The 101,795-nt window shown below is 42.5% G+C and overlaps 1 protein-coding gene, 1 long non-coding RNA gene and 1 other non-coding gene across 11 annotated transcripts; 2 read left to right on the top strand and 1 right to left on the bottom strand.

The window, feature by feature from the left end:
• Nucleotides 1–5,684: 5,684 nt before the first annotated feature.
• On the bottom strand, nt 5,685–69,380 carry FHL1 (four and a half LIM domains 1). 9 transcript variants are annotated; one of them, XM_055267064.2, is made up of 8 exons: nt 69,236–69,380; nt 47,696–47,769; nt 10,457–10,638; nt 9,855–10,029; nt 9,084–9,253; nt 8,407–8,593; nt 7,598–7,797; nt 5,685–7,167 (listed from the first exon to the last, which is right to left on the bottom strand). In XM_055267064.2, exons 3-8 carry the CDS (start codon nt 10,610–10,612, stop codon nt 7,084–7,086), a joined length of 972 nt encoding a protein of 323 aa, XP_055123039.1. In that variant the 5' UTR covers nt 10,613–10,638; nt 47,696–47,769; nt 69,236–69,380; the 3' UTR covers nt 5,685–7,083. The 9 variants fall into 9 exon arrangements, with proteins under 9 accessions (XP_055123039.1, XP_055123042.1, XP_055123041.1 ...); XM_055267067.2 differs by lacking the exon at nt 69,236–69,380 and adding an exon at nt 68,985–69,158; XM_055267066.2 differs by lacking the exon at nt 69,236–69,380 and adding an exon at nt 49,388–49,488.
• Nucleotides 69,381–72,930: 3,550 nt separating this feature from the next.
• LOC134736075 (uncharacterized) lies at nt 72,931–81,169 on the top strand. The gene is made up of 3 exons (XR_010119774.1): nt 72,931–73,084; nt 73,540–73,667; nt 80,923–81,169. It is a non-coding gene; the product is annotated as an uncharacterized lncRNA (long non-coding RNA).
• Nucleotides 81,170–81,726: 557 nt separating this feature from the next.
• Nucleotides 81,727–81,830, top strand: LOC129476605 (small nucleolar RNA U13). Its single transcript, XR_008655029.1, has one exon. It is a non-coding gene; the product is annotated as a small nucleolar RNA U13 (small nucleolar RNA).
• Nucleotides 81,831–101,795: the final 19,965 nt, after the last annotated feature.

The following is a 101,795-nucleotide window of genomic DNA, read 5'->3' as shown; positions in this document are numbered from 1 at the left end:
AAATGTCTTGTGTTGAAACACTGTTACAGTTCCATATAAATGTGTGCTATATAAAATAAACTTTGCAGATAAAACAAGGGTTTTTTCATTATAATACTAAAAAAAGTGTACTGGTGGTGGTATAAAGACAACAATTATTGTTGGCCGAGCTATGAACACAGGCAGCCAGCAAATTCAATGAACAGGGATCAAATCCCCTGATTTTCCTCTTCATCCAGTTGGTGATTTGGCAGAGTTCCACTTCTGGAATAGAAAGATGTGAGTTTTTTTGTTTGTTTGTTTGTTTTAGAGACAAGGTCTCACTCTGTGGCCAAGGCTGGAGTACAGTGGCATGATCATAGCTCACTGCAGCCTCAAACTCTGAGGTTCATGCAGTCCTCCCACCTTAGCCTCCTGAGTAGCTGGGACCACAGTCATGGCACCATACCTGGCTTTTTTTTCTCTCTTCTTCTTTCTTCTTCGTCTTCTTCTTTCTTCTTCTTCTTTCTTCCTCTTCTTCTTCTTCTTCTTCTTCTTCTTCTTCTTCTTCTTCTTCTTCTTCTTCTTCTTCTTCTTCTTCCTTCTTCTTCTTCTTCTTCTTCTTCTTCCTTCTTCTTCTTCTTCTTCTTCTTCTTCTTCTTCTTCTTCTTCTTCTTCTTCTTCTTCTTTCTTCTTCTTCTTCTTCCTCTTTCTTCTTCTTCTTCTTCTTTTCTTTTTTTAAGAGATAGGGTCTTGCTATGTTGCCCAGGCTGGTCTTGAACTCCTGGCCTCAAGTGATCTTCCTGCCTCAGCCTCCAAAAGTGCTGGGATTACAGGCATGAGCCACCACACCCAGCCTAGATGTGAGTTTTCAAGCTCTGGTTGTCTTCCTGCAACTATTTCAGTGCTTGTTACTCTTCCCTGTGATGGTTCTGTTGTATAAGTTGAGGCTTATTACTACCGTATCTTTTGATTTAAAAAAAATATATATATTTTGTTGTTTCTTTCTTGCCCTGTTTTATGGTGCTGATCTTGCTTTTTTTATCCTAATAAAAATCATATGAAGTAACCATTTTAAAGTGTATATTCACAAGGCTGTGCAGCTATCCCCACTATCTAGTTCTGGAACATTTTCATCACCCTGAAAAGAAAATCTGTGTCCTTTAAGCGGTCACTCCCCTTTCCCTCCTCCCTTCGCCCCTTTAATTCTCACATTCGGTGCTCACCTTGGATGAGGAAAACCCTCTTGCTTTGAAAAGTCTGGGCGTGCATGCTCAGGCAGTTAATTGTGCTCTTTTATACTCATCTCTTAATGACATCACTGTTACTGTGAGTGGCAAAACAAATGTTCTGATCTGCCTGTGAGTGTTTAGTTTCCAATCTTAAGTCATGCTTTATTCCAGCAGTCCCCAACCTTTTTGGCACCAGGAACTGGTTTTGTGGAAGACAATTTTTCCATGAACCTTTGGTGGGGATGGTGTGGTGGTTTTAGGATGACTCAAGTGCATTACATTTATTGTGCACTTTATTTCTATTATTCCATTGTAATATATAATGAAGGAATTATACAACTCACCGTAATGTAGAATCAGTGGGAGCCCTGAGCTTGTTTTCCTGCAACTGGGGGTGATGGGAGACAGTGACAGACCGTCAGACATTAGAATCTCATGAGAAGCACACAACCTAGATCCCTCACATGCATGGTTCACAATAGGGTTCTCACTTCTATGAGAATCTAATGCCACCACTGCTCTGACAGGAGGCCGAGCTCAGGCGGCAATGCAAGTGATGGGGAGCCACAGTAAATACAGATGGGAAGATTTGCTCTCCTGCCACTCACCTCCTGCTCTGCGACCCAGTTCCTAACAGGTCACAGACCAGCATCAGTCCGTGGCCCAAGGGTTGGGGACCTCTGCTTTACTAGGTTTTGTTTTTGATAAGGCAAGGTCCTTGTTCATCCCAAGTCTTTGGGGTCTGGTGCTTATGAGAATGGTGGTAGCCATTCCCCACTGAACATGCTAGAGCATTCTATATACTTTTAAATCAGCACAAACTAGACACATCCCATTCTTGTCAAACATATCACCTCCCTGTGTCTCATCTGAGCTGGAAACTCTTCACTGCCAAGTCTGGCGCCAGGTCCTGTTGATCCATCCATTGAAACTGTCTACCAGGATGTTCCTGTTTACAAGGCCAAGGTGATGGACATTGACCTAGCTTTCCCCTCATGCATTGCTGCCTCGCATTTCCCTTCCTGGTATCCTCTACCCGGAGGGACAGACCCCTGGCCTCTACCAGCAGATTCTGCAGATCAGCACATTTTCTACGCCTGTGTCATTGTGGACACTGCATGTGGAATGAAGTTTTTTAACAGCTCCAATCCCTAAAAACCACAAGAATGCAGTGTGAAATACCATAAAGAATGCCAGAAAGGCCCCTGAAGACCTGAACCCAGCTGAGAGGGCTGCTATCTCACGTGTGACACTGTGCACGTTGTTGCTCTTCTCTGATCCCTGTTCCTTGTCTGTCAAATGAGGGGGCTGTGCTACAATCTCTGCAACCTTTTCAGTTTTGAGACTCCACTGTTCTCAAACACCTCTAACTCCTTGGAGCCAGAGCCAGAGGGATCAGGAGGCATAAAACAGCAGCGACGGCCAAGGAGCCAGAGCGTGGAGGCAGACTGTGCATGACATTTTATCATGTCAGGGGGCAATTCCCTGTCATTTTCAGTGACCCCACCCCTCCAGTGCCTGGCCGGCCTGCTTGGTCGAAACAGGGCCCACAACAGCCTCCTTGCCTTTGGTCTCCTTACCAGTCCAGTTACAGTGTTTCCAGATGGGTCCTAGGCACCCATCTAATTCTGATTTCCCCAACTGTGTTGTAATCATTGCAGTTAGGTTTACATGTGCAATATGCCAGGTACTTAATAGGCATTTTCTTTTTGTTTGGTTGTTTGTTTGAGACGGAGTCTCGCTCTGTTGCCCAGGCTGGAATGCAGTGGCGTGATCTCGACTCACCGCAACCTCCGCCTCCCAGGTTTAAGTGATGCATCTGCCTCAGCCTCCTGAGTAGCTGGGACTACAGGCACACACCACAACACTTGGCTAATTTGTGTATTTTTAGTAGAGACAGGGTTTCACCATGTTGGCCAGGCTGGTCTCGAACTCCTGACCTCAGGTGATCTGCCCGCTTCAGCCTCCCAAAGTGCTGGGATTGCAGGCGTGAGCCACCGCGCCCAGCCAGGCATTTTCAATGCTCACAACAACTCTATGAGGTGTGGGTATTCATTTATGCCTATGAGGACACTGAAATTTGTGGAGAGCAGCATTTGTTCCAGGTCACACAGCTGGAAAGAGGCAGAGCTGATATTCAAACCCAAGTTTGTCCCTCAAGCCAACACCCCACACTGCTTTGGGAGTGGACATAGTGTCTTGAGGCTTGCAGGGTAAGGTCACAGACACCAGAGCGGTGTCTTTGGTGCTGGGAATGAAATGTTTGTTGGCATTTAGTGTGTTTACTGGGTGCCAGTCCCCTCACTAAGCACTTGTATTATGTCTCCCACATGGGATTCTGCAAAGTAGAAATTTTAGGTCTCACAGGTGAAGGATCAAGCTCAGAGAGGGTAACTTGCCCAGTCTCATGACTACGAAGTGGCAGAGCAGCCAGGATTTGAACCCTGGTAGCCTGGTGCCAGAGCCCACCTCGTTAACCACAAGCAGAGAGGTTCTTGATATTCTGATCCCATTAATTATGAGGGAGAAAATGTTTCTCTGCTGACAAATTGTTAAGTGGAAATTTACCCTCATTTCTCCTGAGCCTTAGGGGTGTCACTCTTAAAATCGCGTATTCAACAAACAAATGCCTTCTGAGTACTGAGCACTGTGCATGATGGTTTTATTGTGATGTGTCTATTTTTTACGACAATTTAGTGTCATGAGTGATATGCTAGAGGTGTGTCTAGGGTGTGGCTTGTCACTTATTAGCTGTGTGACCTTAGGCAAGCTTCTTAACCTGTTTTCTCATCTGGTAAACGGGAGCGATGGTGCGTGTCGGCTCTGATGCGTGTAGGTGCTTCACAAGATGCTGAAGTGTGAAGGGCAGGCACGCATCACGAAGCAAGCAATAGAAGCCGACTCCGGATAGACCTCAGTCTCCCGGGTGAGAAAGGTGGTGGAGGCGGTCTTGGGACTTTGGGCCAAGTGACAGAGTAGTGGGACGGAATTTTAGGCCAGGGTGCTTTTCCTCAGCAGAGCTCGAGCCATCCACTCAGGTTTTGCAGGCCAAGCAGGCTAGAAGGGCAAAGGGATAACAGGAGTGAGGAGGGAAACGAGTGAAGTGCAAACCATAGAATCTAGGGCAGATGCGGAGGGGCATTAGGGTGGGAAGGGGCTGAGAAGGAGGGTGGACCGAGGACTGGAGAGCAAGGAACTGCCGCAGTGAGAAAGAGTTCCGGAATGGGAAAGAGCACGTGGGTAGGAAGGAGAGCATGCGTCTGGATGCTGAAGGCCCAGGGCTCAGCCAAAGTGGATCGAGAGCATAGGCCGGGGCCAAAGCCCTTAGTGAAGGCAGGTGGGGCCCCCTCTCCATCCCAGGCCTGTCTTCTCTCCCCTCTCCCCGTGGGGCTCCTTTCCTTGCTGTAGCCTCAGGAACTCAGCCCACTCCCTTGGGAGCAGTGAGGGCAGCCACTCCTCATCCCCTGACCCAGCCTCATTGTCCCTGGGGCCCCACATGACTAGACAGACTTCATTGGTTTCAAGGTTTTCATGGCTAATTTCTGTAAGGAAACACACACAAGGGGATGTGCCACATTCCTAAAAGTGCTCATGGTTTCTTGCTGACAGGTTCAGTTCCCTTCTCAGAAGGCAAACGTTAGCACCAAAGGGCTTCTGCCCTTTGCTTTTATCACCCTCAGCATGGGACCCAGTTAAGACTAACACCCTCTCCTCCCACCCAGTTCTGCTTGTAGTTTGACGAGGGGTCCTTATGGTCTGAAGCCTCTTCCACCAGGAGAGTGCAGCAGACACCTGTCACATGGGGCCTCTTGTGCTGTGCCATAAGGGCCACATGGGTGTGGGCAGGTTGGATGACCCAAGAACACGAGCCTCAGAGGTGAACAAAAGACACTGGTGTGTGGTGCTAGTCTAGAAGCAGCGGCAACTGGGGAGCCTCAATGCCAGGCCAACCCCCTGCCTCTGCCCACAGCATCCCTGCATGTTCCCCCTAACTGAAGTGCATGGGCCCAAATGGGCAGCTTCCTTAGTGAGCCATATCCATAAGAAGGAGCGAGGGTGTCATTCAGCTGGCAGGTGGAGGCAGCTGCAGTTGAGATGGTCACGTTCAACCTGGACCTCGGGCTCCAGAGGGCACATGGGGAAAGGCACAGCGAGGAAGCACCCAACAAACAGGGACCAAGATGGCTTCTCAGTGCCATGCTTCATCGGGGATTCCCTCCCTAATCCCCTGGCCAAATCAAACCAATTCATCCTTTTCTTTTTCAGGGATGTGAAAATCTGGGAAATACTATTTTAGGTCAGGGTGGTTTCTGTTTGTTTTTAATTATTTATTTGTCAATCAAGTGGTTTTTACAGGTTTGTTTATAATTCCTATGTTCTGTGCACCTGCACTAAACTGAGTATATCCTGGAAGAATAAGTCATTTAGGTTTCTGGATTAGGAGTATCACCTTATAGCGATTCCACCAGGCAGAATGAAAAGACAGGAGGCAGGTTATTCATATGCTGCTTTATTTCTGTAAGGATACACTGAAACGTTAGATGATAATAGCTAATGACAGAATGTAGAAATGAGGCATCAGCTTCTCTAACCACTCCTACAAGAATGTTAGTATGTATTGTCATTACATGTTTACTTTTGATATTGTCTCATTATACTATGTCATATAATAATGTAGAATACAGTAAGTAGGTGATCCTGCATTTCAGGTAAGCGGTAGGTGGAAATCCAGATTTCCTCTTGAGGAAAAGTCCTAGGAATCACAAGAGAAGGGACTTTGCAGTCCTCATTAACACATGGACAAAGAGCAGACAACTACTACGTTACAAGGGATTCAACTAGTCACTGTTGTGAAATGTCATATCCATGTTGATGACAGCCCTGGCGCCTGCTCAACTCCCCCTCTAGAGTTTTGCGGTTACTTCTGTAGGATGAATTTCAACACTGCAGGAACATCTGAGGGGGCTAAAATATTTTCATGCAAGTTTCCAAACCCATAAACTATTTTGCTATCAATTAAAACAAAAATATTAATTAAAAACAATGAAAAGGACAGCAGAGTTAGTTCTGTTAAGCTTCCAGAAGTATTCGTTGTGACGATGTTCCTCTGAAACAGGCTCGTTTTCTCAGGTCTGTCTACACTTCCCAAATCACCTGCATGTTCCATGCTTTAAAGTAGGAACGCTCAGAAAACATGCCACACGGGGAAACCAAACGTTAGTATGGGGAAAGGTCAGTTTAGAATTACAGCTAAGTTCAAATGTTAATTTTCTGGAAATTCGTGTTAGTTATTTGAAAGCACAAAAGAACAGAAGGAAGGGCAGAGTTCTGATGAGGAAGTTAAACCATGCATGTCAGTAAGTTCTTTTCCTGCTCACAGAAGAGGGTGAGCAGTGAGTTGGAGCAGCCGCTGCAACTCTTGCATGTCGTGTGTCAACATGGTGGGTCCCAGCTGAGGCATGAGAGGCATCTCAGTGGGGGTTTTATCTCCTATGCTTCTTGCTTACATCACTAAGTGGCTAAATGATTAGCACTTTTCTGCTCTATGAGAAACATGCAGAAGAGTCAATCTACCTACGTTTTCGTTTTTAAATTGCAGCCGGACAGAAATTCACTTTGCTGCAGGGTTGCTTTTTGCTAAATGCTAATATGATCACTGTGTGCCCTTATTTGAGTAATACTGTAAAATGGGAGAAAAGACGGAAGGAGAACTTTAAAGAGGGGAAGGACCACTCTTCCCCTATTGATGGTATAGGGCAGAAAGTAAGGACACAAAGAACGAGATTCAAATGCCATTTTACAGGACAGGAGCCCCTGTCAGTTTACAGCTTTTTGGCACAGTCGGGGCAATACACTTGCTCCTGGTGGAAAACAAAGCGCTTGTTGGCCAGATTCACGGAGCATTTTTTGCAGTGGAAGCAGTAGTCGTGCCAGGATTGTCCTTCATAGGCCACCACACTGGAGCCTTTACCAAACCCTGGGGAAGAAAAAAAAAAAGAAAGAAAAGAAAAGAAGAGAAACAGCTGAATGAATACAGGTGAGGACGCCACGATTCAGAGAGATAAAATGACGACCTGCCCCACTCACAGACCGACAAGCACGCAAGAGCCAGGTCTGCCTGGCTCCCAGACCCCCTCCTCCACTCCATCGTGCACAGTCCCCCACGCCGCCATTGTCCCCCATGCCGCCGCAACCCTGCTGTGGCTCTCAAGGACCTGAGAAGATGCCGGAGCCCGGCCAAGGGCTTCCCTGATGTAAAAACCCCACGTTCCCATGCCACCGTGCTATTGCCCTGTGACGCGCACCGACCTCCCAGCATAACCAGTTTCTTTGATTTAGGTCAGGGCCATGACATCAAAGTGGCCACCAGGAGGCAAACTTGGGCTGTTCGTGGGGTGTGCACTTACCGGGCCTCGAGGAGCTGCTAAGCTTCGATTTTTTCTATAAAGAACCACCACCCACGAGGGACAAGTCCTCTCTCCACCCGGATGCCTGCCCCGGAGGTTGGCGCTGGGAAACAGGGTGAGAGGCAAGCGTTTCCCGTGGCACACTGGGGGCTTCCTAGCTTTAGAGACTGGGTGGCTCACTCTTGACACAGTCCTTTTCCCTGAGGATGGCAAAAGTCTTCTCAAATGTACATTTCAAGGCTCCCCGGGAAGATGGGAAAATTGGAGGCAAGGGAAAGGGCCCAGGGCACGTGGATCGCGGCCGCGAGATGAGGAATGAAGTGATTAGCTTTGCTGATCGCAAAAACAAACAAACAGCAAACCGAAAAAAAAAAGAAACCCTGCCAACAGGCATCTCTGAACTAGCCTTCAGCTATGGGGTATTACAATCCCAGGTTATCACTCTTCGGCCTCCCTTCCCTCTTCCCCTTCCCCACCCTCCCCCACCCCCCTTCTTTCTACCCTCCTCCCACCCCTCCCCCCAGAATCCCCCTGCAAAGTGGCAGTGCCTGCTGGTGTTGGCTGGCAGGTCTCAGGCTTGTGAACTCTCGGCATTGTTAGTCAACAGTCAGGAAGTGTTCTGTATTGCAAAGGCTAACCTGGCCTGGGTACGAATCCAAACTCTTGGGGGGCCTTTGGGAACACAATAGCAGGGGGAGAAGGGCATTCTCTGGGGGCCTTTGTGGATGAAACCGACGACAGGAAAATGAGAGATGGTTACCATGCGCAAAACCTAGCCTGGCAGACTTAGCAAGGACTCTTTAGCCTACCAGTGATGGGGTTCTTGCATCCAGCACACTTCTTGGCCACAAAGTTCTTGTAGCAATCCACGCAGTAATACTGGTCCTCCACAGCGGTGAAACGCTGCCCAGCCAGCTTCTTAGAGCAGGTAACACACACAAAGCAATCGGCATGCCAGGGCTGATCCTGGTAAGTGATTCCTCCAGATGTGATGGCCTAGACCAGGGAGTGTAGCACCGGATTCAGATTCAACAACCATTTTGTTGAATGCCTACTGCGTGCCAGGCACTGTGCTGGGCGTTTTGGTATACAATATCTCATTTAATCTCCACAACAGCCATGGGAGGCAGGGGCTATTATTATCCCCACTTTACAGATGAAGACACCAAGGCTCGGAGAAGGTGAGCCCCTATGTGAGGTTACACAGCCCCTAAGTGGTGGAGGCAGGCCTCTAGAGCCAGGGCTGCCCAGCTCAGCATGCCATATGGGCCACCTGCACCACCGGGCTGAGGATGCGTGCTGACAGCCTGACTTGGCTGCGGCACTGCTTCCTAATCCATGATCTCCTCATCTGTAAAACGGGAATAATAATTCCTACGTCACAGGGCTGTCGTGAGGATGGAATGGGATAGTGTGTGTGCAAGTGCTCTGCAAACTGTCAAACACTTCTAGAAACGGTCAATGCAGAACTCCCTTGAAATCATACCTTGTTGCACTTCACGCAATGCTTGGCAAACTTGGTCTCATGGCAAGTCACGCAGTAGAAGTCCTCCCCTTTAGGGAAGAAGCTTCCAGTCCCGATGACTTGCTTGCAGTTACTACAGGTGAAGCAGTCTTTGTGCCAGACGGTCCCCTTGTACTCCACGTTTTGATCTCCTGCAGGGGGAAGCAATTGGATAGCCCCACTGACAGGCTCTGCAGGGGGCTGCATCCACTCAGCTCCCCTCCCCAGGCCCTCCAGAGGTGAGGGGATGCAGGCCCTGCAGTTACTGGCCTCACACCTCCAACTAACCTACCTGTGTTCTACTTGTGCTTGTGCCAACCCAGGATTTCTGTCATGGGCGGGGACCCCAGCATTATTATTTTAGGATCCGGTGCCTGAATCCCCCACTCCCCCACCTCTACACCCTGCGTGCACTTAGACATTAAATCAGGGACTGCTTGGCCCAGAATGACACCCTGAGGAAGAAGCATGCTTTCATCACTTACTACGCCCAAATGAGAAAGCGCTACATACTGTTTACTTCATTCTCTTGCCACAGGCTGTTCTCGCCAGTGTTCTTTAGTCTCCGAGTGTGTGCGTGTGTGCGAGCATATATGTGTACGCATATATACGTGTATGTATATGTGTACATATATATGCTAAGATCTCAAAGCAGCTCAGAGCAACGTTAGCCCCACCGTGATAAGCAAGCCCACATCACGTCTGCCCTCAGGGCCTCCTCCCTGGGAACCCGGGGTGGGAAGGAGGCAGTACCTGCCACAATGGCCTTGAAGCACCCCTTGCACTTGGGCGAGTCCTCCCGAGTGGTGCACTTGTTGCACAGGATCTTGTTGTCCTTGGCCACAAAGGTCTCATTGGCCAAGGGGTGAAGGCACTTGGCACAGCGGAAGCAGGTGTCGTGCCAGAAGCGGTTCTTATAGTGCACCTCCTGGAAACCAAGCAGACAGGGTGGGCCACCATGAGGGGTGCTGGGGGTGGCAGCAGGAGCCCTCCCATAAGGCTGATTTCCCTGGGACTGACCACTGAGATGACACAGTCCCTTACACCTGGGACTGCCCCACAGTGACTGTTCTTATAGGAGGGACGCTGAGGTGAGGATAAAAATCTCACAATTCTTGAAATATTTAGAATGCAATCAAAAGAGCTGGCAAGGGCCTTGGCGCCCATCCAGTCAAGCCCCACATTAAACAGCTTGGGCCACTGTGGCCTGGGGAGTGGAGGAGGCTTCCTTGAGGCCTCAAGGTGGCTGCAGTGATGCTGGGAAATCCTAACAGCCAGTTGCTGCTGCCATGGTTGTGGGCAAAGGACACTCCAAAACCCAGCCCTTCCCATTGGCACATGGGGATGCCCGTTACCTTGGAGTCCGCACCAATGGGCTTGCGGCATTCCACACAGGTGTTGGCACAGAACTTGTCAAAGCATTTCAGGCAGCAGTGGTGGCCATCCTTTTGCACATACTTCTTCCCCTGCAAGGGATCCCTGCAGTAGTGGCAGTCAAACTTCTCCGCCATGGTGCCCACCTTGTAGCTGGAGGGACCTGCGGGGGCAAGCAGACAGGACAAATGACCACTGGAAATGCCCCAGCACCCTGAGCAGTGGCTCCCAGAGGCACCTGCGCAATGCTGCCTTGGAGTCCACGGGGTCTGAGGACCAGGACCCAGCTTCCCCTTCAGCCCAGCTGACCACCAGGCACCAAGACAACAGATACTTCATTATGATTCCAGGAACAAAAGCACTCCATGGGGCCAGATGGCCGATGGCTAGTGATTCCCTGGGGAGATGGTAGAAGCCCCTGCTCAGATACACCAACTGTGCTGATTCACAAAAGACGCGGAGTGGGGCAAGTGGATCAGAGCCCGTGTTGGCCGAGTCACCAGACAGGGGACAGGATGCTGGGAGGTGTGGCTGAGCAGTGCTATTGTGCTATTGAGCAGTGACCCGATGGAGTGGAGGGGTATGATGGGGCAGGCAGGCAAGAAGCAGTTGTTTTATACAAAGGAAGAGTGTAGGGCAGAGGCTCAAAGGGGTGCAGGAAAGCAGGGGCCCCGCCTGCAGGCAGCAGCTTCTCTAAGCCCACCACGTTGTCATCAAGAAGCCTCTCTGCCCGCTTTCAGCTCTTCCTCTGTCACTTTTTAGGGAGGGTAGTATCCTCTGGAGGCCTCCCGTTCCTCCTATCTATAAAACTCTATTCATCAGAATAGAAACTGACTGCTCATTCTGTACCACACCAGGCACCTAGGCAATCCTTGTTAATTTATTTAAAATGTTTAAATTTACTTACAATTTAGCAGAAAAGTGTTAAATCCCTGAAGAGATCCTAAAGAGTTTTGTCCAAGAGAGTTTACTGCCTTTTGAGGCCAGAGCAATATAGCAAGAGAGGACTTATATAAACGGCCTTGTCAATTGGCATAGGCAAGTCTGGCAACCTTGAATTATCTGTCATAGTGACGGGTGGCTTTGTGACCAAAATGAAACCCTCCCTTGAGTCAAGCAAGTGAGAATCAATATGCTCGCAGAAGTGTAACCAGTATCACCATTGGGGATATTTGCTGTCTTAAAAATCATAATCTTAAAATAGAGTCTGGAAAAAATTATTCCAAGAATCCCTTCCACTCCCTCCGCATGAACAACCCCTCTTCCCTCCCTGGTCCCCTCCCCGGCTGTGGCCCTAGACAACAGGCCTGCAATCCCAAGCATTACTAAGGCACTCTGCGGCTCCCTTTGCCAAGGCATTTCCTATAGAATCCTGCCACCCAAAAGGTACCAAATACGAGTTTCTATTAGCTTTCAACTTCTTTAAACATATGCTAATTTGTTCCTCTCCCCCGAAAAAGAAATTTACACGGGTAAATAGATAGCAATTATTTCATTTGCGCAGGAAATACAAGAATTGAGACTATTTTCTAAAACTATCCACAAACATGGTTATTGTGCTAGCAAATATCCAGTGTAATTTAGAGAGAAAGAATGAGAGAAAATAAATGAGCAGTTGCCTGGTACTCACCGCAGCTCTTCCACTAACTGAAAGCCCCAAAGTCTCACTTTGGGTTCCATTCCCAGGTTTTTTTTTATACAAACACATGTCCAAGTTATTTGGATCTTGTTGCCATGAGCAACCAAACAGCAGAGAGTGAGCTAAGGAAACCACACCCTGTGTTTCAGAAGCCGCCTGGGCAAAGGCTGTTGAACTCTCACTCAAAACCAAGCCTCCAAACAAAGGAAATCAGGCCACTGGATGAGCCACAGGGCCTTCTGCCTCCTGCTGACACACAGACCCCCCTCATCTCTAAGGAGCTGGCAGATGAAGCAGATGAATGACATTCTTGTGCAAGGACAGTTGCTTAGGACAGTTGTGTCGCCATTAAGAGACTTAGCAAGACCAGAGAATGGTTCTGACTTGAACTTTTCTCTAAAAAGCAAATTGGGATGTTCCTTTATATAATGGGTTAGAAACAAAAACTAGAGACGCGATGGACACAGGGCCTATCTCCTTGAACTATGTACTGTTTGGGTAAGGCAGCTTTTAAACTGCTTTTAGCCTCTGTGTCTATAGAGAAAAGTACCTGTCCCAGTGACAGCTTATGGAAAATCACTCTCCTTAATCCATTCTTGTTGGTCTTTCCAGTGTCACATAGAAGCCTTGTCTTAGCTTTGCCATACTGATAATGTGCCCTCAATAAAGACTTGCTTTCTTGTTAAGGGCTGAGTTGAGAAACCAAATAAATCTCCAGTAACAGCAAGTGGCAAGAAATAAATTATCAGTTGCTCCTAAATGCCATTTGGCAGGAAAACAGAATTTGTAAGATTACACAGCACTGGCTTCCTGCATGGCTAGTAACCATTGCTGGTTTAGCCTTTCAGAGACTATCTTCTGGACCATATTTGAAAATCCTTCATTCTCTCTTACCAAGGTCTCTATTTAGTATATAACTTTGAACCTACTCGTTTTAGTATCGCTTGCTTTTGATACCTTTATAAGCAGAAATTGATTCCAAATATTTCTACCGTAAAGTACTATATAAAGTTCCACTTAAGGTGAGTCAACCCTCTTAGTATTTGAGTCCTAGCTTTATGGTAAGAAATACAGGTTAACTAGTGTCATACCAAAGAAAACACACTAGAAAACACAATGAATGCCATTTAGAAGTAGAGGTTTTGAAGAGAAGGAAAATTGCATTATGGTTCAAAGTACCTGAGAGATCTGAACTGCCATGTTCTTCACGCTTTAAAACCACACACTTTCAGTACTTTTATATTACCAGTGCAAAGTTCTTCATTGTTTAGTTTCACAGCTCTAGAACATGACTTGCTCAGAGTTCTAAGCATCCAGATGATAAAATAATCCACAGCTCACCAGTGAAGATAGAAGTAACAACGGGTGTTGAAAATGTCAGAAAATGAAGTCACTGGCCACTGTATCATTCCTATAGTACATGGTCTTAAACCAAGCAAAAGGAAAATTAAATGAATCAACCCCAAGTTAATAGTACCCATAAGAAGAGTTTCATCTCTTGGTATTTTTGAATCCTAGCTTTAGGCAAGATTTTTTCACTCTGTAGTTTGAAAACTCTAGGGTCACCTTACACCTTAGATTCCCCACCACTGTATACTTAAGCCTACAGTCTGTATCCAGATGGAGCATCATTTCAAAGGGCATATTCTTTTAGAACACATTTCTACAATTCACTTGAGTCCTTTTAATGTGTGTGGAAACAATTAGTCAAGATAAAATAGACACTTCTAGGAATGTTGGATTTGTTGCGTAATAAGTAAACAGGCTAGAAATACTTAAAGTATGTTAACAATGTCTATGTCAAATTCATGAACTTTCGTACTTGTTTTGCAATAAATCAAATTAAGTGGAACTCTGGGCAACCTGAATTAGCTTACGTCACATACTTCTAAATTTATGATTATTTGTTACAAACCCTCATGCACACAGTGTGCTCAGGATGAAGTTGGAGGAGATACTGATCACATCACAATTTTGTATAAAATATGAATGATGTGCTGATGTGCACAAGACCAAAACAACTCTAAAAAGCCAGCTTATAAATGACAATGCTGAGACACATGCAAAGATCCTGAGTGTGGACTCCCTGAGAGTCTGAGCTACTGTCAAGCTTTGACTTCATGAGGACAGAAAACCTTGTTCTTTCTTTCTTTCTTTTTATTTTAGAAGGAGTCTCGCTCTGTCACCAGGCTGGAGTGCAGTGGTGCCATCTTGGATCACTGTAACCTCTGCCTCCTGGGTTCAAGTGATTCTCCTGCCTCAGCCTCCCAAGTAGCTAGAACTAAAGGCATGTAACACCACACCCAGCTAATTTTTGTATTTTTAGTAGAGACAGGGTGTCACCATGTTGGCTAGGACGGTATCGATCTCCTGACCTCATGATCCAACTGCCTTGGCCTCCCAAAGTGCGTTTTACAGGCGTGAGCCACCGCACCTGAGATTACAGGGGTTACAGGTATGAACCACCGCACCCAGCCCAGCTTGCACTTTCTTTTGTGTGAAATGAGAGAATAGGGAAAAATGAAGATAGCATTTTACCTCTTTGTTGTTGTTGAGACAGGGTCTCGCTCTGTCACCCAGGCTGAAGTGCAGTGGTGCTATCCTGGCTCACTGCAACCTCCACCTCCCAGGTTCAAGCAATTCTCCTACCTTAGCCTCCTGAGTAGCTAGGACTATAGGTGAATGCCACCACACCTGGCTAATTTTTGTATTTTTAGTAGAGACGGGGTTTCACCATGTCGGGCAGGCTGGTCTTGAACTCCTGACCTCAAGTGATCTGCCCACCTCGGCCTCCCAACTTGTTGGGATTGCAGGCGTGAGCCACCATGCCCAGCCAGCATTTCACCTCTTCTTCTGGGCTCTCTTTAACCTTACAGAATTACATGTACTCAGGCATTTATTTCTTAGGGAATAATTTTTTATCCCCTTAGCTATTTCTAAGTACATGAAATGTGAAGGCCTTTAATCTTCCAGAACTTCTAGTTATGTTTGCCTTGACCTATTGCTGTTATCTGGGAATGGGAGTGTCAGCCATCATTGAATGAAACATTTGCTATACATCATCACAATGCTTCTTCCCTTACCACTTGTCTTTGTGGAGGGCATGTTTGCCCTCGGGCAGCTCTTTGACTAATTTTAATGTCTCGGTGTAGCCCTCATCTGTACATAGTAGGGATGCTAGAGTAGGTATTAGACATGAGCAGGGCAAGAGAGCGCCCCCCACCCAACCAGAAATGTCAGGCAGCCATCAGGTGAAGGTCAGATGGTTGTTAAACTATCTCTCGCTAAAATAATAATTGGTTGCAACTGGCACCAAGGAAACATGGTCCCTAATAGACAGAAACACCTGAAACTGATGATCAGCCACGTCCCCATGAGATCTCAGGAGGTGGGTGAGTGGGCTCAAGCATGTGCCCTAAGAGGCAAAATGGCGGCGTTTAACTGGTATAAGACCTACCTCTGGGAATGCTCTACTGCTATGGGAAAAATCGCTTAAGGTAAGCATGCACACAACTTCAGTAAACACCACGCATGCGGTGCTTCCCAAGTGCTGGCAGGCCACTGGGCATGCAGACAGCCCACCCCAAGGGAAGAATCAGGAGAGAAGTAATATAACACCCGAATCATGCCAACATATAAAAGCCCAGGTCAAAGGTCAAACCATGCACTTGAATCTCTCAAGTAGCCTGCTTGGTCATCTTCCAATTGTACTTTACTTTCATTCCTGCTCTGAAACTTTATTTATTTTTTTTGAGACGGGGTCTCACTTTGTCACCCAGGCTGCAGTGCAATGGTGCAATCTCTGTTAACTGTAACTTCCGCCTCCCAGGTTCAAGCAATTCTCCTGTCTCAGCCTCCCAAGTAGCTGGGATTACATGCATGCACTACCACGCCTGGCTAATTTTTGTATTTTTAGTAGAGACAGCGTTTCACCATGTTGACCAGGCTGGTCTCCAACTCCTGACCTCAAGTGATCCACCCGCCTCAGCCTCCCAAAGTGCCAGCATTACAGGCATGAGCCACCGTGCCCGGCCTCCTGCTCTAAAAGTTTTTAATAAACGTTCACTCCTGCTCTAAAAGTTGCCTTGGCTTCTCCCTTTGCCTTGTTCTTCCTTGAGGAGGCAAGAACTGAGGTTGCTACAGACCCACAGATTCCCCGCTGCTAACATACTTTGGTGCCGAGTGACTTGGATACATTCCCTAGTGCTAACAAGTGGGGTTTCTCTATCACAAAAAGTTCTGCTCATACACTAGGGGCCCCAGTACCTAATCCAGGACTTTGTATACAGGAATTGCTCAGCATATGCCTGTTGATTGACAGATGGAGATACGTCACCACAACTACGTTTCTAAAACTTTGGTATGTGGATAGTCACTGAAAGTGGCTTCTGATCCAATTATCTGAGCCTCTATTTTGTCCATACCAACCCTATTTCAGGACCACACTGATTTCCTTTCTGTAAGGACTTCTTTCTTGGGCCTATTCTCCTCTGCTTTCATGGACTTATGAACCTAATGCAATATGACATACTATTTCCTGATTTTAAAAATCATCTTATATGACGTGTAAGGTGCTGAAGTCTAACCTACACCTTAGGGTCACATAAATGTCCTCCGATTTTCTAAGACAGAAAGCATCATTATTAAATAATTTAATTAAAAAATTAAAAAGTTTCACAAGCTTAGAATACAGTTAGAAATGTGGCTGGGTGATAAAATTTTAGACATTTATTCCAAAAGGGTAGCCTGACTTTCTATGCCTGCTTCAAAAGACACATCAATTTCACTTAATAAACAAGCTTCCTTTTTCAGAAAATTCTTGAACTACATCCAACATGCTAAGAGGTGCCTAAATAAACCTCAGTATCTTAATTAAAAGTTTTGGCTTTCAGTTTAATCATGTACACATACAAGTAATATAACATTACAACATTTGTTTTTTTCTTTTTTCTTTTTTACTATAAACCTCTCATTAAAGAAGATTCGATTTGTGTTTAATAAATCTTGCTTGTGTTTTTACATTTTCTTATGTATTTCTTCCTATTGTTCATTTTCTCCCTCATGCCTGAGTTGCTCAAACTATGAATATTTAAGGAGAATGTGAATATCATGAGTAGGTAGCATTTTTTCTATGTGCTTTACATGAAGGGTGTAATGTACAGTGTAAACAATGAACAACAACCCAAATGGAAAAACATCAGGTTATTTCAGATCTGTTCATCACTAAATCCAACCTACCAGTACATTAGTGACTCCACATATAAACACTGGCTTCTAAAGAAAGGGTATAATGCTTTCCTCAGAACATTCAACAAATGGAGCAAAGCCTTAGCCGATGAATAGGACACTTGTGTAGTAGACATGCTAATGCACCTGGAGGTGTCGTCAGACATTTGGGAATAAATACCTAAGTAGCTGCAATGAGACGGAGCTCATGAGTCACGGCTGAAAAGTAGTCTTTCATACAATTTCATAGAAAAATCAGAAAGTGTTTTTTCCCTTCAAAACAGAACGTGTACAGAATGATTCAGTGTTATTAGCAACTTCACTGGTATGCTGCATTTAGAAAAAAAAAAATCTTTTTTAGGCCACTGATGTATATAACTAATGCCATTTTAGATTATATCAGGTGTTAGGAGGGTTCGATATAGATTATTAAAAGAAAAATTATGTGCCACTGAACTTCCTGCAGTCCAGATTCGATTCTAGTACCATTTTGTCTGTATATGAAGTTTTTTCATAATGTTGCACAGATTACGTGCAACACAGCCCCTCTCTTTCATATGGGAAAAAAGGCATTTCTGACCCGGCAGCAAAAGAGCATGTGTTTTTAGTTTCTCCAGCTGTGGTGAAGTAGTAGGCAGTCATTTGGTGGTCATCAAAAGTACAAAATGTTCAGTTTCACCCTCACTCAAATCTTCTGAATTTTAAGAAGCCAATCCAGTTGGATTACTTTCCTCTCATCCTACCCTCTCATTTTCCATCCCTGCCCTGAGAAAAGACTGGCGGGCTTGTGCAGCCCACTGAGCAGTGGATGGTGATGGGAATCGATGGCTGTGTAATACGGCAAGTGACCTGATCCCCCTCCACACCCCAATCCTGGTTTTCGACTTGAAAGGCCAAAGGCTAAAGAAATTGAATCTACATAATTTTGCAGACTGAAAGTCTTCCATGTCAAGAGTATACATTTTTTTTTTTTTGTCCTTGAAATGTCCTCTCAGTATATGGATAGTCACTAAAAACGGATTTGGATCCAATTATCCTAGCTTCTGTTTTGCCCATACTGGGCCCATTTCAGGGCAACACTGATTTTCTATGAGGACTTCTCTCTCTCATGGACTGATTCTTCTCTGCTTTCATGAACCTATTAACCTAATGCAATACAAAATGCAATTTCCTGAATTCAAAAATCATCTAAAAGGTATAAATAATTGGTCTCATTTAGCCACAGTTATTATAGCCTCCAGACTTACATACACAAGAACGACATAAGAATTTGGTGTAATTTAAAACCCAAGGTTGGGTATGCTATAAACTTTGTCACTATTTAAACTTTTAAACTTTCTGTCACTATTCAGTCACTTCATTAGTAAACAAAATGAGAGTTATTCTACCAGGTAACATGCATTTAAGGTTCATCACGACAACTAGCACAGCTGACTAGTTTGCCTACACCCAGAGAATGTGTATCTTGGCTGATAACCACAATCTCAAGCATTTGGTACCATGTTTGTGAAACAGCTCCTGAGGGTTGGAAAAAAAAAAACAGACAACTTTTGAACACTTGGGAACAGGGAAGACATTACATATTAATTCATTAAGGTAGGGCATTCCATTGCAGCATATTTAAAACCCCAAGAAGAGAAATTTCCTAAAGTATTTCCATTGTTTAAATATTGACAGGCAATGAGTTTTAAAAAATGATTTTTCAAAAAAGAAAACATAGATAATGACGTCCCTTGATCTGATCTGAAAGCTGGGAGACTGTCTGACTTTACCAGCCCCTAGAAAGGGAACCGTTACTTAGGCAGAGGGCCACAGGGCCACAGCCACCCTCCTGGCTTCAAATAACTGGGCTTTTGGCTCCTCAGCCCCTAGTTCATAGATTTCTTGTCGATGGCCAAAGGGCTTCCTTAATTGTGAGGTTACAAAACCAGAAGAAAATGCTCATGGCCCAAGGAGTCCAAAATGTGCCCCTTTTTCTGCTAAAAAAAACAATTAATAACATACTTATCATATCAAAAGGAGCATAGCTGTTACTTCGGGAAGATTTAAAACATTGTCAGCAAAAGGGAAGATGTGCTAGGTCATTATGGACTTTCTTAGTTACAACTGTTCCTCCTTCCAGCTCCACATTTGATTTACCTTCTCCCAACACCTTGGATGTAAAGCACTGTCAAGATGAAGAATTGTATCTTATAAAAAAGAAAGCCAAAAATTCCTAACCAGAAAAACCTTTCCTCACACAATCTCTTATAGTTTCATGAGACGTCCTGAAAAAGGTAAAAATATAGTAGTAACATGTTTATGTAATTCTTTTTAAAATAAATCACTCAAACTGTTCATTCCACTTGAACAATATTTTGTCTTTGAAATAGCATGAAAGGCAAAGGCAAAACAGAGACAAGCTATAATTTATTTACTATTCAGACAAGACTAAAATCATTTCATCAAAAACCATCTTTTAGCCAAATGACGGATTCACTGCCCTAACAAAACTGTGCTCAATATAAGATAAAGAGCATGAAGTTTTTACCTGAGTGTCTATGGGAAGCCATGGCTCAGAGACCCAGTTCAGGAGCAGCACCTAGACCAGTCTTCCCTCAACCCCAGCTGATAAGGCTGTGGCTCATTTGTGAACATACATTTAAGGGGAAGCAGCTAACACAAAAATAACCGAGAGCAGATGTCCCACCCCTCCCCAGAGATCACAACCTTAATCCCACTAGAAAATTCTTAACCATTTTAGGTGATCCAAGGGAGAAGAATAGGACCCAGTAAAAATACCAAACACTACATATAAATACCTGCGGGGCTACTCAGCATCCAAATTAGCTCCAGAGCCAGAGAGGCCACATAGAAAGTCATCCCTGTACCAGAATAAAATTTGGACTCGGCTCTGGCATAGCTTAACGCTGAGCCAACCTTATTAATCCACTTTATATGCCTCAAGAGCTTGCATTTGGCCCTGTAAATAATACATTTTTGTGCTGTTAATGATAAAAGTAACTCTAAGAGACAGACTTATGTTACCAGTGTAACTCAAGGAGATTAGACACTATGAATATAGAGATTAAGGGGATTATAGGTGTTGTCACTCTATGTCCTCCTTAGTATGTTCCAGAGATCAGCAGATTACTGTACAGGAAAGGAGAGTGATCCTAATCTCCCCACCTCCTTAACGGCAGACAGCACAGAACAAGATGGGGAGACTATGCCTAGCCCCACCACAGACACAATGAAGAATTTTGTCTCACAAACTCAACCTCTTGTTTTTCAGCATCAGGGACAATAAAAAGAAAAACATGAATGAAAATGAAGACATCAACCTAAAATGTTATAATAGCTCAACAGGCCATCAGATGGCTGGGGGCTGGCTATTAGGAGCATGTTCGAGAAAAAAAAAGGAAGCTCCCAAGTCCCTCCAGGACCTTCTTCCACATTCCTTCTCTGGCCTTACCCTCAGCCCCCTTTCCCTCACTCCCACCTCACTGGCCTCCTCACTGTCCGGTGCCCAGAGTCATGGTTGTTCCTTTCCCTACTTCAAGTCTGCTGGTATTGCACTGATTTCTCTCTCCTTGCTGTCTGATCTCCTGCTCTGCTCCATGAAGGCAGGGGTTTAGTACTGGAGCTCACTGCAGTGGCCCCAGAGCCTAGAACACTGCCCAGCTCCTAGGAGGCTCTCAATACCCCCTATTCCTTGAAAGAATGAACTAAATAACTGAAAAGTCCATCAAGCCTCCAAAACATAGTCCCACCTGCAATCCTGAAAGTGGTTTTGGCCACTCAACTTCAAGGAAGGCAGCTGACCTCGCTGGTACAGACACCTTTATAGCCACTGTCTTGTTTAACAGTGCATGTCACTGGTTTTGGCCCTATTCACACATCTCCCCTACCAGGTTGAGGGCCAGGGCAGTGCTTTGCTTGTCTTCATGTTCCTATAGCACAGAGTAGGTGAGCAGTAAATGCTCCATGAGTAAATGAATGAATGAGTTCCCCAATTCTTATGATCTTCAAATGTTTAAGGTAATTTATTCTAAAAGACAACTGACATCAGTAACTCCCAGTTAGCTAGAAAATGACACAATAAAAGCCAGGTTGTTACGAGTAAATTTATGACATGTTAGAGGAAAAAAGTAAGCCTGGGAAAAGAAGAGAAACTACACTATGCTCTCGCTCCACGCCTTTCTAGTCTCTTTCTTATCCAGCCTGATTAAATTATGGTGTGGAGATTAGCCAGTTGTAACAACACCACACCCCTAAAATAAACTGAAACTTTTCACCTAGAGGAAATTCTCTTACTTTATTAGATGATTGACCTTAATGAACCCTGAATTTTTGATTTTAGCAAGGTATATTTTTAGGAAGAGCCCATGTATGTTGAAATGCCTCTCTTGCAGTGCTGTGAACAATAGGCTTGGTGTGCCAAATACTTTCCTTTAGGAAGTCAATTCCTGTTTCAAGCTATGCATCAGGAAGTGTCTTCTTTTAGGCAAGCATGGTAGTTCTTTAGGTGTCTGATCATTTTGAAAAGCGACAACAGAATATGGATAGACAGCTTTATGAAAGTATCAAAAAACAAATCTGTTTTGCCTAAAATATAAGAGAAAATTCAAAGACAAGAGAATCACTTTTTGACCACCATGAATTAGTCAACTATGACCAGCCAGGATGGGCTGGGAGCTTGGGCCTGCAACAATAGCATTTATTCCGGTTATTTCCATTTCCATCAACCAGGTAACTCTGCCGTCCTAAAAACTTCATGAAGCACGACCACTACCTGCTCTGACATCTGGCCCTACTGCAGATGTCCTCAAGCCACAGAATTAGACCTTCCACAAAACCAAGACAGAAACGGCCCCTTGCATGATGAGAAACAATTTCTTAGGAGGAATAGTTGGTAACTTTGTCCTGTCTTGGATCAGTGGCTCGGAACCCTTGCTGGTTATTTCACAGGTACCTGGAGTCACAGGTGTCATTGGCATATTAGTCAATCTTGTTACACATTAGCAGTATGATGTTTAATAATATCTTTAAGAATCACTGTACTGTTTACAAAGCACCTTTATATACTATTGGTGGAGTTGGCTGGTGTTTGGGAGCAACTCTCGTTGGTGTATGATGGTTACATTTCAGGCCTTCTAGTCTCACACTCGAGCAGTATCAGGACGCTTTTTTCAGTGAACGCTAAATGTGATCCTCTGCACATCATTTACTTCAGGGTTTATCTACACATCCTTATGGTCCTACTATCTGCAGATGCATTATGATCTATTGTTGGGTTAACCTGTAGATAATGCCACCCCAGCCATTGCTTTGTTGTATATGACAAGCATTTACTGGACAGATGCCCTACTATGTGGTGCAAGGTATTTTACTGGTCACAAAGAATAAAATACAGTCCTCACTTTCAAGTCTAACAAGATAAATATACAAATGAATACCATGCAAGGCAGAGCCTTACAAGTATTACAAGAAAGGTATAAAGTGTTACTGAGATTTATCACAGGGAGACATCACATCTGGTTTGGATATCAGAAGAGACCTGATGGATGTCACAGCATTTGACCTGGTCCCTGAAGAATGATTAAGACTTTGGCATGCAGACAAGGGGGAGGGAGTGTTCCAAGAAAATGGTACCATGTCACCTAAGGTATGAGAAAAACACAGGACGTGTTCAAGAAGCAGGATGCAGCTGGGGGATTTGGGGTGTGACAGAAGCACAAGATAAGGAAGTAGTGGGACCGAAAGCTAGAAAAGAGGGAAAGCCACACATGGAGGATCTTTCTGCAACTGGTGCAAGGGGAGAATGAGATGGAGTCATGCAAGCAGTGATAAGAAGAGCAGATCTCAGAGAAGAGAGGAGGCAGGGAAGACAGCACAGGGTAATGCAATTGTCCACTGAGATGCAAGGAAAGACTGAAAGAATGACAGGCAGGGGCAATGGGCATGGAAAGGAATAACTAGATGTAAGGGACACTGTCACAGGGCTACAAGAACTGAAAGAAGGGGAAGGAGCCAAGGATCTCTCTGAGGTTGTGACTCCGGGTGACTGGGAAAATAATGGGGAATATGGGAGGCAGAGCTGGTGTAGGGAAGAATGGCACTTTATTTTAGACTTCACAATGAGCTTCTTCTGAGATGTCAATAATGAACCCCCTTTAATGGGATCCCAGTTATCAAGGAGCGAGAGAGAACAGTGAGATTACAGTAGAATCACGTTTGTGGGATTTCTCACACTGCAATCTAATCCTAGCCTCTCTACCTCAGAAACACCACTGGGAGGATCAAACTTCAAAAGTTCAAAGTGGTGCAACCGAAGAATCAAACACGGCAAATTCAGTGACCCACTTAGCCCACGGCCCACATTTCAGGACTTCCTCATTCACAGCTTGACTTCTGGTCACCCTTCTCTCTTTACTAGATTTTTCTTTTCCTGAAGAAATTTCCAAATGGTTAAAAACTTACTCAGACAATTACTGGCCATTAGTCATGGCCAGGGGCAAGGGGCTGATAACAAACTGTAATGGAGTCTTTGTGGATTTATCCGTGGTTTCATGTCCAGTTGTTTTTTTTTTTTTTACACGACTCTTCTTTCCCTCATATCTACTACTAATAAATTAATAGACTGCAAGTTTTTTTCTCAATATAATTTTGTCAGGCTACTTAATCCCTCTGCCAACAATTTCTCCTGAGTGAGTCCAACTGCAAGATTAAGGCAACTAGTCATGCACTATGATATGATGTGATTCAATGTTGAGCTCTCCGGAGTATTTCTTGTCCTATGTACCCTTGCCAGAAAAAAAGCCCAGAACAGCTTCAGCCATCTCATGTTCCTGTCAATCTTTAAGGTGGGAAGAGTACTTTTTCCTACTGACAAGTCCAATTTTGCAAAGTCACTGCTTAAATGTCACAATTCATGGCATACCCATCAGAGAGTAAAATGAAGGAGCACCCCTGGAACCCCAAGAGGGGGGATTTGGTCATGTAAGGTCCTAATGAAAACAAACCTGAAATTCAGCCTCCCCAAAGGGTCTCTGAATCTCAGAGAAAAGGAAAAGGTGAGTATGAAAGAAGGCCTGTAACAAATGATATAAGATACATGAAATAAAGGACACTGTAAACAGCAAAGCACCTGGAAAATGCTAATTAACTCAACTAAAGACCTGTTCATTTCACAGTTGACCAGGGCTTAGAAGTTTCCTTATAATATTCACAGAGAGATTAAGAAGCATGAGCCATGGCCCCTGTCCTTTGATTTTTGGTAATGTCATGATCAGTAACATTTTAAATGTCTCTTGTCCCCAAAGTCTGTGCCCTTCCTGTGTTACTACTAGACTTTTACCAAGAGATAAGAAATATCCTAACCACATCCTACAGTTACTTTTATGGGCCTATAACCAAAAATCACTACCAGGAAAACACCCAACAAATGACTTTCAGAGCATGCCTAGGATGATATTTTTCAAAAAACAGAAGTGGCAAAAAGTAAAAGAAGTAAAGAAAATAGAAACCAGAAAATGTTTTAGAAAGAAATATATAACATAAACACAGAATCTCAAATCAAAGGAAAATAAATGTTTCAGGAAACTGAAAAGCTGGTAAGGATAAATCTTTGTCACATTTTAGATGTTAAAATTCTCTTACAGTTTATTTCTACCACCTACTTGTGACATATCTGTTTTATTTCCATGTTGCCATGTACCATGACTCAAAACACCCTTTCGACCAAGCTAAGTCCTGGCATTCACCAAGCCCACCTTTTATGAACATTTCAAGCCTCTGATAAATGCTTGAGGACTAAACATTCCATGACCCTATTCTATAATTTACCCAGCTGGTTAATATCCATAACAGGAAAGAAGAGCAAATCAAATAAGCTTCCATCCATACCTTTATTCTTAATGCTGATAACTGAGATCGACTGCCTTGTTCAGGGATGTTATCATAATGATTCATGAGCTCTGCTTCCTTGTGTGAAACATCAAGGCTAGTAACATACAATCTATCTTTATTTACCAAAAAACCATAATTAATACATTACTTTATTATGCATTGGTGTTTTCAAACCCCAAATAGAAGATGGCCCTAGAATTCAAGGTAAAGGTTGAAAAGACTCATGAGTGGTTCTCTGGGGTTTGGTCAGTAGATCATCTGAACCTAACATGGTGCACGGAAGTGGAAGCATGAACACAGCAGGAGGAAAGAGATCGAGCCGTGACCTGGATGTCACTCAGGAAGTCTGTATTTTGTTAGGCAATAGCATTGTCTATTTTGATAGCAGGGGAAATCCAGATTTCCAGAGGACTGAAAGTACATAAAGTGGAAGCTCACTTGGCTCCCATCTGCCAAGTTTCCCCGAAGGCCATCATTTGACTGCCTGAGCAGTGTCTTGATTCAGATTCAATGCAGGAGTAATCACAGGTGGACAGAGGAGAGCGGTGGCCCACAGTGATTCATATCTGAGAGAGCAAATAGGAATAACTTTCTGTGGAATGAGTTCTTCTGTTGTGCCAGGACAGGCACTGTTTTGTGAAAACTCAGCTGCAGAACCAGAGTGATCTTGTTGGTATGTGGTCTGCCATTAGATTACCACCCTCAATGGCAGCTTGTCTTTCCTGTTTGTCAACCTGTGCATGGTGAGGACAGAGTATAGGCTCCTCCACAAGTTGGAGAGGCTTGGCGGACCTGAAGATAAAGTGGGCCAGGTCTGAGGGTGTCTCCAGCTTCATAAAGATTGCACAATAGAGTTGGAAATGGTCTTAGATACCACCTAATCCAATCACCTCATTTTATACATGGAAAAGCTGAGGCCCAGAGTTGGAGAGATGACCTGCTTCCCTCAGTTAACAGCTGCTCCAGGTCTAGAAGCTGAGTGTCTGGACTCCGAAGGGACTATTCCTTGTACCATATTAGCAAGGATTCTTTACTCATGATAATGTAAACCTTAGGAATGCTATGTATGGTAAATGGGATTTGTTATCCCTTGACTTTATATTCATCAACAGAGGTTAAGCTGGGTCACAGACCCTGAGACTAAGGGACAGTTGTGTGTGTAGATGACACATTTTGCAGATTCTCTCATGCAGCAGCAAGAGTCCAGTCAAGTTATCTCAGCCACAGTTATGGTTAATGCTAGAGTCTCTTAGCCTACTCTGGTTCAAGAAGCTGCCTGATTCGCGAATCGTTCTTTGCTCAATTAAACCCTATGAAACTTAGAAAAACAAAGTTTATGGATAAACTTTGGCTAACTTGGAAGCAGTAGTTGACGCAGAGGTGAGAGAGATATGGACTAGGCTGGATGCGGAAGCAGAGGCTCTACCTAAACAGCTGACACTTAAGGAACAAGAGTGAGTGATTTCAAAGCCCTTGAAGTCAAACAACAAGTTCACCATGCCAGGTAGCAAGTACATGAAACAGAATGACAGGAACACGAAGTCCAGAAAGGAGAACGCAAGGGGAGTCTGCAGCTAGAGGAGCAGAAGCCACCAAAGGACATGTACTTGGAAAGATCACACCCCATTCACCTCACATCCCCACCCTTCTTGCTCATTTCCAATCAGTGTGATAATCAAGAACAAACATGGGAAGTATGTACCTAACTGGTATAAATAAAACCAGATTATCTAAGGTACAGAGAATGAAACAAGGAGTGATTGTCCTATTGCATTCAATGAAATTCAGGTAAAATGGTTTAGACTGGACCATAACTATTTTTGAAGGCTTCCATGAAAGAAATTTAAGGCTTAACTTTATATGAGATTGGTTGAACAATTAACACGGTTAGTTCCAAGACAAATAGTAGGAAATTTGCCCTGAGATTAGTATCAGTATATCTATTTTATAATGATTCAAGAGAATATAGTGCAGTGGCTAAGAGCACAGACTGAAGCCAGAATGTCTAGATTCGAATCCTGCCTCTATCACTTACTGGTTGTATGACATTGGCTAGTTTCACTTAACTTCTCTGTGACTAAATTTGCCCATCTGTAAAATGGGGATGATAATAGTACCTATGTAAGAGGGTCATTGTGAGAAATAAAGCAGTAAATATTTGTAACATTTAGAACAGTGGCTGGCACACAGTAAGCACTATATATTATTATTAATTCAACTACACGCTAAAAATGTGGCTGACCCAAGCAGCAGATTCCTACAAATAGAATTTATCAAGTTTACTAATTCACAGGGGATATGTGGAAAAGAGATAAGAGCTCAGGATGTTGCCCAAGAGCCCAGCTGCAAGGACCATGGGCCTGAGAATGACTGGGGCAGCAGAGAGCAAAACTCAAAGTCCTAGGGACTCAGAGGAATTGGCCTCTAGCAGCTTGACAGCCCAGTGGAGACAGCTGTGGATTCAACATGGGTCAGGAGGGTTTATGAACAGATGATGGAGACCTGGGGAGAACAAATCTCTGCTCTATTGATCCTCTAATGAAATAAATACCCAATAGGTCTAGGTCACCTGCCCAGTCTTGAGCTACAGAGGGTCTTCCCTACATCCTCCCTGCCAGGAAAGGGCCCAGTTAGCCCAGTGGATAATTAGACCTTTTCTGGCTAGAGTCAATGAACTTTCCAACACAACAAATAAGGGTTTACCTTATGAGCACTAATTCATCAGGCAGGCCACTCTTGATTCACATCTCTGAGCTTAAGTTGGCTATAAAGGCCAACAATGAAAAGAGGCTACCTATATGCAGCTCCAGCCAGAATGCAGATTAGCATCGTATTAGGTGAGTTAATTCTGAATAAATGCCAAGGACATGGATCTGAAAGACCCTATCTCATCAAGCCACTTACAGAAAGGACTCTGCACCTCAGGAGACGAGGCTGGCTGTGCTGAGACATAGCTTGGGTGAGTACAGCAATGCCCAAGTCCCAGGGGTGGCAGAACCAAAATATGCACCATCTACCCAACTCTTGACCAAAAACACGTTGCGGTCGATCCCCCATACCCACCCCAAGATGAACTCTGGCTAAAGCATCTAGAGTTGGGATGACTGTAAGAAGACTATTATCTGACCATTGTGTAGACAGACCATTGCTGTATGTCCATAATGACCCAGCACCTCACATCCCCACCCAAAAGAAACCCCGGACCTCTTAGCTGTCACTCTCCATGAATGAACAGTTAGTGACTAGGATCGGAGAGGCTATATTTTCAGGTCCACAGATCTCATCCTAGAGCCCCAAAGTTAATCTCCTCCTATCATAATAGGCCCCCTAAACCCTGTGCCTCAGCTCACCACAGGAGAACACAAGGAAGGGAACAGGGGCATATCAGCCTAAGGAGGCAGGGACAGCTCTGGGATGAGCTGTGAGGAGAGAAAGGGCACACTGGTCCAAAAGATTCTCTGAGGCTCCATACCTCCTCTCCTACTGGCACAGCCTGGGCAAGGCCTGCAGCTACAACATCTCAATTCCAGATAATCACACATTCTTTTAGTTATTTTACCCAAAATTTTATCAATCAGGGCTTCATTTGGGTTAACAATCTTCACTTATAAAATGAAATATTCCCAGGTGAGTGTGAGTGAAGGTAGCTAAAGAACATGAAGTCCTTTGTCATTATAGAGATAATATGTAAAATATTTTAGAATAAAAACATTTCTTAGGTGAAAACTTTAGTTGTTCACTGTTTTATATGTTCACAGTGATTCTTTAAGTTTCCATGTTCATGACTTCAAGTTGTTTTGCTATGTTATTTTACTTATTGAGATATAATTTACATGCCTGTGCTTTGGGAGGCCAAGGCAGAAGGACTGCTTGAGGCCAGGAGTTCAAGACTGGCCTGGGCAACATAGTGAGACCCCCATCTCTAAGTAAAATTTAAAATAATTTATATATCATAAAATTCACCTTTATGAAGTGTACAACTCAGCAGCTTTTAGTATATTCATAACGTATATCAACCATTACCACCATCTGATTCTGCATTTTCATCACCCCCAAAGAAATTCTGGATCTCTTAGCTATCACTCTGCACACCCCACCCCCACCCCCTGGGAACCACTAACCTACTTTCTGTCTTTATGGATGTGCCACTTCTGGCAATGGAATCATACAATATATGGCCTTCTGTGGCTGATTTCTTTCACTTAGCATAATGCTTCCATAAAAATGGAATCACACAATATGCAGCTTTTTGTGGCAGATTTCTTTCCCTTAGTATAATGTTTTCAAGGTTCATCCATGCTATAGCATGCATCAGTACTTCAGTTCTCTTTATGGCTGGATAGTAGTCCATTGTACAGATAAACCACATATTGTTCAACCATTCATCAGGTAATGGACATTTGGGTTATTTCCACTTTTTAGCCACTATGAATAATACTGTTATGAACATTCTTTTTTTTGCATGGGTTTATTTCCAAAGATGTATTTTTGGAGAAGTATGAAAGAATACACAGTGAAAAGTATTCTTCCCCCTATCTATGCCCAGACATCTACTTCCCCCTCTCCAGTGATAACCAATGATACCAATGTCTTCTTTATGCTTCTGGAGATACTGGGCTTATAAGATAGGCAGCTATATATTTTTTCTTTTTCCTCTTTTTTTTTTTTAAAAAAAATAAATAGTGGTATACTATACATACTCCTCTGCACCTTGCTTTTTCTATTTATTCTATTGCTAGTTCTATTTATTTATATTCAGATAATTTTCCTTGTCAGTACATAAAGAGCTTCTACTTTTTGAACATGTACATAGTATCCAATTGTGAAGCTATACCACAATTAACTTAGTCTCTTATTGACAAATATTTATCACAAACAATGCTGTAAGAAATCTATCTATCTATCTATCTATATATATATATATTTTTTTTTTTTTTTTTTGAGATGGAGTCTCGCTCTGTTGCCCAGGCTGGAGTGCAATGGTGCGATCTTGACTCACTGCAACCTCTGCCTCCCGGGCTCAAGCAATTCTCCTGCCTCAGCCTCCTGAGTAGCTGGAACTAAAGGGGCGTGCCACCATGCCCAGATAATTTTTGTACTTTTAGTAGAGACAAGAGTTTCACCATGTTGGCCAGGCTGCTCTCGAACTCCTGACCCAACCGCCTCGGCCTCCCAAAGTGCTGGGTAGTACAGGTGTGAGCCACTGAGCCCAGCCTTGAAATATATACATTTTTTAAAGATAGGATGAACCAACTAAAAACAGTAGTAAGTTAGTTTAATCAGACTGCTTTCTTCTAACCCCCAAAAGAGATCAGCGGCACTAAAGGAATGGGAGTTTTGATTTACAAGGAAAAGGAGAGAGTAAAAGGAAAGAGATGAAAAGATCTGGAGTGGATCAAGGAGCACCCACCAAAGTTTACTGAAATGACACATTGTTTTTGTTCATGCAGAGAGGATACCATCTGGAAATCCCATGCCAGCTCTGTGAAGGTTACCCTCAGCTAATCAGCCACCCAGAGAGGAAGTGGCTTCTGATTCCAAATCCATGCTCTTTGCACCAAAACCCACGATCCCCTTGCCAATGAACTAAAAAACAGTAAACTCAGCAAAACGCCGATACTGACAATGCACACAACATGTCCTCATGCAGTGCCACACCATGATGGATTAGTGGCAATGGAGATTATACTTCTCAAAGAGGCAACTTAGTGTGCATCAAGTCTTCAGGCTGAAAAGTTATAAAGTACGTATAGTATTTGAGTTTCAAATGTTCATGCTGTCTTCCTTATCTATTTTAAAAAATGAAAGGTGGCTTCTCAGCTGGGGATTATAATGGAGCAAGCTGAGCTGGGCACAAGCCCTTCTGGACGATTAGACTGGCAACATGTCATTGATGCATACCACCAGGGAAGTGCACAGCTCTGAGTCATAGGTCTGACCTTAAAACTGCATTCTGGGAAAACAAAACACCATCCACGTTCGTTATATAAATCTGTCATGGATTTTTCAACTCTGTCTGCATCAGAGTTTTAAATTAACCCTGTCATTGTTTCTTCCTTAAAGTAGAGTAGTAGCTTGATGTCTGTAGCCTCAAAGGTCAGTCTTTTCTGAAATGGGCACTTGTTTTCTTAAAGGTCACATAACTAATTGAAGCCAGGTGACCCATGTTCTATGACTATTTGTCACTGATTTCCTAACTTAGATTGCACCTCCCTGTCTTTACAGATAAACAAGAGAAATGTCACCAGCACCCCCACTCCATTATCAGTGAACATTTTAAAAAACTAACTTTGGATTTCAGAAAAGGGGTTGATGTTTATAAAGCAGCTTAATAGATGAGACCGTTTTAAAATTAAGTACACTGGCAGCTATCTTTGTTAGATGTAAAACAGGGATCCCCAGCCATGTCATGGCAATTCAGTGTGGCAAACCAGGAGTATTATAAGAACTGCAAGATCTAATTAATTTTAATTCCCTTCAAACTGTGTACTCATTTAATACCATAAGTAAATGCTTTAGCATATATATATATAAATATATCATATATATTTATATATATATTTAGCATATATATATAAATTATCATACTGGAACAGGAAATGTACAGAGAAGAGATTAATTCAGGAATTGTGAAACAGGATACTGATTTTAAAACACTTTTAGCAAATTCAAAAATCAATTTAAAAATTAACATCATAAAATTAACAATATTTTTATACTGTTAAATTTTATACTGTTAGAATTTTAAATTGATTTTAAGCTTTCAATTAATGAAAATAACTGTAAATGTTTTTGACTTTATTGTGTCGTAACCCAAGGAAAGCACACTAGACTTAGAATCAAAAATCTCAAATGCAATCTCTGACTCTGCTGAATTGCTTACAAGCCAAGTTATTTTTTCTTCCTCATCTATGAAATGGGAATATTAATATCTGTCTTCTTTCCCTATTGAATTTTTTTAGGAATGAAATTAAATAATATATGTCCAAGTACTATACAAACTTTAATATAACATAATATGGTCATTAAAGAAATATATATATAAATCAGGCTTTGTACCCAAGTAGGTAATGTCTTTTGATTTTTCAAGTAGACTTAATTTTTCATATGACTCACACAATTTTCACAATAAACACACACACATTTATCATATACTATAAAATCTAGTAGCAGGTCATTGTGAAAAGACTGGCAATCCCCATGATAGGAATTCCCTCTCTTTCGTATCAGCCTAAACTTTCAACGATACAGAATTTAGAAAATACTAATATGGGTATTTTAGTTTTACTTAAAGTCTAGCTATGTAATCCTCCTGTATTTAGTTAATATTTAATTATTTGAAAAGGCACAGGTAGCTCGGAATAAATGTATAATAAGCAAGCTCCATAAAATCTTGCTTCTTCGCTTTGATCTAAAAATCAAAAGCATACTCCTCTACATATTTGTACGGGGTATTTTTTAGTTGCTTCAAGTAACTGACATGGTTTATCCTCCGTTCCTCACAAAGAAAATAACTTGGAAAGCCCTCAACAAAAGAAAAAATTAAGCCAAGGTTAGTTATAGGACTTTTATTTGGGAAAAATTAAAATAAGGAACACTTTTTATTTCTGTTGTTTAAAGGGCTGGAGATTTAGTAACAACTTGAAGAAGTGAGTTAATCCCTTTGTAACACAGCCAGGATAGGGTTTATTTTCCTACTGTTATGGTGGTAACTTAGAACACACAGGAAAACAATATCAAATATCAATTCCCTCCAGAGTTGTAACTTTCTAAATGTAGTAATCAGTAATTTGTCAAGATTATCATTCAGCATACAAATACTTTCTATATAATTTGAACTTCCATACCACCTTCTATATCAAGTCCTTAAATGCTACCAAATATAAACCAGGTACTGTTTTCATGAAATAAGAATACAGGTGTTAAAGATGAATAAACTGAGACATTAAAGAGATTAAGTGTCTTGCTTTAAGGGGGTGGGGGAGGCAAGGTCAAACTAAGAATAGAAGCTCAAGTACTATCACCTGTCCTAAGCATAAATCTAAAAAACTTTCCACTTTCCGACTAGCCATAAGTACATGGTCCCATCAATTTTTATGTATTTTAAACATACATTTTTCAGGAAGAAAATCTTCCAAACTGATTTGTGGAAGTATCATTTAATTAAGGGTGGTACTGCATGTATGAACTGCAGAATATAAAGTATTCATATACAAAACCTTTTTTCAAATTAAATTTAATCTGATTTGAAAGCTTAATGTTAACATCTAAACGCTAATAAAATAATACATAAACTTGAGCTATAATGGAAACTAGATATAGTTTTAAACTTAACTATTCACTATATACAGTAAATCAGTTTTATTATGGGTGATTATGAAACAATCACAGGACAAGTCAGTCACTTTCCAAGATCAAAGAGCAAGTCAGTGGTAGAGAAATCAAAAACATGCAACCTAATAGTTTCTTCCAAGACCAAAGTGCATGTTATTCCATTGTGCCAAGGAGTTTTAATGGGTTTTAAAGGGGCATGTGTCTGTCTCAAGGGACTGGTAAATTTCTTACAACTCTCCATATATAATTTATTTTTAATTCACACTCTACACTGACATGACACGTTTAAATATATCTAATCACCAGGTTTCCTACCCACATCCCCCAACTAATCTCTGCCCAAAATATATTTTCTGTCTTTTTTTTTTTTTTTTTTTTTGAGACAGTCTCGCTCTGTTGCCCAGGTTGGAGTGCAGTGGCGCAATCTTGGCAATCTTGGCTCACTGCAACCTCTGCCTCCCGAGTTCAAGCAATTCTCCTGCCTCAGCCTCCCAAGTAGCTGGGATTACAGGCGCCCACCACCACGTTCAGCTAATTTTTGTATCTTTAGTAGAGACAGGGCTTTGCCATCTTGGCTAGGCTGCTCTCGAACTTCTGACCTCAGGTGATCCACCCACCTCAGCCTCCCAAAGTGCAGGTATTACAGGCGTGAGCCACTGCGCCCAGCCTCTTTGTTCTTACACATTAAATTTTCATGAACCGTCTGGAGATTGAGAACACAGCAGAAATCTGTTTCCTCCCAAGCAACAGCAGCTGGAACTGAAGTGGAAAGTACAGGATTAGCCTCTATAGGGAAGTGAGAAAATGCTTGGAAATGGTTTCAAGGGATCTCCTGCCAGCTAACTCAAGAGTGCTAGTGAAGACTTCCAGAAGGAAACACACCCAGCCAAACCCCTGGGCCAAGAGAGAGTGTTTGCACACAATTCTGGGGACTGAGAATAAAGGGAACAACACAGCTTTGAAAGAATGTAGGGCGTGCTTTCCACATAAATAGGGGCAAAAGCCATACACAAGAACCTTTCATCTCCATACCATTCTCTCTGTCCAAATTGTAACAAGAGTGTTTTCTTTAAAAAATAATAATAATAGGCCGGGCATGGTGGCTCACGCTTGTAATCCCAGCACTTTGGGAGGCCGAGGCGGGCGGATCACGAGGTCAGGAGATCGAGACCACGGTGAAACCCCGTCTCTACTAAAAATACAAAAAAAAATTAGCCGGGTGTGGTGGTGGGCACCTGTAGTCCCAGCTACTCGGAGAGGCTGAGGCAGGAGAATGGCGTGAACCCGGGAGGCGGAGCTTGCAGTGAGCCGAGATCGCGCCACTGCACTCCAGCCTGGGCGACAGAGTGAGACTCCGTCTCAGTAATAATAATAATAATAATAATAATAATAATTTGCACTTAACGCCTTGACACCAGGGTTTGGACTCAGACCCTGCATAGATCAACTTAGTCCTCAGTTAACTGTTCCTCTGCCTTCCAAATGCAATTGATTCTGTGGGCGTAACCAACATTCTATGTCTGTAACACTTTTCAAGATGATCTTTCCTCTCTATAAGAACGGGAAGTTACTTGGCTCCTGCCTGGGATGAAAATAAAATTTACAAGTGTATCCCCTCTTTTTTAGGGGTCAGCAATGTCTGAGTTACAAAAAAGTTCCAATTTAAAATTAGTATATTTTTTTCCAACTCCATGCCAGGATTCCAGAATACCTGTTACTTTTAAAACAAGCCTCCTAAATTTTTTCCAAGCAAAACTGGGGCATTTATTTTATACCTTCTTTCACAGCATTCTATAGCAATTTAGTCACATTTGTGTACTGTTCAAAAAGCTAGACTTCAAGTGTATAAAATATTATGAAGTTAACTGGTGAAATCTGCTACATCACTTTGAAATGCATCCAAAAATAAGACAGACTGAGGGATGGAGGGATGGATAGATAGTGATAAAACAGGTAGAATAAAATCCTGTTAATGGCAGCCTCTTGATGATGGGGATAAAGATGGCCACTGCAAAGTCATTTCAACTTTGAAGATCTTAATAAAGGTTAGGGGAAAATAAAATATGTATCAGCAAAACCTTTAAAAATTGACTGCAGCTACACACAAACAGGTATTGGCTTCCAAAATGTTTTTCAAACTATGGGCACAGAATGTGGTACAGTCTGTAATGAAAAACACCAAAGTTGAGTACCACAGCCTCCAAATGAAAGAAATCTGCCAAGCCCATTTTAAGGTTTTTTTAGGCATTATTAAAGAAGCCCTAAACATCACATCTCATCATGAAGTGCAATATTGCACACATACGTTTTCAGACTAGGTTGAGCAGTTTGGGCCAGAAGAGAGACCTTTTTGAAGGTTCCCTAATCCATTCACACAGGCCCATCTGAAGGATGACACTGTAGCCAGCCGCCAGCATCCTAACCATCTCTCTCCTTTTATGGTCGTTTCAAGTTTAAAGCAGATACTCGTCTGTTTGCAGATTCCTAAAGGTACTAGAAAAAAAAATCTAAATATAACAGTGGATAAGTGCTCATGGTAACTGGAAACCAAAACGTAACTTCAGCTTTTGCAGGCCAATGCCTTAACACCCATGGCTTTAGTGTAATGGTCCTGCTGTGGACCTTTTGTCTTTATTCCCACATAGAAATACTACCCCGACTTTGATGGATGACAGATAAGTGTTAGTCAAAACTTTATTTTAGGTTGACATTAATAACCTTTACTTATGTTAAAGTCAATCAGGGCCGGGCGCGGTGGCTCACGCCTGTAATCCCAGCACTTTGGGGGGCCAAGGCGGGCGGGGTCACCTCAAGTCAGGAGTTCACGACCAGCCTGGCCAACATGGCAAAACCCTGTCTCTACTAAAAATACAAAAATTAGCCAGGCGTAGTGGTGAGCGCCTGTAATTCCAGCTACTCAGGAAGCTGAGGCAGGAGAATCGCTTCAACCTGGGAGACAGAGGTTGCAGTGAGCCAAGATCACGCCATTGCACTCCAGCCTGGGCAAGAGAGCGAGACTCCGTCTCAAAAAAATAATAAATAAAATAAAATAAAATAAAGTCAATCAGTACGTGTTCTCCAGGATGTTAAAATTTTCTATAAAACACAGTCAAGTGTTTTTGTTGGGTTTTCTTATTAGTGTTTTTAAAAATAGTTCAATATACTTGCGAAAGTACAATTTAAATGTTGGTAAAACCTCTGAGACATGTCTATGAATTCTAGGGTTCCATGGAATATAATATGAAAACCACTAGACTGGAAGGACTATTTGCACTCTTAGTGTTTATTCAATCCACGACCTTTAGGTCATATAAACAGCCACCAAACCCTCTCTAGACTTCATATATGAAAGTGGTATCATGCTGGTAACTTCCTGATCTGAATCTCTTCCCCACTCCTTATACCCAACTCTATCCTCCCCCTTTACAGTAGCTAACTCTAACCTTTTGCCCTACTATTCTCAACCCCAATTCTTTGATTTCATTTATATCCACAAGCCCCTCAACTGCATTTCCTAGGCTGGCTTTCCAAATTTCAACAATACAAATAATGTGACCATATAACGAAGGGGGGAAGGGACAGTGATATGTATGTGTCCGTATACTTGCTGGTAGTTACAAACAAAGAGAAACTCCCAGGGTCTGAAAACTGAGCATATTGCACATTTGAGTAATTACCTCTTCTTAGCCACCACCAAAATAAATGTCAGGATCTCAACAAATCTGAAAGCAGCTCTAAGAAAGTCAAAATTGAAACCACATAATGATAAAGCTGAAGTGTTTAGGGGTAAAGCATACGGATGCCTTCAGTGTACTCTGAAATGCATCCAAAAATTAAGATGGATTAATGGTGGATATTTGATAAAGCAAATATAGTAAAATGTTTAATTGCTGACTCTAGGTGGTAGGAATAGGAGCGTTCACTGTATAATTTCAACTTTTCTGTTTGAAAAACTTGCTGATAACATGCTGGGAAAAAATAATGTCATGCTACAATGAGGGAAAAGGGATTGTTCTATTCAAGGATCTCTTCCAACAATTCAGGAATATGGATATTAGAGGAACAGGAATCCTAAGACAGTCCTGTGTAATACCACGGTAATGCTATGGTTTGTAATTTACACAATGCCTTTCATTCAGTTAATTGTATCTCTAGCAAATGCCTTCTAAGTCTAACTTTGTATCTAATGATACAAAGGACATAGGAGGAAACATCAGGCTTCTTGCTCCTCAGAAGCTTCCCGTTTCCTGGAGAAAGCAGAGTACAATTTAAGACAGTAACTCTGACCAAATCCTTTACTCTTTGTGCCTTAGATTGCCTCAGTAAGGAAAATGGAAAACACCCATGAGAGGACCAAAAGTCAGGTCAAGATCCTATGTGAAGTCTATGAGAACTGACAGTTCAAAGGGCAGAGCTGGGAACATAAGGGATAGGCTAAAAATACTGGAGCATGTTGTACTGTTTTCCAGTTCAAACCTGTCCCATGAGCCCAATGCAAAGGGTGGAACTCACCCTCTCCAATTAGTTTCCACTTGAACCACTGTAGGGAGCAAAAGACCCTCTGGATTATAAATCCCTCTGCCTGTGCACGCTGACAATTACGTACACAAACTCTCACCACCACCCATAGGAAAAACTCTACCAGTCCTGGGAAAGAAACACAGAGAGTACCTTATGGAAATTATGAATTTGTAGCCCTAATGAATGTGTACAGAAATGGTCCTATCAGCTGGGCACAGTGGCTCATGCTTGTAATCCCAGCACTTTGGGAGGCCGAGGCGGGTAGGTCACTTGAAGTCAGGAGTTCGAGGCCAGCCTAGCCAACATGGTGAAACCCGTCTCTACTAAAAATACCAAAAAATTATCCAGGCCTGGTGGCACATGCCTATAGTCCCAGCTAATTGGGAGGCTGAGGCACAAGAACCATCTGAACCCAGGAGCAAGAGGTTGCAGTGAGGCAAGATCACATCATTGCACTCCAGCCTGGGCAACAGAATGAGACTATGTCTCAAAAAAAAAAAAAAAAGAATAGAAAAAGAAATGGGTCCTATCACACATGGTTTAAGAGATGTCCACAGACTCACAAAGACTACAAACCATTGTTTTTCTGCTTTTCTACTTAGGTGAAGAACTGTTCTTTGGTTTGGAGTTATTTTTTTTTTTTTGTCTGTTTGTGTTTTTTTTGACAGAGTCTCACTCTGTCACCCAGGTTGGAGTGTAGTGGTGCGATCTCTGCACCCTGCACCCTCTGCCTCCTGGGATCAAGCGATTCTCATGCCTCAGCCTCCTGAGTAGCTGGGACTACAAGCGTGAGCCACTGCATCCAGCCTAAGAACTGTTAAAGAACTAATTGTTTATCCAATAATTAGGTATCCTTCAGTGAGAGATGCTCTACAAAGCACAAAGCTTATCTGGCTGTTAAGATAGGACAATGAGGTCACTATTCTAAATACAATTTTATATATTTCCTCCTTTTTAAATTGATCCCTACAGTTGTTCAAACAAAATTGAAATATCAATAATGAAATACCTAAATTATAACAATTATTAGCACAGTTCACACTGGGCTTTCAACATGTGATATAAGGTTGATATGATAATAATTATGATGACAATGATAATGATGATGATAAAAGTGCCATTCTTTCTCAAGCATTATTAAGGACTTCAGGCCTTAACATTGTGATTTCCATAAAAGCTTTGACCCCAGCTATGCTTATTGTACCGATCATAATAAAATTTGTACGATTTAGCTATGACCTTAATCTAACAAATATTCTACATCCACGGTTATAAGGCAAGTGAGTCAAGGTTTCAAACTCAGAAATTAAGGAGCATCCAACATTCATCTCCCAGGCATGGTTCTCTCTTACAAGTGAGCATCTGTTGTTGGCTTCTCAAATCTTTGTCTATTAATAGAAGAGTTCATGATGGACAAAATCTTAAAACAACTTCCATATGCACTGAACTTTTATGATGTTCAAAAACCTTACTAAGTAATCACAAGTTCCTATTGGGCTTGAACTAAACTTGATGACAGATCTGAACTCTTAATATTTTATACTTGGGGAGTAAGGACAGAAGAGGACTTCTGTCACTTCCCTTGCCTCAGTCTCTGTGCAATACTTGATAATCACTTACTGACTCCTTTGTTTTGGGGTTTCAAAGAAAATTCACATGTGAGCTTATTCTTAGAGAAGCTGAAAAGACCTGTAAACAGATGAACAAATTAGTAAATTCTTACAGTTGGAATGTTTTTATAAGTCTCAAAGCACCATACAGGAGAAGAGAAAAAGTTTTAAAGGCTCATTTGAACCAACTGAAGTCCAAGATGGTTTGACTTTACCTACCTTAGAGATCAGGTATGTGTCCTCATTTCACATTAATTGTGAAGATGGAACACTAGATTTGAACTTAGCTGTCCAAATCTGACTTCTTCCATGAGAATCCTGGTCAAACTCAATCTTTATTGTGGACTTCCATGGCACAATTTAATACACTTGAACTCTGAAATATGATTCAAACATTTATATGTGTGCAAATTTATAATCCTGTAATGGGTAAAGGAGATACTTTTAAAAAATAAAAGCATAATGTCCAATCAATGGTTCCATTGATTTGGTATTCTGACAAAAGGTTCTCTTTACAGACAGTTCATTCACATTAACTAAATAATACTTTATTTCACTAAAAAGAAAAGTATTTCCTTGAGACACTACGTGTGTCTGTGTGTGTGTGTGTGTGTGTGTGTATGTGTGTGTGTGTGTGTATTTCTTTTTTTTTTTTTTTTTTGAGACGGAGTCTCGCTCTGTCACCAGGCTGGAGTGCAGTGGCGCAATCTCGGCTCACTGCAAGCTCCGCCTCCCGGGTTCACGCCATTCTCTTGCCTCAGCCTCTCCGAGTAGCTGGGACTACAGGCACCCGCCACCACGCCCGGCTAATTTTTTTGTATTTTTAGTAGAGACGGGGTTTCACCGTGGTCTCGATCTCCTGACCTTGTGACCCGCCCGCCTCGGCCTCCCAAAGTGCTGGGATTACAAGCATGAGCCACCGCGCCCGGCCTGTGTGTATATATTTCTACATGACTTCTTAGCTTTCTTTACAACCACAATGGGTACTCTGGTTGAAGACTGTGTAAGAATCAAAGACTAGAGATTCCACTTTTCGAGAGTCCAGTTAGGACCCCTTTTTAAGTGAGAGTTTCTCTCCTCAAGTGAAAATGAATTCTTTCTAAATCAGAGGCTGGGAAAAGTTAGGAGATGTTAGAAGAGGTCAAAACTAAGTCCATTAAATCCCAGACCCAGATTTAGTTGCCATAGAGACAAGGGAGATAAATAAACCAGTAACCTTAACAAATGTGCTGCACCTTTGCCAGACATATCTCTGACTTGCCATTATTTTTACTTAAGTATCTTTCAGTCCAAACATAACTGACTCTGAAGACTACAAAACCAAACAGAACTAGGCCCAAAAGAAATACGAACACTCACTGAAGCAAAGGGCAGGCAAAAGAGGCAAAAGCCATCCCCCACCCTTAGCAATGTGCTCTCCGTTCCCCTTGAAAAACTATTGCAACATGAAGCTCCAGAGGCAATGACATATGGGGAAAATATGTGGTGCCAAAGCCAGAAGAAACCATGTCAAAAAAGAAAAACAGACATGAAGTAACTGACCTAATTAGAAGAGAAAAGTGTACTTACAGCAGAGAAACAAGTATATCTGAAACAGGGAATACAGCTGAAGGTGAGAGGGACTGCTGTAAGGAGGCTCATGACCTTAAAGCGAATTTTTGTTGCTTATCTAAAGGAAATCAGAAGATGAAATGGGCATTGCTCTTGAGCTGTAGCTCCATTAAGATGTTCCTTAAGTGGACGCTAGACCTTTAAACATGAAGATTCATTCCCTGCCTAGCACTGCTACACATTCATTAAAAGCTCTGAAACAAATATTTATACTTGGTGTCATGTGGTATATACCAAGATGCCTCTACCAACCACCAAATACGGAAGAAAGAGAAATGGGGGCTCTGGATGATGAAACACAACAAGCGAGAAGGAACTAGAGCATTGGAACCCCATGTTTAGGCTCTGGACAGGAGTCCTCATGTTTCTTGGTTACTTACTAAGCACCTACTCTGTGATAGCTTAGAATATCCGGCTTGTGATATGGAGTTAAGTACATAAAAGTGGAAGATTCTCAACATCTAAGTAATAGCAAAATGTACAAACAATATCACAACATGAATATAACTTCAAATAAAGTGATACTTACATTTTTTCCTTGTGCCTTCTAGTTCTTGTCCACAGGTACATATCACTTTGCAAGTTACAATCACAGCATATATACAATTTTGCATCCTGCATTTTTTAGTAAGACTGTATTATACAAATTCTTTCATATTGCTAATGTAAGTGTGAAAATTATAATTTTTAACAGATTCATGAAATTCCACTGCATAGATGTATCATAATCTACTCAACCAAAACTATTGAATAAATGAACTATTTTTTCACATTAGACATTTAAATTCTTTCTTTTTGTTCTCATAAATAACACTGTGATGAATACTTATAACATACAGCTTTTTTTCTTTTCTTAGAATAATTTGTTTCTCAGAACACATTTCCCAAAGTATGATTACTAGATTAAAGGGTACCAATCTTTGTGCCTTTAGGCATGTATTGGCAAACAATGTTCCAAAAGACTTTGTACCAACTTACATTGCTACCAGCAGTGAATAAGTGCATATTCATTTCAAGTTAACCATATTAACATTGGGTTTTCTTTTTGTAATTCTGCTTAGTAAAAGTGTGCCTTGTTGATGTTTAAATATGCTTATCTTTGCATACCAGTGAGGCTGAATGTTTTCCACACATTTCTTTATATTGTGATATGACTTGAGTGTCTTTTACCCATCTATCAATTGGATAATTCATTCAGCCAACAGTTAGGAAGCACCTACCACGTGCTAGGCCTGTGCGCACCTTTCTTACAATCTGTATGAGCTCTATGCATGATATAGAAATTATGTATCTTGTCATCTGTGCCACAAATTTTTCCTGGGGTGCTTTTTCATTTTAATTATACTTTTCAATATAGGACTGTATATATTTGAAACTGTTGATTTCTTTCTTTCCAACTTTTTAAAATCATTTTATAGCTTACAAGGTTATCATATAACCAGGGATTTGATAATTATCCTATTTTCTGTGGTCTGATTTACAAGTTTGCTAACAGCCCCATATTTTCCTAAATTTTCCTAAAATTAAAAGCTCTAATCCCTACATTTCATGATTCCTGAGCATTATCTAGCTTTTTTTTTTTTTTTTACCAGAAGCACTTTATTTAAAACAAATTTTAAAATCAGGGTTAGATTTATCTTTTCCATGTGCTATACTGTATTGAAAATAATTGATTTTTCACCTCCTCTGCTCCAACTCAAAAGTAGATCCAGATTCATCTGGGAAGATTCAACCCAAAATACCCTGGTTCGTATCTCTTTTTCTTTCTCAGGCTAGAGAAAAGTGAATGTTCTAAACATTAGCACCATCACTGCCTGACTGATTTTTCTCAGGATTGCTTTAAGGTAGAGTCCCCTTGCTACTCAAAGAGAGGGCAGTCCTCAGATCAGCAGTGGTATAACCTGGCACTTGTTGGAAATGCAGGATCTCAGGCCCTACTCTAGACCTGCTGCATCAGAATCTGCACATGAAAGTGTGAAAAGCACCAAAGTAGACTACAGGAGTCCTCCAGAATAAAATAAATCACCCGTACCTGTCGATGCTCCTTCTCTTCATCAGGTACCATCATCAGAAAGTATCCTTCCTCTGAAATGTTTGCCGTCAACCCTTTTAAAGCACCTCCTTAATATGACTATCACCCTATGTTGTGCCCCTGAAAATTAGCAAGCTGATATTTTGAGAAAAAGGATGACCTTAAGTTTGCAACCTCAATTTTATCTAGACCTGGGATTGAAAACTCACATGTCTATAGGGGTTAAACATTCAGATAATGGCAACCAACCCTTGTCCTTAGTGTCAAGGAGATTACAGATACTGCAGGAGACTGTGGCAAACTTCAGAGTTCATGCTCTAGCCAAAGAAACAGCAGCTGGCCAGGTGCGGTGGCTCACGCCTGTAATCCTAGCACTTTGAGAGGCCGAGGTGGGTGGATCGCAAGGTCAGGAGATCGAGACTATTCTGGCTAACATGGTGAAACCCCGTCTCTACTAAAAAATACAAAAAATTAGCCAGGCGTGGTGCGGGCACCTGTAGTCCCAGCTACTGGGGAGGCTGAGGCAGGAGAATGGCGTGAACCTGGGAGGCGGAGCTTGTAATGAGCGGAGATCACGAAACTGCACTCCAGCCTGGGCGACAGAGGGAGACTCCATCTCAGAAAAAAAAAAAAAAAAAGAAAAAAGAAACAGCAGCCATTTGGCTCCAGATCTTCTGATATTTCAAGAGAAGCTGAAAATTTTGAACTTCAAAAAATATGAAACCTTTCAATTTTTAAATGCTGGCAATTAAAATTTTAAAAGAACACCTCTGTGTGCCAGATCCAGCCCACCAGTTTCAGACCTTGGCTCTAAACTGATAATTTCCAAATTCTGTAAGTCTGTGTAACCCATCTGTGCTGATTTTCCTTCTTATTGCTAGTGCACCAAGAAGAGAGGTTACATCAATACAAATGGCACAAATCATATCACTTTGACTACTGTATTTCAAAATTTTGTGTTTTGTGAATATTAAAAAACTGCCAAATCAATAATGAAAATGACCATATGTCAGTGATATAAATATCTCCTACATGTGAAACACATGTTTAATTAACAATATTGTCACTACTATCGTACAAATACTCGAATTTAGCCCGGTTCACGTATGTGTTAAGAATTATGTGTTCAAGCTTGTGTTCCAAATAATTCCGTAAACTAAAAGGCAGCCAAATGGAATAATTCTAAGTTTCTGAATAATAAAGTTTATCTATGATAAATACTGTATTAAAAGGGGACACACCATCATTTAAAAGAACAAAATAGGCCGGGCATGGTGGCTCACGCCTGTAATCCCAGCACTTTGGGAGGCCAAGGCAGGCAGATCACTTGAGGTAAGGAGTTCAAGACCAGCCTGGCCAACATGGTGAAACCCCGTCTCCACTAAAAATACAAAAATTAGCTAGGCATGGGGGCACGCATCTGTAATCCCAGCTACTTGGGAGGCTGAGGCAGGAGAATCACTTGAACCTGTGAGGTACAGACTGCAGTGAGCCGAGATCGCACCACTGCACTCCAGCCTGGGCAACAGAGTGAGACTCCATCTCAAAAATAAAAAATAAAAGAACAAGATATCCTCATGTGAAAACAGCAAAGCCCATTTTACTATTCAATTATTTCAAACAAACGTTTTAAAAATAGAGGTGAAACACACAGTTTACATTTATTTTCATTTTAGGGCCTTCGGGTCCCAGGGACAGCTGCATCCATGGCAATTACTGAATACTTTATTTGCACATGCTTATATGGAAGTGGCATAAATCATAGGCTCAAAGAGCAGTGTAGAGATGGGGACTTGGAACTGTACCCCTGCATCCATACCTGTCTACTGAATACTGGGCAAAGTAATTGAGAAAAGCAAAGCAATTTTCAGTTTCCTCGTCTGCAAAAGGGAAAATAATGTAGGCATGTCCCACCCTTGAAGAATATCAAACCCAAAATGTATTTTTTGTTGTTTTTGTGCTGACCACTACATTCCTGCCCTGGCCTACAGTAGGGCTGAATGAATGAATAAAAGAAAGGAAGAAAGGACACCAGATGCAATTGTGTAATCCCATATATTTCTGTTACAGGGAAACAGAATTTAACAGATTTGGCCGGGCACAGTGGCTCACGCCTGTAATCCCAGCACTTTGGGAGGCCGAGGAGGGCAGATCGCTTGAGGCCAGGAGTTTGAGACCAGCCTAGCCAACATGATGAAACCCTGTCTCTGCTAAAATTATAAAAATTAGCAAGGCATGTTGGCGTAGAGACGCCTGTAATCCCAGGTATTTAGGAGGCTGAGGCAGGAGAACTGCTTGAACCTGGGAGATGGAGGTTGCACTGAGCCGGATCGCACCACTGCATTTGCACCACTGCACTCTAGCCTGAGTGACAAAGCAAGACTCCATAAAAAAAAATAAATAAAAATAAATAAAATTTAAAAAAAAAACAGAATTTAGCAGATTCTATTCAACTGACACACCTGAGAAACTCAGTGCTTTAAAAGAAAACCCAAGGACACCAAGTTTTGGTCAATGTAAAGATGTCATTGGGGTGTGCTTGGTATCATAAAACCACTTGAAATGTGTGTTTGAAAAACTCCGATTTAAATGCTCCACTTTAAGAACACAGCCCTTTTACACATGGTTTCTATCAAAGTTTTCTGCTGATGAAGCTGATCGAATTTGCAGATTGCTATGGAATTACTAAAGGCAAACAATGCATATGCATAGCCAGGTCTCACCTAGCTGGCATTTCCAGCTGATGAGAGGATGTCTTTATATCTCCTTAAAGAATCTTTATATCTTTATATCTCCCTTCTTTATATCTCCTTAAAGAATCTTATATCTTTATATCTCCCTTCTTTATATCTCCTTAAAGAATCTAGCCTCTTCTGTGGGAAAATAAAAATAAGAGCTGGGAAAGGGCACAGAGCTAAAATCTCTGCTTTTTCAATAGGGCTCACCCTCAGAGGAGGGTAACAGAGAGTCACAGCCTCCTACTTGAGCCAAAGCAGTTCGGCTTGGGTTTTCTCTATTGGGGTTAGATCTAAAGATTTGTATTTTTGAAGATAGGTTTCTGTCATTTTTTTTAAGTTTGAAAACAACCATTATAGGTAAAGGCTATGAATGAGAGCTATGGCACGATTTAGACCCAGAAATGAAGATTCCATCTCCAGCAGCAGAGGGAAGCTGCTGAAAGCTTGTATCACTGAGCCTGCTTCAAGCCCGAGGGCCTTGGAAGGACTTCCGACTACCACCATAATTGATGAAATGGATAAAATTCAGGTTTAGCATTTCTAAAAGTTTGTCCTATGCTTTTTACTCTTTAAGGTTTAATACATTTAGGTATTTGAAGATATATATTTTAAAACCTGGGGAGAATTCTGTAGCAAGTAGACATAACAAAGGCAATTCTTTCACCTGGTGAGCATGTACCCTGACTGAAATCTAAGTACCTACACTGACCATGTGGCTGCGTGCAGGGGTGGGCAGGGTGAAGGTGAAGGCAAAAACACAGCAACCTTTTGAGGGATGAAATGGCAAATCCTGACAGGTACAGTGCTGGCAAAGGTTACATTCCCTCTTGTGAACGCACAGAGACCGGGGCACCAAAAAGGAGGGACCATTCCTGTATCGTGCCTTGATGAGCCTTCTCTTAGATTCCTTCCTTTCATTATTTTCAAAGGTCAATGTCCTTCTCTCAGAGAAAATTGAGGAACCCTGAGTCATCACAGAGTATAAACAAGCCACTGTGGCTAAATGAAGAGGACAGAGAATGCTTATCCAATATAAGCATTGGAAGGTCTTACTCAACCTGGCTTCCCACAGGTTATTCTGAACTTGAGAGCAAATCAGAAGAAAATCTCCTGGACCCTATTAATGTCACTGAGCAGAAGCACTCTTTGGCCTTCTATCACCAGATTTTGCAGTGCCAGTCCTGCACCCTGGCTCCTTCCACCCACGGAGAAAGATTCCTAATAGCTGATCAGGTCAGCCTAACCTCCTCCTGGCTGGCAGCAGGAGTCTCCTCCGTCCCATCCCAGCGTTTGCTCCATGCAGCTTTCCTGCTCCCTACTGTTCGTGCAACGATATGAGCAGATCTTTACTTTCAAGCAGACCTTAGAATAGTTCTGTTGTGCCTGGCAAATTCCCTTTTCATACGCCCAAGTTGAAAGCAAATGAGATTTTCCCTTGAAAAGACATTCCCCCCGAGAGCTAATATTTAGAGTAAGCAGTGACATTGGTTGGGTCAATTAAAATGAACCTTCTGAAACCTCCTGTACAAATAAAGCCCTTTGTACAATGCCACCCCTAATACCACAACTTAGAAGGTTGGAGATCAGTGTAAGAATGTGTGGCAATTAGTAAAACTTACCTCACGCTGGATGTGTGGCAGATAGGATGTATTCGGCAAAGGCCGGATATGGTTGAAAACAACTTCCAAGGTGCCTAAGTTAGGGAAAAAAATGAGAATCAAAAGGCAAAGTTACCTTTTTAGAAGCAAAGTTCTGAATTCTAAAAAAAATAAATAAAGTCAACTTCCTATGAAATGGCTCATGGTAACACATTCTACTTTGTATTTACAACCCTTAGAGTTAAAGGAAAACTGCCAAGATGTTCTGCATATTTCTCCAAATGTCTGTTTATCATATAACATGAGCACTGGCAGTGGATCTGGCTCCCTCATTATCAAGCTGTATTAGCTCAAACACTCAGCATTGTTAGGGGAGTGAGCTCATGGCCTATTTCAGTTTTAAATTAACATTTGGCAATCACCCGGGTAATCAAAACAAATGACTCAGTCGTTTAGAATAGATTTATTAGTTGAGCCTTTTTCTCTCTCTCTCTCTAACATCTTTAGAATATTTTGCCACAGGAGGGCTCCGATCCAGCCAGAATGTAGAGCACAAGTCACCAGAGGAACATTTAGAGGGGTTGCCATGGAGACGAGGTGCCCTGTGACCGCTGAAGTTATCTCCAATCAACAGCAGGATTAGGATGCAGACTAGCGGGCAGGCTCATCCCAGGATGAGGGTTCTGCAGCACTAGGAAACAGGTGTGCCCTGTGCCGTTCGCAACCCTGACACAAATATGGCCCGCTACGACATGCTGCCCTCCTCAAGCCCGTGCAACCTCCCCACAGGCCCATTCGCATCACTGCCTTCCTCCCCCAACCCTCCAACCTTTATTCAGAAAGGACTGGCTGGGGCAAAGGAGAAAGGGAGTGTGATCATTGCATTATCCCAAAAGTGTGAAATCCTAGAATTCACACCAAATGCCACATTTAGATCAACTATGAAAATGTACATGAGCGAATGAAATCTGAGGAAAAGACAGTGCCTTGGGCGGGGGACCCAGTCTGTTTTTTCACTGCTCTGTCCCAACACCCAGGTCAGTGCCTGGAACACAGGAAGCTCTCAAGAAGTATAGATGGAAACAGGGCAAAAATAAACCAAGGATTACAACCAGGTGTGTAACCACCCCTCCCACCCTGCCCTCAAACCATTTCCAGGCTGATCTTCACACAGGCAGTGGATATAAATGGAAAAACTGTTAATGTGCTGGTAAATAAACAGCTGAGACAGTTGGTTCACTAGGCTAATGGGTTCATCTCTTTAGAGATCCTGACGACGATTGTCAGGATTGTTGTCAGGAAGAAAAGGCTGAAGACAATGCTTCCCAACTCAAAATGGACAAATCTGCTGACTATAGGGACAGGGTTCTTGTTTGTCAGGCCAAAAGCCTGGAGGAAGGCAAATTTTGTGCCCATGGTGAAGCGCTAACATTTGAAAGCAAATGTTTTAAAGTGACTTAATTCAAAGGAACATCTTCCAGTCCTCCTCCCACCTGTACTTAAGTAGAGACAATATTTTCATATTCTATCATATGAACCTGGATTGTTTCATGTCAGGTTTTCTTTGTCCGGTAAAATATTAAGTATCTTCGTGGCAGGAACAAAAATCTCTTATTTCATTTCTATCTCCTAGTACTTAGCATGGTATGTTTACACAAAAGGCTTTACTCCATCTCATCTCCCACCACCACACTCCACTCATATAGAACTCACTGTTTCTAGAAGATTCCACACCCTTTCGTGCAGCTACAGGAGGAATGCAGCATGGCACAGCTCTTCACAGCAGGGGCACCAGAGTCAGACTGCCTGAGCTCAAATACCAGCTCCGCCTCATATTAGCTGTCCAGCCTCTATGAGCATCATAATGGCCACCTACCTCATAGAGGTAAGGAGGTACATCCATGTAAAGCATTTGGCAGTGCCTCCCCCACACAAGGTACCCATTGAATGTTAAATACATGCTTACTACTATTATTATAGCAGGCAAAAAGTCAAACTGTTACCAAATGTGGATAATGATTTCACATACCGCCACAAACGCTTGACACCAAATATACCTCTCTTTCGATTCAATCCAACTGAAGCTCCAAACCTGAATCTGTCACACACTAGTCTTACCATATTTCGTCTTACTCACCCTTCTGGAATTGATTTTTCCTAGAGATGGGTACAATTCATACCGATTCTACTTGATGGAATCCGGTTCTCTTTTTCAAGAACCGGAATCACTTCCTTCCTAAGATTCCCACCTTGCCAATGGCTTCCCTGCCATCTGTCTGTCTGTTTCTCACTTCTGTACATTCCAGCTTGGAAGGGCTACAGGTGGGGAAGGGACAGGGAAAGTGTCTTCTAGTAACTAGACTGGGACCCTGGCTATTCTTTCCAGAAAACATTTTCATATTCTATCATATGAATCTGGATTGGTTCATGTTAGGTTTTGTTAGTCCTGTAAGATGTTAAGTATCTCGGTGGCACGGACAAAAAAAAGTCTTATTTTGGCTGGGTGTGGTGGCTGGCACCTGTAATTCCAGCACTTTGGGAGCCTGCGGTGGGTGGATCACGAGATCAGGAGATCAAGACCATGCTGGCCAACATGATGAAACCCCGCCTCTACTGAAAAAACACAAAAATTAGCCGGGCGTGGTGGCGTGCGCCTGTAGCTTCCCTGCCATCTCTGTGTCTGCTCCTCACCTCTACATGTTCCGGCTTGGAGGGGGTACAAGTGGGGAAGGGGCAGGGAAAGTGTCTTCTAGTAACCAGACCAAACCCTGGCTATCCTTTCCAGAAAGTCCTTGCATTTCATGTTCTCTGACACCCTCCAGAGGGCAGAAGAAAGAAAGGCCCAAAGGCTGAGGAGGCAAAGCTCTCACATGGGATTCAACTCAGACTCACGCTGGAGCAGTCTTCCTTCCATAGTTCATGGTTTCACCACTCAGAATTAGTCCATAAAGAAGGAGAAAAATTGACAGTCAGATCTGAACTGCCTTTGTATCTCCATTTCACTTTATCGTCTGTACTAGCATGTCCCACTTAACATGAGCTGGGGTCGTGAGGCTGAAGACACTCGTGGTGGGTATATTTGTGTGTACTTTTCAATCTGCAGCGTGTAATTGTGTCTCTGACCAGAACATCATATAAATTACGTTGACAATATTGTGCAAGGTAAAGAATAAAAACAAAACAGCACACAAAACACCGGGTAAGATGACAGCAAAGTAATCCAAAATAAAGCTCAAACACTTTAGAGTTAGTCATGCTTTCAAAGAGTTCATGATAATCATATCCCACCCTGACAAAATTAATAAGTGAGAATAGACAAACCACGTATATTATTCCAGAAGAAGCCAAGAGTTACTTTTTAGTGACATTTAACACATACAATCAGTCTCCAGGTTTAGCAAAAGTATTGTCGTCATGGACACTGCTGACCCTTATCACTACTGACAACCAAGCTTCAATGATCCCCACATCACCAATCAATTGTGTGAATTACGTGGAAAAGAAAATCCAGTGACAACAGCTGTTTGAAAGAACTTAAGAGTCAAATCAATCAAAAGAGATGATCCCCCACAGACTCACTGTCTCCTCTCAATTCTTTGAATGTGATTGTCATGGTAACGATTCCTTAATCACATCCTTCAGAATATTCTCTCCCACCCAAGAAATCAAAGAACAGTGAATTCCAAACATCTTCTTAATTAGGTACACTAGTGATGAGACTGGGCCGCACAGACTTCTCATTTACCTCACTTTTATTCAAATACTTATGCTACTATAGAGGTCAGAAACATTGGCATGTGCACCATTAAAAACACATTTTAAATGTTTACCATAAAAGGCAATGATAAATACAACTGAGGTAGCCACTGGCTCATTTTCTTTAACAAAAGAACTGGTAAACTGGCTCTCATTCGGCAAAATAATTTATTGGAAATAAGATTAAAGATGCCTCATTTTTAATAATTCCAACATAATCAAGATCTACAGCATAACCAAATCTTTAACAGTATATTCATTTAATAAACAAGCAAAAACCAGAAGGATATTACCAGTTATAGAAACATAATAAAGTCCAGTTTTGTGTCCTTATATTTAGTACAGAGTATTATCTGGTGATATACTCTATATACTCTGTCTGGAAGATCATTTATTCTACACATTTCTATATCTATTTTATATGATATAATCATAGTATTCCTCACAATTTGCAAAGAGAGGAATTATCCTTATCCAGTTTGGGAAAAGATGGGTTATATTTTTAAAAGTTATCTACTAGATATACTAAAAATTTCAAGTTATGATTAGTCCAGATTTTTCTGCAGATTTTTGCACTTCTTTCAAAAACTAAAGTGCACACATTTACCAAAGTTGAAGTAGTGAGTCATTTTTAACTTTGTATAGGAATATATGCAACCCTTTAAAATACTGAGTCTGCTTTCATAGATTTTCACATTAGTAAATAAAAGGTGTCTTTCCTTCCAGATGTGGCATGACCTAGAAACTAACAAAAGGCCCCACCGTGCCCTAAATAAATACCAAGGAGCTCTTTCTGTGAGCTATTTCTGGATGCAAATTTAAATAATTTTTGGTCATAAAGGAAGAATAAGTATATTGGGGAAAAACATAAAGGGACAAATATATTTATTTTTTAACTGGAATATTAAAACCTTAAGAATACTTATGAATAAAAAAGCCATCAAAAATAGAATAGAGGCAAGGAGCAGTGATGCACACCTGTAATCCCAGCACTTTGGGAGGTCAAGACCAGCCTGGCCAACATGCAGAAGCCCGATCTCTACTAAAAATACAAAAATGAGCCAGACGTGGTGGTGCACGCCTGTAATTCCAGCTACTTGGGAGGCCGAGACACGAGAATCACTTGAATCCAGGAGGCAGAGGTTGCAGTGAGCCGAGATTGCACCACTGCACTCCAACCTGGGCAAAAGAGCAAGACTGTGTCTCAAAAAAAAAAAAAAAAAAAATAGAGGACACTACAGTTAACAAGCACAAAGAACAAATTGGAACAAAGCAAAAACACAAGTCAAATGGCAAAATCTAGCAAGAAAAATGGAGCAGCAAATATTTGCTAAAGTCAAAAGGTAAAAACCTTGAAATTCTTGTCCTTTGCCCTAATGTTCAATGGTATTTTTGTTTTGTTTTAATGGTATGAAGACTGATGTCCTCTCAATGACTATTACAGCAGCTCCCAAATAAAACACATGATAAAATAAAAACTCACTTAATTGACTGATAGGCTTGAATTACTCACTGCCAAGTCTACAACTTTCCCACAACTCCAAGCATTCTTTCCTTAAAAGAAAAACAGCATTTTTTCCCTCTGACATGATGACCATGAGTAGCTTTTGAGGTGACTATAATTCTGTATTTTTCTATAACTCGCTGTGGGTCACCTCCACATTATAACTCCTAAATCAAAGCAACAAAAAACAAAGAATTGTACAGATCCATACATGACAATTTTGCCAGATGCATCTAGAGAGCACTGGCCCTCCCAGAAGTCTGAGAGGAACTCCTGAACCAAAGACATTCTAACATTGCTGTCACCCCAGCAACCATCACCAAACCCTGCCCATTTTTCCTGCAAAAGAGCTTTCATACATTTTCTTCCCTATAATTTCATTTCTAAGGTCCTAATTGGGCCCATTATCACTTCACACCAGACTATTTCATCAGATTTCTTAACTATGGGTATGCCCTCTTCTTCACATAGCTAGCGTCAGAATCATCTCTCAAATGTTCCACCTCGAACGTATCACTCCCATTGCCAAAAACCTTTCTCCATTGTAATCTAAAGGCCAAGTTTCTTAGAGTGAAATTCAAGCCTCTGGCTTTGGCTGACTCCCTGCATCTGAGGTTCATTGCCGCTAGAGAATGACAGAAGTCTTGGCTCATGCCACTTTCCCCTAAACCAGTGATTCTCAAAATTGGCTGCACCTGGGGAGCCAAAGCAACTCGTGATGCCTGGGTGCCTGCTACGGTTTTTATGTGTCCAAGATTCAGGTGTTGAATCTTAATAGCCAATGTGATGGTACTGAGAGGTGGGGCCTCTAAGAGGTGGGGTGATTAAACTGGGAAGGCTCCTCCCTGGTGGATGGGATTAAAGCTTCAAGAGAGCCTTTGGCTCTCTTGCCCTTCTGCCTTCTGCCACATGAGGGCAGGGCGTTCCTCCCCTCCGGAGGCTGGAGCAGTAAAGTGTCATCTTGAAAGCAGAGAGCAGCCCTTACCAATCCAACCTGTTTGCACCTTAATCTTGGACTTCCCAGTCTCCAGAACCGTGAGAAACAGATTTCTGTTCTTTATAAGGTACCCAGTCTCAGATATTCTGTTACAGCAGCATAAACAAAGTCAGTGCCCCACCCCCAACAGAGTTCCCCAGATGAATCTATTATATGGCAAAGGCTGAGAACCACTGCCCCAAATTCCTATAGCCTGTAATTGTCAGACTTTATTGTGCCTCAAAATCTCCTGAGAGAGGACCTTGTTAGGACACAGATGGCTGAGCCCCATCCCCAGCGTTTCTGATTCCCTAGGTCTGGAGTGGGGCCCATGAAAGTTGCATTTCTAACAAGCTCCCAGGTGATAGCTCACTGCAGCCTCCTTGGCTCATGTGATCCTCCCACCACAGCCTCCTGAGTAACAGGGACTACAAACACACATCACCTCACCAGGCTAATTTTTTGTAGAGACAGAGTCTCACCATGTTGCCCAGGCTGGTCTGGAACTCCTGGGCTCAAGCTTCCGTTTTCCGGAATCTCTTCCACATTTATGAATCAATCCACAGAATATCTTAGAGATGATCTTGTTCATTTGCCTTTTTAGAAACTGCGACCCAGAGTGGGGAGATGATTTGCCCAGAGTTTCCAATGCTTAGTGGCAGAACTCGGGCTAGGATTCAAAACTCCTGACTCCCTCCCCACACCTTACGTAGTTCAATACTCTTTCCACCACATCCTTCATGGGTCTTTAACAGCTTCTCCAATTAGAATGGGCGTTCTTTGCTTGAAGAGATCGCTAGTACTTTTTTTTTTTTGAGACAGGGTCTCTCTCTGTTGCCCAGGCTGGAGTGGAGTGGCACAATCTCATCTCACTGCCACCTCCATCTCCCAGGTTCAAGTGATCCTCCTGCCTCAGCCTCTCGAGTAGCTGGGACCACAGGCAGACAGCACCACACCCTGCTAATTTTTGCATTTTTAGTAGAGATGGGGTTTCACCATATTGTCCATGCTGGTCTCAAACTCCTGACCTCAAGTGATCTGCCCGCCTCGGCCTCCCAAACTGCTGAGATTACAGGCGTGAGCCACCACGCCCGGCCTTGAAGAGATCACTGTTGTTTTAAGGCTCCCCACAGCATCTAGCAAACCTAGCCAAGTGCCTTCTCCTTAGAGTAAGCACTCGATAAATATTTTTTTATTTCATCTTACTAAGTACTCAGCCCCATACTTTTCCTAAACTGGCATTGGCACTCCATAAACTGTTTCCTTACACTTAGCAACTGGGCAGCTCTGCTCCCATCAATTAGCACTGGAGCAAATCCTTCATATCAGCACGCATGTGGCCATTATCTGCTACGGGGATAATCATAAACACATAAGGAAAATTTAGGGGGGTTTTAAAAGTTGCAGGAATGATAAGTTTGTAAGGTGACAAAATTCAACTTTCAAATTGTATGTCAGAAAACGTTGACGAAATGCCCTAAGTCTCATTTAATACCCAACAAACCACTGCAGCAGTAGCAATCAGGCAGTCCAAGAATTATAAAGTATGTTGCTCTGGTACTTTGAATACTTAAGCCAATTATTTTCATGCTGAGGCCCTCCTGGTTCCTTAACAGAAAATTCAAAAGTAACTGGATTAAGGATAAAGAGGAGACAGAGGGAGGGGAAGACGAAGAGGAGCCAATAGGTCGCAAGAAGCAGGTGGGTGAGAGCAGCAAGGGGGCAAAAGGATGCTGTCACATGCCTGTCCCACAAGCTGCTGCCACTACACCTCCCCAGTCCTTCCAGATACTTACAGTAGTTAGGGAGCATGACTACACTAGGCCTAATGACTAACCCAGCCTGTCTATACCTGGGAAACAAACATATCATGATTGGGTTAGATGGTGACTTTTGCCATTTTTCCAATCAACAGGAATCGCAGTAAAGTCACGTCAGCTGCAGGATTTGGTATCGATTGTGAAGCTGACTGAAAGAAATCCAGTGGCAGTGCCACCATTTGGCGCACTACTGGCATCAAGTGACCAGTTAGCCTGGCCACTGAACTGGAATCCTAGCTTCCATCATGAAATGGGACTTGGGGGAGAGGTTATTTTTATCCTCTTTCTCCCCTTCCTCATCAAAATCTGCTTTTAACAGGTAGGTACCACATATATTGTCAATTCAGGCAACCAATGAAATTAAGAAAAATAAAATTTTGTCTAACAATAGATGTAACAATGAATATACCTAACAGATCTGTACACAAAGAATTACTTCCAATATACAAAATAAAGTTTAATAAGCTAAACAAGCCAGGAGTTTGAGACCAGCCTGGACAATATAGCGAGACCCTGCTGCTACAAAACTAAAACATTAGATGGGTGTGGTGATGCACACCTGCAGTCCCAGCTACTCAGGAGGCTGAGGCAGAGGGATTGCTTGCGCCCAGGAGGTCAAGGCTGCTGCAGTGAGCCACGATCGTCACGGTTTTCCAGCCTGCGTGACAGAGCAAGACACAGTTTCAAAAAAAAAAACAAACAAAAAAAAAACTAAACAGGCAAACTCTATAATCAATTCTTCCCTTTATTGGTGTTTTTCAGATAATCACACGAACTATGAGGTTTTTCACCCCAGGTCTTATCACAGACCTGACAGACAACCACTTCAAGATATACAGTGCTTGAGTGATGGCTCCCATTTGCCTTCTAATCCTTGATAGCTTCTCAGTTTTTTCTTTCCCTTTGCAGTTGCAATGTCCCTCTTAGACCTGATCCTCCCCTCACCCCCACTACCACGTACCACAGAATGCTCTGTTCTCATAGCCAACTCAGGAAAGCAATGGCTACTTGTAATTGCCCATCATAGTTACCCAGGTCCAATATAAAGAAACTATTTACATTAATGCCTATAAAAACCGAATCTTTTCACACACGTTTACTGTAGAGCTGGCCATATTGAGTAAGTGCATGAAGTTCTGGCATTGGGTCTATGCTTCTACAAGCCATGCGATAATAGCCTTTGGCCCAAAGCAATCGAACTCTGACCTGGATATTGGCTCGGAGTTGGCATAAGCTCACCAACTGTCACTGTTGCTAATGATACCACAAATGCAAGGGTCAAAAGAGGGCCCACTGGGTTGTAGGGCAGGGAATTTGCCAAATCTGGGACTCCACTGCAAAGATGGCATGATGTTTCAAGGGTGGCATGCCAAGTCCCAACCCAGTGCTCCCACTGACCTCCTATCTACTGACAACTGTGCAACTAGACATGGCACTGGAGGTACTGGGCAGCTCTCCTGGAACCTCATACTTCCCCTTTTCAGGGGCTCGTGCCACAAGTTACATCACTCAAGGAGAAACACACATCTTATTTCACTCATTCTGAAAAACAAACACTGGAATTTATTTATTTATTTATTTATTTATTTAAGACAGGGTCTCACTCTGTCTCCCAGGTTGGAGTGCAGTGGCGTGATCTTGGTTCACCGCAACCTCTGCCTCCCGGGTTTAAGCGATTCTCCCACCTCAACCACCCGAATAGCTGGGAATACAGGCACATGCCACCACACCCGGTTAATTTTTGTATTTTCAGCAGAGACGCGGTTTCATCATGTTGGCCAGGCTGGTCTCAAACTCCTGGCCTTAAGTGATCCACCCATCTTGGCCTCCCAGATTGCTGGGATTACAGGCATGAGCCACTGCACCTGGCCACAAACAGTGGACTTTAATCCACACGGTAATAATAAAAAGTTCCTGATCTAGTCTTTGTATTTCTGAAACCCATACATTTGAAGAGTTTTTTTTTTAATTAGTAGACTTTTTTTTTTTTTAGCAGTTTTAGGTTTACAGAAAAACTAAGCAGGAAGTACTGAGTTTCTGTACACCTCCTTAGCATCCATCTCCCAGTTTCCCCTATTATTAACATCTTGTATTGATGTGGTACATTTGTCCCAATTGATGGGCCAACGTTAATACATTATAATGAACTAAAGTCTAGGGTTTACATTAGGGTTCATTCATTGCGTTGTGCATTTTATGGGTTTTGACAAATGTTGAAGGGGTTCTTTTAATATCTTTATGGCCCATTCTGAAAAACAATAAATCACCTTATCTCAGGACAATTTTAATTGCTTTACAGTTATCAAAGGAAATTTCCTAGGAATGTTATAATGGAAACTATTCACTTATTTTTAAAGATTCGTGGTTTCAAAGATAGTCATAACACAGCCCAGCAAGTATATTCAACTTTGATTATCCAAAAACCATCCTTTCACAACTCTCCAATTTCCAATACAGCTCAAAACTGGAAAGGAGTGTGAAAAAAGTGTTGGATCACAGGAGAAACAGCCTCCAAGATGCTATCTGACACATTGGAATTAGTCTGCTGCCCTCTCAGTCTGGAGATGTTTATAAAAATGGCTTTCTCATGAGAAAGCAGAGCAGTGCAAAGAAGTGGCATCAGGATATGGGAAAGACATGGAGAAGGAAAATCAGGGAAGGAAGATAGGGCAGAAACAGTAGAAATCGAGAGTGGCAAGAAGAGACTAGACGCATGCCGAATAGCAACAAAACAGAGCTAGAGAGATATTTTTTGACACTTGGATTTTTCTAGAAGGTGACAAACGAAGGGACAAACTGCAGCTCAATGCGGCAGCCTTTAAATTGCCCAGTAATTATTAGTTCAATTAAACATATCAATGAGAGTACTAACAGCATATGAAAAGCTTGCTTTGCACCTAAGTATGTAAAGATAGTACACCTTTCATGCACAGAAAATTCCCTCTGAAGCCTTCAAATCTTTTGTAATCCTCAAGGGATAGGGTTATTAATACATAGCAATTTTATACAGAAACATATATACACACACTAGCTGGAGGGATGGATGGATGAAGGATTAGATAGACAGATAGATAGACAGATACATATAAAACCTTTATTCTCAGTCTTCATTTTTACTTTACAAATAAGTACGAAGCAAAATTCAAATTTTACCTTTCCGGTTCTTGAGGGATTTGACATCTCGTTATAACTACTTGAGAAGAACATACACTGCTTTTCTGTCTATCAGAATTGTTTTTCTCTTGGCTGTAATTTCTCTTCAAGTACATAATGATACTATTTACTAAGTAGCTTACTTGCACAGGATCAGGGAAAGATTCTAGGAAATCCATACCTAGAATTTCTCTGTAATATTATTTTAAACATAGAGAAGACAATTGCATTTTGGACGTAAATATAGTCTTTTTATAGAGGAAGATCCACAAACTTTCAAATCTGAGTTTTGAGAGTGGCTCTCACACAGAAGCATAACAGGGGATGTCTGGGGAAAGGGGCTGGGGGAAGAATGTTACTGGAAAAGGGGCAAGGATAAACTTGTGGAGGTGATAAAAACATTCCACATCCTGATTGGGGCAGTGGTTTCACGGGTATATACATCTGTCTAAACTCATCAAATTGAAGGCTTTAATTGGATGCCAGTTTTTGTACCTAAATCATGCTCGGTGAAGCTGGTATTTTAAAAGTGGCTCTAACAAAGGCCATCTGCTATAAGATGCAAGTATAAACTTTCACTTCCTCGTATTAGTTTGGCTGCTTGGTTTCTTTCCTTAGTGTGATTAGCTGTGCTTAGTGCATTGGAAAATTCCTTCCTTAAAAGAGGCAGACCTTCTGTGGCCTAGAAGGGACTGGGTCTAGGGTTTGAAAACTTGTGTTGACCCTGGCATCTGAAGGTGTAGAGTCTTTGACAAGCAACTTAATGTGCCTCTTTAGCCTCTAGAAGCTATGTGGCTGAGGACTTTATCTTTTCATTGTTGTAGGTGAAATGATGATCATTTACAGGGTAGTTGCTAGAATGTGTTGAAAAACAAATTTTGTTAAGTCAAATGTCTAAATCCACTGCTCTGGCTTAGTGATAAAAATATTTTTGGACCGATAATTTGCATGTCTGCGTGTGTGTGTGTGTATTCCTTAGTCTCTGAGAAACGTGTGTGTGTGTGTGTGTGTGTGTGTGTGTGTGTATTCTTTAGTCTCTGAGAAACCTGGGGGGAAACCTGTTACTTCAGTCCACCTGGCCACCTGAAAGTGCAGGTGATTGATTATGTCTGTAGGCAGACTTGCAATCAGCTTCCCAAACAAGAATGATGCATAAAACTAGACCTGGCAGAGTGCACTGAAAAACCAATCCTTAATGTCTCATAAATCATACATTTCAAATCTGACAAGAATCAAACAGCTTTATCCACACTCTAAAACTAAAAGTGAGTGACAAGACTTATAAATTAATCAGGTATAGAAATTTAGTTTTGTGCCATCCTTGTCAAAACAACCTTGCCAATAAAGCCTTTGCATTCCCAGCTATCATTTCCTTAGTACTGAAAAGGAAATTTAAAACCTTGTGAATATTACAAATTCTTGTTATTAGAAAGTCCACAGAACAGCTCACGCCTGTAATCCCAGCACTTTGGGAGGCCAAGGAGGGCGGATCGCCTGATGCCAGGAGTTCGAGATCAGCCTGGCCAACATGGTGAAACCCCGTCACTACCAAAAATACAAAAATTAGCTAGGCATGGTGGTGGGTGCCTGTAGTCCCAGCTACTCAGGAGGCTGAGGCAGGAGAATCACTCGAACCAGGAGGCGGAGGCTGTAATGAGCCATGATTGCACCACTGCACTCCAGCCTGGGCAACAAGAGCGAAACTCCGTCTCAAAAAAAAAAAAAAAAAAAAGTCTATGGAACATTTAACGTCTTGCAACAGGAATAACATCCAGAGAGTTTTATGTGGGTAAAAAGAAACAGTAAAATGCTTACAAGAGATATTTATTATTTTGATTGTTATTTTCTTTTTCTAGGTTTCAATGCATTTCGAAAACAGTCCACAGGTATTTCCTATCTGTGCCTTTTTTATCTATAGTAGTTCAAAAATGAGGCACAAATAAATCTCAGTGGTTTAAATACAGAGGAATCCATTTTCAGAAGAGAAATAGTGTACTACAGGAAGCTCTGGAGAGCCGGTCACTTACTGACAATGTACATATCCATTAGCAGGCAATAATAAGGAACAGGAGGAAAAGCTACTATGCCTTGCAACAGGAATAACACCCAGAGAGATTTTATGTGGGCAAATAGAATATCAATTCTACAAGCAGTAAAATGCTGACAGGAGATACTTACTGTTTTGACTGTTATTTTTTTTCTAGGTTTCACTGCATTTGAAAAACAGTCCACAGGTATTTCCTATCTGTGAGTTTTTTATCTACAGTAGTTCAAAAATGAGGCACAAGTAAATCTCAGTGGTTTAAATACAGACGAAAATCCATTTTCAGAAGAGAAATACAGTGTACTACAGGAAGCTAGGGAGAGTTGGTCACTTACTGACAATATATGTATCCATTAGCAGGCAATAATAAGGAACAGGAGCAAAAACTACTTAAAAATACACCCCTAGGCAAGAGTACAATTCTCTCACTTGTTCAAATAGTAAGCCCTCGGCAATAAGTATCCATACTCATTATTTCATGTAGCTTTAGCATTTGCTGGGACCCTGGCTGTAAAGAAGGAATGATTTTGTGTTCACAAGTTTACATGTATACATAGCCTATGTAATCTCTGTACATATTTTGTTTAATCCTATTCCGTCAATGACATTTCTGTATAGAGTGACAACAACTCTTCTCACTCCACATCTTCCCTGGAGATCGGCTTCCCTGCCCGGCCTAAGCTGAAAAACAGCCCTGGCCCAGCCCAGGGTGGGGTAATTGTTAACACTGGCAAACGGGGACAAGGGCAAAATGCAGTGGCAGATGAATGTGATAGAAGGATATGGATCCATGGAGAGCCTGGAAAAAGGAACGTGGGTGCAGTCAGGTGGACTGAAAAAAGAGTCACCCTGAGAGTGAAACAGACACAAAGACAGAGTGACCCTCACAGCTACAGAAAGAAATGAAATGGGGCAGGAGAAAAGGGGGAAGAAAGCTAAATAACTGATTTTTTTAAGAATGCCAGATTAAGGCCGGGCATGGTGGCTCATGCCTGTAATCCCAGCACTTTGGGAGGCCGAGGTGGGTGGATCACCTGAGGTCAGGAGTTTGAGACCAGCCTGGCCAACATGGTGAAACCCCGTCTCTACTAAAAATACAAACATTAGCCAGGTGTGGTGTCATGTGCCTGTAATCCCAGCTAGTAGGGAGGCTGAGGCAAGAGAATCGCTTGAACCCGGGAGGCAGAGGTTGCAGTGAGCTGAGAGAGCGCCACTGCACTCCAGCCTGGGCGACACAGGGAGACTCTATCTCAAAAAAAAAAAAAAAAAAAAAAAAAGATGCCAGATTAAAACAACAGTTTCATGTATGTGTGCACAGTTTAATGATACCACACTGCACACATTTACTACAATTTAACTTTCGATCTTAGTTTGGAAGCAGATGCAATCTTTAAAATCTCTATCCCACAATTTCAACAGATATCTCCCTTTATAAAGGAAAAAAATACTTTCATGGAGCAAAAGCCCTAATTGTGATCTTCCAGGCTACCATGTCTAAAGACTCTTTTAATGTCATCTTTCATTTTTGTACCTATAGGCATATTTCATATGCCTTGGCACTTGCCTCATAGGCTGGGGGAAATTAAACTGAGAGCTAGACCCATCCAAGAGGTTCCCCATCACTAAATGTTCAATTACAATAAAGCAAATAACACAAAAAATTCCTGTACTGCCCACAACTGTTCGGAACATATTCTGAAATTAGCAAGTATTATACTTGGCCTTTTAGTATCCTTTATAGTATACTCCCACCAGAAGAGCTCGTTCTTTTGAGGGTCAAGCCATGAAAAAGTTCTTGACTGTGAAGAATCTTTAGGAAATAATTTACCTACCTATGAAGACAATCTAAAAATTCAAGCTGGAGCTCTGACGTTAGCACATTAGGTGCTTGACCCCTTTGAGTCTCAGTTTCCTCATCTGTAAAATAATGGGGGGTGGGTACTGACAGCCTCTTTTAGCATTGAAACTTGATCATTCAAGTTGGAAGAGGAGAAAATTGAAGGAGCTATCCTTAAGCTTCTTTAGATAGCTGCCAGGAAGAGACTATAGCATAGTTCTCCAACTACCATCAGCTTTCCCTTTTCATGGGTTATGACCATGACTTCTATCTAGAGATGTAGCAGTCGTTCAGAAAATCTAGTCATTTAAAAAAAAAAAACACACTGTATAAGTTGGAGGTTTTGCAATGGGCTTGAATCCACCATTTTTAGAAAGTACTGCATTTTTAAAGGACATACAAAATATTGTCATTAATTTTTGGGTGGTAGATTATGACTGATTTTGGTTTTCTTCTTGAAGCTTTTCTATATTTTCTGCATTTTCCTACAATAAAATGTACCATTCTTATTGAAAAATTTGATTTTCAAAAGGATCATTCATTCTTGCAAGTTCTATCAGATCTCTCAAGTCTACTCTAGAATGAATCAATGGGTGATGAGACAAATCAGATGGTATCACCATGCATGTCTATACATGGTGGTTGATTACCCAAGTGGCTGATTGCTGTAGTAGAATCAGGACATTATTATTATAATCAGAACCTATGGCTCACAGTTCTATGTGGATATCAAAACATGCATTTTAACTAAATAACATTTTTTTCCAGCATCCTGCCTTGAGAATCGTGGTTAAAATTCCATTCCAATTGAAGTAAATGAAATGAAACATGCGGTCCTTTTCCTGCCCACCCCCCAAAAAAAATGCTTTTCAGACAAAATGATTGTGATTGGGCTGTTTTTTAAATGTTTCCTCTTTTTGTGCTCTGAAACAAAACACATTAAAACTTAAAATAAATATTTAGTTGTCAAAACAAAACAACCCCATATGAAAAACACAAGAATGAATTTGATGCCGCGTATTATAAAAACAATTTCCATAGCAAGCACAAATGTTTAAATTGTGTAAAAAGAAGACAAAAACCAAATGTTGTCACTCCTAAGTTCTACAGGACAGCCCTAAGGTGGAAGGTGAGCTACCGAAAGGTTAAGCTCAGACTTCCATAACTTCCGGGTTCATGGTTATCAAAACACAGCTTGGAAAATTCAGGTGAGATAGAAAATGAAGTTTGACAAAACGACAATCACTGTTTCAATTTGAGTAGATCTCTAGAACAAATTCCAGGTGGAATTCGATTCTCATCAGCTGATACAGCAATTCACCTCTCCATTCTCTACCTGAATATAATCCAATGTCTACTACACGTTACCTCTCAAATTATTTTTTTTTTTTTGAGATGGAGTCTAGCTCTGTCGCCCAGGCTGGAGTGCGGTGGTGCTATCTCGGCTCACTGCAACCCCCCACTCCTGGATTCAAGCAATTCTTCCTGCCTCAGCCTCCTGAGTAGCTGGGATTACAGGCACCCACTACCACGCCTGGCTAATTTTTGTGTTTTAACCGTGACGGGGTTTCACCATGTTGGCCAGGCTGGTCTTGAACTCCTGATCTCAGGTGATCTGCCCGGCTCAGCCTCCCAAAGTGCTGGGATTACAAGCGTGAGCCACTGCACTCTGCCTGAAGTTACTTTTTACCCAGGGCCAGTTACCTTCCTTTCTCCAAGAGGCTCAACTTACTTCTAACCTTTAGAGTAAGCAGCAAAGAGTGGCTTGGTTGTGGGACATCATTTCAAATCCCAATCCTGCTGCTTATTAGTTGTGCAATCTTAGACAAGTTACTTAAGAAATATCTCCCGCTCTCATCTGTAAAATGTGCATCATAACTGCAGAGTTGCCCTAAGGATCAAATTAAACAATGGGTGTATATTTAATTTGCGTGCTTTCTGAAATTTTAGTAGGTGTTCAATTAATGTTGGTTCCCTTTTCCCCTACTCCTTGTCACTTACTCCAAGTATGATCACATTTCACATTCATGGTTTTAATTACTCTCAGGCAAGCCCAATAGTATATAGGACATATAGTAATTTTCATTTTGTTAAGTAAGATTTTGAATGATGCATGCCGCAAGGGAGATAATGCATAGTTGTGCTTAAAACCATGAACTTCAAAGGAGTAATAATCTTAATCTTGATTTCTATTTCTAACCTTGACCAGCTGTGAGGCCCCAGGCAAGATCTTTTACCTCTCCGTGGTTCCTCATTTACAAAATGAAGAGAATATATAATGTATACAAGTCCTCTGGCACAGAGTAAGTGCCATAAGTGGTAGCTGTTATTTTCTTTTAATTCTTCAGGTTGGTATGCAGGAACTAGTCACTTTTATTTATTTTATTTTTTTGAGACAGGGTCTCACTCTGTCGCCCAGGCTAGAGTGCAGTGGTGCAATCTCAGCTCACAGCAACCTCTGCCTCCTGGGTTCAAGCGATTCTCGTGCCTCAGCCTCCCAAGTAGCTGGGACTACAGGCGCACACCACCACACCCGGCTAATTTTTTGTATTTTTAGTAGAGACAAGATTTTGCCATGTTGGCCAGACTGGTCTTGAACTCCTGGGCTCAAGTGATCCCCCTGCCTCAGCCTCCCGAAGTACTGGGATCACAGGCGTGAACCACGGCACCTGGCTGAAACTAGTCATTTTTGAGACTAATAAAGTGAGCTCTGCCAACTACTCAGTCACCTCAAGACGCTGTTATTGTTCTCTACTCTCCTGGAATTATGTTCTGCTACATTTTGTAGAGGAAATTACGTCAACCTCAGCATTATCAACATTTCAGGCTGGATAACTTTATTTGCCGCCGGGCACTGCCCTATGCGCTGTTGGATATTTAAGAAGCATCCCTGCCTCTACCAACTGGATGCCAGTAGAGTGCATCTGGCAAAAATTGTTGAGTGACCCCGGGGGGCAAAAGCACCCTGGCTGAAAACCACCAGTGTGGCACTTTCCACAAAGAAGAGGAGATTTCTCCAGGCACTCAGGAAGCAGCCCTGTGGAAGGTCAAAGGTTTATTCGAGCTATTATTTAGGACTATCCACTCTTCTGGGCTCCATCATCCATTACTATCCATAATTCAAAGTTGACCGCAGAAAAATATTTTGGGGAGGCCCAATTGGCCATCAGAGATGCATTAAGTCACAGGAAGGGATGCTGGCCATCCACTTCTCCCTACTCTATACAGTAATACAAAGCTGAATGTAAACATCAAGGAATCTTTTTTGTCTGTCCAAAAAACTCCAGACAATTCTTGATTATTCACAACAGATTCACTGTCTATTTTTCATTTTCATAACTGCACCAGAAGGGTGGAAGCCATTTCTTATCAACCAAATATCTCCACACCTAGCATGGAGCCTCCAACAAAGGAGGTAACTTGGCAAATGTTTGTTGAATAAACGAACAGTCATATATTCTGCTTAATTAAGTACACCACCGACCAAAAAAGAACCTTTCTCTTCTCTTGTCCCACAGGAGCTAAAAGAAAAGATCTTCTAAGAGAAAATAATTACAGTCTACTCCCTTTTACCCCAAATCCGAACAACTAGATAGTTCAATTAACAAAAAAAAAGTTCAGCAGGCAAAAGCTGGGGAAAGCAGCCAAATAGATAAGGCCTCAAGTTCGAGCAAGCAGGAACATTTGGTTCAACTCCCATACGGTTATAAAAGCCAATGTTGCTGGCACCAGAAGGGGGAAAAGGGAGAGGCATGGGGAAGAAGAGAACTAGGAGGTGGGGAGTGGGAAAACAGGGTTCAGTCACAGGAAATTACCTTCCATGCCTTCAACAAACTTTTTTAATGCTCAAACTTTACAGGTGAGGGTTAATTTCTTACATGAAAACTTGATTTACAAATTTTCAAACGGATATCAGCAAAATCTTTAAGAACATCTAGCAAGAGAATTTGATCCGACTTCTGTTAATTCCTGAAATGTCTTTCATGTCCTAGAGGGCAACAGATTCTTAAAAAGCCAGGTAAAAGACATGCCATTTACACCTTTTGTCCAGAGAGAAACTTAAAAGCCCACTTCCTATCAACATGCTTCTCTCTGTAAAAGATTTTTACCACTTTCTGCATTCTACTTCTCAGAGAAAAAAACATTAGGCTTAAATTTTATTATATAAATATGCTATTTTTTCAATTGTTATTTGGGCACAGAATGAATACCATATTAACATTATAATACAATAGTGTAAATAAATGCATTTTTGTCGGTCTTTGTGACTAAAAATCTATTTCCCCTTAAACAATTCCAGTTTAACACTTCCAGGAAAAAAAGTAATTATTTTGTTTGAGCGGTCCATTCATTTAATATATATTAAATTACCTCCAATGCACTGGTATTATACAGGAGGAATTTTATCAATTTAAATCTTACACAATTTTTCTTAGTTTCACTCAAAAATCTAGACTTGGCTGAAAAAAATATTTTCCTTTTTTGAAAATTAAATATGGGAATGGTAGCCTAGAATTTCAAAAACCATATATGGTTACAGAATCTATATGATAGTCTTAAACTATGTACTTATTGTGAGGTGGTTTGCACAAATCATGGCCTATCTGACCAATTTCCTGTTGCATATTGTATTTGCCCTTAAAAATGTTAAAATAAGCATTTTTAAAGACTGAAGGTAAAGACTTGATTGGAACCTTATGTAACCAAAAATGGGAAAACACTATAGTCTCAGCACATAAAAGGCAAATGCCTGCTTAATACGTATTCTTCTTAAGCAAATATGAACATGAGTTTGTAAAGGCAAAGCTACCATCCCAGAAGCCCTTGCTTCTTCAGTGTAAGGATCGGGAGGGCCCGGTTCTTGGAGATGAGCTGGGGCAGGAAAGGCTTTACAAAATTCCAGGGGGGCCCATAATTTAAACTTGTGCTATTCTGCAAATGTTCACATTTCCAAGGAACACCATAACATTTACATTAAAACTGTCTTAATCAAGATGACGGAAAAATCATTCCTGCTGTTCTATAAGCTTACCATAGATTTGATAACCCAGAGAAGAATTACAAGCAATTACAAGATGATGGCTCCAATTAGGAAAACTGGATCTATTCCAAATCCAAATCAAAGGGGGCTCGGATAATCCCGAAGGGATAATTTAAATGAATACAAGGGGACTTCCAGCAAATACATACGCTTATCCTACTACTTCTACTCTTCTGAAAACCAAGCGAAATGCTACAAGGATGTATCTCCTGCCCTTCGGGAAATTCAAAATCCAAACCTGGCATCCCATTAATAAGCCTTGTCCTTTTCTTTTCCTAAGGGATCTCCCTAGTATGGGGTTTTTATTGTAAAGGGCAATCAAAACAAACCTGAGAAACTCGCACATTCCCAAATGCAGAAAATAATACAGCGCTCAACACGAACAACACAACAGTCGCTTAGCCTTGATGATTTTTTTAATCTTTACCTAGTCCTGGACGACTAAGAGCAGAGAGGAAAGGAAGAGAAACTTCGAAAGCAGAAACCTCTCTCCCAGAGCCTAGAACAGACGGCACCTTGTAAGGATTTCACGCTTTTTGAGACGGGAAAGGTCACGCCCTGCAGTTTTGAAAACCCACCTTCTAAAGCTCAACCCCCGTGATAGAACCTTCCTCGTGCTTCTCTAGATTCCACGCTGGAGCTGAAACACCCCCTCCCCACCCCCACTCGCCAAACCCGCGCCATCCCCCTAGGACAGAAGAACCACAGCGGGCCCTCCCCCTCCCTCCTTATTCTGCACCCCACCCCCATCCTCCAACCACCCCACAAGCATCCCCGTCAAGAAAACCGAGGCGGGCCCCCTCACCTCTACTCCTCGTCGCCACCCCCGCCATCCTCGTTGAGCGAAGCAAGGCAGGTCTCCCACCTCCCCCCTTCACGATCCCCGCCATCCTTGATGGGAAAACCAAGGGAGTCGACCCACCGCTTCATCCTTACCCGCTCCCCACAGCCCCTGCTAGCTATCCTGGCTGAAGGAACCAAGAGGTGTCCCCACCTCGCCCCACCCCCCACTGCCTGCCATCCTTGGTGACAAAACCAGGGCCCCCCCTTCACTCCCCACCATCCTCCACACAGGAAAACATACAGAGCCCCCATTTCACTCCCGATACCCCCCACCTCCACCCCACTGCCTCCTAGTCCCCATCGAGCCAAAAACCCAGGGAAGGCCGAGGCACGCACCAGGGGGGACCTCGCAGTCCCTCGGCCCGCACCCTGCAGCCCGGGACGCCCCCCGGCCCCCGTCCTCAGCGAGGCCGCCGAAGCCGCAGGTACCCAGCCGTGGAAGGCGAGGCACCTGGGACCGCAGGGACCAGCCCCGAGCGGCGGCGGCGGCGGCGGCGGGGCAGGAGTGCAGCCGCTCCCCCGGGACCCAGGACGCGGGCGGGCGGGAGGCACACACGCGCGCACAAGCGGAAAGAAAGCGGGCTTACTGCGTGGGGATGCTCGCCCGCGCAGCTGTCTCGGCGGCGGCGGCCGCTGCCTGCACCGAGGCCGAGGCGCGGCGGTGGCGGCGGCGGCGGCTGCGGACTGAGCCCCCTCCGCCGGGCGGTGGATGTAGGGCGCGGGAGGGGCGCGAGGGGAGGGGTGCGCGCCGGGGAGGCGGGGAGGGAAAGAGGGGAGGGAGCGAGGGGAGGGAGCAGGAGCGCGGGGGCGGGCGCGGCTTGCCCGGGGCGGGGCGGGGCGCGCGCGGGGCCGGGCTCTGCCCACTGCACGGAGGCTGTGTGCGGGACGCGCGCGCGCGCGTGCGCGCGGGAGGCGGCCGGACGGGCGCGGGGAGGGGGGCGGCTTGCCACGCACCCCGCGCGCCCACGTGCCCCCGCCACTGGAGAGGCCCGGGCGCGCGGAGAGGGTGGCTGTGGGGACGCGGTGGCAGGCTCTTTCCCGATGACCGGCTGGGATCCGAAGACCGAGAGGAGGGCCGGCCGGGGGCGCCTCGGGCCCCCTCCCTCGTGCAGCGGGCCTTAGAGGCCTGCGGGAGTCACGAATCACTGCAGGCGGCCAGGGCTGGGGAGGTGGGAGCAACAAAGACAGCCAAGTGAGGGTGGCGTCTCGCGTCACCGGGGGCCTCGCTAACCTGCGCACTCCCTGAAAAGCGGCCGCGGTTCGGGGCGCACGCCGTTTCGGCCTCCGACTTCGGAACCCGGTGGCTCGGAGCGGCGCCGAAAGGCCCACCGACGACCCCTCCCCTTAGTAGTAAGCCGGAGGGAGCTAAATAAGCCCCATCCATAAGCCCAGTGCCACCATCCAGACCGTTTTAACGTCACTCAGAAAGCACCGATGGTAAAGCGGCGCGTGGCGTCTCATTCACTCAGCAGTTTACTGAGCCCTCGCCATGTGCCAAGCTCAGTGTCGGGCTCTGGTGATAACAGCGTTGTCTGCAGACAGTACCCACTCTGCCCTGGGAGCTTGTAATTTAGTGGGGAGACAGACAATAAAGAAGTGAAAAAATAATCAAATTTGGATAAAGCCTGTGCAGGAAAAGTGCAAATAGTGTGATTAGGAAAGCAGGAGGTGACATTTAAGCTGAACCCTGAAAGATATGAAAGAGCCAGGAAAAAGCTTTCCAGAAAGCAAGCCAGAAGGAGGGACCAAATCTTGATGACTTGGAACTAAAAGGTGGTGATCATGATTGGCGCCAGGAAAGCTGGGGAGAGTACCAGAACGTAAGGCTGGACAGGTTGGCAGGGACCAGATCGTGGATTGTATGCTAGTCCATGGGCAGGCCACTTTATTCCAAAATCAGTGGGAGGGCATTGAATGAGTGGCTTAACCCGAAGGCGTGACATGGTCTGACTTATATTTCTTTTAACTGAACTTTTGTCTTTTGGGATGATTGTAGATTCACATGCATCTGTAAGAAATAATACAGAGAGATCTGGGGTCCCCCTTGCCCAATTTCCCCCAATGCAAAACTACACTATAAGATAACTAGAATATTGACATTAATACAATCTACCAATCTTATTTTGATTTCTCCAGTTTTACTTCTACCGTGTGTGTGTGTGTGTGTGTGTGTGTGTGTGTATGCGTGTGCACGTCTGGTATGTGTGTTTAGTTCTATACAATTTTATCACGTGTGGCCTCTTTCCACTACCATGGTCAATGTATAAAACAGTTTCATCATTGCAAGGATCTTACCTGTTGTATTATAATCATAAAATAGCAATAACCATCTCCTCAGTTCCCCAAGTCTTTCACCATTGGCAACCACTGATCCGTCCTCCATTTCTGTAAGTTTGATATTTTGAGAATGTTTTGTAAATGAATCATACAATATTCATTTTGAGATTGGCTTTTCTCACTGGGTTTTGAGTCCCTTGAGATTCATCCAAGTTGTTGGGTGTTTCCATAGCTTGCTCTTTTTTATTGCTGAGTAGTATTCCAGATCTGGTTTACATTTTTAAAAGACTACCTTGACTACTATATGGAGAATGGTTCAGAAGAGATTAAAAATTGAAATAGGGAGATTAGGAGGCTTTCTCAATAGTTCCTATCAAAGCTGATGGTGGTTTAGATTAGAATGGTGCTAGTGAAGGGAAGTGGAAGGATTTGATGGAACAGGGTTGCAGAGGGAGTTGGAGTTGAAGTGGAGAAGCATAGGGTAGACAACTGTTTTGAGACTTTCCAGTGTAAAGGGGAAGAAAAATGGAACAGAACTGGAGGAGTGAGTAGGGACAAGAAAAGATTCTCTTCTCTCTTTATGATTTGAGAGATGAGAGCCTGTTGGTCAACAGTTTAGGGATAATCAGTAGAGAGGGGTTGATGAGGCATGACAGGAGAGTTTAGTAAAGGAGTCAAGTCCCCTGCCTAGGTGTGATGGAATAAGGGCTGGATTCATGGGGAGAATTGGCCCTCAATCTGCCGAAAGTCATTCTTCACTGTACAGAAGACCATGGAGGTAGATGATGATGACGACAGGGGTGGGTGTAGGGGTGGTGTGGTATACACAGATCCAGCAAATAGATCCTCATGATTTCTATTTACCCCATGTTGCACAAACTGGCTAGTGGTCTCCCTTACCAGACAGCCAGCAGCATAAGCCCTTACAAAGTGCCCTTCTCTGCCCCTGGCACCAGGGGCCTGGGCTTTCTCTTTTCCGCTTCTAAGCCCTCAGAAGCACTGAAGTTTGGTCCTTCTAGATGGCAAGAGAAGTCCCGCTACACTGCCTAGGAGAAGAGGAAGCCAATCTGCCCCGACTCCATCATGGAAAGGCATTGAACAATTAGCTTGGCCACAGACAACTCCCCACCCCATACCAGCCCAAAGAAACAGCCCAGCCCAAAAGAAACAGCCAAGAGGCACCCATGGTGGAAGGCTCTGGACAGAGGACCCTCTTTCAGGGAAACTTCTGGCTATTCTTTGGCATTCAATCAGTGTTAGTTGTGATTCATTCTTCTCAAGACTCCTTCCTTTCTCCCTCTTCCTTTATTCATTCTTCCTTCTTGCCTTTCCCCCTTGTCGCCCCCCCCATCTCTGTTCCATTCCTACCTTCTTGCTTCCTTCCGGCCTCCTCCAATTCTTTCCTCCCTTCCGCCCTTGTTCAGACATGGGTGATGCTCTTACTAGGTACAAGGCATGCTGTCCTGCCTCCCACATTGCCCCAGCTTAGTCTGCGCCCAAGGCCAACCCAGCCTGCCCCTTAACACTTCATCTCCTTGAGACAGACTCAAATTCTGTGGGTCATGGAAACACATTGTTCCAATGAAAGCATGTGAGGGATTGTAGTGTGTGTTGCAGAACAAGCAAAACGAATAAAAGGAAAGGGGTTGCCCAAATTGTGAACTTGTGTGCTACATTTTGGTAATGTTTTCAGCGTTAAGAAGTAAAAAGAAATTAAATAGACTAAAATCAGGTAGTGTGATCTCAGATGTGATCTTTTGGATTTCTGTTTGAGTAAGGAACAGGGCACGAGGAAAACGGCCTTCAATTTCAATAGAATTTAAAGCACCCTCGGAAGGAAATATGGAGCATTTATCAGCACACAAAGTAATCGAGTCCTTTACATTCTCTTCAAAAAGTACCATTAGAACTAATAATTCTAAGTTATTGAAAATGTGTTATGTCATGGACAGTTTGCATACATCATTTTATTTACTCTTATATGAGATACTTTACAGATGAGGAAACTGAGGCTTAAGCAACTTTGGAACCAGGATTTAAAACCAAGCAGCATAGTTCCACAGCCCACAATGGAAACCTGTGTACTCTACTTCCAAAACAATGAAAGAACACTGTTCATCACTTTTATTGCAGTCATCCAAAGTGGCTGCTTCTTTCAGGTTAGTGATTTTTCCCCCAAAGTGGTGCTAAGACCTTCATCTGACTTTGTCAATGGAATCCACAGGGAAGCAGTGGCTCCATTTCATGATCATCACGTGTCCTGTCAATGGTGGAGCCCAAAACAGCTCTCAGAGAACACATCTACTTCTCCAGCCAGGCTTACCTCCTGCCTCTCCCCAGCCTGTAGGCTGTTAGTCCGGGATCTAGAAGGATCTCCAAAAACATCCTGTGCATTCCCCTCTTGAAACTGTAGTTACTGCGGTAACTGAGTAACCTTCTGCCTAGAACAGTTTCAACAACTTCCTGCAGGTCCAAGGCTGAACTCTCCCCTGCCTGCCCCACCCTGATCTATTTCTTCCCCCCCATTTCCTGTCTCCATTAATGGCACACCACCCACCCAGGTGGCCAAAGTAAAAGCTATTACTTTTGACTCCATCTTTTTCACATCCTATAGGTCATCAAGTCCTAGAAATTCTACTTCTGAAATAGTGAAACCTTGCCGTCTCTTTCAAGCCGTTCCTGACCAACTCAGGCAGAATCCAGTTCTCCCGTGGCATTTGGTTCATGCGAATAGCACAACAGGTAATCGTGACATACCTGGTCATTTCATGTGTCTATTTTCCCCAGCAGATCATAAGCTCCTTGAGGGCAAGCAATGTATTTTCCTTGTTTATACTTTCAGTTTCTTGGAACATGGTAAGCATTAAATTATAATAGTGTTGTTTTGTTGTTGTTGTTGTTGTTGTTGTTGTTGTTATGGAGTTTCACTCTTTTGCCCAGGCTGGAGTGAAGTGGCGTGATCTCTGCTCACTGCAAGCTCCGCCCACCGGGTTTAAGCGATTCTCCTGCCTCAGCCTTCTGAGTAGCTGGGATTACAGGAGCCCACCACCACGCCTGGCTAATTTTTTGTATTTTTAGTAGGGATGGGGTTTCGCCATGTTGAAAACTCATTATGGTGAAATATAAACATATACATAATAGAGAAAATAATGTAATAAACTTCCATGCACCCAACACCCAACTTCAGAAATTATCAACACATGATCTATTTTGTTTTAATTGTGGTTCTCCTACCAATTCCCTCCAACACACATACACCGGACTATTTTAAATCAAATGCAAAATATCATATCATTCCATCCAGAAATACTTCAGTGTACATGGCTAAACGATAAAGATGCTTTTCTCCTTTTTATAACATAAGAACAATATCGTCATCACACCTAGGAACAGTTAGCGAAAATTTCTTAACACCAAAAAATACCCAGTCAGGCTTCTGAATTCTCCAGATGTGTCTCAAATGTTTTTACAGTTCATTTATTTCAAGCAGGATATTTTTTGTGACATGTGAAATTCGTATGAAATTCACATTTCAGTGTCGAGAAATAAAGTGTTATTGGAACACAAGTACATTCATTTGTTTACATATTATCTGTGGTTACTTCCTCAGTACAACAGTAGAACAGAGTAGTTGTGACAGAGATCATATGGCCCACGAAGCTGAAAATATTTACTGGTTCTTCACAGAAAAAGTTTGTTGACCCCTGATATAAACAATTTCTATTTTGGTGACCTGGTAATCTGTTTAATGATAAGCATCTTTTTCCATGTCAAGAAATAATCTTTTTTTTACTATTATTTTTAACTGACACATAATCATTGTGCATCTTTATGGGGTACAGTGTGATATTTCAATACATGTATACAATGTGTAATGATCAAATCAGGATAATTAGCATACCCATCACTTCAAATGCTGATCTTTTTTTTTTTTTTTTTTTTTTTTTTGAGACGGAGTGCCCAGGCTGGAGTGCAGTGGCGCAATCTCAGCTCACTGCAACCTCTGCCTCTTGGGTTCAAGCAATTCTCTTGCCTCAGCCTCCCGAGTAACTGGGATTACAGGCACACACCACCATGCCCGGCTAATTATTTTGTATTTTCAGTAGACTTGGGGTTTCTCCATATTGGCCAGGTTGATCTCGAACTCCTGACCTCAGGTGATCTGCCCGCCTTGGCCTCCCAAAGTGCTGGGATTACAGGCGTGAGCTACTGTGCCCGGCCTGATCATTTCTTTGTGTTGGGAACATTCAATTTGGCTCTTCTAGCTTTTTGAAAATATACAATAATTATCAACGATAGTCACCCTACAGTGCCATACAACACCAGAACTTATTCCTCCCATCTAGCTCATTTTTGCTCATGTGCTTCCTAAAATAATTTTGAAAACCTGTGTGCCCCCACATCATTCAGTTTAGAAATAATTTATGTGGTTGTCTAATATAAGAAAGGCCCTGTGCTTGGTGCACTAGGTACACAATAGCGAGTGAGACATTTTACTTACCATTCACGTTATAAGCTGGTATCTAAACTTTTTCATCCCATGTTTAAATAGTTACAAAACGAAGTTATTTGGGGCATATAGTATATACTGACATTCTAAAATGATTACATCACTTTTTTATTCTATCCAATTAAATTTAAATAGAGTAGTTGTTTCATACCCACCATTAGCCATTTAAATATTATACATGGTTAACTTAATTAACAGTTGGAAATTTTGCATTGTTCCTTTTTTCTTCAAGTCATATCTCCTTCACTTTCACAGAATTTTGTACTAACGTAATATATTTTACACGTGTAAGTCTGTTTTTCATCACTCTATATACATCTCTGCAATGCAAATATGTACATAAATTACATTTTTAAAATTCTTTTACCATAAAGTTCTACATGTTAAAAGTTTTCTAGGCTGGGCGCGGTGGCTCACGCCTGTAATCCCAGCACTTTGGGAGGCCGAGGCTGGCGGATCACCTGAGGTCGGCAGTTCGAGACCAGCCTGACCAACATGGAGAAACACCGTCTCTACTAAAAATAAGAAATTAGCCGGGCGTGGTGGCACATGCCTAGAATCCCAGCTACTAGCAAGGCTGAGGCAGGAGAATTGCTTGAACCTGGGAGGCGGAGGTTGCGGTGAGCCGAGATTGTGCCATTGCACTCCAGCCTGGGCAACAAGAGTGAAACTCCGTCTCAAAAAAAAAAAAAAAAAGTTGTCTGGGGGTGGAATATAAAAAAGTTTTCTGGATAGAGTTATCTTTAGTACACAATTAATCAAGATAACTTAAATATTTAACAAGATTTGAAAAATAAATGCACAATGTAAACTTTTTTGGAAATGTAGTTCTTAGACATGGATGAAGTCTTTCAATTAGTTCATGCCATTTGTGGATAAATGTTGCTTGTGGTTAGAATGAGACAGGGCTCTGTATCAAATTTATTTCGACTTTTTACATGTTTTAAAAATATTAAGGCTAAGAAGCTTTGTTTACATAAATAAGTAGAAGGACATTTCTCACAGTGTTACCATATAAACCTTTGTGTTTCTTCTGAGTTATATAACCGAAATCCCATCCCATCATGAATCTATTGTCAAAAATTAATTTTAATGATTTTATTGGTTGACAATTCCATTAGATCCTTCAGAAATTTTTTTGAAGACAAAGAATTGGAAACTACCTGTGTTGCAAAAGGTCTTGTTATGCAGCATTCAGGGTCACTCATTTTTCCACAACACCACCCTTATTTTGGCTTCTCCCTTTGTTTGGCACGGGGAAGTTTATATCCCCTGGGGCAAAATACATCAAAGTCAGATTAGTGATGGAGAAAGGGGTTGTCTTTCTTTTGTAAAATGGGAGAAGTGCTGTTGAGAAAAAGGAGGAGGAAAAGGAGAATCCACCTGCCTCAGACACAGCTTTCTCAGGCAGATCATTTTTTAAAAGTTAAGGGTCTAGAATGATTTCTTCACAACTGACTGTGCCCACGGACTCCTGGAAATTCTTCATGTATCCCCAGTGTTATGTGTACCCCAGTATGACTAATTTACCTCATCTCAGTTTCTACATCGCAGTTCAGGTCTAGCATTATCTAAGTCATGGGATTATTGTGAGAATGAAATTAAATTACATACCACATGTAATGAAACTAGCACAACATCAGACAGGTAGTAGGTGTTCAGGAAATGTTAGATTCTTTCTCCACCTTTCCATCTTGACATTCCCATTTTACACAAGTACAATGGACTATCTTTAGCTTTTTTTTTTTTTTTTTTGAGACGGAGTCTCGCTCTCTGTCGCCTAGGCTGGAGTGCGGTGGCGTGATCTCGGCTCACTGCAAGCTCCACCTCTTGGGTTCACGCCATTCTCCTGTCTCAGCCTCCCGAGTAGCTGGTACTACAGGAGCCCGCCACCACGCTCAGCTAATTTTTTGTACTTTTAGTAGACAAGGTTTCACCATGTTAGGCAGGATAGTCTCAATCTCCTGACCTCGTGATCCACCTTCCTTGGCCTCCCACAGTGCTGGGATTACAGGCGTGAGCCACCACGTCCGGCCTATCTTTAGCTTTTTTATAGTCTTTAAAAAAAGAAAAAAAAGTTATATGATTAGGCCAAGATTACATATGAAATTAATAAATGTGGGCTGTAAATCTGATCAGCACACATATTTTTTAGGCTTTCAGACATTTTTTCTTTTTTTAATGAAATCTCGCTCTGTTGCCCAGGCTAGAGTGCAGTGGCATGATCTCGGCTCGCTGCAACCTCCGCCTCCCGGGTTCAAGCAATTCTCCTGCCTCAGCCTCCCGAGTAGGTGGGATTATAGGTGCCTGACACCACGCTCGGCTAATTTTTATATTTTTAGTAGAGACAGCGTTTCACCATGTTGGCCAGGCTGGTCACGAACTCCTGACCTCAGGCAATCCGCCCCCCTTAGCCTCCCAAAGTTCTGGGATTACAGACGTGAGCCACTGTGCCTGGCCCAGACATTTCTTAAAAAGCAAAGTACAAAAAATAATATAAAACTCATGCTCCCACTACCCAGAATTCACAACTTTTTTTTTTTTTTTTTTTTTTTTTGAGACGGAGTCTTGCTCTGTCGCCCAGGCTGGAGTGCAGTGGCACGATCTCGGCTCACTGCAAGCTCCGCCTCCCAGGTTCACGCCATTCTCCTGCCTCAGCCTCTCCGAGTAGCTGGGACTACAGGTGCCCACCACCACGCCCGGCTAATTTTTTGTATTTTTAGTAGAGACGGGGTTTCATCTTGGTCTCCATCTCCTGACCTTGTGATCCGCCCACCTCGGCCTCCCAAAGTGCTGGGATTACAAGCGTGAGCCACCACGCCTGGCCCCAGAATTCACAACTATTAAGAGTTTATATTTACTTTGTCTCTCTGTTTATTTTTTTTCAGACTTGGTCAATAAGAAGTTTTTTGTTGTTGTTTTGTTGTTGATGTTGTTTTTACTTTGTTTCTCTTTTGGGAAATAAAATAATTGAATGTTGCAGATAAAATATTTAATATTTTCTACTGTCTCCAGTCCTATCCCCTTGTTTCTCCTGAGTCAACTACTATTCTGAGTTGGTTTTGTTTCATGATTTTATATTTAATGTACATTAGTGGTACCATTAGTCTATATCATTCTGCAACTTTTGTTTGTCTGTTTGACTCAATATTCTGGCTTTATTCTTTTGGGTTTTTTTTTTTGTTTTTTGTTGTTGTTTGTTTGTTGGTTGGTTTGAGACCAGGCTTTGTGCCGTTGCCCAGGCTGGAGTGCAGTGGCACGATTTTAGCTCACTGCAGCCTCCACCTCCCAGGCTCAAATGATCCTCCTGCCTCAGCCTCCCAAGTAGCTGGGATTACAGGCATGCACCACCATGCCCAGCTAATTATTGTATTTTTGTAGAGATGGGGTTTTGCCCTGTTGGCCAGGCTGGTCTCGAACAACTGACCTCAAGTGATCCACCCCACTCACCTCCCAAAGTTCTGGGATTACAGGCGCGAGCCACTGTGCCCAGCTTTATTCTTTATTCATCTCTTCTCCCTGTCACCCCAGTCATTTTAGAAGTCATGCATTCTATTTATATCATACACTCCAAATGTAATCACTATCTCCATCCTTCTCCCAAGCAAGGCAATTTCTCCCACCCCATCCCCAACTCTAATGTTTTTGTTCTCTGCGATTTTACTTCCAGTTTGGTTTTTTTGGTTTTCTTTTGTTTTGAGACAGTCTCTCTCAGTCACCCAGGCTGGAGTGTAGTGGCACCATCACAGCTCACTTTGCAGCCTTGACTTCCTGGGCCCAAGCGATCCTCCTGCCTCAATCTCCCCATAGCTGGGACTACAGGCACTCACCACCACACTTGGCTAACTTTTTAATATTTTGTAGAGACAGGGTCTGGCTATGTTGCCCAGACTGGTCTCAAACTCCTGGCCTCAGGCGATCTTCCTGCCTCAGCCTCCCAAAGTGCTGGGATTAAAGGTGTGAGGCACTGTGCCCAGCACATTAAAGGTGTGAGGCACTGTGCCCAGAAATTCTTTTAATTTCTGTAAGGTCAGTAATAATACACTTTCTTCTTTTATTTCTGATTTTAGTAATTTGAGTCCTCAATTTTTTTTTTTTGGTCGTTGTAACTGAAGGATTGTCAATTTTGTTGATATTTTCAAAGAAACAACTTTTGTTGATTTTGCTGTATTTTCTGTTCTTTATCCAAGTTTTTTCTTTCTTTCCAATGGATTTCTTATTGCAGGCTCCTGTTTCATAATCATTATTATTGTTTTATGTATTCTATTTTCTATTTTTTAATCTCTGGAAAATTGTTTTTGTTTGCACTTTTGTTTTTTGTCAACTTTTATTTTGAAATATTTCAAACCTTCAGAAACATTGCAAGAATAGCATAATAAAAACCTATATACCCTTTACCTACATTCATCAATTGTTGATATTTTTCACATTTGCTTTATTTGTGTGTATGTCGATATCTATCTATTGATGAGCTATTTGATAGTTGTAGTTGTGGATATGACACTTCACCGCTAAATACTTCATGTATCTCTTAAAAACAAAGGCATATGCCTACATAACCATAGTATAATAATCATACTTGGAAAATTTAACATTGATATAATATCAAATTTACATCTGAAATCAAATATTCGCAGTTGTTTATACTTCATAGTATTTTAAAATCCAGAATGTAATCAAGGATTGGCCAGGCACGGTGGCTCATGCCTGTAATCCCAGCACTTTGGGAGGCTAAGACGTGAGGATCGCTTGAGCCCAAAAATTTGAGACCAGCCTGGTCAACATGGCAAAAACTCATCTCTACAAAAAATTTAAAAATTAGCTGGATGTGGTGGTGCACACCTGTGGTCCTAGCTACTCAGAAGGCTGAGGCAGGAGGTTCCCTTGAACTAGGAATTTGAGGCATCAGTGGAAAAAAAAAAAAGAACCAAATATCACACTATTGTCAAGTCTCTTTAGCCTTCTTTGATCTAGAATATTTCCAAGCTGTTTTTTTGGGGTGAGGTGGTTCTTGTGATATTGACATTTTGAAGAGCTCAGGTTAGTTTTTTTTTTTTTTTCGCCCAGAATGTCCCTCAATTTGGATTTGTGACCATTCCCATTTTTGGCAGGAATACAACAGAAGTGATGTCGTGTTCTTAGTGCACCACATCAGAGGGCACATAATGCCACCTTGTCCCACTATTGTTAATGTGAGGTTTGATCACTGAGTTCAGGTGGTTTCCATCAGACTTCTCCATTGTAAGAGTTTCTTTTAGCCTTAGAATTAATAGGTAATCTGTGAAGTAATGATATGGAATGGGGGCAGGGAAGAGCTGGGAAGGGAAGGGCGTGGTCCTTGGCTAGGGCTCCACCCCAGGCCTGTGTCCACAGACCTAGATGAGGACGGGCATATCTGTTTTCCTGCCTAAATATTGCATTTCCCAAGACCCCCCTGGCCTGCCACGCCCCCATCCTGTGCCTATAAAAACTCTGAGACCCTAACAGGCAGGCACACAAGTGGCTGGACGTCGAAAGGAACACGTCGGCAGAAGAAGACACAAATGACTGGACGTTGAGAGGACGTCAAGGGGAGCATGCCAGTGGAAGAGCACAAGACAGATGCTGGCACGCCAGCAGGCCATCAACTGGCGGAATGACATGGAGTTTGGTCAGGGTGGTTGGAGGAGAGCCCAGGCCACTGAGCAGCTTGACTCCAGGGGAAAACTTTCTCCCTTCTGGCTCCCCTATCTGCTGAGAGCTACTTCCACTCAATAAAACTTTGCACTCATTCTCCAGGCTCACATGTGATCCGATTCTTCTGGTACACCAAGGCAAGAAACCCCAGGATACAGAAATCCCTCTGTCCTTGTGATAAAGAAGGGGGTCTAATTGAGCTAGCACAGGTCGCCTATAGATGGCAAACTAAAAGAACATCCTGTAACACACGCCCACTGGGGCTTCAGGAGCTGTAAACATTCACTCCTAGCCACTGCCGTGGGGTCGGAGCCCCACAACCTGCCCATCTGCATGCTTTCCTAGAAGTTTGAGCAGTGAGGCACCGAAGAAGCAAGCCACACCTCCATCGCACGCCCTGTGAGAGGGATAAGGGAACTTTCCCATTTTAACAACATTTTGAGAGGGTGTAAATATTCTATTTCTCAGTATGTTTTCACCTGATGGTTTCAGCATTCATTGATGATTTTTACTTGAATCAGTTAACTATGGTGGTTATAAAATAATGCTTTTCTATTTTTATCATTTATCCTACATTTATTAGTTGGATTTCTCCTGTAAAGAAGAGCTTTTTCAATCCTTTTGTAATTCATCAGCATGAAGATTGGGTGTTCATGCACATGTGTGAGATGTGCCACCCTTGAACCTTGTTATGACATTGGCATCTTACCCATCTGGCCTGAAAAAAACAAAAGAAAAAGAAAAGATCTTTTTCTTCTCCCCTATCCTTTTTTGAATTTTTTTCTTCAGTATCAGTATGGACCCATGAATTCTTTTTTTCTTTTTTTCCTTTTCTTTCTTTCTTTCTTTTTTTTTTTTTTTTTGGTTGAGACAGAGTCTCGCTCTGTTACCCAGGCTGGAGTGCAGTGGCGCGATCTCGGCTCACTGCAACCTCCGCCTCCTGGATTGGAGCGATTCTTCAGCTTCAGCCTCCCAAATAGCTGGGACTACAGGCACATGCCACCACGCCTGGCTAATTTTTCTATTTTTAGTACAGACGGGGTTTCACCATACTGGCCAGGCTGGTCTTGAACTCCTGACTTTGTGATCCGCCCACCTCAGCCTCCCAAAGTGCTAGAATTACAGGTGTGAGCCACCATGCCTGGCCAAATTTTTTATTCAATATGTTACAATCCATTCCTGTCCTTATTCATTTTGATGCTCAAATTGTCCCAAATTTGGCTAGTGGGGGCCCCTCCTAGCTGACTCCTGTATCTTTATTTATTTATTTATTTTATTTATTTATTTTTTGAGACAGGGTCTCACTCTGTTGCCCAGGCTGGAGAGCAGTGGCACGATCTTGGCTCACTGCAACCTCTGCCTCCCTGGTTCAAGTAATTCTTGTGCCTCCAGAGTAGCTGGGATTACACGTGGATGCCACCACGCCTGACTAATTTTTGTATTTTTAGTCGAGACAGGGTTTTGCCATGTGGGCCAGTCTGGTCTCGAACTCCTGGCCTCAAGTGATCCACCTGTCTTGGCCTCCCAAAGTGCTGGGGTTATAGGCGTGAGCCACCACACTCAGCCTTCTGTATCTTTTTAACATGAGTCTATCAATTTTAGAGTATTCCTTGCTTCCTCACATTACCAGATGTTCCAGACTCACTTTGTTCTTCCCTTGCCCTGGACATGGAATCAGCCACTTCTCCAAGGAGATGTAGTTCCTTTGAGTGGGAACAGTGTTTTAGACATGAACATGTGCCACCAGATCATCCTTTAAGAAATAATTTGAAGCTGAGCATGGTGGTACACGCCTACGGTCCCAACCACTTGGGAGGCTGAGGTGGGAGGATCACTTGAGTCCTGGAGGTCATGCCTGCAGTGAAATATGATTGTGCCACTGCACTCCAGTCTGGATGACCTAGTGAGACTCCATCTCTAAACAACAACAAAATTAAATTAAATTAAATTTTAAGTAGAAAGGGCTTGCTGCCTATCTATCGGGAGTGTGGCCAGTGGGCAGCCTCCAGCTGTCTGCTCCTTCAATGTCTGCCTCAGCTGCAAAACACTTTCACTTAGGTGCATGCCCTTCTGGGGCCACCTATGTCTAGTGACTGAGACAGAAGTAAAAGGCCTGGCTTTTCAGCCCCATTTGGGACACTCTATTGGGACAAAATACTTGTATCAGAGCGCCCTGCTGGGTTGGTTGAGGTCCGCAACACAGTTCATCTTCTTTCTCTTCTCAGTCCTGCTTCCTTCGGTCCTTCCATAGGTATACATTGGTTGATCTCTAGTAAACATCTTGTACTTTATACTCCATCACAGCTTCTGTTTCCAGAGACCCCCACCTGAGGCAGGTGGTATTCAGAATATAGTAGTCCCCCTGAAACCAACCCAATAGCCCCATAGATACTTTTTTTTTTCATAAACAGAGAAATTGACAGACACTTCTGGTCTCCAAGCTTGAAACTTTTTTTTTTTTTGAGACAGAGCTTCACTCTTGTTGCCCAGGCTGGAATGCAGTGGCATGATCTTGGCTCACTGTAACTTCTGCCTCCCAGATTCGAGTGATTCTCCTGCCTCAGCATCCTGAGTAGCTGGGACTACAGACACCTGCCGCCATGCCCAGCTAATTTTGTATTTTTAGTAGAGACGGGATTTCACCATGTTGCCCAGGCTGGTCCCGAACTCTTGACCTTGGGTGATCCACCCACCTTGGCCTCCCAAAGTGCTGAGATTACAGGCATGAGCCACCACGCCCGGCCAAGCTTGAAATTTGTATTTGTTTTAGCTGAGTTCTTTCCTCAGGAAAGGACTGTCGGGCCTCTCAAAAAAAAAAAAAAAAGGATCAACTTTGGGAGGCCCAGGTAGGCAGATCACTTGAGTCGAGGAGTTTAAGACAGCCTGGGCAACCTAGCAAAACCGTGTTTCTATCTAAAATACAATAAGCCGGCCGGGGGCGGTGGCTCACGCTTGTAATCCCAGCACTTTGGGAGGCCGAGGCAGGCGGATCATGAGGTCAGGAGATCGAGACCGCGGTGAAACCTCGTCTCTACTAAAAAATACAAAAAAATTAGCCGGGCATGGTGGCGGGCGCCTGTAGTCCCAGCTACTTGGAGAGGCTGAGGCAGGAGAATGGCGTGAACCCGGGAGGCGGAGCTTGCAGTGAGCCGAGATTGCGCCACTGCACTACAGCCTGGGCGACAGAGCGAGACTCCGTCTCAAGAAAATAAATAAATAAATAAATAAAATACAATAAGCCAGGTGTGGTGATGCAAGCCTGTGGTCCCAGCTACCCATGGGAGCTGAGGTGGGAGGATAACTTGAGCCTGGGAGGTGGAGGCTGCAGTGAGCTATGATACTGCCATTGCACTCCAGCCTGGGTAACAGAATGAGACTTTGTCTCAAAAAAAAGTATCAAAGAACTGAAACTCACCACATCACCACCTGGAGACAATGAGATGTCGGACCCCTTATTCATCATGATTGCTTCCTTGCCCCTCCCTAGTTCCTGTTTTCTCACTCATTGTTACATTTCTTGCCTGCTGTATAAACTCCTAGTTTTTGTTGGTCCAGGAGATGGATTTGAGACTGAGCTCTCATTTCCTCATCTGCAGCACCCAATTAAAGCCTTCTTCCTTGGCAATAATCATCATCTCAGTTATTGGCTCTCTGTGTGGTGAGCAGCAGGACCTAGACCAAACCCCTGGTGTTTGGGTAACATTGCCTTATCCTCAGGGGCTACATTCCAAGACTTCCAGTGGATGCCTGAAACCACAGATAGTACCAAACCCTATACACACTATGTCATTCAATCTGATAACAGGCACAGGCAGGTAGTAACCACAGCATGAACATCCTGGACAAAGGGATGATTCATGTCCTGGGAGGGATAAAGCAGGACTGTGCAAGATTTCATCATGCTATTCAGAACAAGTTAAAGCTTATGATTTCTTTATTTCTGGAATTTTCCATTTAATATTTTTGGGCTGTGGTTGACTGTGGGTAACTGACACCACAAAAAATGAAACCACAGATAAGGGAGGATTACTGTACAATAACTAGATGCTGTGTGCTCACTGCCATTGGGATGTCATTGATTCTAGGCCCTTTTACTAGACAGACGTGCATTTTAAAATCATGAGGCCGGCTAGGCTTGGTGGCTCACGCCTATAATTCCAGCACTTTGGGAGGCCGAGGTGGGCAGATCACAAGGTCAGGAGTTCAAACCCAACATGACCAACATGGTGAAACCCTGTCTCTACTAAAGAATACAAAAATTAGGCCGGGCACGGTGGCTCACGCTTGTAATCTCAGCACTTTGGGAGGCCGAGGCGGGCGGATCATGAGGTCAGGAGATCGAGACCATGGTGAAACCCCGTCCCTACTAAAAATACAAAAAATTAGCCGAGCGTGGTGGTGGGCGCCTGTAGTCCCAGCTACTCGGAGAGGCTGAGGCAGGAGAATGGCGTGAACCCGGGAGGCGGAGCTTGTAGTGAGCCGAGATTGCGCCACTGCACTCCAGCCTGGGCGACAGAGCGAGACTCCATCTCAAAAAAAAAAAAAAAAAAAAAAGAATACAAAAATTAGCTGGGCATGGTGGTGCGTGCCTGTAATCCCAGCTACTCAGGAGGCTGAGGCAGAAGAATTGCTTGAACCCAGGAGGCGGAGGTTGCAGTGAGCCGAGATCATGCCATTGCACTCCAGCCTGGGCGAAACAGCGAGACTCTGCCTCAAAAAAAAAAAAAAAAATCATGAGGCCGGGCATGGTGGCTCACAGTTGTAATCCCAGCACTTTGGGAGGGTGAGCCAGGTAGATAACTTGAGGTCAGGAGTTCGAGGCCAGCCTGGCCAACATGGCAAAACCCCATCTCTACTAAAAATACAAAATTTAGCAAGGTGTGTGGCATGCACCTGTAATTCCAGCTACTCGGGAGGCTGAGGCAGGAGAATCGCTTGAACCCAGGAAGCAGAGGTTGCAGTGAGCAGAGATCATGCTACTGCACTCCAGCCTGGGTGACACAGTGAGGCTGAGTCTCAAAATAAATAAATAAATAAATAGAATTGAGTTCATACTAGTAGCTATATTCCAGTCCCACATCACATGGTTCTTCCACTCCCTCCCCCGTAACATAACTTGTATTTCCCCTTTCCCACGGTGAGAATCCTGACTCCCAGTCTATTTATGCATTTTTCAGCCTATTTACTCATTTGCTGAGTCCAGTGATACACAAAATAGCTTCAAATTGCTACAGCAGCAGTGTTGATATCAATAATAAACCACTAACAAATGTTCAAGGTTGCTTTGCCATTATTTTAATCTATATAATATATCTTACTGAGTGTGCACAATGAGATTGCTGTGTCAAAAGTTAGTGGACTAGTTCTTTTTATTCTACTGCATAGTTACATCTTCAGTGTGATATGCAGTTATGTTATTTGTTTATATTGCATTTTTGTTTTTTCTCATATTCAGTTTTATTTTTGAATATGTAAAATATTAACGTAATTAAAAGACAAAATATACAAAAATATACTCAGAGAAGTGCCATTGCTTGCTTTCACATCCCATTCCCACCCATTCCTTTTGGGTCATCAACTTTCTTAATAGCTGACTTATCCTTCCTGCAAAATATATTTTGCAGATATTAGCTAGTTTCTTATACAAAAGGTAGAATACTATTTATAGTATTTCACATCTTGCAAACACAAGATTTAAATTAAATTAAATTTTAATTTAAAATTTGGAGGGTTTTTTTATTTTTATTTTTATTTTTATTGAGATTGAGTTTCGCTCTTGTCGCTTAGGCTGGAGTGCAATGGCGTGATCTCGGCTCACTGCAACCTCTGCCTCCTGGTTTCAAGCAATTCTCCTGCCTCAGCCTCCCTAGTAGCTGGGATTACAGGCACCCACCACCATGCCCAGCTAATGTTTGTATTTTTAGTAGAGACAGGGTTTCACCATGTTGTCCAGGCTGGTCTCGAACTCCTGACCTCAGGTGATCCACCCACCTCGGCCTCCCAAAGTGCTGGGATTACAGGCATGAGCCTCTGTGCCCGGCCAAATTTGGAGATTTTAAACATGCTTGCTTGAAAGTCCTTTTTAGGTTATTCCGTTATTTTCATGTCCTCAGATATTGGGTCTCTCTGGCCACTTTTTGTGGTGCCCAACTTCCCCATAGATGTTATCGTTTTGTTTGGGACCTAATTTTCTATGGAAATTTTCTTTTGCATGCCCATCCCCATGGAGGTGGTTTCTCGGTTCTCCCAGTCCTGGCTCCTTGAGTTAGCAAAAGCTCAGATCAGGGCTTCTTCCTGTAAAATGTAGCAGTTCCAATGCACACACTCAGATGGCACAAACCAGGCATAGGTCTTATGTTAGCTTGAGTTTTCTGCCCCAGCTGCTGCTTCAGACAAGCAGGAGATTCTGGTCCAATCTTAGTGGGTAGGCAGACCAGGTGGGAAGCACAGCTGTAAACCTTGCTTTCACACAGAGATCCTGGTGCCAGCAGCCTACCACATACTGGGCAAGTTTGGCCGAATTTCCCCATGGACTTGAAGCCCTATTCTAGACTGCTCCTAGCTCTCCACTCTGGTTTCTGTCTCTGTTCTGGACTGTGACAATTTTCAGTTTTCCTCTCACAGTTGATGGTTATGTACTTTTAAATATCTTCAAGACCTTCTAGATCATTCCTATGTGTTTGAAATAATGTGGGGAGAATTAGGCATATGCTCACTTCACCATCTTGATGTGAAACTATTTGTCATTTATTCAACACATATTTATTGGGACTCACTACGTGGCAAGCACTGGCCCAGTTTCTTGGAATACCAAAATAAATTAAAGAAATGATCATAGCTAATCAAAGCTCAAGCTCCTTTCTCTTTATGCTTTATTAAGAATGTGCAATTTACCTTCATAATACAACAAAACCTTTAAAATATATTAGGATTGAGGCCGGACACAGTGGCTCCCACCTGTAATCCTAGCACCTTGGGAGGCTGAGGCAGTCAGATCACCTGAGGTCAGGAGTTCGAGACCAGCCTGGCCAACATGGTGAAACTCCATCTCTGCTAAAAATGCAAAAAAAATTAGCCAGGCAGCCAGGTGCGGTGGCTCACACCTGTAATCCCAGCACTGTGGGAGGCGAAGGTGGGCGGATCATGAGGTCAGGAGATGGAGACCATCCTGGCCAACATGGTGAAACCCCATCTCTACTAAAATACAAAAAAACATAAAAAGCCAGGCATAGTGGCACACGCCTATAGTCCCAGCTACTCGGGAGGCTAAGGCAGGGGAATCGCTTGAACCCGGGCGGTGGAGGTTGCAGTGAGCCAAGATCATGCCATTACACTCCTGCCTGGCGACAGAGCAAGACTACATCTAAAAAAAAAAAAAAAAAAAAAAAATTAGCCAGGCGTGGTGGCATGCACCTGTAGTCCCAGCTACTCGGGAGACTGAGGCATGAGAATGGCTTGAACCCGGGAGGCAGAGGTTGCAGTGAGCCGAGCTCATGCCACAGCACTCCACCCTGGGCAACAGAGCGAGACTCATCTCAAAAAAAAAAATTTATATATATATATATGGATTGCTAGGCTATCTTGAAGGGTGCCCATCTTGCCTACTTCTTCCTCCCTGCCACCTATACCTGGATATACATTCTCAACATAAAACAATCTTAAGAAAATAAAAGCTCACTCTGAAGAGAAAGCTTTTCTTTCATTCTTCTAATCCTTCCCATCAATTGCACTGATGACACCCTCTGAGTCCTTAAATGCTAAAGTAGACCACATGAAACTGCTTCTGGAAAAAAAACCTGCCACCTACTCAATACTCTACTACTCCCTGGGACCTCTTTTAGCAGAGATGGGAGCCTTGGCTGTTTTAATGGTAAATTATTTTAAAGAATTCACTTGTGAGGATGAATTCTGGTTTCCGGGCAGACCTCTTACTTAGGCTGCCACCCTCCTGGCATTTTTCGTTTGACAAACGTGTACTTAGGCAGTGCGTGACATTTTTCCTGATTATCTTGTTTTATATCTTTTTTCCTCCTCTGGAAATGCTAAAATTAAATGCATTTTCAGTCTCTGGTTCAATGCTGAGACAAAAGGCCTCCTCTGCTCTTTGATATTTAACAGGCTGATGTGCTGACTAACTCTGCAGCAGCCTTCTCTATTAGTTCAGTTGCTAAATATAGAAGTGGACATGGTGTCTGATAAAAGTAAGTTAATTAAACATTCCTTTTCATCCATTAATATTTCAGTTGTTCACTATTTAAGCACAAACAATATTATAGAAAAAGCAACTAAAAATAAAAGTACATATACATATTCAGAATATTTAAATGTAACAACCATATTTTCTGTTAATTCAGAAGTGAAACTCACTGATAAGTATGAAACTTTTTTTTTTTCAAAATGAGATCATACACATCATAGGCTAATGTTCCCTTTTTTAGAACTATGGGAGCTGAGGGAGGCCAGAGACCCACTGAGAAAGAGCCAGTTTAGGCTTTGGAAGTTTTTTCTGTTTGGGGTTAAATCATATTATAATTATTTTGATCTCTTTGGGGTTAAATCATGCTATGGTAATTATTTTCTTGGTCTAGATTATCACATTCAGACTTGTCCCCTATAGGCTTATGGTAAAAATATGCACAGCTCCTCTCAGCCTGGGATTAAGTTATGCTTAGAGTTGGCTGAATATTAACAGCAGTTGAATTCTGAAGAGTTAGATGATTTATGTTGTTCATTGATTAACGGGTTTGGCAAAATTGAACAAAAATGGAAGAAAATGAATTCGTGACTTGTTTTCTAGACTGGAATGATTTAGGAGTGAGAGTCGTGCTTGGTTGAGATTAGGCCTATATTTGGGAATCACGTAAGAAGTGCTTCTCTATAAAGCTTGTTAAGAAAACAGCATGAAGTAGAAGACAGAGATTGAAATTACTAACACTGTCTCTTTTCTGTCCTCCTGCAAAACTAATTTTCAGCTCAAATAGCACACTGTTAATTGCTACAAATGCAATGCAAATGTAAATAGTCTTAATTCTGTGCTTTTTAAAACAAGACTGGAATAAAGAAATAAATAACAATAACTAGCGTTTGTTGATGTGCCTGGCAGTGTTTTAACTGGTTTTCATGTATGATCTCATTTAATCATTACAGTAACCTTATGGATGAGGTACTATATTATCCTATTTTATACATGAGAAAACTGAAGTGATCGGGGGGTTAAGCAACTTACCAAAGGTCACTCAGTTCTTAAAAGGAGTTACCAGTATTTAAACCCAGGCACCCTTACTGCATTATGCTAGAATAGACAGACTTATTTTCATGTATGTGTTCCTGACCTCACTGTGCATACCTTTTTCTTTTTTTTTTCTTTTCTTTTTTTTTGAGACAGAATCTTGCTCTGTTCCCCAGGCTGGAGTGCAATGGCACGATCTCGGCTCACTGCAATCTCCGTCTCCTGGATTCAAACAATTCTCCTGCTTCAGCCTCTCAAGTAGCTGGGATTACAGGCACCCGTCACCATGCCTGGCTAATTTTTTGTGTTTTTAGTAGAGGTGGGGTTTTGCCATGTTTTCCAGGCTGGTCGTGAACTCCTGACCTCAGGTGATCCACCCACCTCGGCCTCACAAATTGCTGGGAATTACAGGCGTGAGCCACCGCACCTGGCCCACTGTACATACATGTTTTAGAGATGTTGGATCATAACTTGCCATTGAGGTACATAATAATTATTTGGGGGCAATTTTTTTTCCCATGTATCAGCAAGATTCCCTTCTCCCTGCCACTTTGTATAGGTCAGTGAATGGAAGGTTCAGAACTCTAAGAGAGATTGCAGCCTAGAGGAGTTCTCGGCAGCACCCCTTTAGCCTTCACTTAAGCTAATACTTGGTAATCATCAGATAATGATCCACACTGGTTTCTCTGACATCTCTTGGGAAGTTTCTGCCTTAACTGCTGAACTGTTTCAAAGGTCTGAGCAGATTCCAGAGGTGTGCACACACACACACGTGTGCAAGCACACACACACACGCACACACATGTGCACACACACACACACCATCCAGAACCCACAGTTCTCTGAGGGCCAGGCAATAGGCTTGTCCACAGCCAAATGCTGGGGCCTTACCTGCTCACTGCTGTTCCTCTCAGAGGAGACCTGTTTATATCTTGTATACTCAAGAGGATGGACACCGTTGACACTAGTGACATCCAGTGACAACTTCTTCCTCATTTGAGTCACTGAGTCAAAGACTTGCTCTCTTCTGCACAGAGGTGTTACAGAGTTCTCAAGACATCATGTAAGATGGAAACACTAAAGAGCTCCTGGTACTTGCTTCCATTGCCCTTGTTTTATCCTAAAGAAACTGTCTCTTGCAAATGAAGCATTCCTAAGCTTTGCCATTCCAGATCCTCCTAGTGCCAGCCTGCTTCCAGAGGATTGCTTAGGGTCCCTTACCCAATTATCAACTAGTCAACGCATTAGTGTGTATTTACTTACTCATATATGCCTAGCATTATGCAGTCTGCTGTGGAAGACTCAGAAAAAATACAGTTAGCCCTCCATATCTGTGCATTTTGCATCCGTGGATTCAACCAACCACGAATGGAAAATTGCTTTCTTTTTTTTTTTTTTTTTAAGACAGGGTCTTGCTCTATCGCCCAGGCTGGAGTGCAGTGGCGTGATCTTAGCTCACTGCAACCTCTACCCAGACTCAAGTGATCCTCCTGTTACTGGTAGAGGGTCTTGACCACAAGTTGTCCAGGTTCTTGGCATTTTGAACAAAGAATTGGACAAAACACACAGCAAAGCAAGGAAAGAACGAAGCAACAAAAGAATGAAAGCAGGGATTTATCGAAAATGGAAGTACACTCCACAGCATGGGAGCCAGCCAAGCAGTGGCTCAAGCGTCCAGATACAGAATCTTCTTAGGTTCGAATACCCCCTAGAGGTTTCCCATTGGCCACTTGGTGCTCACCTCATGTAAATGAAGTTGTAGCCTGTGATCAGGAGTGAAGTTACAAAGGTCACATTCCTGTACAAATGTCTGATTGGTTGCAAAAAGCAACCAATCAGAGATACTTTAAATTTCTCTTGTGCCCATGCAGAAAAGGTGAGGGTTTGCAAAGGGAGTCGCTTCTGGTCCTTTTGTTACTTAGGCATGGAAAAGCTAGGGTTTTCTTTTCAATTTAGTTCTAGGAAGTTGGCATGAAACAGCCCTAGGTTTCCTGCCTCCAGACCCTATTCTCCTGCTGCACTCCCACCTTAGCTTTGTGAGTAACTGGGACCACAGGCAGGTGCCACCACTCCTGGCTAATTTTTGTATTTTTTGTAGAGAGGGGGGTTCCCCATGTTGCCCAGGCTACTCTCGAAGTCCTGAGCTCAAGCAATCTGCCTGCCTCAGCCTCCCAAAGTGCTGGGATTACAGGTGTGAGCCAGCACACCCGGCAGAAAAATTCTTTAAAAACCTCACAGTAAAAGATAATAATACAACAAAAAAAACACAAAATTTAAAAATACAGTATAATAACCATTTACATAACATTTGCATTGTAATAAGTGTGATAAGTAATCTAGAGATGATTTAAAGTATACGGCAGGATGTGCATAGGTGATATGTGAATACTACAACATTTTATATCCAGGATTATACCTGTGGATTTTGGTATCCACCAGTGAGTGGTCCTGGAACCAATCTCCCATGGATATCAAGAGCGAGACAACTGTATAAGGCATGGCCATTATAAAGGAAACCCCTCCAAGGGCTCCTAATGCAGAATAAAATCTAAACCTATGTCCATGGCCTGCAAGGCCCTGCACGCCTGTCCCTTGCCCCCTCCCCCATCTCAGCTCCTACCAATTTGTTCCTCTTTCCCTTGTTCCAGCCACGTTAGCCTGTCCCTTCATTGAACACACGAAGCTTGTTTCCATTTCAGGGCCATTGTGCTTGTTTTTCTCTCAGCCTACATCACTCTTCCCCACACTTTGATATGGCTGGCTTCATAGACCCCAACCCCAGCTCACTGTCGCATTGTCCTGTTTTTACACCTTCGGAGTGCCTATAACTATCAGAAATGGTCTTTGTTTACTTATCATCTCATTCTCCCACTAGCATGTAAGTGGTGCAAGGGATTTTTGTCCCTTTTGTTCACTGTGCTATCCCAAGTGCCCAGAACAGCACCTGGCAGCTAGTAAGTGTTCAAATAAATATTTAATGAATGAACAGATGATTAAGGAGTAACTTACTTGTGACCCAGATACATAAATAAATCATACAGGTTTGGAAGAAGAGGAGAGAAACAAAAGAAAGACAAGAAAGAAAACTTTAAAGAGGAGGTCAGATATAAACTGGGAGACAGATTAAAACGATGATGATTCAGAACACATTTTATTGTTTTTAGGTATAATCACTCTGATTTGCTGTGGCTCTTTTGGATCCTCTGTCAGTTCATTATATTTTAAAAGCCTAACTACATCAGTGGGGATGCCATTCAAGCAAGAAAGTCCTTTGAAAATGTAGAATAATTAGCCCTCCTCTAACTTTATCTGTTTTGTAAATAATACTCTTGGCATTATGAAGAAATTGACAACTAGGCTGGGCAAAGTGGCTTATGCCTGTAATCCCAGCACTGAGAGGCTGAGGCAGGTAGATGGCTTGAGCCCAGGAGTTCGCGACCAGCCTGGGTAACAGGGAGAAACGAAATCCTTTTGCTACAAAAAAAAAAAAAAAAAAAAAAAAATTAGCCAGGCATAGTGGCACATGCCTGTAGTCCCAGCTACTCAGGAGGCTGAAGTGGGAGGATCACCTGAGCCTGGGGAGGTCAAGGCTGCAGTGAGCTGTAACAGCACCACTGCACTCCAGCCTGGGCAACAGAGTGAGACCCTGTCTCAAAATAAATGAATAAATAAATAAATATTAAAAAAAAGAAAAGAAAAGAAAAGAAAAAGAAATTGACAACTAATTAGCTGTTGACTAGCTTTGGGCAGTAATGATTTTTCCAAACCTCAGTCTCAAAACCTCAGAAGGGGATTACGTTAGCTCAGGAGTCACAGATGCAAAGGGGCCCCCCAGGGTCAGCAGGTCATGCAACTGATGGAAGTGAGTCTACAGGAGGACCCTGATATGAGAAACTGGATGGAGTGCATATGCACCCAGTATGTGCCATGCTGCAGTGTAGCCCTGAGATGGCCGGGTTTACCCACTTTTTCAAGAAAAGGCAGAAATCCAGATTTTTATGACTTGTAAATGTTGGCAACTAATTTAAATAGTTTTAAAATACCACCAGGGCCAAGTAAAACATGTCTACAGGCTGAACTTGGCTCACAGACCCCTGTCTTAGATTTCTAAGGTTCTTTCCAACTTCTCAAATGCCTCCCGTCTATGAAATTTCTTTTTAAAAGTTGACACAAAATCTGGGTAAACATTCTAAAACCCTGACTAGCATAAAAACGTTTTTTAAGATAAAAAATATTGTTTCAAGTAAAATAAATGTTCACTGTATACTTGATTTCTGGCCAATAATATACTAGATATTTTGATAAAGTTGTTTATTATTTAATTAGGCATAAAGCAAGGAGAACCAGCAATTCAAAGAGAGGACTATGCTAAGTGTGATGTCTTAATGGAAAAATAGAGAAATGGAAGGACTGACTTCTCTAGGTGAGGAGTTGGTGTGAATTTACGTCTACTGCAAAAACCAAAACTCATCCAGAACATTAACTGCAGAGTCCAGATCTTGGTCCTTGAGAAAATTTTAATCTGATTGGATCTGATTTTCAGTTCATTAAAGAAAACGAGACGTTTAATGCCAACACCCAAGAATTTTCCACGTTTTTTAGAGAAAGAATTATAATTATGGAAATACCCGGTCACCCAAGGAGCATATTAAATACTTAACTATTAGCAGACATGTTTCTGGAACAACTAAAGTAAGCAGTTTCACGTTAATTTTTCTCAGATATGATAGTATTGGCTTAGAATTTTTATGATAATCTTAAATCCATTAGTGAGGGCAATTGTTTTCACATTACCAAAACATACTAATGGGATAATTTTTTAAAGCCTTGTTGCTGTGCTGGACATTGTAAAACACTGGAAGCCCTGAAACAACAACCTAAAAATATATATTAACAACCTTTGATTTTAAACTTTGATTGATCATGGTGATTTTTTTGTATCTTATTCAAAATGTTATAGTAACAATCTGAAAATAAAATTAAGAAAACACCTAAGTTTACAATAGTATCAAAAAGAGTAAATTACTTAGAAATAAATTTAACAAAAAAGATGCAAAACTTCTATTCTGAAAAGTACAAAACATCGTGCAAAGAAACTAAAGAAGACCTAAATAAATGGAAACATGTTCCATGTTCATGGTGCAAAAGATTTAATATTGTTAAGATGCCTATATTCCCCAAACTGATTCATAATTTAATACAATCCCTATCAAAATTCCAATAGCAGTTTTTGCAGAAATGGCAAAGCCAATCCTCAAATTCATCTGGAATTATGAGGGGCCCTGAATAGCCAAAACAATATTGAAAAAGAAAAATGAAGTTGGAGAACTCACACTTCCAAATATCAAAACTTACCACAAAGCTACAGTAATCAAAACAGTGTGCTATTGGAATAAGGATAGAGATATAGAACAATGGAATAGAATTGAGAGTCAAAAAATGAACCAATAAGTCTGTGATCAACTGATTTCAACATGGATGCCAAGTCCATTCAATGGGGAAAGAAAGAATAGCCTCCTTAACAAATGCTGGGCTACCTGGATCTCCAAGTGCAAAAGGAATGAAGTACTGATACAAGCTACAACATGGGTGAACCTTGAAAACATTATGCTAAGCGAAAGAAGCCAGTCATTAAAAGCTTACATACTTATGGTTCCATTTATGTGAAATGACCAGGTAAGCTAATTTGTAGATACAGAAAGTAGATTATTGTTTACTTAGGGCTAGAGAGTTGGTAGGAAATAGGGAATGCCTACTAATGGCTACAGAGTTTCTTTTGGGGTGATGAAAATGTTCAAAATTGATTTTGGTGATGGTTGCACAATTCTATGAATACTAAAAACTGTATGTTTTTTATTTATTTATTTATTTATTGAGGAGTCTCACTCTGTCGCCAGGCTGGAGTACAGTAGCATGATCATAATTCACTGCAGTTTCAAACTCCTGAGCTCAAGCAATCCTCCCACCTCAGCCTCCTGAGTAGCTGGGGCCACCACAGGTGTGTACCACCATGCCTGGCTAATTTTGTTGATTTTTGTAGAGATGGAGTCTCACTATGTTTCCCAGGATAGTCTTGATCTCCTGGGCTCAAGTGATTCCCCCACCTTGGCCTCCCAAAGTTCAGGATGTCAGGCATGAGCCACCGCTCCTGGCCTAACTGTACCTTTTAAATGGGTGAATTGTCCGGTATTTGAATGATATCTCAAAAAAGCTGTTAAAATGTGATGGTATTCTTCCACACTTACAGAAATGTAAGATGTATTTATTTCACAGGCATTGGTAGAGTACCTACTATATGCCATGCACTGTGCTAGGTGCCATTGGAGCCAAAACAAAATTTTATATCACTACTGTCTCAGAGTTTATAGTACGGTTGTGTGTATCAATAACTAGAACACATGGAAGAAAGCCAAGACTGAGCCCAAGGAGGCACCAAAAGTTATGATGAGAATAAAGTCAATTCTTAATGGAGGAAGTACCTTTTGGGACTTTGGAGGGTAGCGGGACTTTGACAGGTACAGGTCAGTGAGAAAGGCAATTCCAGCTGTGTGAGGTGGTTAGGGCAGGATGGGGTGGCAATGCACAGGAAGAGCAATGGAAGTGAGATGCACCTATTGTGTTTAGGAAGTGTCAAGTACTCTAGTTGGCCCGGAGGTAATAACTGAAGTGTAGTAACCCCCTAAAGCAGTGCAGGTAGGTTAGGCCGTATCCTAGAGGGCATTGAATGCCATGCTAAAAAGTTTGGACTTATCTCACTAGGCAAGAGATAAACAGGAAGGCTTCTGAGCAGAGGAGTTACATGAGCAGAGCTGTGCTTCAGACAACACCCTCATCCCCTACCCTACCTTCACTCCCACCCTCGTCCTGAATCACATGGTGCTCACTATACATCTCCTCAAACGAGATACCTGAGCACATGAATTTGAGAGGCTCATGACTTGAAGACACCAGGCACAGAAGAGGCTGAAATGCCAAAACAACAGGGATTGAGAGAAGATCTTAAAACCCTCCAGAGAATCAGTCACACAACATACAAAGGAGAATCCGAATAGTATCAGGCCTCTCAAGAGCAATGCTAAATGCTACAAGATAACTGAGCAATGCTATAAAAATGTGAGAGGAATCATCTTCAACCCAGAATTCCATTCCCAACTACAATACTCATCAAGTGTGAGGTTAAAGACCCTTTTCACAAATACAAGAGATCAGAAACTTTCTCTCTTGTGCATCCTACTTAGAGACTACTGGATGATATGCTGTAGCAAAACAAGGGAATAAAACAAGTCTAGAGAACAATTGGGGTTCAGGAAACTGGACCCAATCTTGGAGAGTGGCATGGGACAGGATCAGGATGGCAAGTGTGTGTGTGCAACAGACCTAGAGAGCAAGCAGTCGAGATTGGCATAGGAAGATGCTAGGCCCCAGAAAGAGCATGTCTGGGCCAGGAAAGGTGGCTCACACCTGTAATCCCAGCACTTTGGGAGGCTGAGGGGGGCTGATCACAAGGTCAGGAGTTTGAGACCAGCCTGACCAACATGGTGAAACCCCGTCTCTACTAAAAATACAAAAATTAGCCGGGTGTGGTGGCGTGCACCTGTAATACCAACTGCTCAGGAGGCTGAGGCAGGAGAATCGCTTGAACCTGGGAGGCGGAGGTTGCAGTGAGCCGAGATCGTGCCACTGCACTCCAGCCTGAGCAACAGAGCGAGACTCCGTCTCAATAAAAGAAAAGAAAAAAAGAAAGGTCATGTCTGAAGAAGCAAAGGGGGACTCAATAGAATATGGAGAAGCTGTAAAGAATTTATGATAAGTGAACGATAGATAAACAAAACAAAGCTAAAGGTAATTAGAGGTTCCAGGAAAAATATATATGACAAGAAAAGAGGCCAAAGCGGGCAGATCACGAGGTCAGGAGTTCAAGACCAGTTTGGCCAATGTGGTGAAACCCCGTCTCTACTAAAAATAGAAAAAAAGTTAGCCGGGCGTGGCATCGTGTGCCTGTAACCCCAGCTGCCTGGGAGGCTGAGGCAGGAGAATTGCTTGAACCCAGGAGGCAGAGTTTGCAGTGAGCCGAGATTGTGACGCTGTACTCCAGCCTAGGCAACAGAAAAGAAAAGAAAAATAAGCATAGTGTATTACTTGACAGCTCCACAATAAGTGTTGTTAACATAGTTGTAATAGTGTAAATACACTTGTTTTATTTTAAAACACAACTATATAGTGTAAAATTGGTAGATCTTCATCTCTCTAGTGCTCTTCTAGCAAAACAAGAAGTCAATAGATGGTGTCTGAAATGGATGAATCTAGAAACAGCAATAAAATCATACTGTAAAGGAATGTGGTCATAATTACAATTAAGAAACAGCTAGAAGTATTTAAGTGGCTGCTTTTGTGGAGCAGAACTAGGGTATGGTAAAGGGTGGGTAGGGGGACTGTGGTTTTTCTTTTTGTTTTTTTTTTTTTTGAAACAGAGTTTCACTCTTGTCACCCAGGCTGGGGTGCAATGGCTTGATCTCGGCTCACTGCAACCTCTGCCTCCCGGGTTCAAGCGATTCTCCTGCCTCAGCCTCCCAAATAGCTGGGATTACAGGCGCCTGCCACCATGTCTGGCTAATTTTGTATTTTTAGTAGAGACGGGGTTTCACCATGGTGTCCAGGCTGGTCTCGAACTCCTGACCTCAGGTGATCCACCCATCTCGGCCTCCCAAAGTGCTGGGATTACAGGCATAAGCCATCATGCCTGGGCTGTGGTTTTTTATTATATGACTTTCGATTCTGAATTATTTGTTTTGTATTATATAAATGTATTCTATTAATACATATTTTAAATTATGCAATTATTTAAAAAATCTAACGCTGAATGTGTTGCCAAGGTTGACCAGGAGAGGGTAGAACAATAACTAGAAGGATAGTGTTATAGTCCTGACGAGATAATAAGGGTCTGAACTATCCACGGAGACCCTTTTCTGTTAAGAGTCTCATTAGAATGTAATCTCTTAGAGTAGAGACCTTGTCTATTTTGTTCATTGCCATATCCCCAGCATCTAGCACAGTGCCTGGTACCTATAGAAGGTGGACAAATATTTGTTGAGTGAATAAGTGAATAAATCTTGACGTGTTTCTACAAGGCTAAATTGCATTTTTTTCTGATTCCTAAAGTGATGCTTATTAATAAAAAGAATGATTCCTTATATGGCAACAAAATAATAGCCATGCCACTCTTGTCTCCACTTTCCCCAAACAAAACAGAATAGGGAGGGGGACCCACTTCATCTCATGGGAAGCGTGGTGATAGTTTCCTGAGGAGCACAGATAAAATCTGTAATGCTGATGTGCAGATTCCCAAGTATGTGGTTAGAGGGGATAGTGGGGAGGGCTTGTTTTATTTGGACCTAAGTGTTTAGTGTTTCCAAGATTCCATTCTCGTTATCTTTAGCAAACAGGCCCCAATCTGATTCATAATTGAAAAACCATGATCTGAATATTTTTCATGCAAAGTGTTTTGGCAGAATTTTGTACAAAATCACCACAGGCTTAGGTGGAATTAGATAAACAGATACTTCAAGAGGCTAAGTGCCTGAGAAGTAACACGCCAAGTTGTACAACTGTCTATAAGTAGTGTTAAGGGAGTTCTGCACTGAAATACTAGAAAATAAGAAAGAGAGGCCTGGTGCAGTGGTTCACACCTGTGATTCCAGCAGTTTGGGAGGACGAGGTGGGGGGAACATTTGAGCCTATGAGTTTGAGACCAGCCTGGGCAACATGGTGAGACCCCCCTCTCAACAAAAAAAATACAAAAATTAGCAGGTCATGGTGGCACGCACCTGTGTAATGTCTGTAGACCCAGCTACGTGGGCGGATTGCTCAAGCTCGGGAGGTGGAGCTTGCAGTGAGCCATGATGTTGCCCCTGCACTCCAGCCTGAATGACAGAGTGAGACCTCGTCTCAAAATAAAAAAAGAAAGAAAGAAAATAAGAAAGATGTTGGTTACCCTCTAGCTGAAAACAACTGAATGTATATTTAGGCTGCAAGCCCACTTCCTGAATCCTCTTGGAACTCTGAAGTTTGAACTTCCAAGCAGATGTTCTGCTGGTAAGGGACATAAGCAAGTCAAGATTTTTACAATAAACCTCATCAGCTCAGCAATTGCTAGGCTGATAATAGACAAAATTAATTCATCCATGTGTAGTGGTTACACTCCCTAGACATTTAAGCTTACGTGTTATTACATTAGCATGGCACGATATCGTATCCATAAAATAAAAACCTATCTGTTAACTGCATAAAGACAAGCTACCAAGGCAAGAAGCCAGATGCAGGGGAGGAAGATATGAATCATATTAGGAGAAATAGGATGCAAGGTGGAGACTCGATTTGGTTCCCATATCTCCCTCCTCTCTGGCCCACGTTGATTTCTCAATATCCCCAGCCAGATCCACTCTGCCACAACTCTCAGCAGCTGCTCCACCTCTGACAATACTCCTTCAAAATTGTGGACTCTACTACTTTCCTCCAACTTGTAGCAGTTAACCCTGTTATTTCCTGATAACCACTGGAATTTCTAAGCTAGTCAATGTAGCCTGTGTTACATGGTTTGGTTTTATTGATACTTTTAAAATATGAAAAAGGTTTTTTAAATTAAGAGTTTGGAGAATGCTCAAAAATGAGAGGCCATTTGCCTTTTCACAGTGCACACAAGGCATAAAAAATGTTTCTCAATATTGCAGCTGCTAAATCACACAGAGAGTTTTCCAGTCACCTAAACATTTGCTTATGCACTTCTGCATTCCTACAATACCATTCAAAAGTTGTGCTGAAATCCTCCATGATTTAGATGCATAACAGGAATAGAAAGATCATTTCTCCTTCATTCTTCTTCCTTTGGAACCAGCAGCCAGTGCCACCGTAATTCTAGATTAAACAGTTAAAAGCAAGTGATTTCACCCAGGAAGAGGTGACCATGGTGCTTGCCCTAAATGTAAAAGCTAAGGCTCTGTCATCGATCCAGCGTCAGGGTCTGGGCTGGGTACTGGGGATATAGAAGTGAGCCAGGGAGACCTGGTTCGTGCCCTCATGTAGCTCACAGTCTAGTAGGGAGAGCCAGGCCATAACCAAGAACTCAAAGAAAGCAGCTTTCAGGCTGTGATTAGAGCTATAGTGGAAATAAGCAGGAGGAGATGGTAAGAGTCCCTGTGGAGGCACCACTATGGAGATTCAATATTCTTCATATGAATAAGATAGGCTTGCCCTGAGAAGGTTTCAGTCTAGTGAAGGAGGCAGAGTAAAAACAAGTAGACAAATAAATAATCTAATTGCGGGTTATGAGGAAAGAAACAAAGGGTGGTCAGAGGAGGCCTCTCCTAGGAGGTGCTGTGTCAGCTGAGGCCTCATGGATGAGAAAGGATCGCCTGAACCCAGAGCTGGAAAAAGGACATTCCAAGCAGAAGGAACAAAG

The sequence above is a fragment of the Symphalangus syndactylus genome, chromosome X, assembly GCF_028878055.3.
Source record: "Symphalangus syndactylus isolate Jambi chromosome X, NHGRI_mSymSyn1-v2.1_pri, whole genome shotgun sequence".
In the NCBI taxonomy this organism is placed as follows: domain Eukaryota; kingdom Metazoa; phylum Chordata; class Mammalia; order Primates; family Hylobatidae; genus Symphalangus; species Symphalangus syndactylus.
This window is presented reverse-complemented; position numbering and strand designations above follow the sequence as displayed.

Bases quoted from the DNA above. Each gene is read 5' to 3' on its own strand.
- FHL1 (XM_055267063.2), bottom strand. From the start codon at position 19,892: ATGGCTTCCCATAGACACTCAG. The intron at 9,254-9,854 runs GTACTGCCTCCT...TTCCCCCTGCAG, and splicing joins CTTCAAGGCCATTGTGGCAG to GAGATCAAAACGTGGAGTAC. The intron at 7,168-7,597 runs GTAAGTGCACAC...TTTCTTCCCCAG, and splicing joins TAGCAGCTCCTCGAGGCCCG to GGTTTGGTAAAGGCTCCAGT.